Here is a 141240-nt window from a genome sequence, read left to right on the forward strand (position 1 = left end):
AGCCATCACGATTCCCAACAGTCCTCAAATCAGCCCACAGGTACTCAAGGCTTGTTCTAGGTCCAATTTCCAAGGGATGGTTGGGTGGGAGCTCAGGCTGACAGACACCCTGGGAATCATGTTAGGACACAAAGACACTCCTGCTCCTTCATCCTGTGTTTGCACAAAGCTCCAGACACTGGAAACACAGCCACCAAGCCGAGCTCTCCACCCCAGAAGGAGAAAATATCAGGACAATTCAACAAAACCTGAGCTTTCACCCGGACAGCCATGCCATGCTGCTCCCATCACAACTGGAGACAGTGCTGGAGCAGCCCTGAGGGTCCTGGAGGCCCCTGGGCAACCACGTGGCTCTGTAAATCCAACATGTATTATCCAGGGCACCACACACATATGGAGAACCAGCATGGGTCTAGAGACCAGGGGACACCTTCGCCTGCCAGCGCATGATTGACTTGGTGTTGAGCCTCAGGCACTGGTCCAAGCCATGGGATGATACTAAGCAGTGTCTGATAATAAAATCAGCACCAGACAGCAGAGCCCATTTGTTTCAGATCAAGGGGATTACCAAGATTTTTACAGGTTTGCTAACAAACAGGGTATTTCTGTGGAGATATCCAGGGCAAATCCATCTTTTAGCCAGAAGTCCCAGCTCTGACATGGAGAGCTGTGAGCAGAGCATCTGTGTTTTTCAAGCATGCATTTTGTTAATCTTAACAGGGTCCAGGACTGGAAAACAGATCGAAATCACTAAAATGCAGGGGTTTCTAGTGGTTTTGAATGTTTTGGGAGCTGAGTTTTTTAACTTGGAAGATTGAAATTACTCATTTCCCAAAAAAGAGTGGAATGCATGGGCAAAGTGATGTCAGGGGCACACAGGTGAAGAAGGGCACTTGCATGTCCTGTTCCTCCAGCCTGGCAGGTTCTGCATCAGTTGGTGCTGGCATCAATGTTCCTCACAAAGCTCCCAGCCTTGACCCATCCATTACAGTGGTCCCCAGCCTTGAGGGAGGACTGGAAACCCCAGGAACTGAAACGCCCAAGACAAAATTCCCTTCAGCAGCACCTGTTCGTGGAAAATTAGTAATCTATATAGGCAAAAATCTGCACAAGCAATGAGGAAGCTTTTCGAATATCTTAAAGTTTTTGAGCCTTCAGACCATGCCAGTATCACATTTTCATGTTTTCTTCATGGTGGTGGCGGCAGCTAAAGCCTTCCTTTTCCTTGTCAAACACCCTCAACAAAGCAAAGTGGAAGCCCTCCAAGCACTCTGACTCCAAGGTTCCAGCCCTTAGGAGAAACATCTGGAACTTGGGAGGACAACCTGGCAGAGCTGCAGTGCAAAGTTGTGGCATCCAGGTCTCTGATGCATTAGCTGCAGGAGACATGGGATGCAGTAAACATTGCCTGAGTCATGCCACCATCCTTTAAACCACTCCCTCTCCCAGTATGCCCAATATGACTGAAAATCCAGGAGGAGATGAGCAGTGGTTTGGTACATTGCCTGGGAGCAGCCTGGAATGGCCTCAGATTGGTGAAGATTCACAACTGCAATTTCTCCACCAAAATTGTCCTGGTTTTGAGTCATTGCTGAGACTTTCACTGGGCTGCTTTCCCAGCCCAGCAAGCAGTGGGAGGTGACTCCGTTCCACAGGTGGAGAGTGAAAGCACCAGCAGTCCCAAGCCCAGCAGGAACCTTTGTCTGCCCAGCAGTAGGACATACTGGGACAATCGGGTGCTTCAGTGGAGCAGGGTCTGGCTGAGACCAAACATAGGAGCAGCTGCTCCTCACGAGGGCTCTGAGATGGGGTACATGGACCTGAAACAGGGGGCACAATGAAGGGCTGCTTATACACCAACTTGCTGCCTTGCCAGGGCCTGACTCCCTTCCAAGGACACTTCCAGTAGAAAGAGTAGTCTCTCCCACTTGCCCCACAGACCACTGGTGTGGTGTGTGTGGTGTCCCTGCCTCCCCATGCCCAAATGGCCAGAAGCCCCTCCAGCATAGTCCTTGGGGAGACCACCAGCCAGCACAAGCCCATTCCCCTCTAACAGTCTGGCAGAGCTAAGACCCTCTGACTGCATGGCATTGGAGGGGTTAAGAAAACTGAACCTGCCACAAGAGATTTGAGCAGAAACTCCACTGGAGACCTTGAAATCCTGTTAATTGATGCCACACATGTGCTGCATTTAACCTTTGCCCTTTGCTGTAATAGTTTACACAAGTGGCACGAAGGCTGATGCACAAGGGCGGTCTGCACGAGCCCCAGCCCGCAGTGATCACACCAGGCACCCTCTGAGCCAGGGTCCCCTTCTCAGTCCCAGGCTCTTCCATCCCAAAGCTACTAGTGAGCCCCCTGATGGGAATTTGGGCTCATGAGCCCTCGCTCAGGAATCAGCACTATTTGCAGGCATGTCCTAGGCAAAGAAGGAGTAATTATTCAATTATTTGCAATAAAACCCCTGCTGCGGTCTCTGGGGAAGTGCACCCCTGCCAGCTGCTGCCCAGGCAGGCGGCATCCCCATCCTGCTGGGTCTCACCCAGGGATGCAGAGGAGAGCTACTGCTGCTTGTGGTTAACACCAAGCGTGTGGGACACCATCTTCCCAGCCCTGCCAATGGGAGATTTGTTCTTTATCAGCCAGGAAAATACTGCTGAATCAAGACTGAAAAAAATGGTCAAAGTTATGGTCATTGCTGGCTCCTATTACAGCCAGGCAAAGGACAGAGCAAATGAGTCCTCATGACTTTATCCATCCTAAAGTCACCTGAATAGGTGAAACATTAAAATACAATTTTGTAACTTTTACTTAATAGGGGTCATGCTTCGTTCCAGCTTGTTTCTTCTACTATGCAGGCTTTGGGGTTGGACACAAGAAGGACACACTCTGACAGCAGGGCACCAGGAGGAACGAGGAGATGGTCTCCAGGGCAAGGTAGGAGAAACCAGGATGTGTCACCATGGGGACTTGCAGAGTACCCTGTGATGATACCCTTCATGCTGCTCCTCAGCCTCAGGAGCTGATACCTCACCCAGCATGGCAGTGCCCAGGTCACAAGTGGGCAGTGGGACACAATTCCCACCTGGCACATTGGCAAATATGCAGTGGATCCACAACATTCCCTAGGCTAGGTCTGTCAAGACACAGAACTCTTGAGTCTCCAGGGCCAAGACCACCAGGAGCAGCACAACAGGCCCTCAGCCATGAATAGTGCTTACTGTGCCCCTATTGCAGTGCAGGCAGCTGTGAGCTGCTCTTGGACAACCCAGAGGTGGATTTACACACTCTGTTTTGTCATGGCTGCTGTCATTACCATCCTGTCTTCACCAAAGAGCCATGAGCAAGGTGTCAGCTGAAGAAAGAATTGACACTCTGTATATTCAAGTGCAATAGCAGCCCTCAGCACTGGGTGCTGTGGAGGTAAAAGTTTCTGGATGCAGGAACACTAGTATTATTATCCACACACATTCCTACTTCTACAGCTCACAGGAAAATCCCTTCTGATAGAGACACAGGGCAAGGAGAAGCACCTCATGATGGAGATCTGACTGCCACAGTCACTCCAACCCATGTCTGCCTCTCATTCACAAACCACTCCATCAAAGACAACTCCCAAAGGTTTTCCTTCAAGTTCATACCAAAAGGTGCAAACAAAAGGTTGGTTCACATCTGTCCATTTTTCTTCCTCTTTGGAAGATTTAAATGAGATGTTAGAATTTGTTTCACTGGTTTTGCCTTTTCTCCACAGGGGTGGACTGTCATGGAGAACCTTGATGCTGGTGCAAAGATGTACTTTAGGAGACACTCAACCCCTCTGGGTTCTTCCAATGAGCTGCAATCTTAAACCCAGTGACACAGAAGGTCCTGTTGTACTTCAGAATATCTGTGGCCAACCAAGTGTGTGTCAGTCAAAACACCTGGAGGAATAGGACTGTCGTGGGGGAAACAGTGGGCATGGCACACAGTGGGGTAGCCTGAGGGCTTCTCAGAAACACTTTGGGCCACAACTCTGACAAATCCAGGTCCCCAAGAGATCAGCACCAATAGGCTTTAATTAGGTTTCACCAGGTCCTGCTTGGGAGTATGCAACCCAAATTTTGGACAGCAGTGGTGCAGGAGACTGGGGGAGTCCCAGCAAACAGGAACCGCCTGCCAGCGTCGTCCCCAGGCAGGAAACCTGCAAGAGCAGCTGGCAGTGCTGCTTGCTTTTGGCATCAGAAGAGTGAGCCCAGGCGGAGAACTTCAGCCTGGGCTAATCGGCTGGGCCCTTGTTTTATCTCCAAACGTTCCTGACACAGCCATTAGAGCTGCCCGGCCAACATCCCAGGGACGATTCCCTTTGAACGGCCGCTTTGTCTGGTAACTTTATTTACACTTTTGATGCCAATGTTTATCCACTCTTTAAAAAGCTATTCAGAGCGTCTCCCAAATTAACTTCAGATGTGAGAGCAAAGGGAACATTCCCTACATCATATTTCATACACTTTTGTGTTATTTAATTCTTGGAAACTCTTTTTTTTAAATATAAAAATATTTTTTAAAAAATCTCCAAGGTTTTGGAGAGTATAACCTCTCCCTGTGTGGTCTGTAAAATCTGGCTGTAAAGCTCTTTCCTAAAGTTCACAAATGCCATTATAAATCGTCTCCTTATCTTGCTTATTGGGTTTCTGCTTTCACTGACACACATCCTGGATAAGGAACCGCTTCAAGTGCCTCCACCACCAATGGGCCCTGGCAAGAGCAGCTCTGTCTGGGGATGGCTGGCATGGATGTCCACAGGAGGTGGGGATGAGGTGGAGGGCAATGGAATAGGTGTGATGGCATGGGAGGGAAGAGGCATGTGGGGGGATGGGGTGAGTGGAATAGGATGGGGGTGGTTCGATGAGAGAGGGTGGCATGGGACAGGGTAGGATGGGACAGGAAGAACAGAAAATGGGGTGGGATGGGGTAAGTAAAATGGAATGGGTGCGATGGCATAGGATGGAGGGGAAGATAGAATGGGAAGGTTGTAGGGTAGTAGGAAATAGGGTAAGTAGACTGGGATGGGTGGAATGGAGTATGATGGGATGGGATAAAGTTATGAGATGAGTCAAGATGAGATGGAGACTAAACCAGACCAGACAAGAGCATTTGCTTTTCCCTACTTCATGACAAATCTTCCCTCAGATTCCAATATTTTTCCTCTAGGTGTCTTAGAAGAATGAAGCTGACTTTCTGTAGAGAAAAAGAAGCCCAGAGCAGCCTGGTACTCACAGGGCTCACTGGAGACCCACAGCCAAGTCCCCGGAGGGTTGGAACAGGGAACCAGCTCTGCTCCTCACAGAAGCAGCTGCAGTAGCCCAGCAGACTTGAGGACCATCCTCCAGACCCCTGGGAAGGGGCTGCACCATCAGCACCTGAAGCCAACCAAAGTGTCTGTGGACACTTCTGCATTGATTGTCCCAGCAATGACCAGCTGAACTGGAAGGTATCACCTACACCCAGGGTTAACCTCTCCATTCCCAGCTGGCATCACCACTGGCTCCCTTGAAAAAGGCATCACTGTCAGCAGTCAGCTCTTGGGCTGTGGCTTTCCAGCTCCGAGGGAAGTTAAAAGGACTCTTCCCAGGAGGTCAATTTTCACAAAAAGCCAGCAGGTAGCTTGAGACAGCATCCAAAACCATCTATCAGAGCTCAAAATGCTGCTTGGATGCAGCAGCTGTCCCTTCCTCAGCAGCCCTGACCACAGCCCAGGATGTCCAGCAGAGGAAGCCAAGCAGCCAAAGGAGCTGCAGCAGATCTGGGGAGGCAGAATGTTTCTGCTGCTGGGTCAAGCCAGAGCGGTGCCCAGTGAACACCACTGCATCTCCTGGGACCCTGCTGCTGTGAAGAAACCTCTGGACAGGACTAGGGAGGACCTGATGACAGCCAAGGGCTTGGACAGGGAAGAGGGAATCTGAAATTCTGTATTATTTGGATTCAGCAAGCAAGACTTGCAAGCAGTTAACACCCGCCTTGCCCCAGGGCACAGTGCGTCAGAGAAACCCATTCCTGACCAAAAAGGGGATCTGGGGACACAGAGGGTGGCTTTTTGTTGGCTCTGCAGCTCTGATGATGGGGGAGAGCCATGCTGATTCCCTGGCAGGAACTTTCCAGGTGGGAAGTGAGGCTGCAGGCCATGTGCCAGGCTGCAGGGCAGCATCCCATCAACTCAGACTGGAGCTGTTCATCCCTGAGCACCTCACCCTGAGCACTCCAGAAGGGACAGAGATCTCCATGGAGGTGGCTGGGGTTGGAGGGCAGTCAAGAGGAATGCAGGGGAGGCTTCAGCACCAAGGCAGGCATGGTCAGACATCCAGGTGAGGTGTGGGAAAGGTTTATCACTTTCCCTTGGTGGCAGGAGAGTGGAGGGGTGCTACTGCAGCCTCCTGGCAGGCTCTGAGACATCCGTTTACAGAGCACTTGGGGATACTCAGAAGCGAGGCGCCACACAAGCACGAAATGTCATTACAAAGGATATGATTTAAGGCCGGGCAGGGCCAGGAGGGGAGGGGGATCCAGTTTGCATGGAAGACTATACAAAATAAATCCTGTCCAAAAGGCCTCCCGCCTCCACAGCAGAAAGTGGAGTTGTATCAGACGGCCTGTCTCTGCCATGCTTTCCTTCTTCCTTTTACAGGCATAGGGAGACTTTTTTTTTTTTTTTTTTTTTGCTCATCTTCGCTGCAAGACTTGCTGGGTCCCGCCAGCTGATCCATGGCCAAGGTGAATGTCAAGGGAAGAAGGAAAACGAAGGGATCCAGATCCCGTCCATGATGGGATCTCCACAGCCATGTTCTCCCTCAGCTGGGCAACCTGCTGGGTCAGCAGAGGGATGTGGGCACCAGAGGGACATAGCACTGACATCACTGGCCACATGCAAAGTCAGGACCAGCTACAGACAAGGTGAGCTGGTGAGCCAGAAGTCATGTCCCCAGTGTACCACCACTCAGCTCCTGCCAGCACAGCCATGCTCAGGGCTTCTCTGCCCTCCCTCCAGGTGCCATGGCCACACACCTCCTGCCGCCGTTCCCAGCCCGGGCCTCTGCTCAGGTGATCACTCTGCTTGGGTGACCTGACCTGCCCTCCCCTTGTCACACGGCCACGCTGCTGGCATTGTTGGCAGCGCTCCCAGGGGTGGCACACAGAGCCAGCCGCACCCGCCCCTGGGAGATGAGCTCCAAAGAAGCTGCAGGGAGACCACTGCTCAAGACCTAAGCCATCATGGGTGTGTAGACATGGTCAGGAAGAGCTGGGCAGGATCCAGCCATTTGAGCAGTAGGTGATGGGGAGAGTTGGGCCAGTGCCTCTCTCCTCTCACTGCTCTGCCTGCAGCCATGCTCATGTACATGCTGGTGCAGCTGAGGATGCGTCCAGATGCCCACCCTGCCTGACAGCCAGGGTCATGCAGCCCAACCTGCCACAGACTGTGTCTGCCCATCACTAGAGCTCTGTGGTGGGCAGGTGATGGTCCTGGGGCAGCAGTAGGGTGCTCAGTGCTCACTGGCCCATGCCCCAGCCCCACTGCTGCCACTGGAACAGGAATAAACCAAAAAAGGGCTCCAGTCCTTGTGATGCCCATTCACAACAAGGGAGGGAAGGAGGATCCTGGTAATTATAGGGCAGTCACTCTGAGCTCAGTACCCAGTAAGGAAATGGAACAGTTTATACTGAGTGTCAACACACAGCACCTATAGCATGGCCAGGGTATCAGAGCCAGCCAGCAGGGGCTTAGGCGGGGCAGGTCGTGTTTGACCAACCTGGCCTCCTTTTATGCAGGAAAGGCTGTGTGTGTTGCATACCTGGACTCCAGCAAGGCCTTTGGCCCTGTCTCCCACAGCACACTCCTGGAAAAGCTGCAGCCCAGGGCTGGGGCAGGAGCACTCTGTGCTGGGTTCAGAACTGGCTGCATGGCCAGCCCAGAGAGTGCTGGTGAGTGCTGCTGCATCCAGCTGGGGCCAGGCACCAGTGCTGTCCCTCAGGGCTCTGTGCTGGGCCAGCTCTGTTCAATATCTTTACTGATGACATGGATGAGGGGATTGAGATTTTAGTTGGTAAACCTGCAGACAACACTAAGCTGGGAGCATGCATCCATCTGTCAGAAGGTGGAGGGCTCTGCAGGGAGACCTGGAACAGAGTCCAGAGGAATGGGCAGAGTCCAATAGGATGAAGTTTAATCAGTCCAAGACCCAAGTCCTGCCTTTTGGCCACAACAACCCCTTGCAATGTTATAGTCTGGGGACGGGGTTGCTAGACAGTGCCCAGGTGGAAAGGGGCCTGGGGGTACTGGTTGACAGCCAGTTGAACATGAGGCGGCAGTGTGCCCTGGTGGCCAAAAAAGGCCAACAGCATCCTGTATCAGGAGTGTATCGTCCTGTATCAACAGCCTGTGTCAGGACCAGTGTGGCCAGCAGGAGCAGGGAGGTCACTCTTCCCCTGTACTCAGCACTGGTGAGGCCACACCTTGAGTGCTGTGTCCAGTTCTGGCCCCTCAGTTTGGGAAGGATGTTGAGATGCTTGAGCACATCCAGCAAGGCTGGAGAGGGGCTTGGAACACTGAAGCCCTCTGAGGAATGACTGAGGGAGCTGGGGCTGTCTAGCCTGGAGAAAAGGAGACTCAGAGGTGACCTTATCACTCGCTATAACTTCCTGAAGGGTAGTTGTAGTCAGGTGGGGTTGGTCTCTTTCTCCAGGCAGCAACTCACAGAACCAGAGGACAGAGTCTCAAGCTGTGTCAAAGGAAATATAAGCTGGATATTGGGAAAACTTTTTTTATGGAAAGAATGATAAAGTTCTGGAATGTTCTGCCCAGGGAGGTGGTGGCGTCACCATCCCTGGATGTGTTTAAAACAAGAGTGGATGTGGCACTGGGTGCCAGGGTTTAGTTGAGGTGTTGGGGTTGGGTTGGACTCAATGATCTTAAAGGTCTCTTCCAACCCAGTGATTCTGTGATTCAGTCAGCAGGAATCCCCCCTGAGACTCATCTCCATGGATGCAAATGGAACAAAAGGAAATTGTGGCCAAGAGGATTTGCCAAAAGTGCTGCTTCTTTTATTTTTAGGGACATTTCAAAGTGAAAATTTTTCATTTTTAGCTTTGCTATGAATTTTTCCCTCTTTCCTCACACAGGGCAGGTAAAAGTCAAATGCTATTTCCACATTAGGAAACATTCTCCTTTCCCCTTTCCTATGCATTTTCTAGGATGGAGAAGAAAATCTTGATAAAGCTAGAGGAAGGGGAAGCCCATTGAAATAAAATAGCCAGCAGCAAAGTAATTGGGAAATGTTAAATGAACAAACAAATTGTTCATTGCTCTTAAATTTCAGACCAAATTGTCTCTGCAGAGCACATGGATCTCCATCCCCATCGAAGCTGAGGCAGGAGAAGAGAAGGAGATTCTCTTTGGCTTCTCTTGGTGATGCCTCTAAAAGCCTTTCATACTACTTCTTTCAGCTGTGTATTCTCCCCTTCTTGCCACAGAGAAGGGGAACCCTTTTCCCAGGAGAGCTGCCTCCAAGGTCTGGATCATTTTCTTTGTCCTTTGGCTCTGAAGGAGGGTAAGGAGATGCAGCTCCAAGCCTGGATACTTCTCTGATTTGGCCTTAAGTCAAGCAAGACAAACCCTGGCCTGCAGGCAGTTTTAATGAGAAATTTGCAACCCTAATTAGAAAAATAAGGGCATATTCACGCAACATATAAATATAACACAAAGGTTAAGTTGAAAGATCCAAGGTCTGGAGAGGAGAAAAAACGAAGAGGCCCCAAAGTTTCCGAGTTCCTGTTGGCTTTGGAGAGAGGTCCATGTCTGGGGAAGTTCAAGCTTCTCCAGATCTCCAGGGTCTGCAAAACCTGTGCCGAGACTCTCCAGCGAGCAGGCTTGCTCCCACGGTTTCCGGCATTTCCTACTGAGGGAAGGTCTGGGAAGCACTGCAAGAACAGCCTTTTGCAAAGTATTTTGGCACCCTTGCTTCCAACAGGGATGCAGAAAGTACAAAGGCTGGAAAACCTAAAAAAATATAGGGGGAGGGGGGCTTACTGAAGGTTTCAAGCATTAGCAAGTTTGACTTGGGGGTGGTTCAAGTTGGAGGTGAAAGTTCGGGCGAGGTGCTCATTCTCCGTGAGTCAGAGCATCCGGAGTGGCAGGAAGTGGAGGATCGAGAGGCGGCTGTCAGGGGCAGAGACTTTTACCAGAGCCAGCCCTGGGGCCAAGGGCTCTGCCCGGCCAGGGCTGAGCTCAGCCCCTCGAGGCGTCGGAGCAGGGACAGGGGTGACAGCGCCAGCAGCACGTGGGACACCGCGATGTGGCCACGAGGCTCGGGAAGCCCTGGCAGCGCTGCCTCTGTGGCTCAGCAGCTGAGATAAGCCCAGGAAGAGCCGCTTTCCCTCTGAACCTCTGCGAACCTGCCTCCGCCCACCGCGGAGCCAGACGCACCCCGAGACGGGGCCGATGTCCCCCGGTGACCGCGCGGTGCCGCGGGAGGCACCGCAGCCCCGAGAACGCGCTCGGACTCACTGGAGAGCGGGGCAACAGGGCACGGCAAAGGACAGGGACCAGATGCTGTGCTAATCCTCCCCCTCTGAGAGACTCAGGGGACTTCTGAAACTCTTCAACAATGGAAAATTCCTTCCTCTCCCTAACTAACAATAATAATAGTAATAATAGTAATAGCAAATGGAACCATTTTTGCCCTGGAAATGAAAGGACATGTTCTGAAACTGCCAGAAAAAAAAGAAATTACAGAAAATAGGTTTTAAACCAAAATCTGTGCAATTTCCCAGAGCTCAGCCATGCCATACTGCTCAACACTGCATCCTCCCATTAGCATTTTGCTGACTGACCACACATCCAGCACTTCTTTTCTGCTGAAACACCACACCAGCATCCCTTGTTCTGCTCTTCAGCCAGAGTCTGTACTCCAGCCTCCTACACATCCCCTAATTTTGCGTGTCTTACAATTTGTGCTCACAGAGTTTTGGGAAAGGTGCTTGCAGACATGCTACAGATGCCTGGCGGAGCTCAGAGACTGTGTGAAGGCAGAACCAGCACCCTCATTCTGCAAGCACCAAAACAAACCAAGACTGAAGCTGCTGGTGGCTGCTGTGACTGCCCCACCTAGTACTGGAAGGAAATGGATACAGACATTCCTGGCAGGAAATGGATATAGACAAGGGTGGAGCATTTGTCAGGTCCCAAGTGGAAGCTGCAGCCGAGCCTGGTAAATGCCTTTTGCTCAAGCCCCGAGGTGGCCCCACGGTGGCCCAAGCTGGAGCCCATCCTGAAACCCTCAGCCCATCCTGAAGACTTGCTTTCCACCAGGGTTGAGCCCAAGGCAAGCAGAAGACACATGAGCACCCCTAAAAAAATCTGTAGACTGGAAAGAGTCTCTCCCAATCTGCTCTGCTCTTCAAACCCAGAGGCAGTCCCTGCCCGTCCAGCAGTACCTGTTTCTTGGAAAGGCTTTGAATAGGGAAGAAAACAACATATGCAACCCAGTTTGCAAAAACAAAGCCCAAACAAAGGCCATAAAATCTAATAATTAACAGAGCAAATAAGCTGAAGGCCCATTAGGCTGCACATATTAGGTAATGACAAGTAGTTCACAATAACTTCTGAATGGACTTCACCCAATATGCACTTAATTAGGGTTTAATAAAGCAACAGCATGTTCTTAAAAGCCAATTAGAAACATATTCACTGAGGTTTAGAAGCTATGTAATAGATGCCTGTAGGAACCAGATACGTGCTGATTACATAGCTATTAATCCTCAATAAAGGGTCAAATAATCATTTTGTTCTTCAGGAGCAGGCAACTGCTTTATTAAATCTTAATGAAATGCATACTCAGGAACTTTCCTTCAAAGCCAGTCTGTGTTAGGAAGATGGGTTTAGAAGTGGCAGTCTGCTGAGAGAAAGGACCCCCTCCTCATCACCACCTCTGCCACTGTGGCAGCGAGTTTGAGGCCAACTCGGCTTCCGGAGCAGGAGACTGATTCCTGCAGCCACAGAAGTGAGAGATCACTGGGTCTGAGAGCACTGTGAGACATTTCACCCTGTGCTGAATATTTCCTTGCATGGGGAAATGTCTCCATGAACCAGGATATCCATTTAATTCATGGCTCTAGGTCCAAAGCATCCCTGTGCAACTCACATCAGGAGGGAAGCAAGGCCCTGGGGTCAGTGAGGTGGTGCCACATTGCATGAGGATCAGCTCAGCCACTTCTGCAGAAATTCACCTCCTGCCTGTATTCATGGCTGCCTAAAAAGGAGTGACTGAAGTGAGGTCCCTTCCACCATCCCCCAAAGAGGAGCTGGTTTGATTGAGGGTCTGGGCCACTCAGTGGTGGCTTCCTGCCTTACCTCTAGGATTGGAAGTTGATCTAAAATCTGACAAGCCATTATTATGCTCACACATATTATAGACACACATGAGAACAAGCCATGCCCACACCTTTCCACCATAACTCCATCAGAAAGCCAGCAAAATGCCATTGGAGGCTTAAAAACTGACACATTGCAAAAACTTTTCATAAACACCCATCTGTGTTTTCATCTGCTGTTTTCCCACCCCTCTAAAACATGGGTTTGGGTTTTCCATGTTGGCTGGAAATTTCAGCAACTGTGGTTGGGATGAAGCCACACTTCATCCCTAGACCAACCTGAAGATAATGTGCCTGGTCCTCACCCCAGGAGCAGAGATCACCCCAACACAGCAGCTGAGTGTCAGCCTAGAGTCAGCAGCCCATCCTTCTCTGCTGCCCAGAAGGATGAAGGCACAGCCAGCCAGAGCTGGTGCAACAGGGCCAGAACCAGCTGGCAGCACCAGGATGGATCCAGGCCCCACAGCTGGAAGCAGCACCATCCAGCAGCACAAGACTCTGCCTACCAGTTCAGACTGGGACTGAGAGGTGCAGGTGTGCTCTTAACTGAGGCCAAGCCTAGCTCCCAGCCAGCCTAGCAGCCCTTTTTGCCCATCAGGACACAGCAGTGTTGGGACTGGCAGTCTGGCCACAGAGAGGCCATGTAGGGCCATATAGAGCCCCACTGTAGGGGCCCCATTCCCTCCCTCAGCTCCAGGCCCTAGGCTGGTGCTGAACTTTGCAGAGGATCAGTCAGGGCAGATCATGGGAAGACCAGCCCAGGGCAAGAAGCAATGGGAATGAGAGAGGGTGGGTGGTGGGGTGACCCCTGCAGCCCTGAATTTCATCTCTCTGCTGGGCTCTCCTGGGAGAGAAAATGGATAAAGCATGGAAAATACCTGGGATACTCATGTGACATCCCAAATATGCTGCCCTCTTGAACGCTCTCAGTGGTCCTACACCCTGATTAGCCCAGGGAATTTGAGCCCTGCCTGTTGCTCCCATGCCAGGCAGGGGGTCTGGCTCACTCTGGCAGGGCAAAGTGCCTCCAAGTCCCCTGGCTGTAGGGCTTTGCAATTAGGGGAGAAGCTTGGAGGGGCAATGTCCTACCTGGCCATGGCTGTGGGGCCAGGGAGGGCACCCCCAGAGACCTCCTGTCTTCACAACAGCACTGCCTCCAGCTGCTCTCCTGTCTCTGAGGATCACTCGCCCCTCCATGCTCAGCACCCTCCACTCCAGGGCACCCGAGTCCCCCCTTCACCCAGATGCTACACCACCACCCCAGCCCCACGTGAGCATCTCTTGCAATGCCCTGATGCAACCAGAGTAGGTGTCCTACAAGGACAGCACTCAAATATCCTGGGTGAGGCATGCTCATCCTCAAGGGTGCCACAGGATCCACGTCCCTCAAAATGGGGAGATCATCCCCTACCACACCAGCAACTTCCCTGGCCAAATATCTCCAAGAAAAGGAGTCATGATTAGCCCTGAGCAGGGTGCTGGAGGTGTCTGTGGACAGCCTGGTAGATGCTGGTTCACGTTAGGTGCTGTCAGGCCTTGCTGCAGGTAATGTCATCTTCTGTGATATTAATATTTTTTCACAGAAAATTGTTACTTCTTTCCAACTCAAGGAGATCATCTGCTGCACAGATCTGCCCTACCACCAGCCCAAGCCAGTCTCAAGGGAAATAAAGGAATGAGGCATTTCATTATTCTTGTTCCTCTCAGTAAAGAAAAGATAGACCTGGCCAGGGTGCAGATTGCTCCCACCTGCCCATCTGTCCCTCTGTGTGCCCTTCCAGCTTGGCATCCCACTGCCTTGTGGGGAGGGAGAGCCCCAGCCACGGCTCCTGGTGAGATCCCACATATGAGGTGAAGGACTGGGAGCTCCCCTCTTCCAACCAGTGAAATACTGACTTACCCACAGACACCCACTTCTAAGTGTTTGCTCTGGGGGATGTGGCAGGAGAAAGATACTCCATGTGTCCACCATGGACTCTGGTTCCCTCCATCAGCAACCTTCAGGTGGTCCCTCCCACCCAGCCACAGGTGCCTGACCTCCACGCTGCTCTGCCCCCAAGCTCCGAGCAGAGAGCCCTTGGCTGGGCACAGGTGCCCAGACCTGTGCAGGGTTGTTTCCATTGGAGATCAAAAGTTTTCTGCTGGAATCCACAGCTTCTGCAAAAGTAATGTCTTCCCTCCAGGACAGTTCTGGTTTTCTCCCAAAGACCAAGCCTCAGGCTTGTTTAGCCAAACCTGAGCAGTTTGACATCAGTTTAACATGAAACCTCCTGCAAAGCTTGGTCTGGAGAAAAGAGTGATGCCCCACCAGCTCCATGGCATGTGGGAACTGAAAATGAGGTTTTCAGAACTCAGCATTGCTACCCTCTTTTTTTTTTTTTTTTTTTTCTTCAGATTTCCAGCTCAGGGAAGATTTTAAGAAGTTAATTTTTCCACCTTCTTGAGGACTGGTGCAAATTCTGAAATACCACAATTTCCACAAGGATGAAACTCCTGATTTTCATCCACTTTCTCCCAGGGCCTCTCCTGGAGGTCTGAGTCACCCATGCAGAAGATGTCTCACATATATATGTCCCCTCTCCCAGCCTGGCCCCTGCACTGGAGCTGAACACTGGGGCCATCCCCCCCAGCCCTTGCTGAGCCACCAGGGAGGTGGAGATATGGGAATCATGAGGTGCACAAGGTAGGGAAGGAGGGACAGTCATGCACATTTGGGGCATCCTGAAGATTGTGACCTCAGAAAAAAATATGGAGGCAACAGGGCTATATTTAATGAGGATACTTAAGGGAAGGATAATTTTTTTACAGAGAAGAGCCCCAAAATACCTGTTTGGAAGTCAAGTCTGAACTTGAACCCCAGTAGACAGCACAAGGCAGGAGTCTCCAGCAAAGGTGCTGTCATGCAGGGTCTGCCTTGCCCAATATCCCTCCCTTGTGCCCCATCTCCTAGTTTGTTGGGTCCTACATTGAGAAAGAATGCTAAGAAAAGGCAAAAAAGGAATAATTTTGTTGGGAGCTCACAGGGGTGTATTTAGAGACACCCAGCAAGACTGTACCAAAAGGACTTGGAGCTATGTGTCCAGCTCTGCCAGATCACAGAAGAACTCACATGAGACCTTCCTAGGAGTAGTCAGCTTAGGGACATCCAAATCACTGCCTTCAACAGCCACAAACACTCCAACATTTCTCTCATGGCTTTTTTGAATCAAACATGGTCAAATGGTAGTGTAAAACAAGCCTGTCTATTGGTTAACTCTGAATAAAAGCTGTAGCTGAGGCACCACAGATCACCATAAGCTGGTCTCTGTCCTGCAGGGGCTGCTAGCAGAGACAAGAAGGGTTTGTCACATGGCAATTAGCTGCAAGAAATCCCCAAAACCCTCCAAAGCTGCTGCTTACAGCCTTTGGCCTCTGCAATAAACTTACCACTGCTCCCTGTTTCAGCTGGCAGCTGGTCCTCATTTCTAGACCTGTTTCCTTTCTACTAATTAATCATCTCCAAATGTGTCTCTGCCTGAACATGTGGCCAGAAACACGATGTCAGGACACACTTTTGGAGACCCAGCCGTGCTGCATGTGAGGGGCCAGGAGTGCCAGTGGCAGAGCTGGGATGACCCTGTGTGGCCACCCCTGTGGCCCCCATGCTGCTGCACACAGCCAGGCCCCAGCTGCATGGCCAGGGCACAGGCAGCTCTGGGCAGGGACAGTGGACAGAGCAGATTGATGAGGATCGGCCCATTATGCTGACTCCTGACCCCACCTCCCCACAGAGGGTGGCAAGAGTTGGCCCCATCTTCACATGCAACTGCAGATCCTCCCCCTGCAGAGCAGGGGCTGAAGTCTCAGGGGTAAAAAATTGGTTCAGAAGACAAAAGAAAACAAAGGGTGTATGAAGAACTCTGCAGAGCGGGCCCAACAAGGTCAGCTTGGCTTATTACCCACAGCTGACACACCCGAGCAGAGCTGTCTGCACAGGGAGCCAGCCACAGGGAAATAAGATCAGGGCTCATGCCCAGGATACCAGAGTCAGAGGCCACCCCAGTCCTGAGCAGAGGAGCTGGGACTAGAGACCACTCCAACATCCTGAGCTCTGCTGCTTCAGCTGCCTTCCTCTTAGAACAGCTGGAAGGAACCAAAGTTTTTCTTTTATTATCTTGGATCAGACTTGCACAGTGGAGGTGTTCCAAGGCCACCTGCGCCAGGACATTTACACTTTCACAGCAGAATAATGAAGCAAAATAAGGGGAAGCTTTTTGATGTTTATGCACCTGACACTCTGAGGGAGCAGAGAGCATGAAGTTGCCCTTCCCATCCAGGTTTGTGATTATTCCTCATGGCCATGGCCTCAGGCAGCAGCACCAAGCCGCTTCTCTGCTGGAGCTGGGCAGACCACAGAGGAGTGCTGAGGACTATAAAGCTCTGTAGATGAAGGATGCCAAATGAACAACCTTTTTGACATTTAGTCTCTTTTCAAATGGCAATCTATATTTTTAAGATTTTATACAAACAAGGAGGATTTTGTGCTATGTTTTTCCAGCTCTGCTTCCAAACCCCATCTACCCCAATAAGCAGTTGTGGTTAACCTCCAGAGAGGGAAAGGCTGAAATTCCCAAGCTGATGGTCAGTCCCAGAGATGATGAGTCCTTGGTAGAACATGTAATGTGCCTTGGGTTTCTGCAAGTGAAAGAACTGTAGGGAGGCAGGACTGTCCTCATGGTAGGATCGTTGTCCTTCTTTAGGGTCTCATTCACTGTTGCAGTTCAAGTCTGAAATTCTAGCCTGGAAATTGGGTGGTAAATAGACTTGAGTGAGACTTCAGCATCCCCTGCCTCCAGGCCTGCTGGAGATTTTGCAGGGGTCTTCCTGTAAGAGCAGAGGAAGAGCAAGCCAGAGCCACAGTAACCTCCACAACAGCACAGGCCGGTTGTGCTGGCCAAGTCACAACAGCCAGGTCCTGGCTCTCTTGGGACAGTGATGATTCCCATCCCACCCCAGGAGGGAAGCCACGGAGTTGTTGTCCCCTGAGTAAAATATATTCTTTTTTCAGCTCCAGAGGTTACGCAGTGCAAGGACTGTTTCCTTCATGCTGAAGGAGGACCCCAGAAAGTTCACGCCTGTCAGTCTGACATCAGTGCCCTGTAAAATCCTGGAAAATATTGTTCTGGGAAGTATTGAAAAATACCTGGAGGACAATGCTGGCATCAATCACAGCCAGCACAACTTCATGAGAACAAAGTCCTGCTTGTCAAGCCTGATTTCCTTCTGAAGCAGGGTAAGCCAACTGCTTGATCCAGGAAAGCCACTAGATGTGATCATTTTGGACTTCAGAAGAACTTTTGATGTAGTCTCTGCCAGGATCCTTCTGGACAAATTATCCAGCCCACGCCTGCCTCACAGGTCAGGCACAAAGGGGGACAGTGGGTGGGGTGACATCAGACTGGTGTTTAGTCACTAATGGGGTTCTTCAGGGCTCCACCCTCAACTAAGTTCTCTTCAACATCTTCATTAATGGCTTGGATGCAGGACTTAAAGGAATACTAAGTTTACCAACAACACTAAATTGAGAGGAGCTGTTTACTCCCTCAAAGGCCCTGCAGAAGACCTTGACAAATGAAAGATGGGCAATCACCAACCACATGGACTTTAACAAAGGCAAGTGCCAGATCCTGCACCTGAGACAGAGCAGTCCTGGTTGTGTATGCAGACTGGGAAAGAGATGCTGGAGAGAAGCTGCAGGAAGTGACCTGGGGGTCCTGGTCAAGGGCCAGTTGGAGCTGACTCACCAGTGCCCTGGAGCCAAGGAGGGAAATCCTTGTTCTGGGGGCACCAGGTCCAGCATGGCCAGCCGGGCCAGGGAGGGGATTGTCCTGCTCTGCACTGGGGTGGCCTCACCTCAAATCCTATATGCAATAAAAAAACACATTAAGCCATTGAAGAGCATCCAAAGCAGGCCATGAGGATGGGGAAGGGTCTGGAGGGGCCATATGAGGAGCAGCTGTGGGTACTTGGTGTGTTGAGTGTGGAGGAGAACTGAGGGGAGACCTCCTTGAGCTCTTCAACATCCTCCTGAGAGGCAGCACAGAAGCAGCTCTGATCCCTTCACTCTGATGACCAGTGACAGGACTCAAGGAAATGTCTGGATTTGAGGGAAAGTTTAGTTTGCATATCAAGCAAAAGCTTTTTTACCCAGAGGGTGGTCAGGCACTGGAACAGACTCACAGGAAAGTGGTCACAGCTCCAAACCTGTCTGAGTTGAAGGAGTCTTTGGACAATGCTCTCAGGCAGAGAGTGGGATTCTTGGGGTGTCCTGCACAGGACCTGGCGTTGGATTCAATGATCCTAATGGGTCCCTTCCAATTCAGCATGTTCTGTGATTCTATGCCTCTGTGATTCTGTGATAATGACTTTTCAAACACCGCCGTGTACATCCCATCCATCTCTAGTGCCACTGCATGGGTTAGATCACCCATGACATGCTAGGGCTCTGGTTGAGCAAGCCAGCATTTCTTCATGCTGTAAACAAGACTGAACCTTGCCAGATCAAATCACACAGGGGTTGCAAGCCCTGGACCCTCTCTAGAAACCACCTTCACCAGGGCCCTGCCAAATGGAGACTCAGCAGCTACAGGGCAAACAAATCTCTGGAGCCATCCTCAGAGTCTCTGGCTTCTTCTGCCCATGGCACACCCCTGCTGCAACCTGCCCCACTGGCACTGGGCTGTACCCACCAGCATCACACCCTCCAGCCCAGAGGAAACAGCTGGAGCTGAGTTGTGCAAGGTTTACCCTGGCCACATTCCCCATGCTACCCTGCACTCTGGCCCCACTGCCAGCTTTGTTCCAGCACAGGCTGCATGCAGGATTTCAGGACCTCCTCCTGCTGAGGGATTTATTTGTGCCAGCGGAGATGTCCAGCAGGATTTGAGCTGCTTGGGTTGCAGATGACCAACACACAGACCTCTGCCAAAGGACTGATGTCCCGAGAGCAGAGGGCTGGCAGCTCAGAGCTGCCCATCCGACTCCCAGGAGCTATGCAAACCTCTGTGAGCCCCCCAGCCCTTCTTGGAGTAAAAAGCCCTCATCTCATCCAGGACATGAAAGGACTGCTTCCAAGTTTTACTGAACACGCTGCCACATTGCTGCCCAGAGAAAGGGCCTGTGGAGCTGAGGCCTCAGACACGCTGCACCAGTGGCAGCTGCAGAGCAGCCTGTGGGGTGGAGCAGGGGGCAGGCAGAGTGTGACCAGCAGCCGGGGCTCCACAGTCATGACTCTTCCCAGGCCTTCCCAGCACATTAGAGGGAATGTGGGAGCCCCAGCCAGAGGTGAGGGGCGGCTGATGAACGAGGTGATGACTCCTCAGCAGATGGTTCCAAAGGCTGCACCATGCTTGGGGGACACAGACAAAACACAGAGGTGAAGCCCAGATGTTTAATTTCAGCATCTGGATATGATTCTTAAACAGAGACACTCACATATGACTGCTCTGCCTAAAAATAAATGGTTTGTTTGACCTTCCCCTTAGCCTGCCCCAATATTTTCTGGGTCTCTCCTAAACACACAGCAGCTGGTCCCTCCTCACTGGGACCAGCCATGTGCCAGACAAGTGCTGCAGGCACCACTGTTGGCACAGCAGCTGTGGTACATGTGAGGGACACAGCATCAGGGGACGTGGGGCAGGGCACAGCACAGACCAGAGCTGCCAGCCTGGAGGGAAGGAGAACATCCTTCTGCACTACAGCCACCCTGTTTTGGGTTCCCACTCAGCACATTTCAGAGTAGGACACCAACCCTGGGTGTCCACTCCGCCCAAGAGCCTGCTCACAGCCTCCACCCTGCCAGGTGTCTGCTCCTGCCCCAAAAGTCGTGCGAGAGTAGAGAGGGATGGGGCTACAGAGAGGGACTGGTCTGCAGCCATGTCCTCCTACCTTCAGTCCCCGAGATCCCCACCTGAGATGCACCAGAGCAGCCTGGCTGTGTGAGCATCCCCTTGGCTCACCCAAGTACCCAGCACTCAGCACAGACTGGGTCTCATTTCACCACAGAGCCTGCAGCATCCAATCACCCAGCAGAGACTGGCAGCAGGTGCTTCCAAAGCCAAGAAGGGGCAAACCTGCTGAATGCCTCAGGAGCACTGGAAGAACCTGCTCAGTGATCTGGGTCTCCAGGACATGTCGAAACCAAGCAGTGCCCCTCAAAGAAGATATCTCATCTTAGATCAGAGACGCCACGCGCCAGAGAATCCACCACACTCCTAATAAATGGGATAGTAGGCGTTGGGTGGTGCTGAAACTGACAATGAAGATAGTGATTAGTGATGACGGGCAGTACTAATTATGGCTAATCTTCCTAATGGCCAAGTCTGAGGGTAGTGTGTGTGACTGATGGTGACAAGTGATGACAGCTGGAGGACACCACAGTGACCACAGAGATGTCAGACAATACTGGTGGCAGACAGAGCAAACGAGTGGTGACACAGTAATCTGTTACTTGGGTTGTTTGTAATCCTGCAGACACATCTGGCTCTGAGCATGCCAGAGTCCTGCAAGGCTCCTGAAGGATCAAACAGGCAGCACAGGAAGTCAAACCTGTCTTTGCAACTTCCTGTGGACGGTGTGGGGTAAGGAGTGGTGGTGTGGCACACCAGCTGACACCTTGGCCCAATCCAGCCCAGCTCCACCTGTGTTCTTAGACCAGCAAGAAGAGGGCAGAGCCAGCATGGTGGTGCAGGAGGTGTTGGACCCCCCAGAACAGTGGGACAAGGACCCCAAGGTCCCACTGAGATCCAGTGACCAGCTGCCCACCATGGGGCACCAACATGGCACAGCCAGTCCCACACAGCAGGAGCAGCCCCAGGGCAGCAGCACGTGGCTCCACAAGCCCTGGACAGGGCAGCCAGCCAGGAGCAATGAGTGGGTGCAGCCAGGGTGCCAGCACGGCCATCCTGGGGGGTGTAGGTGCATTGGGTGCTGCACAGCCCCTTGCAGCCCAGCCTGGCCCTGGGCACACTAATGGCATCCCCCACTGCCTGTAGCATCAGCTACAGCAGGCAGAAGGGACAGAGGTGCCCCAGGCAGCAGTACCACAGCATGGCGGTGCATGGGTGAACGCCAGGCTGGCCCTTGGGGACTGGGGCGATAACTTCACACAGGCAGAAAGAAAAGGGCAAAACATGTCAGCTGGCTGTGATAAGAGCAGTCACACAAAGCAGGCGCCACTTGCAGAGCAATATGTTCACTGTCATCAGCCTGGCAGCACAGCAGGGGCCAGCACCTCATGCCCATCAGATTTATTCTCTGCCTGAGGTTAAAGCAGGGCTCAGGTCCAAACAAAGCTGGGGCAGATCAGCCAAAAGATGCCCAAGTATGAGCACAGAGTTACTAGCACTCAAAGAGTGCAAGCAAGCTCCAAGACTGCTGGAAAAAGCAGAAGCTCTGCAACCCAAGAATGGCTCAACAAGCCTGCTAGTTTGGGGCAAGAAAGGCGGGTTTTGTGGCATTTCCCTGGGATGGGTCTTGTGATGATTCCTGCCCCCACCCTTCCTCAGGCCAGCTCTACAGTGCCAGAAGGTCCTGATAAACCTTGATGGTAGTTGGGCAGTGAAGCGTCCCCTGACTGTATGAGGATCTCTTGCATGGTACTGGAGGGAATGATCCTGCCTGTAACAGGAACATCAGCTGCCCAATCAAGATGGGGAACAAAGGAAAAGCAGTAATTCTTGTTAGCCTTGGTAAATCATTTACCTGAATCACAGCCCAAGTGAATTGGTACCATTGTTACAAGATCTTTGGAAAAAATGAGTCGTAGCCCAAGTGGAACAGTACCATTATTACCAGAAGAAATGTCCTGTAGCTTCCAACTCGGATACTGGCCAGGATGGAAACTTACTGGTGGCTAAATCCAATCATCTGGTGACTCTGTAAACATCAGTCCTAAGTGAGGCCCTCCTGTACCTAAACATAGCCTATCAGTACCTAAAGGCCTACAAGAGAGCTGGAGAGGGACTTTTAGCAAGGGCATGCAGTGGTAGGACAAAAGAGAATGGCTTCCCACGGGCAGAAGGCAGGGATGGATGGGATATTGGGAAGGAATCACTCTCTGTGAGGGTGGGCAGGCCCTGGCACAGGGTGTCCAGAGAAGCTGTGGCTGCCCCTGGATCCCTGGCAGTGCCCAAGGCCAAGTTGGACGTTGGGGCTTGGAGCACCCTGGGACAGTGGAAGGTGCCCCTGCCATGGCAGGGGTAGAATGGGATGGACTTTAAGGTCCTTTCCAACACAAACCACCCAGTAATTCTATGGTGATGAACAAGCTCTGCCCAAATCCCTCCCTAGCAGGGCTGCCTGCCCATGCTGCAGCAGACCCCAGTGCAGCTGCATCCAGCAGACACTGCTGTCGGCACTTTCTTCTCCAAGTCATTCCAGCGAGGCAGCTGATAGAGCCAGGAATACCCTGGTGTTCCCATGAGGATGTGGCTGCATCCCACCTTGTCAGAGTTCACAGGGACTTGGAAAAGAGGTTGGCAGTGGTAGTACAAACGCAGAGCTGACCTGACAGCCCACACCAGTCCTGGCAGGAAGCACCAGTGAAGGACACAGGCACCAGTGGCACCTGCAGCCCCCAGAGCAGTCCCCCAGCAGGTCCCCAGTTTCACATCCCCACGTACTCAGGATGATCTCCACTGGCAGTGTGGGGATGGCAGCATGGCATTGCAGCACAGAGCTGCTCCCAGCTGGAGCAGGCATTTTCAGAGGGATGTGCTCCACTCTCACTTCCCACCGAGAAGAGACTCCAACACACTTTTGTCTCCATTTTGAAATTGCGCTGTTTTTAATTTGGGGGATGATGCTGTATCTAGTGCAGCAGCCCTTGATTAGCACACACACCAGCACACATGCACACACCACACTGCCAGACTCAATCACACATGTTTGCTCAAGACCTTTTGTAAATCTTTGGATTCAGACCAACTTTTCTTTTCTTACATGAATTTTCGTCGTCTGATATTTATAGTTTATTTAAAATAAATGGCTCCTTATGTTTCCTGCTTCCTGCTCCTGAGGCAAGGGTCTCACAGAGTTGCTGCCTGTCTTCTCTTGTTCCTCAAGGTTTTGCTATTTTTTTCCTCTTCACAAACATTTTTTTGAGCAGATTCTACATTTGCCAGATGCTGCTGAACCTTATCCCAGGCCTTTTCAGTGGTTCTGGTGAGCAAGACACTGGTTCAGATTCAATCAGACATCACAGTGCATAGTGGGCAGCTATGCCAAAGAGCCTTTGTGGAACAACATGCTAGAGGAGGAGGAGGAGGACAAAGATGATGAGGATGAGGCAGAGGGGTCTCTGGGTCATGAGAGCCAAGCACAGAATGCAGGCTATCGTGCAGACTCACTCCCTTGCAGTACTGGGACATGAGGCAATCACCTGGAGTCATTGCTCTTGCAGGGGGCAGAAGGGATGGCAAGAGTCCCCATGCCCATCATTGCTACCCTGCTTGGGTTGTAAGCATGGGACACTTGCAAATCCCCACTCCAGGAGGGACCTTCCCAGAGCAGGGTGGATGGTGGAGCTCCATCAAACTATCAGCTCCTTCTTGAGCCAGCACTGAGCAAGCTGCTCCTGGGCTGCTCCCATCTCCAAGGATAGATTCCCACCCCGCTTCATCTCAGCATCTCCAAAGTCAGATTCCCAGTCCTCTCCAGGCCGCTACTGCAGCATTTGAGAACACTCACAGTGGCCTCAGGATTTGTCCATGTCTTCATGGGGAATTTCCCTTATTGCAGCTCCTGCTGCTGCTTCTCACTGCCTCTCTGTGCATCTTTGAGAGGCCCCAGGTGTATCCTGCTGTTTGCTCTTGGATGCACAAATGCCCAGCTCCAGCAGCAAAGGGAGTGTGAGTCCTGACAGAGGATGAAAACCTCCCAGGAACCTCAGCCACTGGGCAGGCAGGCTGAGGGAGCTGAGGACGGGGAGCCAGGGACAACCTGAGAGAGAAGCAGTGCCCAGACTGCTCCCTGGCAGCATCTTGGGGTGCAAGAGGCAGGGATGCTGGTAGAGCATCCCTGCAGGCAGCGGGAGGGCAGAGGGATTAAACCAAGGTTTACATGGCCTTTCCCACCCAGCAGCCTCTTGGCAGCTCTCTCCGGTGCTGAGGCCGACGAACCCCATTTGTTTTGGAAGAGCCATTTGTTTTCCAACCCTCTGCTGTGAAGGGAATGCTTTCACTGCAAAAATTATCCTCTCTTTTTATTTCAGGCCCTGGGGCTCCATTTGGTCCTGTCTCCCCAGGAGCAGCACGCCTGCACAGACACGTGCAAGCTCACACCCAGACCTTCCTGTCATCTCTGAGCAGGATCCCACACATTTACACACCAGCCCAGGTGCTGCACACCCAGAAACATTTGTGCAGGCCCACAGCCTTCCCCCCTGCACACCTGTGTGAGCTCACACACTGCTCCTCTGCAGGCAGCTTCCATCACCCCGGAGGGCAGCTCGGGGACCCTTCTCCCCATGTGCAGAGTACCACCTCGGTGTACGGGGAGCCCAAGGAGGCTGGAGCAGAGCAGGTGCCCTGCTCAGCCTGGCGGGCAGGCCGGGAGCGGTGCCAGCAGGGCTGGCTCTGCAGTGCTCTGCAGTGCTCCAGCACTGCCCTGCTCACTGCCACTGCTGTATGGGAAGCCAGGCTGCCAATCCACCAGAGAGGCTTAAGCCCCTCTGTACCCCAGGCACAGACAGGATGGCACCACTGCCCTCCCCCAGGCAGCAGCGCCCCACCACCTCTCTGCAGGAAAATATAATCATAGAATAACAGACTGGTTTGGGTGGGAAGGGACTTTGAAATGTTAACCAGTCCAAAATTCTTCAATGAGCCAGGACACTTTCCACTATTCTGACTCCAAACCCTGTCCAACCTGGCCTTGGACACATCCAGGGATCCAGGGGCAGCTACAGCTTCTCTAGGAAAACCTGTCAGGGTTTCACCACTGTTACTGTAAAAAAAAAAACAAAACTTCCTAACCTCTAATGTAAATCTCCCCAATTTTAATGTAAAGCCTTCCCACCTTGTCCCATCACTACAAACCCTGCTAAAATGTTTGTCCCACCTCTTTTGCAAGTTGCCTTTAGGCACTGGAAGGGACTCTAAGGTCTCTCCAGAGCCTTTTGTCCTCTTGGCTGAACAGCACCAAACCTCTCAGCTTTTCCCTACAGGAGAAATGCTCCACCCTCTGATTATTCCTGATCCCAAAATCTTCATCCATGCAGAAGCCTGGATGTCAAGGCACGAGTGTAGCCTGGCTTTCTCCTCCAGACAGCCCTACAGGCACGTCATCTCATTGGGAACTGCTCCAAGCCAAAAGCACCACATAGGCCAGGGCTGTTTCCTCATGGTACTTTGATCACTGCTTCTTTTTTCCTTTTTTCCCCCTCCCCATTTTTTTCCCTTTTTCATTTTCTTTTCTCTCTCCCTTTTCTTTTCTTTCTCTTCCTCTTCTCTGTTCCAGCTGCATGCAATCCACACAAAGATCATTTGACCTTCCCACACCCATGAATCATTTGCCATCTTGCTCTTCTGAGCCGGGGGGCACATGAGCACAGCAGCACCACAGGGCTGGTGGATGGGTAACACAGGACTGAGCCCTTGGTGGGGTGAGAGGATCTGCTAGCACATGAGAAAAAGCCCTCCCAAAAATGCTCCTGCAGATTGTATGACAATGGGCTGAATGGAACTGCCTCCTCCAAATGTTCCTGCTGGGAATGGGGCCAGCAGCAGCCAATGCCTTAGCAAAGCAGTCAAAACAGCACCCAGTGGGCAGCTCTGCCCACCCTGCCCTGCCTGGGGCCAGGACCAGCACCCAGTGGGCAGCTGTGCCCATTTTGCTCCAGCATGGCCTCAGCTTGCTGCTAAAAAGCATCCAACCCCTGAGGATGAAATATCACAGAAAAAGAGGCACCTGGGCAAGGTGTGGCCTCAGCTCCAAGGAGAGGGAAAAGGGGTAAAAAGTAAATTGAACTCCTGAGTGCCGCATGACATGAGGCTGAGGGTCCTCCCTGCCCAGCTCATCCTAGAGCAGGGATGGGCAGCCACCAGAGGAATTCTTCTGACAACAAATGCTGAACAAGAAAGGAGCATAGCAATAGCCAACTAGTATTTTCTAGAGTATTTCTGGATACAGGCTCTGGGTTCCTGGTGGAGAGGGCACATGGTACCCAGGTGGCTGTGTAGGGCACATCCCAAGCCCCAAGGCAAAGCAGCTCCTGTGACTGCAGGGTTTGCACCCTGCAGGAGCTCAACCAACCCTTCAGGTGCCTTTCTCCCCATCTTCATCAAGTCCCTGGTCCTTGCCCAGCACCCACTAGCACACCCCTCCTGGTCAGGGGGCCCTGGGCTGGGATGGTGCCACCATTCCAACTACAAGAAACAAGACCCAGAGAGACAAAATGCCCTGAGTTCCCCAGGCTGCTCACAGCAGGCTGAGAACTGTATCTCCCAGGCATGAGCATGGATTTCTTGGCCATCCCCCATGTCCCTGGAGGCCTCACACAGACTAGTGGCATTAAAGGGGCTTCACTGCCCTGGGAAAATCAAGAGTCAGCATGGGACAGGATCTGGGAGCAGGGAGCACAGCCATGGGAGCCAGCTCACACATGAACTTCCCAGACACCTGAACCACTGTGCAGCAGGATGGCCCTATGGGAGCTTGACAGCTCTCCAGCCACTGGCATTGCAGCTGATTTCAAATAGGGCAAAGCAACACCTCATGGAGCCATGGGGTCAGTGTAACCTCTGGCTGTCCTGAGCATCCTCATAGGGGCACAGCCAAGAGACAACTTCACACCCTGGAAATGTCCCCCATCCATGAACCATGGCATCCTGGTGTGACCCCAGGGATGGGCACAACACTGCCCTTCCCCTGGGCCCCTGACCCTCCCTGACTTCAACAGCTCCCAGCTCTTTCTCTTCTGGCACAAGGAGTCTTCAGAAAGGATCCTGGGCATCCAGTTTGGAGGGGAGCTAGAGCCAAGTGCCTGGGGCAGGCCATGAGGATGCTGAAGTATTTCAGAGCATGGGGCCAGGCCAGCAGGACCTGGCAGGCGATGAGACGGGAGGACAATACAACAGCCCATTTGTGCTCCTCGCTCCTGGGCCTCCTGCCCTGCCCCATGCCATAGTAAGGCTGGTATTCAGGAATTAATTGATGCAATTAAAGTGTGGCACGACTTTGCCATGGCCTCCGAAGGCAGTGGCAGCAGGCCAGGGTCTGGGTGTGGAGGAGGAGCCCCTCGTGTGCTATTCTCCCCACAGAAAAAGGGCAGATCTTGGGTAGATCTGAAGCATGAAATTGGTATAAAGGGATTGTCAGGGAAGTGTAACCATGCTGATCTTGCTGTCATCAGCAGCTGCAGGGTGATAATTCGTCCCAGGAGGCTGCTGCATCCCATCCCACCACAGCAGCACCTCTGGCAGGAGGTTGCCAGACTCAACACCAAGAGGTGTCCAGGCATGTCCCAACCCAGCTGTGCTCCGTGCTTGCTCTTCTCTGGTTCTTCTCTGCAGCTCTTGAGCATGACAGAACTTGGTCATGGGGCTGAGGGCTGCACTGGCAGGTTGGGGACACCTTGCCTCACCATGGACCATGCACCAAAGGACAGGAATGTCTCCAGCTTCCCCCTTTCCCTGACCCTGCTCTCAAAGAAGGCAGAATTCAAGCAGCGATGGTAAAAATATCCCAACACTGGGCAGAGAGGGCAAGGGAACAGAGCCTGGCCCTGATTTGTGACTGCTTTTGACTTGCCTGTGACTTGCCTGTGTGGGAATAATTTTCCCACTGGGGTTCCTGTGTCAAGGGGCAGCCAAGCCTGGGGCTAGTCATGGACTGCCAGCTGGAGCCCTCCCAGTTCACTGCCAGCCTGGCTGTAAGCAACCCCCTGTGCTTCCAACAGCCCGAAGAGAATGAAGTGGTTCAGCCCAGAGAAAACAGGATGCAGCATGGGGGATGCCTTGTTAAAGATATGCAAAAGAGGACACAGACATCCAGCCCCTCACCTCCCCAAGGGTGCTGGCTCCGCAGCCATCCCAGCAACTTTCCCTAGGTACAGGAGCAGCAGCAGGCACTACATCTCCCCATCTAAGCACTGAGCACATCTGTGTCTGCTGGAGGGAGCCAGGGGGCCAGTTGGGGTGCTCCACCACAGGCAACCAGTCAGACCCTGCTAGCAACATGGTCTGGTTCCTGCAGAGTGAAGGAGTCCATCCCTGTCCCTATAGCACAGGGACAGAGATCTCTTCCCTTTTAAGAGCTCCACAGCTCCTCGCACTGCCACATCTCCTCCATCCACCCTCCTCAGGATGGTCCAGGCAATAGCATGACCAGGCCAGGAGCAGGTACAGACTAGTCTGCTGGGAGAAAACAACTCAGTGCCAGCATCTCCCCAGAGTCTCCACCCCAGCAACCCCTGCAGTCTCAGGCAATGGGCTGTGCTTTGCTTTTTCTGGGAAAATGGAAAAATGAGCATGTGCCAGCTTATTTTACACAGCCACAGAGAGGTGATGGGTTAGGGTTAGGGCCTGAGTGACATCACCAGCCAGCTGCTCCATCCCGTGTGGGCTCTGGAATGGTAGAGCAGGCAGGACATCCACACAGTTCCAGTCACTGGGCTTACTGGGCTGGGGACAAGCCAGAAGAGTGGCAGCCGTGGGGAATCTCCTGGCTCCAGAGCAAGAGGAGCCGCTTGATTTCCCACCACAGCTCTACCAGTTTGAAGCAGGACAGAGAGTAAATATGAGCTCAACCTCCAGGGCAGCCACTGGAAACCCAAACAAGCCATCCAGCTGCACCACAGAGAGCTAGGATTCTCCCAATCCCTCCTTTCCAAACCCAGGGGCTGCTTCTTTGCAAGACACTGCCAAAGCTGTGCACCAGCTCCTCTGCCTGCAGAAACCACAGCTCCCATGCCTTGCACACTCTGTCCTCTCTCAGTCACTCACCAGACACTGCGGCTTGGCCCATGCCCCACAGCCTTGTGTAAGCACACCCACAGCCCCGGGTAAACAAACAGCCCTTCCTCCAGGGCTGATGCCTCCAGCCACCACAGCCACCTTCAGCTGGGCCGGCTGAGCCACCTCACGTCTCAGAGCTTCAGCAAGGTCCAGCCCCTGTGGTGGCTGTGGGCTCGGCTGCCAGCCACTGCCTCCCACCACGGCTGGCAGAGAGCAGGGCTGAAACAACTCACAAACAAGGAACATGCACAGCTTGGCTTGGCCTGCACATTGGAAACAGAGATAATCTGCTCCAAAAGCTGAATCCCAGGGAGGCAGTGGAGCAGGAGGAAAAGGACGGTGGAGCTGCCATGTGCTTCTGGGGAGGAGACAGCCCTGGCAGATGCCTGATCCCATCTCTGGGTGCTAAGGAGAGGAAACATCCCAAGGTGCGAGCAGAAGTGCCTAACTCCAGCCACAGGATGCAGGGAGGTCTGCTGGGCTGGAGAGCACTGTGCCATCCCCTCGTGTCACAGCCAGCCCTGCCAGAGGCCACATAGCCAAGCACATACAGTGATGGTGGCATACAGTGGGCAGTAAATCATTAAACTGCCCTGACTGCTCAGTTAGACCCTGCACTGGAACATCTGGGTATCTCACTCTGCCTGGGACTGCATAAGGGCTGGAGTCAGGGTCTGAGTCTCACCACCCTCTTCCCTGCACAGATCCTTGTGCTTTGCCCCAGGGAGCAGCTGCCTCGCCCCTTCGCCTCATTATCATTTTCTAAGCAACCAGTCTTGCAAGTGCAGCTTGGAGAAGAGCATCTGCTGGTTATGTCTAGAGCCTCGATTCTTTGGAAACTGCTGAAGCAGCCAAGTCCCCCTTGAATGCACTCAGCCTCCCCAGAGAAGCTGAGTGAGTGGTTTGAGCAGAAGACTTTTGCCTTATTCCCAGCTAAGCCACTGACTCACTGGGTGGCTTTGAATCACTTCCCTCCTCCTTTGGGAAATGCCAGCCAGGGCAGCTGCTGCTCCCCAGGTACCGGGTGGATGTAGCTGGGTGGCTGCAGGACAGGCAGCAAAGGCACAACATGTTGGAAAGGGGCAGCTCTCAGCTCCCTCAGGACCCTGAGGACCAGGACATCCCTGCTAAGAGGCCCAAGGTAAAGCAGCCTGACCCCCCCCAGCAGTACCCAGCCTGCTACTGCAGGCACAGAATGGCCAACATCTGCCACCAAAGAGGTTTTCTCCCTCTCTCCCTTGTGTCCTGTTCTGCCATCCCTACATCCTTGGAGCCCATCTTGGCCTTGGACAACCTCATGCTCCATCAGGCCAGGCCAGATGGGGCTCCTTCACCCTCCTTCCTAGTACCAATGGAAAAGACCCAGATCAGACACAGCAGCAGCATCCCCAGGATGTCAGATCTTTTGGGAAAAAAGAATCTTGATGCTAGAAACAAAACTACAAATGTTCTGGACTATCATGCTGCACTGCATTAGCAAGCTCTGCATCCTGTGGGCTTGCACTAGCACAGATGCCCAGCACCCAAGGAGCTGCACTTACAGAGCTGCAGGGTATTGTTCCCATGGCATTGGGCTGGGCAATTGCATCCATCAAGGGTTTCTGGTAGGGATCACCAGGTTTCTGGAAGAACTTCCAGAAGAGTGGCCTCTGGGTTGTTATGAGGGAATGAAGTGAAGATAAGAAATGCAGGAACTGGTCGGGAATGTGGACAGGTGTCCCAGGCCAGGGCAGATTGGGAGGTGCAGTGGGCACCATTGCAGTTGTTTGGAGAACAAGAGTCAGTCCATGAACACAAATTCTGCATTTTCTTGACGAGAAAATTGTGACAGGAAGAGGCAAGTCAGGTGTGGAGATCAGCAGGAGTGTGAACATGGAGAGAAAGCTTGGAGCACCCTGGCCAGCACCTCCACCACGTACAGCCTTCCCACGAGGGCACTGTTCCCCTCTGCAGGGCACAGAGGTGCCCCAGACGTGCAGCCAGGTGCCAGAGCCCCTGCAGTGCACAATGAACAGCCACAGAGACAGAGAGGGGAAGAATACATGCACCAGAACACAAGTATCTTCCACAGATAATGCAGTTACTGGGGTCTCAGTGGGGAAATAGGATGGAAGGGACCCCCCAAAAGTAACACTCAGTGGTCTCAGCTCTGTCCAGCTCTGTAGAGGTTTGGAATCACCTCTCCTCTGCCCCAGACTCTGCTGTGGCCCTGGACATACCTGCCCCAGTGCCAGTGAGGGCATTCTGCAGGCCGTGGCAGCCAAGCTCTCTGCCAGCAAGTCTGCAGGCAGCTCCTGGTGCAGCCGTGCCACACAGAGCCCAGTGAAGGCACAGGGCTCCTCCTGGGGCTCCAGAGGAGCCACCTCCAGCCCACCCACTCGCAAACTGAACAGTCTGTTCCCTTCCATTCCCAGCTGGCTCCAGGCAAGGTGGGACTGAGTGTGCACTGGGCAGGCAGCCCTGCCCACCAGCTTGAGTGGGCAGTGGGCAGGCTCAGAACACTCGCCGTTGCTGCTCCTGATCCAGCGCCCAGCTCCCACACCAGAAAAGGAGAGAAACTCCAAGGCCCTGGCTTGTCACCTGTTTAATAGGCACAGCAAAAGGAAGTCTATAAATCCAGTTCATTTATCTAAATGGATTTGCATTTGGCATCCCTTCCAACAAGGGCAAGGAAAACAGATTTTTAATATCATATGCTAAAATTTTACTAATAAAAACAGACCACAGTTGCCAAATACATCTGAGCATCTTAAAAGTGCTGTGTGAATTAAAGTGACATTACCAAATTTGAAGGGCAAATTCTTCGTTTAGAAGCTCACCTGCATCAGTTAGACACAGGACAGCAGCAGAGATGAGGGACACAGCCAAGTACCCCAGCCTGCTCCTGCACACAGTTCTATGTGCACACAGCTGCTTGCACACATGTCTGGCCTCTGCACTGCTTCTCCAGCAGCAGAATCATCCCTGGCTGCCGAGTGGACGTGCTGGGCCCGCTCCCCCAGCTCAGCTGCCTGGGAGAGCCGGGCTCCCGGCGGAGCGGGACGCGGAGCTGCAGGGAGCTGCAGCAGCAGCACGGCCGGCTGCAGCCCGTCCTGGGGGAGCAGCCAGCGCCGCGCCGGGCTCTCCCAAATCTGTGCAGCCTCCCGGGGCCATCCCACCTGGGGAAAAACCTGGTGGGTGAGATCACCTCGGCAATCAGCCGGATGCTGAGGTGCATTCACGGCACAGAGCTGGGAGCCCCTGGTGGAATCACAGTGACCTGCGCTCAGGTGGGAGCCAGCAGCTCTCTAGCTCTGAGCATCTCCTCCAACGTGACTGCCTGCAGTGAGACACCCGCAAAGGAAAGCAGCCCTCAGGCTGCTCCTGTCACCGCCAGCTGCTCCAGAGCTGGGCCCGCAGGGGTGTGGATCAGGGTATCAGGGCCCTGCTTTTGGGAAAGAATGAGGACCCAGCAGCTGGGACAGTTACAAAGTCTGCACATTTCCGTCTGAGTCACTGGCTGATGCAGGCTAACAATACAGGCAAGTTATCAAAAAAACAGTTGTCAAAAGGGATAAGTCTGATTGTTCATGTCACTGTCTGCCTCAACCTGTCTGCATACCTTCACGCCATGTCAACAACAGTCCCCAAGGCTTGGAAAGGCTCCCACTTCCCAAAAGTCAGCAGTCTGGAGGGCTGCTTTGAGGAGTCCCAGCCTCCACTCAGCATGCAGGAATATGCAGGAGACCAGCCATCACTCCTGCTGGCCTTGTCCCCTGGGAAGTGGGGATCTCTGTGCTGGCTAGAGATATTAAACTCTCTGAATTCCAGGGCTCCATGTCTCAGCTCCTCACAAAGATGTCTAAAACTGGGAGAGGTGAATCACCCCCTTCTTCACCCTTAGGGCAAAGCTGGTCTGGAATTTTCTGTCATTGTAATTTTCCTAAAGGAAAATCCACTTGTGCCCAGCCACACTTCTCAGCTCTGTGACCTTTAAGACTGACTGTCTGCTGAGAAAGCAGGAAACAAACAGATTTGTTTGGATCAGTTTGATCCGACTTGAAATATTTTTGGTTGTGGTCCTGATCCAAAGTGTTTCATCTCAGATCAGTTCTACAATCATCTGTAATTCCCTGGCAGGCTCCTCTGCCAGCACTGTGGCTGAGATGCTGCTCCCTCCTGAGGCTCTGCTCCTATGCCAGGGTGGATCTCTGTGGCTGTCCTGACCAGCCCTGGCCAGGTGTGTTATGAGGGTCTCAGAGAGCTCAGCAGGAGCGTTTTTCAGGAGGTGCAGGTCCCCAGCTGTGGGTGCAGGTCTATGACAGCCACCTCACAATGTCCCTGTGCAGTTCAGTGCCTGCATCTGTGCACAGGCTGAGGACTTGTCCTATGGAGCATCAGGCCTCAGAGCTCAGCAGAAGGCTCCTCTGAAGCAGCTCCTCACTATCTTCTCTGTAACTTTTTTTGCTTCTCTCTGCTCTGGGATGATCCCATTTCTTCCTAGTATTTGCCCTATCCCTAGATCTTTACCTTTTGACACTGTCCCCCTGCCCTGCTCCAAATGCTGTGTGTAAGCACAGGGGAACCTGAGCCCTGTGTGACCAGACAAAAAACCTTTGCTGTCTCTTGCTGCCTGGCTGTCTCATTGGTGTAAGGCAGTCAGTGTTTCACAGAGCCACAGTGGGGGATGAAAAGTGAGGGCACCGTGTCAGGATTGACAGCAAACAGGGGCTGCAGACAACCCCTGGCTGTGTGAGCTTGTCCCACACCAGCTCCCCTGGGCAGGTCCAGCTCCAGGCAGAAGCACCCGCAGTGCCAGAGGTGTTGATGGAACCCAGCCTGGGTGAAGCCTGCTCACAGTCAGCTGCATCTGAGACAGAGCAGAGCTGCTGTGACCAAGGGAATCCTCTGCCTGCAAGTAGAGACTCCAGGCAGGGTCAGGTCGTGGTGTAGCATGAACATCAGGTGCCACATGGCACAATTGTGCTGTCTTTCTATTTCCATCCTGGGTGTCCTCAGCCACAAGCAGAAAGGGTTTGCAAAGCATAAGCATCCTGTCCTTACCCTTGTTGGGATGTACCTTCAGGTGTGCATACTCAGAGAGCTAGCCTGTAGCAGGCTCAGCCCCAAGGGTGCCTCTGTTGGACAGACACACGCTGCTCTGCCCTGAAATCACAAAGGAGGCCTCCAGCATCACTCACCTCACTGCCACTTGCTGCAGAGGTTTGTTCATGCACCAAGACGTCCCAGGGAGTCTCGGTGGCACTATCTAGAGTGTGGGAAGGAGCAGTCCAGTGAACCTCTATGGCACTAGTGTTCCCCTACCTATTTCAGAGCAGCTGCAGGGGATGTAAATGTTAGCTCACGCACATCCTCAGGGAAGAGAAGCAGAAGGCATGCTGAAGCTGAGGTCAGGTTACAACAGTGGCCTTGGGTGGAAGCAAGGTGGCCTTGGAGTGCAAGGATCCTGATGAATACCATGAAACTCTGTCGTCCAGCAGAGCATAGAATCCACAGCCAGGACAGTGCTTTCAGAGGGGGAACCTGCAACTTACCTCAGCACCTCTGTTTCCCACTGTCCTGGAAAATTTTTTCATACATGGATAGTTTTTGCCATGGCAGACTGGTGTACATACAGCCTCCAAGAAAGATGTTCAGGTTGGTTCTGCAGAACAACCTTATAATGTCTGGGTATTTCAGCATGCCCGACTGAAATAACAGACACACACTATCATCTCAGGTAGCCAAGGCTCACAAGAGCAGCATTAGGAAAGCAAACATTTGGTTGCTAGAGATTGTGCTCCATGGACCATAAGCACATTTTTGCTGTCTTGTTTCTAAAGTGCTCTTGGTCTCCAGGCCAGGTCCCACACAGGGCTACAGGACACATATCTACGCACTCCAGCAATTTATCACTTGAGTACCCAGCTCCCTGAGCTCATTTCCTGGTAAAAGACTCACTGCACTTCTCCTCTTTGAGTATGAACACAAGACTAGCTGCCCCAGCAGGGGAGCATCACCACACACCTACAGACCCCAGGTGCCATGCCACTCCCATACTGGAACGTCCTCCCCTGCAGGGGGGAATTCTTACTGCACAGAATATTTGAAGGTGGAAGGGACTTCCAGAGGTCACCTTGTACAACACACCCAGGGAGGAGGGGGAGCCACATGGAAAACATATGGCTCCAGGGCCAGGCTATTCTGAAGCATCCAGGGGCAACCACCACAAGACAGAGCTGACATGCTCATGTTTCTGCTTAGCACATTGCTGCTAGCTGCTATCCAGGACTGCATGGGTGCTGCAATCAGTGGGAAACGCATGGAATACTGCAGCCATGAGATGGCTTCACAAACAGCTGCATGACCACAATGCACAGAGTTAACATGCAGAGACTCACGCCAGGAACTGCACAAGGAGCCAGACAGATCACAGATAGTATTGGCATGGCAGGAACCATCTCCATCTACCACTGGCAACATATCTGCTCTCACAGCACTAGGGAGGCTGCAGGGGGAAGATGAAGGATGGGGCAGAAGGGCAATGGATGGTTACAGAAGGGTGGAAAAATCAGAACCATAGAATATCATGAGTTGGAAAGGGAGCCACAAGGGTCATCAAGTCCAACTCTTGGCCCTGCACAGGACAGACTCAAGAATCTCCCTAGGTGCCATGAGAAGAACTGGGAAACAGAGACTGACAATGTCATTGGCCATGACAGAAAACAAGAAGCCAGAAAGAATATTTTTTGCAATGTAAACATAAGGTCTTTCAGCTCTTCATCATTGCTACCTCCGAGGGTATTACATTAGGGGATCAGCTACAATGTGACACGAGGGCTTCTATAATGAAGATTGAGCAGTATGAGACAGTCCAAAGAAGCAGCACCACCCAAACTGCAGGACCTAGAAACATATTTCAGTGCCAGTATTTTGTGGGAATCAAATCACATCACAGCTCCACAGCAGGATAACATTCATCCATCCCACTCAATGCCAAAGTCAGTCAGCCCAGGCAGCAGGAGCTGAGCTGTCAGGCACTGTCCTGGACTTACAGTGCTACACCACTGCTTTAGCAAGACCTCAAGGTGCTAGGCAGATGTTTGCAGAGCATCAGACATGTGGAGATGATGCGCCTGGGAGCTCTGCCAGGCTCCTCCTTCAGATTCAGAGGAGGTCACAGCCTGCCCAGTTGTTCATGGTCTCTTTATTCTGGCTCCCTTTTAAAATGTTTGCAGTTCCTTGTCTAGAAACACCTCTGTTGCTCTCAGCAATTGTTCTTCCTAACTCAACAATAACAGTAACTTTGTATTGTTCTGTTTATCTTTCCAAGGAGAGTTTGCCTGGTTCTCCTTATCTCTTCTGTTCTTCTTAAAGAGCCTTGAATCACATCAGAGCAGCAACTCCACTCCCCATTTTTGTGGTTCAGAATATGTTGTCTGTGCTAAATCATCACTCACACCAGCTGCAGACTCTTTGACCTGCCCTCTCCCTTGCTGAGTTTTGTGGGAAGGAAAGCTGGACATAAAGCCTGGAAAGAAATTGTGACACGCTCTAATCCTGCTGATCAGGCATAATTTGTTGACACGTGGTGAAGAGCCAAAGCATAAAACTTTGTCAGAGGAGGTTTAGATCAAATACTAAGAAAAGGTTCTTCACCCACAGGATGACCAGGCACTGGAACAGGTTCCCCAGGCAGGGTCACGTCCTCAGGCTTCTCAGGGTTCAAGAAATATTTGGACAAGGCTCTCAGGCACATGGTGAGATTCTTAAGGTTATCATGTGCAGGGCCCCAAGCTGGACTCAGAGATCCTCATAGGACCCTTCCAACTCAGGAGCTTCCAAGATTCTATGATTCTGCTGTGCTGCAGAGGGAGACTGGCCCCCAACTTTTACATTTGCATCAGAAACAAAACTCCCAAGCTGTGAGTAAAATCAGACCAAAAATTACCCGGGTCACCTCTCCCAGCATCTTCATCCTCCTGCTTGTTGGAGTCCAGTGGGAAGGACCTCTCTGGAGCAAGCCCACTCTACCAGGACCAGTATACTCACTTGGAAAGGGCCCAGCACCTGAGAACACGACTGGTCTTACTTCTGTGTCCCCACTGTGTCAGTAGGTCTTGTTCTCTGTTGGCAGAAGCCCAAGATCAGGCATTTCTTCACCCAGTTTTCTCCTCTGGTTGCCTGTTCCTTGAAATCCCAGTGTGGCAGGATCGGCTATTTCAGGCCAGCTGTTGCATATCAAGATCTGCCAGGTGATTCCAAAGGCACGGAATGAGTTTACGCCAACAAAAGACCCCATGCAGGTACCAGGAAGTATGACCTCTGCAATGTTTTTGGTCACAAGCAACCCCATAGGGAATAATGGAGCTGCCTCCTTCAGCCCAGTTTCCAATGGAAATAAAACTTAAGCAATCATGCTGTTTGTGTTTGTTCATCCATCCCCAACAGCTCGGAACCCATCAGCAAATTTCACTCAGTCAGACTGAGCCATCAAGAAGCCAATGGTCTGACTCTGCCTGTGACATGGGATTCCTCTCTTTACCAGCTGCATAGGAGAAGCCCATATATAAAGCCACTGTGAGAGCTCAACTTCTATCAGATACCAGGAAAGCGTACACAGAGTTTCCCCAAACACCTGCTCATGCAGTCTTTAGGCAGGACTCACACTTTCCAGAACACTAGAGGATCCACCAGAGAAAAGAGAGTCCTGGGAGGTGAGGTTTCCTTGAGTAGGCTGCCCAGGTTTGCTGCCTCTGGTTTTGCACAGAGGATGTCACCACCATAAAAAAGGAAATTTAACATTGATAAACAGAATGACTGAAAACACCTGTACCTGATGGGCAGAAAGAGCCCCCCACCTTGTGAGACCAACCCCCCAAAATGTCAGGCAGCATCAACCATGGCTAGGCCGCAGAACAGCATAAGGATCATGATTTTCCCACCCTTCCAGATGAGTTTCAAAGATAATGGTGTTTTTTCTCCAGGCTTCACCAAACACTCAGAACAAAATCCAGGGGCAACAATTGATGTCAGTGACTGATGTGCCCACTACAGTGCTTAAGCTGGTCATAGGAAGAAGCACAAAAATAATACAATTTCACTGTTTATCTAACACCAGCTAAAGGCAAAATCAACAAACAGTCTTGGTTTCTCTCAGGAGACATAAAACTGACAGCCCCAGCCTATCCTCAACAGACATGGGACACATTGACTTTGGCAGCACTGACTGCTGCATGCTGTCTTATCAATAAACATACCCATACAGATATCATGGGGAGGTGAAGAGTTGTGGAACGTGAAGAAGAGCAGTGTTTGCTAAAAAAAAAAGACAAGGGAGAGAAAAAAAACAGTCTTATTAATAATAACACCTCACTTTATGATATGCCCATGAATAAGGAAAAGTAGGAACACTGATGGGGGAGGCTGCCCCAGTTACACTCCAGAAGACACAGTATTGCCTATACTGCTGTACAGCTGGGACCAGCTAAGGAAATGGTGATGCTGCTGCTTTCCTGTGTGCTTCCAGAAACACCTTTACCTCACCACACAGGGTGAACCACTCAGGTTGCTCCTCTCTGAGAACACAGTCCCTATGTGCCAGTTTGCATGAAGAGGGAAGAAGCTCTGTGCCAGGCTGTGGCTGGAGAACTAAGAAGACTAAGAAGAAGACGAAGAACTAAGAGCAGGGCTCCTTGAAGCCCACACCTCCTCTCACATCCAGGTCCTTTCCCACCTCACTGCAGAGAGACAAGCCCTTGGCTGAAGTGCATTAGGCTGATGCAGTAGCTTATATGTGACAATGCTGTGATTACATTCTGGTGCTACTGTTACTGTGGGAAACCCACAAACATACAACTATGGCTCATGATGCAAATTTAACTCACTGAGGCGTGACTAGTCTAACACAGTCCCTTCAGCTGCTTACATAGAGAAGAAATGTTTTTCCACCATCTTCAAACAAAGAGGGCTGCCTGAAATGGAAGCAAGAAGCAAACAAGCAGTGCAGGCAGCAGAAAATGCCAGGCCAGCAATGCTGAAATGCATTATCACAGCACTGGATAGAGGACAGCTTGTGAAGTGCCCTTTGACTACCAGCCGTGCCCTCGGAGGTATCAGCTGGTTGTCCCTAATCTCGCCGAGAGTGCACTGTAAGCCATTAAAAAGGGCATCAAACATTATGGGTACCAGTATCAAAAAAGTGTTGAATATCTGCCTTTTTCATGCCCTTTGTTTCTAGGTCCTCTGCCCCAGGATACAGCAAACCCACACTTTTCCATAGCCTTTATTTTGCATCTGGCATAGTTGAAAGACGCCCCTCTTTGAGTCTTTCATGTCTGCTGGCCCCAGCACTTTGGCTTGGCTCATTTCATCCCTGAAAGTTCAGGCAATGCCTCAATGCCCACTGCAGGTAACCTGTCCCTGTGTACACTCCTGGATTCCCCACCAAACATTACTCTTACATCAAGGAAGCTGGTCCTTGTACAAGATGCTGCTATTTCAGTGGATCCAGGGTGAAAAGGAAGGTGAAGTTTCAGTCCGGTCTATCCATGGGGAATCAAAAGTGAAATTCCACTCTTCCCAAATTGTGCATACAGTATAAGACCATTTTAAGAGCAACAATGCCCCCTGGCTGTCTCCACTCCTGCACTCTCCTGTCTCCACTCCTGCTACCATTCCTTTGAATTTTCTACTTACAAATCAGTTGATTTAGATCTGTCCCTTTTGTCATAACACAGCTACAACTGTGGTACAACTCCAGGTTTAGGGGAAATGCATCTTTCTGGACTGAATTCTGTTTCAACATGGTGTAGAGTAAGTGTGTTCACTGAAGTCTCTGCTCTTCAGCCTGAACCAGTGCTTGGTCAAGGATGAGACATCCTCAGGAGCACCCAGAAACTCAGCTCCTTCTATTTTCAGCTTCATATTCCACACTAGTAACTTCACTCTGCCCTCTCCTTTCAACTCCATCACCTTTTCCAAATTCTCATTGTACCAGAGAGAAGATACTGCCAAGATCTTGCCACTGACCTCACTAGAATGCTCCACATCTTCTTGCTCTCTAAGAGCAGAGCCATGTCTGGACTCACTGCTTTTTCCAAGTGGGGAACAAAAGTAAAGATGGAGGAGAGGCAGGTCCTGGCACCCAAGGAGGCACCAGGACTGGAAAGGGTTGTGAAGTGAGGGGAGCCATGACCTGGGGTCCTACAGGGAGTCTGAATACCCTCAGAAGAGGACTAGGAGAGCCTGAACCTGGAGCAGATCATTGAGACTCCATGGAGCAGAGCAGGAGAGTTGCCAAAACTACTCTCTGGACAGACATGGGGCTGCAGCAAGATCACAGACATGCCTGACGCAGAGGAAACCAGGCACTGGGAACCTGGAACAAGGGACTGAGAAGCACAGCAAGGGAAGAGTTTGGGGTGATGAGTCAGAGGCTGAGCGCAAACACAGGAACCGGCTATCACGCGGTAACCGGTTACTGCATGTCAGCGTTACAGTCCATGTGCATTTGCTTAGTCCGTGCAAATAAGGTCACTTCAGCCAGCTTAGTGCGGTTCTGTCGCGTTGGCTAAATTGAACTGACTTGCAAGTGCCATGGATTAGGCGTGTGCACACTCAGCTGCCCCTCACTGCCAGCTGAGATACAGCAGTGTATTCTCTGACAACTTGTCCAGTCTGTCCACACCTCCAGCTTCAGAATAGCTTCATTGGTGGGACAGGGGAAGATCAAGAAAAAGCACCTGGAATACAGTAAGATAGCTAAGAAGGTCACACAAACAAGGTGCCAAGTGGGGTTATGCTGAAGCATAGGAAGGACACATCCCATGCCATTTCAGCCTTCCATCTTGAGTATGCCTTCTCCAGGACCATAGGCTCCCGTGTTCCTCTCCTAGGCCAGAGTGGAGCCTATTGGGCTTGCATGGCTGCTTGACAGAACTGCCTTGTTAGGAGGTTTCGCAATCAGCTCCCTGTGACTGTATTAAGCAGCCTGCATCATCTGTTTTGACTTTGCTGGATTTGTCTGTGTTCAATATATTTCTCGCAAGGGTCCCAGTTCAGCCCTCATTGACGTCAATGGGAGTCAGTCCATTCCCTTCAGTGAGAGCAAGAGCTGTCCCTTGGTGCTTGTATCTCAGCTGCTCCATTTCAGTGCCCAGCTCCACATACCCTCCTACCTTTCCCTTCCCTTCCACATGGCTGGCGCTCTACCCTCTCCCTTCTGGCTGAACAGCAGATCCTGTCCCTAACTCTCTCCTGTTCCCTAAAACAGTTTTCCACCACAAATCTTGATTTTCTGAGCACCTTCAGAATCATATTTTGTCAGCTGGACCCTCAGCAATGTTTCCATTTCCTAATCCTTGACAAAGCAGGTTTGTTGGTTGGCCGCTCTACCTGGCAATGTCCTCCTTCTACAGTACAGTCATCCAGCTGGACAGTGAGGAAGGCTTTCCCTTCAGTTAAGTTTATTTCTGCATTAGCTTGAGGGTAAGTTCCATTCCTAACTTAGATTTCTGTGTTGGCGATTATCAAAGAGGAAAGCTGAACAGTTACAGGAATCTGAGAATCTGGTTTCAACACCACACTCTGTTAAGGATTCCCACTGAAATTTTGGATAAGTCATTTAAATTCTTCACTCTCTCCTGTAAAACTGGGAATCATGCTTCCCCCTCTACAGTGTTTTTTGATGCTGAGATGTCCTCACAGTACTTTTGAGACCACTACTAAAGTTCATGCAGAGAACTTTACATCCCCAAGCCTTTCTGAGTTAGCACCATCTAAGACACTTCAAAAATGGACAAACAAAGATACTAAATATTTGCTGATCACCCACTAGATAAACCTTTCACCACATCCATAGACCATCAGAGAAGAGGCAAGATAGCACATGCCATGCATGCATTGTTTCCAGCCTTTTCCTACAGCACTTACTCCAGTGATGCTGCGGAGAAAACCCTGTACTCAACGGCTCCATGGCGTGACCCACGCCAGCCTTGCTTACGTTTGCACGTTCATCCTGGAGCCAAACTGTCTGTCTGATTTATGTTATCCTAAGGAAGATCTTGAGTTAATGGCAATAAATTTCTTCTTTAGAGAAGACCCATCTCATGGCAGAAGGAAAAAGACAAGGAAAGAGGGAACCACGGGAATTCTTCTTTGACATCCCAGCTGGGCTTGGCTGGAGCTGGCTCCAATTATGCTGGTTGCGCCCAGCACAGCGTGCACTTCTGAGGCTGCCACAATGACTCCTAGTGCCAGAGATGTGCTCTCAGGCAAAGTGGGAAGCAGATGGGCCAAACGCAGCACCCCCAGCTTGTGCAGCGGGCACGGTTTGTGAGAAGGGGATTGTTTTTATCAATCAAGAGATTCTGCTGGAGGGGGAAGGCTTCCTGTGGGCTTCAGCAGCAACGAGGGAATGGCAAAGCACTCAAAGAGCAGTCAGCCACAGTTTCAGGGAAACGCTTTCAAGATGTGGTCTGTCACACTGATATATAATCCCAGAGAATGGAGCCTCGGGAGCAACCCTATATCCCACCAGATATAGAGATGAGAAGGAGGAGAGACAACTCTTCAAGGTCCAGGGTGTCCTGAACATCTTCTCCCTGAGGATCTGCTGAGGCCTGTCAACTCTGTCATAGGGAAAGCCACTCAGACTGAGCTGGTCACTCCCAGCTTCCATCTCACAGGCAAATCCTGGGGAATGAACAAGGTCATCTAGCTCTGCATTCCCTCAGAACTTCACCGACACAGCAGCTGTACCAGAAAACAGGCAGGGAATGGGGATATCCAGATACATTGCTGTCAGACTAAGAAGGAACCAAGGATGTGAGGAAGGTAAAGGAGGAGGGATGGAAAAGGTGAACATGAGCTGCCAGAACCTCACTCAGGTGGGAGCTGGGCAGAAATGGCAGCGAATCCATTATTTACGAGGAGTAAAGTGCTACAGAGTACAGCTGGGCCTGGACTACCTTCACCAACACCACAGCCTGCCAAGCTCCTAATAAAACCCAGCACAGGTTGACTTGGGTTCTCATGCTGCTCCAGAGCAGCAGCTTCCCCCTCCCCACCTGGGGTCCATGTGCACTGTGAAGCAAGTGCTTCCCAAGCATCTCACCACATCAGGGTCTCCAGGGCTTCCCCACACACCTCTGTAGCCAAGCAGAGTAGCCCAGGAGCAGTGGGTCCGTGCCCTCACTGCGTAACTTGCCCTCTGCAGCCCCACCTTGCCACACAAGCCTCCCCACTCCAAGCAGGGATGAAGTACGCCCACAGTCTGTTGTTGTTGGTCTTGGCTCAGCAGTAGCAGGCTGCTTCCAGCAAGAATGGTATGAATAATTGCCCAATTAACTGGAGGAACTTCCAGATGTGTGTTTGCTTTCATACCCATCCAGCTCCCCTCAATCCCACGTGCCTAACGCTGTGAAAAGTGGTGGGGGTGGGAGAGCCATGGCTCTGCTAACTCGTGCAGAAGTGTGGGCAGGGCTTGCCCACTGCCTGGCTCAGCTCCCCTTTCCATCCTCACCTCCCTCTCACTCTTTAAATGGGGAAATGGTCTTTTTTAATTACCCCAGGGAGAAGAAAATTTGCCCTGCCTGCCAGAGCTTGGCTATTCATGCCAAAAGCCAAGAAAGCAGAGAAGAAACTCGATCCCATGTTATGATTTTTATCAGGTGCACATACAGTGAACTCTGTTAAGACAGGTTGCCATTTTTTGCCATTTCCCCCCACCTTTTCCCACTGAACAATCTGGCACCCAGCAAAGGTTTATTGTCAGCTAAACTGCTTTCACCCTGCAGGACACTGAGAAACCTTTCTAGATTGTGGTTCTTCCCTGTTTTCAGCAGGATCCAGCACCACCCATCTGCTTCTCACCATCTGAGAAAGGGGAGCTCTTTATGGGATCCAGGTAGAGATTTGACCTGGGTGTCTGGAACTCAGTCAACAGAACAAGGCTTAAAGGTGGCTTAGACCCCACAGACTATGTAAGCTTCCCACCAGCCCTCCCTCACACAAAAAGTGAAAGGGGGGGTTTTCATCTCTGATTTTAGCAGTTTGGCACCAAAATATCTAAGCTCTCCAGTGAGAAAAAGCAGAATCAGCTCCAGAGCAACCTGCTTCACCCAACAGTGCTTAAGATAAAATTAGCTGATTCACTCATGGGAGGCTTCAGTCTCTCCCCACTACACAAGACAGATGGAGCTCAGAGGACAAAATTACACCAGATGGCAAACTTCTACATAGCTGCTGTTTGGGGAAATAAATGCCATCCAAAACACACATTCTATCCAAAAACAGCAGGAATGAAGCAACTCCAGCTCAAGGCATTCTCCCAGACCAAACCCTCAGCCTTGAGACCCTTTGGACAAGATATGCAGAAATAACAGCAGCTAGGATGATGACTCTGGAAGCAGCATTAGCTTGGCATTGTGGGCTTCACAGATCTCCTTATGTCACCCAGCTCCCAAGGCTTTACCTTGCAAACCTTCAGACAGCAAGTAGCAGAGAGCACTCAGGACTCAAGCCCAGCCAGAACGTCTCCTTTAGCACCAGCACACGGATGCACACATGGCACTGTTGAAGCAGAGGGCTGCAGAGACCTACTTCTCACCCAGCAGCTGGCAAAGCCGGAACCAAAGAAAGAGGACAAACTGCCACGTGATCCTTCCCTACAGTGTACAGAGAGCCTGCCTCACTGCAGGCCAAGCAAATGCTCCTTCTAACTGAGCAGCTTCAGGGAAAGTGTGCTCCTGAAACTGGGAAATGGTTTGGATGATATCTGCTCCCATCCTTTGAACAAGTGGACAGAGCAGACAGTCCAAATACCTCTAAAAGATGAATGATGGTGTTTTCCTGAGAGGAGCTCAACAGTCAGCATTAACTTTTCAGTTATCAGCAAATAGCCTAGTGTAAAAAACTCTTTCCTATGCCAAATTTCCATACCACTCATCTCAAGACTTGGATATAAAGTCTCATTTCTCATAAATCTCTCTTCAGTCACTGAAAAAGTCGCTGCTGCCAGGACTTTCCCCAGTCCCTTATATTGCTATTCAAATCTAGCCCACATACAGCAATGACAATTCATTTGTCCCCTTCTCTCCACAGCACAATTTCAGCTCAAATCCAGACATGGAGAACTAAATGATCAGGTTGTTTCCTTCAGACAGAGCGTGAAGCTGGTTGCTGGAGGGTAGCTGTCCTACTGTAATGCCTGCCTTTCACAGCTGCTGTGCTTGACCTGCTGCACATAGAGCAGCTGCTGCAGACCCTCCCATGAGAGAACAGGGACTTGAAGCCAGGGGAGGAAAAAGGAGGTGACACTCATATGAGGAACATGAGGAAGGTGGGTTCTGAGATCCTGCCTGAGGGGTAAGATTGTACAGGACTAAAAGCAGTAAAGATAGGGAGTTCAACAAATTTCCCAAGGGAGAAACTGTGTGTTTCCTAAGGACAGGGAAACCTTGCATCTGTTCTGAGCACTGGTGTCTCAACCCACTGACATTGGCAGAGCAGGGAGCCTACTGCCCACAGTGCTGCTGTCAGAAGGCAGAGGAAGCCTTTAGACTTTGCTGTATTTTGCAAGGGTGGAACAACTGGCTTTCCCTCCACAGCCATTGCTCTCCTCACCACCCCGCAGGACTCAAAGAGGGCCATAAATGTTTTCAGCGTGGCACTCTACCAAGCATATGTCATAAATCACAGTTCCATGCTGATAATAAGTCAGGTAATAGCGACACTTTTTTGTCCTGCCAACTGCAGAAAAGGTGCTAAAGGGGAGGGAGGAAGGTGGGGGGAGACGCCTATTAGCACCAAGCTGGATTTTACACGCGATGGAAAGTGTTTGTTCAGCTGGAAGTGAGAAGGGTCCTTAACCAAAGAGCACACACTAATGAAAACAGAGTTTGCAGAGGGGTGAGGGGCACCAGCACAGAGTAGCAATTCACGCTCCAGCACAGGTATGAAGGCTGCAAGGACCAGGCCTGGGCCAGATCACCACCAAGCCTGCTTTTCCTCCAGCTCTATTTCACACCTTCTGGAAACACTAATTGCAGGTTCTGCTTTGCCTTAGAGGAAAACACAGGCAGGCCTGAGAGCACCCAGTGCCATGGATTTTGGTGTAAAGCCCTCTTGAGAGCTATGCCTGCCCTGGCTGCTTGGCTGGGACAGACAGGATCCCTCTCCAGGCAGAGGCTGTCTGGGCACCATACTCTCTTACCCTTCACCGGGAGGTTCAGCCTATTCTCAGGTCTCTAAGAAGCAGATCCATGGGATCACAGCCTGGTTTTGAACTTACTTGTCCAGCTACCTTTGCTGTGAACTCTGCAGGTCCCTCACTGCTTCTGCTCAATCACACTATGAGGTAAATGCACCAGAGACCCTGAAGACCCAGAGCCAGGAGCCCAGAGACATAATACCATGAGGGATGCCAATTCCAAAAAAAAGTTCCTGCTTTGCCTGATGAAAGCCAATGAGCCTCCTGCGAAAATGCAGTGCTGTGTTTGAGCTGGTGCAGTAGAGCGTGGGGGAAAGAAAGGGATCAAGACAACATCAAATACAGCACAGGGCATAAATTAAGCAACGTTTCATTATCTATCCATGTCTGTAGCACGTGACTGACCAACAGTCCCTGGTGCTTATAAGATACAACTGCACTTAGAATAAACCAAACTCCTTCAGAATCACCCTCCCAGGAAAAGCCCTTGGATTATTAGTCATTCCCTAAGATCCCACAGATCATGAGGCAGGCACCATATGGGGGGAGGAAAACTGTCATGTGCAAGATCCTTCTGCAATGAACTCTCCTCCTCCAGAGTCAAGAGTTGGTAAGAGTGCTCCAAAGATGCCCAATAGCCAGAGGACTCTCTGTGGACTGGACCCTACCAGGTATGGAACACCACAGCAGCACCTGCAGCCAAAGTTGGACCCTAACAAGCAACATTCCACTCTGGAATACCTGGTGCAATATGCTGGGAATGTACTACACATCACTTCAGTCTCCTCATGGAGGAGGGGGATTAAAGTCATCCTAAAGGGAAACTGCTAATTCCTTTCTCACAAATCCTCTCTCTACACCAAGAGGATTACCCAGTACCAGAAGACAACGTTTCACATTCATGGTACAATGTGACTCCTCAACCCTAAAAGGCAAGAGCTGCCAGAGTTGGGGAAGGGACAAAGAAACAGGGATGCAACCCATCCAACCAAACGAAAAACACAGTGTCCACCGAGTACTTCCTGCAGTCACAGAGGCTTGGCTGCCTTCATGACCACATTCCTTTTGTATCATTAAAAAATCCACCAGCACTCTCCCAGTTTTGGGACCATTGGCCTCACCTACATTGCCAGGAGTAACATCAGCATCTCATCTAGAGGGGCAGAACCAGGTCTGGCTGCTGCAAGTGGATGAGAAGTAATCCACACCACTGAGCAAACCTCTCATTAAGATGCTAGCACGTGATAGGAAAAAGATTTGCTTAATTATCTCCTAGTAATTCCCAGTTTTACCCACAGGAGGTCAGACTTTGCCGAGTCTTATCAGCTTCCCATGCAAGCAGCCCAAGGCAAATCCCATTGCTGCAGGGCCAGCAAAACCAGTGTTTTACTAGCTCAGCTTAGGTTTTGGCCTAAGACCCTTCTGTGCTTCCTGGCATTCTCTGATGATTCTCCAGCTGCTCCTCTGCCCATCTTACCAGTGCAAATCTCCTCTCCAAGGCTGTTGGACACACATGAGGATAGGTCTCATGTGATGGATCATTCTATCCACTTAGCCATTCCTCACTTGCTTTTCTTTTCTTGCTTTCATGTTTCCCAATCCAGTTTTCCAATCCCTCCACTACGCCTGTCAAAAAGCCTCCATTACATCCAGTGCCTAGTCCATAACTCCAGCCTGGTTTCATAAGAAAATGTGAGATATACAGCTGTATATAGAAGAGAAATTTCTGTTCCTGTAGTTCTGGAAAACGTGTGTTCAAGGGGAATAGCATTCCCACATAAAGGAATGGTTCAATATGAGCTCACTTGTTCTCATTCTTCAGAGAACAGAGAGAGAAGCCACCATCAAGGCACAAACCCAAAGGTCACAGGCTTCACCCAGCACTGCGCTTGCAGAATTACTTTATTTCATGCTACATGAAAGTGTTTCAAAACTCTGAGAACTAGTTAGATATTAAAAAATATCTTTCCTTCATCCCTCAAAAGCCTCTGTAGACACTGCCTTCCATGCCCAGGGGCTCACTGGGCCTTTCTCTTTATTTGAACCACTGCAAGGTTTAGGACTCAGAGAGCCTTGGCATTCCTTGGCTTCTGTAAAGCTGCCAGCAATGAACATCTTCCTCCAGGAAGAAGAGTAGATGCATTCAAATATGTTTTCCACCAGCCATCAGCCAGCTACTCAAGCAAGGTCTTCGCCCTCTCTCTCACAGCCACAGACAGTCCAACAGCCTGAACACAGGTTGGCGGAGATTACTCATATGCAGGCTCCAAAGTTTTACATCCACTCTACCCGTATAATCTGCCATTTTCACCAAAATCCACAGCCTGCTGTCTCCTTTTATCATGCATTCACACAGGCCCCTCTCCTGAAAGATTTCCCCACACTGACCTTATCTCTGTGCCCTTTATCTTATCTCTGCCTCCTTGAACTCTATCCCCTTACTGCACCCAGAGTACCAGAATTAGGTAAAACCACCAGGCAATGCAGAGGCTTTAGTCACCATTATACTCCTAAATTACCTCTCAATAAGGCACCGCTGAGCATCAGGACAGAAGTTCGGAGAGAGCCTTCAATTATTCCTTTCAGAACACTGAGAACAACTGTCTGGCTAAACAGTACGTTCAGCTCCAATAATGGTTCACATTTAAGGAGAGAAACTCTGAGAGTCTGGTCCCTCTCTCTGTGCCTGCTCTTGCTTCTCCAAAGCCTGTCAATCCCCAGCTTCTTTTTCTCCATGTGAACACAGTGTCTCTGCCGCAGTTTCCTGGGAGGGACGTGAAAATACCAGTACTGCTTTACCTCAGAGGGGCACCACGAGTCCAAGTATGCAAAATACATGTCTCACATATTGCAGTGAAAGGATCTATAAATGCTGAAGACAGATGAAAGCTTTTCATCCTCCTACAAAACCTTAGCAAATGCTGCCCACACTTATCTCTGTCCTCACACCTCTCCAACCACTTTCACCCTCTTTTAAACCTGCTTTCCTTGTTAGCTCAGCTTCTAGCACAAGGAACATAATGCTTTACATGTGTGGAAGTGCCCTCTAGGACGCTGCAGAATCAAACACAAGTGAATATAAAATAATGTATTATATTTCCAATTAAGATTTGGATAAACAAATTATTTCTCATCAGCTTCTGGAAATGGCTCTCATGCTCCATGACATGAGTCCATTGCTTTCCGCAACAGCATTAGCCAGTCACAAGGAAGCCTTAAAGGAAGCACATTACAAGGACTGCTTACTGCTTCCCAGTTTGGAGCTTAGGCCTGCTTTGGAGCAGTGGGGCTGCCCTGCCTGGCCACCAGCAGAGGCAGCATAGCCCAAGATCCCGCTGACCATCTGACACAGCACAGTGGTCGCTGAGTCTGTCTGCGGGAAGTAAGAGGGGTCTGCAAGAAAGGTGAGGACAGGCTTTTCAGCAGGGCCTGTAGTAACAGGAAAAGGGGGGATGGTTTAAACTGAAAGAGGGGAGATTTAGACCAGATATTAGGAAAAGGTTTATTCAGTGAGGGTGATGAGGCCCTGGCACAGGCTGCCCAGAGATGGTGTGGCTGCTCCATCCCTGTTCAAGTGCTCGAGGAAGGGTTGGACAGGGCTTGGAGCAATCTGGTCTAATGGAAGATGCCCCTGCCCATGGCACAGGGTGGGACTGGATGGGCTTTGAGGTCCTTCCAACCCAAACATAGGATTTTATATTGCCTCTCTGCCCAGGAGCTTTAAGGTAAATATAAAACACCCAAGACCCTGTTTAAAATGCAGCTGCAAATGGCTCCAAGTCCTCTGTGTATTTTATGTTTCATTATCATGTTTAGTACTTTTCTTGTGGTCCTTTGTGGTTTCCTTTAGATTGTAAACCTTCCAGGTAAGGGATTTGTTATCTCTTTGGCAAGATCCAGCCGTACCAAGCTGTGTACATATATAACACCATATAAAAGATTAGTACTTTATTGGCCACTGAAGCATTGCTAGTTAATAATCTTTAATGTGGCAGTTATTTATCCAGTCATAAACAGAGCACTGCTGCCAAGCCAAGTCAAATAAACACTAGGGAAATCCTTCATCTTTAAAATGAACCATTTTCTGTCCTGGCCATTGTAGGCTTGGCAAAAAAAACCCAAACCCAGACATATTGTTACTGAGCACAAAAGTAGCCAGATTTTAAAGCTTTCCTAAAGCAGCAATTGTTTCTAACATCTGCACTGAGCTTTTCCCAGGGCCCAGGGCAGAAGCACAGCCCAAGTTCTCCTCACACAGCACTGCTTTCTGTGGGATGATGACTGAGGAGCCAAGCAAGGGCTGAGGCTTAATACCCACAGTATATGCTGTGTACCCTCTGTGTTATCTCTGTGGATGGAGAGTGCACAGCTGACGTCACGAAAGCCCTTGAAGGAGCACGTCCTGTGGAAATGCAATGGTACTGCTTTAGCTCTGAATAAAGCAAATGAAAACAAAGTTGTATGACCAGAACTTCAAAGACCACCATAACAAAAAAACCAAATAAAACAAAACAAAACAAACCCACAAAAACAAACAACAAAACAAACAAAACAATAAAAATAAAATAAATTTAAAAAAAAAACCCAAACAAAAACCACAAAAAACCTCCAACAAACCCTGCATATGCTAATTGCCTTCACTAAGTACCTTAGTCCCACATATATTACTGTATTACATTGCTCTGTGCTTAGATCATGCTATATGTGAAGAAGGAGCAGGGGGATAAGATTGGGCTGTACATAAGGAGGGTAAAATTTTCACCTAGTTAGGAGGAAGACCCAAAAGGACCTTAGAAACAGGTGATGGGTAATTAGTCTGCTCTCCCTCCTCCCAAGCATTAATTGTAAGCTTCTACATAAAATGATTATGATTATTATTACCTGGGTTAACACTATACTACTGCTACTGTTAGAAATCAATCACAGCTAGTGCATCCATCCAGCAATTCCAAATCTATATTTCACAGAATATTACAATGGTTTGGGCTGGAAGAGATTTCAGAGCACATCCAGTTCTACCCCCTGCCATGGGCAGGGACACTTTCCACTATCCCAGGTTGCTCCAAGCCCCATCAAACCTGGCCTTGGACACTTCCAGGGATGCAGGGGCAGCCACTGCTTCTCTGGGAAATCTGTACCAGGGTTTCACCACCCCCTGAGTAAAGAATTACTTCTGAAAATCTATTTAAAACATACTACCTTACAGTTATTTCCCCCTTCCATTCCCCCTTGTATTTCTGCCGCTTCAATAAAGCACACTATTCATCAATCTGCGATGGTGAAAGTTCTTATTGAACATTACCAGACTCAGTGTTGAACAGGCCTTGTTTGAGAATCTGTGCTCATGGAAGTTCCTATTGAACACAACCACTTACAGTGCCAAACTGGTTATAAGAGATCAAGTCCAGCTACCCTCACCCTCTCTGATCTCTAACAACCAGCTGGCTCACAAGTGGTTTCTTTTTCACCAAATTTCTATAGTCTTATAACAACACTGCTGCAACCACCATGTCTGCTCCACACTGTCCCTCACTGACACCCATCACTCCTCACAGTCCCCATCATCCCTCACACTCCCTAAATTTTGGCCTGCACCACCCTCACAGTCCTTCACTGTGACCCCCTCACAGCCTCCTGTTCCCCCAAAGCTTCCATCAGCCCTCGCAGACACCCTCACCACCCCTCCATCAGCTCTCACAGCTCCTCACCGCCCCTCACAGCCCCTCACCGCCCCTCACAGCTCCTCACAGCCCCCCACAGCTCCTTACAGCCCCTCACCGCCCCTTACAGCTCCTCACGGCCCCTCACCGCCCCTCACAGCTCCCCACAACCCCTCACCGCTCCTCACCGCCCCTCTCACAGCCCCGCTCGGCCCCAGGGCCGGGGACACTCCGCGCGCGCCCGCCCGGCTCGGCGGGACCGCGTGCGCGCGCCCGTCCCACTGCTGCCGCGCCCTCTGCGCAGGCGCGGGGCTGCTCGCGCCCCCGGTCCCGCCGGACGCGGCCCGGAGCGGCGGAGAGCGGTGAGGCGGGGGCGGAGGCGAGGGCGGCGCCGGGAGGCGATCGAGGGGGGTGAAACTCGTGTTCGGCGGTGGCATCACGACAGCATCCTCTGGCGAGGGGCCGGGAGGGACCCGCAGGGGGCCGGCTCCGAGACCGGCCTTCGTCAGGCTCCCGTGTCCGGGCCGCGGGTCGCTGGCCGTGCGTGACCAGGCAGCAGCTGCGGGGGAGGCTCGGGTGCGGCCCCAGCCGCTGTGTGGGTCTGTGGGCTCCAGAACCCAGGGCGGAACCTCCAGGGGTGTCGGTGCCCGGAGACCGTGGGGCTCTGGGCTGCGCTGGGGGCTGGAGGGTGTTGGGATGGCTTGTGGCAGCCTCAGGTGCCGCTCAGTGCCTCAGAGGATCTTCTGACCGCTGGTGACGCTCGCCCCGGCCCGCACAGTTTACAGCTATTCTGCCAGCCCACCCCGCAGCGGGGCAGCGGATCTTCGCAGGGAGAGCTCTCTAAGCCCAGCACTTGTGCTCTGCACCCTCTGCCTGCAATGGTTTTAAAATTTCTATAATGAAAGTATAATTTTTTTTGTGAGTTTATTTTCACTTTAGTCTTTCCGGCCCACCCTTCAGTGCAAATTGCTGCTGGGATGTTGGGGCTGGCACACTGTTAGCCACCAAACACCAAATTCACAGTGCTGGCTGGAGCCTGCCGAAGTGCTGCCCAGCCTCTCTGGGCCTGTGAGCACAGCGAGCAATAGCCGGGTGCATGCAGCACGCTCAGCTGATTCGGGCAGCAGGAGTGAGGACACCTCTTGGGTGCTGTGTACTGGTGATGAGAGGAAAGTGGGCCCTTCTCCTTTGAACTGTATTATCTCAATCCTTGTGGTTTTATGTTCAATTCCTACAAGAAGCCAGACCATCTGAGAGCTCTTCTGGCTTAGAGGAAATCCCAGTAGGATTTTCAGAGCATCCAGGAGTATCCAGAGCATAGAAATAACACTGATCATATCTAGGGCACTGTATTAGCAGAACAGGGAATTAATTCCCTGTTGTTGGAATTTTCTTCTTTCTGTAATCACTAGCTGTTAGACTATTGCAAAAAACTTCTCCAAGGTAGTTACTCAGGAACAGCAATTATAACTCAAACTTATAAGTTCAAGGATTCCAGCAACATTTTATGGTAACTTTTTGCTCCTTCCAAGCAGTACATGATACTTATATCCTTTGTAATTTTCAAAACAGCTGTGGACAGTATTGCGCAATAATTAGCTGTTGGGAATCCTTATCATGAAAGTCTTTTCTGTCATTAATATTTGATAGTTTGCAGGTGTTCCCACGGCCAGAAATTTTAACTCAAAAACAGCTTTCTCCCTGTTTTTTTTGGGTTGGTTTGTTGTTGGTTGTTTGTTTGTTTTGGCGGGGTTGTTGTTTTGTTTGGAGTTTTTTGTTGTTGGTGGTGGTGTTTTTGTGGTTTTTGTTTTGTTCTTTGTTTCTGGTGGGTTGGTTTGTTTGTTTGGGGTTGTTTGGGATTTTGCTGTTAATGACTAAGTGCTGCCAAGTAAATGTTTCTAGCAGGCTGTTTGTGGATCCATCCCATATTTAAGTACCTCTGCTCTTCCCAGCATACTCCTTTTGTTGTGACCTTTGTTTTCTCCCCTTGGTTGTTTTTGCTTATTTGTTCTGTTAATCTGAGATCTTTATGGATCTCCATCCTCTGATCACCCTGTTATTTGGACTGTAAAAAAAATGGGAAAAGAAGCTATTCCTGTACTGAAATAACTGTTTGTATATTTAAGGCAAGCAAAGCAAACCTGCACACTGCACGGGTGTCTCACATCTCCAGTACCAAGGTTATTGCAATCTGATAATGTGTTGTTTAGGCATTATTGTTGTATTGTATGCCTTGTCTGGCATTTATTTAGGTCATAAGTGCCTTTGCTTTAGTGCTGAAGCCACATAGAGCCAGTGACAAGCACATTATTGGTAACATACCATAACGTAGGTCCTTGCTGTTCTTCCCTGTAGAATTCCCCTTGCCTTCCCTGTTAGGTTGGTGCAGCAGCTGGAACTGCTGCTGTTGGGCTGTGTGGCTGCATGCTGAGGCACAGATACATGTGTGTTACCATTCAAAATTGATAAACTGTGTTAATGGTCTGAAAGAAAAGTAGCTCCTTTTATTCTGTCTGTACAGCCTTGAATCAGAACTAAAGAGCTACAATTTCAAACTAAAGAACTAAGGAACTGCAACTCAAATTCATTTGGGGTTGCCTTTATTTTCAGGTTTATTTGCAATAGTCTGACACAATTGAATGGGGTGTGTTAGCAGATGTAGTAGGTTTTGTTGTAGAAATGGTGTTCTTGAGCTATTTCCTGCTTTGCTACTTGACCAGTCACCTGATACAAAAATAAATCTTATTGCACTATAATTAATGATTGACTGGCTTGGAGTCCACATGTGTTGGTGGGAATATGTGCTGGTGAGGTCCTGTTCTGGACTCAAATGTTTTAAAACCTCTGACTTTAATATGCAGAAGTGCTTGTATCTGTGGTGTTCACACTCTTAGGCTTTAGCATAACTCATTTGTTCTCCTACTGCTTAAACTTCTGCAGTTAGAGAACAATTGCCTGGACTTTCAGAAATGTTGCAAAAGACCATGAGCTGTTGATTCCCACTGTCTTGGGAAGGAGACTCAGGAGAAATCTTGGACACTGCCAATGTGCTGAATGATGCTTGGAGTGTAGGCAGCTACATCAGCAAAAACCACAAAGTGGTTTGGCTTGGAACAGCCCTTAAGGCTCATCTCATTCCACCCCCTGCCATGGGCAGGGACACCTTCCACTGTCCCAGGGTGCTCCAAGCTCTGTCCAGCCTGGCCTTGGACACTGCCAGGGATCCAGGGGCAGCCACAGCTGCTCTGTGGCTGCCAGGGCTTCGCCACCCTCACAGGAAAGAATTTCTTCCCAAAGTCTAATCTAAACTTACTCTCTGTAAGTGTAAATCCCTTTCTTTCTCTCCTCATTATGTTGTCAAATAAGTGTAACTTAGGTGTAGCTGCCAAAATTCAGCACTGCATTATTTTGGTATTTTTTATGAGGATAACAACTTAAAGGAGAAATAAATCATACACAAGTACACGTGTAGTGACTGTGTGTGGTATTCAAATACTCTTTGAGCAGAGAGAGACATAATTCTCTCTCCCAGGATCTTTCCTGGGGAAGACAGTGAGAAAGCTAGAGAAAGAAGAAGGAAAACAAGTCTTATCTCTACTTGCTGCTCCTGTTGTTTGGCACATGTGGAATGTGTTATGGAGATTGTTTACCAAGAGTGATTTGGTTATTGGACTCTGATGATGGTTATTTGGATTGATTGGCCAATTAGGTCAAAGCTGTGTTGTGACTGTCTGTAAGGGTCACAGGTTTTTCTTTAGTAGTATAGTATTAGTATGATAGTAGTAATGTAGTGTAATATAGAATGGCTTATTAAAGCATTTGTTCAGCCTTCTGAATTATGGAGTCAGAGCACGTTATTCCCTGGCTGGGGGTTGTCCTGAATCCATAACTGTGTTTCAGAAAACTTGTACTGTGTTATTGCCAAATCTGCTACGCTGACTATCAACATTTTGAAAAGAAAAATAATGTTCAGATTAGTATGAATTTTTCTGCCTAATAGGACAAAGGCCAGATATCAACTCTCAGCAAATCAGCTGTTCTAGCCCCATAGTCCACTGTGTATCATCAGAGTATAGTTGGATTTGTTTCAGAACTGGTGATCCAAACACTGCAGAGCTGGAATTCCAAAATCATGTACCTGTGCAGCAAGTACCTGTTAGTCCCTGGAAGAGAGACATTTTCCAGAGATTGCCTATTTAATGCAGACTTTGTACATCCTGTAGAGAATAGGGGGAGCTAAAAGTGTTTGTGACACAGCTGCCACAAGTAGTAATCCTGCTTGTGATTTTAGAGACTGAAATGAGTTTTTGATGCTCCAAGCACTTTAATAATGTGGTCATTTAGCTGTTCTCTTTGGTGAGGGTATTTGTCACCTTGTTTTCTATAGCACAGTTTCAGGAGTGAAGGTTGGAAGCTGTGCATGCAGATACTTTTATTTTTTTAAGGCGTGGAGGTCAGTGGTGCCCCTGATGCATATCAGTGTTGCCCAGTGCACTGTTTAAAATAGTCTAATTTTTATAGATTATTTTTCACCTCACAAACAGGCCAAACAGAAGGGAGTAAGATGTAAGAAGATCTGTACATTCACAAGTCCTAAGGTAAGGATTAATAAAAAGCACTTCAGTCTGAGTGGTGGAGGAGTTTTGGGATTCTTTTTGTTTAATAGTTTTGTTTTGTAATATCTTCATTCTGTAAAGAAAATGTTTCTTTTCTAATCTGGATGTGGAGACAGGATTCCTGGTTTACATTTCAATATCCTCCAGGTGAGAGACTTGGAAAGTATTGGCCAGTGCAGTGCCACTGGAGAGAGGAGTAGGTGTGTCAGGTATGTTCAATCCCTTCAAGTTTGCTCAGGAGGAAGCACATGGGTGCAGAGCACCCTCAACACCAAAGCTTCCTGTAAAACCTGTGCCCTGGATTCTGAGCTCTGTGACAGGGCCAGTTCTCTCAGTAGCTGTTCACAGAGAACACACAAAGTTCTCTCCCCAGAAAGACTAGGAAGATTAACAGTATACACTAATTGTAACATTTTAAACTTGGCAACTAATCTGTTGTGATTTTGAAATCACAATCATACTAATGCAGGACTAGTGTGGGGTTTCACTCTCATCAGTTTTTCATTACAAGGTGCTGTTTCTGTACCTCTGCTGCTGCACAGGAGTGTTTGTTGCTACTCTTTTAATGGAGCATAATTTTAGAAAGATGACAGAAATAAGTACCAAAATAAAGCAATGTGTTGTTCCAGTTTCCCAAAATGGAGCTACTGGCTGAGCTTAGGTTCTCCTTTGCTTGTAAAATGTAGTTGCTGTCTGAATATCTCCCCTGTGTAGGGTAATCTACACTTGATTTCAGGAAAGGGTAATCCATTACAGGGCATACCAGATTATTGAAGCTTTTCTTCTGAGCAATGTTAGAAGAAAGGAAAAAAATCTGTAGGGTTTTGCAGAGCTGGAAGAAAATAAAATTCTGAGTAAAATGACAGTTTTAAGTAATTTTAGTTAGTTATATGCTAATCTTACTGTATGCTCATCTTACTGTAAATTGGCTTTTGCTTTCCAACAAAATAATGCTGTGCCCTTATACTTAGTGTAGACAATCATGAAATAGTCTGAGATAGTAAGGTTTCCCTACCCTGTTTTTAGCTGCTGGCTGAAATTATGGGAGCACAAATCTCCCCTGGAATAAAAAAGTTGTAGGGATAACTGCTGGCAGGAGTGAAGTGTACATGTCCATTTGCTTACTACACATCCAAGAGCTGTGTGTAGTGATTTCCATAGGCTCAGCATAGATTAAGGATTTGTGTGCTCCATTACACCAGGGTTACTGCTGCTTCCACAAGTTTCCCAATTTAGGTACCCCTTAAGCTCTCCAGCACTGCTCATTAAGGCTTTATATGTTCGTGTGTTGCACGAGAAGGTCTTAAACCACTATAAACATGTATTATTAGTTAATTTTACAGAAGAATTAAACTGGCATAAGTATCCACATTGATACTTGAATTGTTTTGACTAAATTGTCTTTTTGCTTTGTTTTAAAGATTATATGGGGAATTGGGACATTGGCTGGTTTCCTGAACAGACTTTGAATGGCACCATTCATATTTTGAGCCTTTCTCAAGAGAGAATGTCCAGCAGTCTTCTGTGTGGGTGTATTTTTTATAAATATGAATATTGTGAGGAAAATGATGCTAAGTATTAGTTTTTTAAAATGGCATATATACAATTTGCCATATTAAAATTGTATATATGCCATATTATATATTATTTTGTATATATACAATATATTGCCATGTACTTGGGAAAGGCTTCTTGTCAAACATCTCTCCTAGGGATGCCCTTTCCTGGTATCTCAGATTGTATCTTCTGCTTGTAAAAATCTACTTGTGTTTCCATTCATGCTGTGAGCTGCTGTTCTGGACCTGAATAAACTCTAACTGTAAAAGAAATAACACATGGCTGCATGTACCTGTAAAGTACATGTTCCTGCACCTTCTGGCTTAGATAAGAGGAAAATTAATAAATCAGTGTTTGACAGAAACCAATGCAGACACTGTGTCTAAGAGGAGAACATATCATCAACAGATATTTAAATATGTTTTTCTGCCAGCAAATGCAGTGGAAAAGAGTCTCAAGGTGATAGATGTCAAACTGACAGCATCCAGTGCAACAGAGAGGAAAAAGGGATTGGATTATTGTGTATGGATTTGATACCATGTCAACCTTTTCACTGACAGTCAACACTGTCTTTGGTTCTGTGTAGTTGACTGTACTTCCAGAGAAAGATATAAAGTAAGGTGTTATAGGAAAGTTAAAATAATAAGACCAAAGACTGTTGGTCACAGTCAGAGGCTGCTGTTGAAGTGAGACAGCAGTAGTTTGTAGTTATTTCCGATTTTGCAACCAAGGGAAGACAAATAATTAGCACAGTGTGAAGGGTTTTTTCACCCCTATGGTTTGGAAGGACCAGAAGGAAAACACAGACAGTGTACACAGAAAATTGTATTGATTTTTTGCACTACTTTGATAGATATCTTTTTTATAATGGATCATTTTTAATGCATCATGTGAGATAGTTTTACAGGTTTAGTGCCATTTTCCTTTATCTGGAGGGGAAAAGGTAGGAATTACCTTCTCTTTAATTCTACTGTTTGTTCCTTGAGTTTTTATGGTGTAAGCAGGAGGGAAAGCTACTGACCTATGGCTTTGATAACGTTTGCTTCCAGTATCCTCTTACAATGCTCTGCTCTTTAGCCTTTTTGAACCTTTGTGGAGCCATTAACCATTTCTTTCCTCTTACATTTTTTCAATAAAAGTGTGTTGTTTTTCCCCAGGCTTTTATCTTGTTTGGTTCTGTGTGTGTGTTTTTGGTATCTTACTGCTCACAGCACCCACAGGGACTGGACATCAGAAGTGCTTGTGTCATCCCAACCCAGAGATGGGAAGGAGGGGATGCTTTGTATTGAAGTGCTCACAGCTATGAGATGTATCTAATTTAGATATTAGGAAGAAATTCTTTATTCAGAGGATGATGAGGTCCCGGAGCAGGGTGCCAGGAGAGGCTGTGGCTGCCCCATTGCCGGATGTGTCCAAGGCCAGGTTGGATGGGGCTTGGAGCAACCTGGGATAGTGAAAGGTGTCCTTGTCCACAGCAGGGGTTGGAATGAGATGATCTTTAAGGTCTCTTCTGACCCAAACTGTTCCATGATTCCATGGCATACACATTCTCCTAAATATAAGCTACTATCACTTACCTGCCCAGCAATGAGGAACTTTTGTGTCTGAATGTGCATCTGAACTTTAATAAAGTGCACAAGAAATTAATTACAGAAAATTTAGACTGTTTAAGAAGGTGATAGTATGTTCCTAAGGAAGAAAACCTGGGATTCCAGGACAAATTCTGTTACTGTGCTTCATGTGCAGTAGTGATATCCCAAGAGAAATCATCTAAATGCCTAAAAGTATTTGCCGTGTGTAGAGTGCTCTGATATCAGGTCTTTATCAGTCACTTGGGTAATTGAGACGTTTTTAGACTTTGTCCTAAAAGCATATCAAAAACCCAGCAGGAAGCATCTAATAATCTGCTATCACACTATTGCTAAACTTGTAATAGAACATTGTCAGGAATTTATCGTGCTGCCTAGCTTGTGAGTACAGAGTGCCCAGGGCACATCGTGGAGATCGAACTGCATTTAACCACATTAAAGCAATCCATCGAACTCTGTGTGTTCTGCTGGAAGGGATCATCACTGCACAATGCAGCCACAGGCTCCCAGACACTCTGCATGAGATGAGCTGGTCGCTTTCTAATGCTAAATGGAGTGTTTAATTCAAGCTCTGAAACACATCTGCAGCAGGGAGGGGTGACAAAGTCACCTAGGCTGTACAACTGTGCTTCGGATCAGGAGGTGTTTGGGTGCAGGGGGAACAGTGGTGTCCAGTCTTGTTGCCAGATCCATGTGGCAGAGATGTCAAGGTGTGCTGCTGTAAGTCCAGGATGGGGAAAGCTGCAGAATGCACTGAAATACTGGGGGAGGAGAGGGAAGCTGCCTGCCAGTTGTCTTTTGTTCTGCAGTTACTGCTACTTTTCTGAGTTGCTTTGTGCTTCTGTCAGACTTCCCTTTACAAAGCAAACATCTCAGAGGTGATTGAGTACTACTCTCAGAGTACCCCTCAAGGATGGAATTAATCTCAGACTTTTGGACTTAATTTCCTCTTACTGGGAAAAGGACTAGTAGCAAGCAGTCTTGAGGAAGCAGTTCTCATTATCTCTTCATTTGCCTTCTGCATGGATTAGTTTCACAAGGTTATGAAAAAGAATAAATTTGAGTATTTTCCATGCCTACAACAGTGGTCAGAAATATAAACACCAAATGATACGCTGCAGGTCCGGAGGATTACAGTACTCTTGAGCTGAAGGGCAGCATAAAGGAAAATTTGCTATCTATTAGAACCTTAAAAAATGCCTGCCAAAATGTTAGTTGTCAGTATCTGACTGTATCTGTACCTAGCAAAGAGCTGAATCCAAGGTGATATAACTGCTCATGCACGAGATGAAAAATGTAATTTTCAAATTTGGTAGTTCCTGTTAGAGAGCAACTACACTAGATTTAAATGAAGTGTCTTAATAATCTTTTATTGAAAGATTATATGATTATATGAAAGTCTGTAGGCAGACTTTCAGAGCACAAAGTTGCAAGAATACCTAAATGGAATGGGGAACCAGGATCTCCTGATTAATTGTTGCTTGGGTTTTTAGGACACTCTTATGTTTATTAAAAGCAATATCAAATAATATAATCTCAGGCTTTAGCCAAAGTTGGAGTTGTTTTTTAAGAAGTTTAGACTGAATATTTCACTACTGTAGAGTATTTAATGTACTCTTCATTTGAAAGAAATAGTTGCCCTCTGAGTTGCTTGTAGTTCAGAAATTTCAGTTTGCTAGTTCCTGCATTTTGTAAAGAAAAAAACAAGCAAACCCCTTTAATAATAAAATAATTATTCTAAAGAATAAAATCATTGAAGTTGCCCTCAGCCATGTTATCTTTAGTAAAATTGTAACCTTATATTCCCTATACTGAAAGTAATAGTTCAAATCTTTTTTTTTTTCTGATGTGTTTTTAGACACTTTCATAGAATTTTTCTTCATAGACAGTATGGGAATTTGCCTGTCACACTTGGCTTCGCTGCTGTGTGTTTTATACAGATACAGACAGTTTTCAGCAGTCTTCTGAAAGCAGTCCAAAAGACAATGGGAAGAGCTAAGGGAATGAAATGGAAAATGTGGCTAGAATAGCTAGCTAAATATTTCCTGAAAATTCGGTAACTGACTTAAAATCATGCAGGTCCTTGCTTCGGTTTGAATTGTAATGATTGCTTACCTGCTTCAGAATTTAAACTTAATCTTGAAAAAGCTTTTGCCTGTGCTGCAGCCATTGTTGGCAGATCTTCAGTATGAATTTTTCTAGTTGTACTTTTCACTTGTGTACTTGCTTTATTTTTATATTGCGCCTACCTGAAGAGCTCTGTTAAAAACAAATAAATCTAATAATCTACAGTTGTGGGGCAGGTACTAAGAAGAAAGGTCTTTCTCCTGATTCTGTTCTTCTATGTTAATTCCTGCTTTTTTTAAAAGTCAGTCTGATTAGAAAGCATAATGGCTGCTTACTCTTAGTACAGAACTGTAAAGTTTTGTGGCTGCTCAGAGAAGCTGTAGCTGCCCCTGGATCCCTGGAAGTGTCCAAGGGTTGGACAGGGCTTGGAGCCACCTGGATAGTAGAAGGTGTCCCTACATGTGGCAAGGGGTGGAACAAGATGAGGTTTAAAGTCTCTTCCAACCCAGAATGTTCTGTGATTCTATGGTCGTTACGAATAATGCTTTTTTTTTTTTTTTTTTTTTTTTGCTAGTGCATGCAATGCCCTTATCATTCTATGCTAACACATACTAGACTGCATTTCAATTCTGTGCTGTTTAGATGCTCATCCATCCTGTTGTCCCCATCTCCAGTTAGACGACATTTACCATAACATGATGCTGAGTTCTCTAAAGCAGGAGGGAAAGCAGTTTGCTGCGATTAGGGTCTGTAAAAGATTCTCTGCCTGCCTATAGTCATATCTATATATATACATTTTATTCTGAAATGTTTTTTCTCTTCTGCCTGTCTTACCCTCCTTTATATGGAGGGGTAAGCAAGGTAGTTCAGGTGAATACGGGACTTTGTGACACAACTACAGTCTCACACAGCCATCCTCTTGTTTTTCCCCCTAACTGAAACTTCAGCCTCCCTCTAAATACAAGTCTGTACTGCCTACTCGCTTCATTGTGGTGGGAGGGATGGGCAGGAGACAGCCCTGACTCACTGGCTCTTTACGACTGCTGAGGGTGAGACATCTGTCTCCTCTTCCCAGCAGCCCAAAGTTAAACATTGCTCTTTACACGATTACCACAAGAGATAACTTGCCTCACAAGAGAGGGGGAGGACGATTCAGAAAGAGTTGAGGAGGAGTTGAAGGCTGGCTGGAATTTTCCTGAGATTTCTTGGGCTCTTCTGTGGCAAGTAAATCCTCCCTCTTTGAGGCCTGATGGCTTACAGTAGCTGCTGGCAAGGTATCAGGAGCTACGCACCATTACGCTGAAGCACACAAGTTCTGTTGGTTTTGCAGGCACAGTTAAGAGCTCTGGCAGCCCTGATGATGCCCAATGGCTTTGCTGTCATTTTTTATTCCAATATCTAGACCTGTGGAAAGTATAAGCAGCCAGACCTACTTGCAGACCCTACAGATTTATCCCAGCCAGAAAATGTATAAAACTGAGTTCAAATTAAAACTTCTGGCAGTCTGACTGCCATGGATTTCAGTGAGCTTCAAGGGCACATATTAATCAAATTCCTGGAGCAGGCAGTAATTGCTAGAATGAAAAATGTCTGTTTGATGCAGCCTCTAAGTATACCTGTGTATCTTAGGAAATAAGACAGGAGAAGAAAGTTTACAAGGGGAAAAAAAAAAGCCAAAATGAATCTGGGTGTCTTAGAAATTGTCTTATATGATGAACATTTTACTTAACCCTCCATAATATAAATCTAAGCAGCTCCCAAGGGATGATGGCAGAAGGTGGAAGTGTGCTGGAGACTCTAGCAAGACAAGGAAGTGGTAGTTTCTATCCTGAAGTGTCCAGGAACAGAATGGTTCATTCCCCCATGCATTTGCCACTGCAAAGTAGGATTAAATTTCTCTTCGACAATAGGACGTTATTTTAGGATTTGAATTTAAAAGGAGTGTTTCTGTGATTCCCAGGTGGAGAATTACAGAAAAATGTTCACTTACCTGGAGCTGACACATTGCCTCTGCGATGGACTGGTGTCCTGCTGTTATCGGATCTCTCGGAAACACATGCTGAGCTCACCCTGAGACCCCACAGCTGAACTGTGTAAGATACCTCACTTTCAGAATTGGAGTCAGGACAATGTGTTGCCTCCTTTAATTACAGTCTGAGAATTGGTTTCAGATGTGGAAGAATGCAACAAAAAGAAATGGTGAGCATTTCTGTATCGCTCTTATACTGTTAGAATGATGATCCAAAACCAGTCTTCTTTTTATAAAAAAGCCCCAAATTAAATATGGTAGAGAAGGGCTGTCCAAAAGCATTCTCTGAAAGGCTCCTGCATGCTGCTGCCAATCTTTTAAAAGAGAAGTTAAATTTGGGACTTTCAGCATGTGATTCCAAAATACCCAGGTTAACATTTACTCATAATTTAAAACTGTTTGGATTGGCTGCTACTGCTGCTTTGGACAAAATGTTTGATTTGTTTTCCAAATGTGCAGCTACAAGGATGAGATCTCATCTTGATGGTATATCTTCCTTAAGAGTTTCAAATCATTTTAAAGCACCTGATTTATGGAATGTAGCAGCATGGGAAATGGATGGTGTTTGCTGCTGCCTTCCTGCAAGTGTCTTCTGAGAAAGCTGCTCGGGCAGGCACAGACAGTCACTCAATCCTCACTCACACCACAGACAGGTCAGTGAAGAAAGATGGAAAGGGTCTCTGTATAGAGTTCCAGCAAGGTTTGTTGTAGAGTCATGCTGAAAGAGTCCAGGGACAGAAGACAACAAAGCAGTGCAGTGTCCTGGGTTAAGTATGGCATCAGGGGCCAATCCAATGGTCTGTGTGCACAGGGGCGGTACAAGGGCAGGGCAAAGGGCAATGACCTATAGGGAAAGGAGGTAGATTAACATAGTGCTGCAGAGCACTATGGGAAAAACCTTTTCATCTCACCCTAAGCAGAGGCATTCTCAAAGCCTGTGTCAGATTCTTCCAGGGATTACCCTAGAAGTTCCCCTAATAGGCTGAAATGCCTCCAGAATGGAAGACCATGCCAATAAATGTCAAGTTCCATGCGTTTTTCAGTCTGTCAATACTGGAATGACTAAGCTTCTTTGGAGGCCTTTCAAAAAATATTTTCATTGATTTAATCTTGCTATATAACATCTTGATTGGACAGAACAGTTTTATGGGCCTGTTGGATTTTATAGGGATTGTCTGCCTTTGCAGAGTGAGCAGCATCCACAGCCATGTTTGCACCTTCAGTTGGACACTGAGGGCACATGGGCAGAGGTTCCAGCACTTGGTAGAGCTGCTGCAGTAGTGGAGATTATTGTGCATCCCCTTCTGGCTTTGCACTGACTGATTAAATCCAGTTTGGATATGGCCTTTAGTGGTCACAGCCACACTCTCTGCTGGGACACAAGTGTGCTCTGAACCTGGAGCCAGCAGATAGATCAAGTAAACCTGGGACAAGACACTAGAGGCCAGAACCTGATTTTCAACTCCTAGTGCTGTCACAAAGGTGTATGTGGCATCTCCAATGGGAGAGCTGTTGTGTGCCTCTGTTACAGGGCATGGCCAGCATGCAGAGCAGCACTTAGAAAATGTAAGTGCTTTAATGACGGTGTTTGAAACTGACTTGACCCTGTGCTGCAGTCAGGAAGCAGGGTTCTTGTCCTGCACAACTCTCTCTTCTGGCACTAGCAATGATCTGACTGACTGAACAGCTGCACACAGTCACTGAAGTTGGAAAAGACCTCCAAGATTGACCAATCCTTTGACCAATCACCACCTTGTCAACTAGAGCATTGTTACATCCCATCATTTCTTGATTGCTTCCAGGGATATTTCTTGAACACTGTACAGTGATTCCACCTCCTCCCTGAGAAGCCTGTTCCAATGTCTGACCACTCTTTCCATGAAGAAATATTATCCAATGGAAAAGAAAAATTGTACCAGATTAACAAGCTAGTCTCTGACTATGTGGTCATACAAGTGTTATTAGCAGCATAAAGAAATTACTTTGAGGACATGGCTGTAGTTAGTAGGAGCACACTGTATCTCCTTAGTGGCCACGCAGTTTGAGAACAGCATATATTACTAATGAGATTGCATCCTTCTAGTATAAGTTTCATTTATGCTTCTCCAGAGAATTGGAAAGAGAGGTTGAAAAATGAACGTACTTTGCACTATATTATTTTGCAATGGAAGTCTTCTGTTCTCTTAAGTGGGATGTTAAGTTAAAGGTCCATGCCTCAGCTTGGACTTTCAGTTAGGGAAATTAACTTCCAGGAGAGATGTCCTCAGTATCAGCCTCTTGGCTGGCCTTTGATTAATTACTGCAATAGGAGTCACTGACAAAATGGAAGAAAAGTTTGGCTTAAAAAAAAGGCATCTTTAAACTTCTTTGCTTTAGAAAACAGTTTTGCCATTGCAGGAACAAGTATGTACATATGTGTGTTCATAAAGAAAAGATTATCTGTTACTCAGACGTCTGTTTTTTTACTTCCCTTTTGCAGAAAAATCCAAGAGTCCATTGATGACTAACTAAAGTCTCTGTTCTCATGATTTATGTGATTTGCTTCTCCTGGAGCCATGGATGAATACAGCCGCTTTGTGGACTGGGACAAAATGGATGTGAGTGCCCAGAGCCAGGATACAAAAGAGCTCACCTGCACAGACTTACACGAGCTCAAGCAGCTCGCCCGGCAGGGCTATTGGGCCAAAAACCACTCTCTGAGAGCCAAAGTGTACCACAAGCTCATCAGCAATATCCCATGCCGTACAGTGACCCCGGATGCAAACGTGTACCGGGACATCGTGGTGAAGATCGTTGGAAAACGCAACAGCAGCTCCCTTCCACTGCCAGAGTTCGTGGACAACAGCCTGATCCCTACGTACTGCCTGAACGCGGAAGGCGTCGGGGCCGTCAGGAAGATCATTCTGTGCATTGCCAATCAGTTCCCAGACATCTCGTTCTGCCCGGCGCTGCCCTCGGTGATCGCGCTGCTCCTGCACTACAGCAAGGACGAGGCCGAGTGCTTCGAGCAGGTCTGTCGCATCCTGGCTTGCAATGACCCATCCAAGCGGCTCATCGACCAGACCTTCCTGGCCTTCGAGTCCTCCTGCATGACCTTTGGGGACCTGGTGAACAAGTACTGCCAGGCAGCCCACAAGCTGATGGTGGCAGTGTCCGAGGATGTGCTGGAGGTGTACTCGGACTGGCAGCGGTGGCTTTTTGGAGAGCTCCCCATGGCATACATTGCACGGATCTTTGACGTCTTCCTAGTGGAGGGGTACAAAGTTCTCTATCGTGTCGCACTGGCCCTTCTGAAATTCTTTCACAAAGTCAGAGCTGGGCAGCCCATGGAGTCTGACAGCATCCAGCAGGACATTCGAGCCTTTGTGAGGGATATCGCCAAGTCGGTGTCCCCAGAGAGGCTCCTGGAAAAAGCCTTTGCTATCCGCCTTTTCTCTCGGAAGGAGATCCAGCTCCTGCAGATGGCCAATGAGAAGGCTTTGCAGCAGAAGGGCATCACAGTTAAACAGAAAAGGTAGGGCTCAGCACAGGTAACCTGAGCAATCTCCTGGCTTTCCCCAGTGTGGGGAGCAGTCAGGCAGCCCTGGGTAACTGGTGGCGAAGCCCACTGGTGCATGCTGGTGTCTGCTGATGCACTTTGTCTGCAGGAAAACTCAGCAGCTCCAAAATCAAGTGTTGCTGGGATTGTAATGGGAAGTGTAACTGAAGTGCTATGATACAAGAAGAACGGAAGTTTCTTGTAGTTTGCTCAATTATGAATTTACACGGGTATATATTAATTACAAGTATCATATCTCAAAAGTGTGTTTCATAAGCAGTTTTCAAACTAAAAGGCATTTTAGCAAAGTTGGTGTACTGGTTTTGATTCCCCAATTTGAGATTTCCCAACCATCGCACCAATTAATGTAATGGGTCTGGCGCTGGCTAAATGCTACTGCACCCACTATAATATACTTACTTATTTCCTGCTGTGAGATAGGATTAGGAGGAAGGCAAAGAAGGCTCAAAGCTTCAGAAGGGTGTAAAGAAAGCTTTATTAATAGTAACTAAAACAAAGATTCATAAGAATCAGAATAAAACCTTTAGAACACTTCTCCCCCCCCTACAACCTTTTATTTCCCACTCTAAACGTATAGAAATAATTCAGTCAGTTTATCACTTGTAGAATAGTCTTTCTTCAGTTCACTTAGGGAGAGGAGTCCCTCTTGTCAATTTATGGAGACTTTTCCACAAGAAAACAGTTCTCTCATGGCTTTTAATTTCCACGAACAGCAGCCATGCAGAAAATCTGTGATGGTGAAATCCTTCCCATTTGTCACAGCTTTCCCCACAGCTGTGTTTATGGGCCATGTCAACTTTTGGGGTACTATTTTTAGGATGAGCTGTTAAAGAGCAAAGGTTTTCTTAATCTATCCCTGTGATCATCTTCATCTCTGGAAACAGAGGTCTTCTTTCCCTGGAGCAGAGGGTCTTCATCACTCTTCTCTCTCTCTCTGTTCAAACTTCTCAGAGGATCACAGCTACTTTGACATCTGCTAACTGTAGCTTGGAGGCCTTTGCTCATATCTAAAATTTGAACACTTCATCTCCACATACATTTTCAATGAGTCACAGGGAAAAAGAGTCTGTTGTATCAATTATATCCTTCTGCATAGCTTTACAAGAAGATTTCAGCCCTAAGATTAAGGCATCCCCTCATCCCTTCCATCTGGGACTTGTCCCTTTTCTCAATGACCTTGGTGTCTTCATGTTGTTCTTCTGTGTGTTCTCACTCTGTCCTTTTCTCTCATCCGAGGGAGAACTGAAGGTCTGCAAGTCTTATCTGTGCACGGACAGAGTTAATATCTCACCCCGGGCCTGCGGATGGTCACCCGAGCCCAGCCGGGCTCAGAGCTTGTGGCTGGAGCTGCGGCTGGGCTGAGGGGGGCGGCTCGGATCTCAGCAGCAGCACGGCCGGGGCCCGTGGCTGCCCGGGGGCTGCAGGCGAGTCCCATCGGCAGCAGGATCTTGGCTGAGCCGGCCCTGTGGACCCCAGCTCAGCCTGGGCCAGCGGCGGGGCAGGGCTTAGTGGTGGCCACATGTCAGCAGCTGCAGGCCTGGCCTGGCCTGGCCTGGCCTCCCCCTGCCTGGCAGCCGATGGGGGCCTGGCCCCGCTACAGAGCCCACCCAGCCCAGCCAGGACAGGGAGGGGCCGCTCTGGCCTTGGTACCTGCTCTCAGGCCAGAAGAGAAAAAGAGAGAATTCCCAAGATTTTTGATTTTTAACATGGGTGTTCACGGAGGCGTGTTCAGCTTTCTGGTGGTTCAACAAAGTGTCAATATTCAACATGACTCACTGGTTTTATCAGGCACAGAGGATGATCTCAGCAGCTCCAATGATAAAACCAGCACTGATAAATTACTTGGAAGAAACATACCCCAAGAAATGTGAAAATTGATTCTTAAATATTATATTATTTGTATAAAATGTCAATTTGATGCTGCCCACTACTGTGAATTCAGCAGTTTCTTTAGTGTAAGGCACTGTCACAGCTGGCTACATTGTGCCTGACTGAGGAGGTGTTTTAACATAGCAAGGAAGAAATATGTCTTTTTTTCAGGTTACTTATTTAAATAACTTTGACTGCAAGCCTCCTGGAAGTCAAGAGTGTAGTACTCACAGGTAGGAGTTGACCTGTTTTGTGACAGGTTCATGTACTACTAGAAAAAATAATTTTGAAAGAACCATGGAAGAGAAGAGTGACTATAGAGATCCAAGAAACTGTTGCATAATCACAAGCTCTTCTCAGAAATAAGGAGAGGAAGAGCTAACTCTGAAACCAGTAAATGAAATCCTGCTCTCATGTGACAGTAAAAGTCATACTAATAAAAAGCTTAGCTGAAAGGCCTCTCAATAGATATAGAAATGGTACCAATATATTAATCTGAACAAAATTAGCATCTTGCCAAGTGCAAATGTATGTGCAGGTAAGTAGTGCATGTTCTGTTTTTCCAGAGGCTTCTGACAGCAGAAAACTTCTTGAATTCTCAAGTTAAAGTGTTGGACAGTTTTATGAACTGCCCTCTGAAGAGAGGTGACTTCTAAAGTCCCCTGGATCAGTGAGTGTGGTGTCTGGTATTTGGTACTCTAGACGCACAGTCTCATTTTCTCTAAATCTCCACTGACATAGTAGGATCTTCCAGCCTGCTGCATTGCTGAGTTAGTTACAGTAGTTGCAAATAGTTACCATTCCATGGCATGGTGATACATACTCAGTACATTTCAGCCTAAAAGATCACATAAATGTTAGCCAAATCTCCTTCATGTTTCTGCATACATGTAAAGCTCCCTCGGTCTCTTCCAAGGGTTAATTTTTAAACTCACAGCTTGGTTTACAATCAGCTTCAGCATTTTCTTGTCAGTCTCAAATATTTCAGGGACTTTAGCCATTGGATTGTCACACTAGAGGCTGTTCAGACCTTTGTATTTGAAACTTGTAACAAAATATTGACTCCTCCATTGTGTCTTCCTGTTGGGAAATTCAGGAGGGTTGTAATATCCTTGAGTATATTGTTTAAATTGGAATTAGAGCTTTAAATTTAAAAAATTAATAAATAATTTAAACCAGAGAAAAAGAAAACATGCATCAACCAGCCACAGATGCTCCAAAAGCTCCTGCTGTGTTAAATGTTACAGAGAAATTCTCACAACAGTGATGCTTTCAAGGCAAAATTAAGTAATATATCCAGATAAAGCCAGTAGTTGCTGCTATGCCAGGCAGAGTTGCCACTGAAAAATACTCATCCTCTCTTGGCTACCTTTGTAAACCCCGTTAAATTTCTCAGTGTCCCCAGGCACAGTGCTGCTGGGAGTTTGACTTGGCTCAGTTTGGGTCCTGGTGTGGGCAGATGGAAGTGCAGGAGAAGTGAGCTGTGGGGGGTGCCAGTACTCTTCTCCAGCTATGTTTGGCCTGTGCAAGAAGATTATTTATTTTCCCATCACATAACAAAACAGGGAGAAAATAGAAATAGAAATGTTTTAACCTGATTATTTTTTAGTGCTTGGTGACTCAAATCAAACCTTGCTTTGTTTCTCTTCAGGCTCCTTTCACTCACTTTGTCATGGATGTAGAAAGTCACTGATCTTTTCTATCTTTTTTGTCTTTCTCTTTGTATGTTCTCCTTCTGTTCATTCCATCTCCACTGCACCACTCCTGCTTGCAGTCTTGCACCTCCCAAAAGGTAGGTTAAAACACTGGAGTCTCTGCACTTTGCTCATTCCTGCTGTCTTTGGCTTGTTGTTTTTCCAGGGCGGTCAGTATTGCTGGCAATGGGCAGGAGAAGCAGGCCAGCAATCAGAGCACCCAATTGCTGTGCCACATCTCCAGAATACCCTCCTGAAAAGTTAGTTCATAGCACCTGCAACGAGAGAAGGGGTAGTGGGCAAGGGCACAGAACTTCAGACAGCAATACACCTGTGTTTTCCACAGTGGGAAAGAGTACTGTACATGGAGAAAGTATATGCTGGGGTTATGGTTATGGCTATAAAAGGCCTTTATAATAATGGTCCTTTCTACTCTGAAAGAAAAAGTGTACTTTTTTTAAACATCTCAAATAACAGCTCAGAAGAGGTCCAAACCTGGTATATGCTGTTGTATTAGATGCAAAACAGAGTCAGCTTTTTAACTTCTTTGGAAGCTTTCTGCAGTTAATTAGAAAAATTTTGGACTGACCCCAACTTGGCACACTCCTAGAAGTGACCTGTCTCTATTCATAGTAGTTTATATTTGCTTTTAAGTAGGTAGAGTTTTTTTAGAGTCGAGAAGACAAGACTCTTTTTCTGTGTCAAGGAGGTCAGAGTTACTCAGCCGTAGAGCATTAATGGTTAATGAAGTCATTTATCAAGTCTTGGTCTGAAAAGTAAATCTTAAAGAACAAAACCCAGTGAGTGGATTATGATATCTGATAAGCAGAGAACTTGGAAAGAGAAAGGCTGCCCTGTGAGTATTAAATACCAGAGATGTTTGGGTTTAAATTCATGCCTTTGAGAGTCCTCTGGCCTTGCTGCAGGTGCCCTGAGTTAACTTTAGTGAGTGATGCACACTAACATTTGTACTAATTTATAAAATCAAAGCTGGAGTGAACTTCCTCATGTTTTCATGTTTGAAAGAACACCTTAAGAGACTTAGCAAAGCATATTTTTTACCATAACTTCTGTGTTGAGGATTTTACCTCTGATAAATCAAAAAGCTGTTAATCCCAGTCAAGCGAATCTTCAGCATCTGAGTATTGTTCTTGCAGTTAGGTTGTTCTGAAAGCAGCAGAAAGCTTTGATTTATGCTAGGAGGCAGTTTGGGTTTGAGGGGACTTAGGGAGAGCAGGGTGTCTGTTGATGCTGCTCTGGACGCAGGATTAGGTTTCAGTTTTATATATCACAAGTTACTTATATTGCTATTTATGACTGAAAAAAAAATCTCCTTTTACCACACAATTATGCCCTCACTGAAATTATAATGGATTTTAAAGATAATGCATCTCCTCTAAGACTTGACCCAAGCCAGAGTAGAGAAGGAAGATGCAATTTGGTGAGTAATCTTTGGAGTTGGGTATTTGTTGTTTTTTGAATAATACAGGGCACATCCACATCCCCTTTGACATGTGCTGCTGCATGTCCTCAACCTTGGCTTTAGCTTTGGGAGCTTTGAGGTCTCTGAAGCACATAATATTAATTATACAGCTGGAAAAGTAACATTCCTATGAAATTAGCAAATGCTGCTTATTAAACAGTAATTGTGCTGGTTTTCAAATCTAATTCCTTGGAATAATAGCAGTTGAACAAGTTTTTCCAACATCAGCAATCAAGAGAAGGTTATCATGCAAGTCCCAGTAACTGAGGAAAACACTAATGCAGGGTAAAACATTCTGAATTTGTTCAGTTCTCATGGTAGACTTTAATGCTATCCAAATTTACTGTTGGCTCAAGCTTCTCTCAGTGTTTTCAGAGATAACCCCAAAAAGGGTGGAGTGGTGAAGGCTGAACTGAATTTTCCTCAATGAATAAAACCAAAACATTTGGGGTTTTTTTTAGCCCACTTGTTCTGTTCGTTTTCACTCATTTACTACTTGGAAAAGCACCTGCCAAACTGAAGGAGATGATTTTCAGTATCATTAGATAAATACTGTTAACAGTAAGAGAATTAATACAGGTTAGATACTTGTAACTAGTTGCAATCTGGAAGCCCCCAGAAAAGGTATATTTTTGCTCAGCACTATGCAGTTTGGTTGGATAGGTGCAAGCTGTATGTGGACACTTCTCAACACAGGGTCAGGTTTCAGTCTCAACCATCCACAGCTGTGATTTGTTACTGGGAAGTAACACGTCATTTTGTTTCACATTCTTTGGCCATGTTCTTTGGTTTAACTAGATGGTGCCATTGAATATAATATTAATTGCCATGATATTCAAAAGGCAGGAACTGTGTGCCTGGTAAATCAGAAAGATATGTTTGAAAAGGTGATACTCTATCTACATGAAAGAGTTGTGGGAGGGCACAGGGTGGTGAAAGAGATGTGTTCAGAATGCTGCTGAACAGGCTTTGAGAGGGGTTTGGGTAGGAAAGTCTTTAAATTAGCCGTTTATAGTAGCTAGGAGAAGGAAAAAGGACAAAAGCAAAGACACCCTGCGTGTGAGAGCCTTTTAGAGAAAAGAATTGAAGTTTAGTTGCCCAAACAGCTCACAGAAATGTGAAAAATGTACAGACCAGGTATACAAATAATTATAAGGCTTGCTTGAGGTGTAAATTTAAACCTGTTTTGATATTTGTTATTAAGTCTTAGCCTATTTATCACCATTGCTTTTCTGCTGGAAATTCATTCTAATAAACAGTTGACTGCTCTGAATATTTTTTAATTCCTTAAATGTGGAGGGAGGAAAAATCTTAATTTCTGCTGAGCTGAAACCAAGCCTGTCTCTCAGCTCTGTTCCATAGTGACATCAGGTTTAGCTGCAGACCTGCCAGAACACAGAGGATGAGACCTAAAGTAAGATTCTGAACATGAGGGTTCAAGGCTTGGCCCCTACTTTGTTTCAGTGGATCTCTCCTTTGGCTCGGATTGATGTGTTTAAAAGTACAAATAATGTCCCCAGTCAGTGATACTGTGAGTTTTAAAACCCATAAATAGTTACAGCTTGCTTAATAGCTGCCCACAGAAGTTCCTTGCATTAAATAATGCAGGGTAGCAATGCAAAGACTGATTTCATTCATTGGGCTAAAATAAGTAGTAATTTTAGTAATTTTTTAAGTGACCTGAATAGTCACTTCATTCAAAATGCTGACACCAAGGTGCCTACAGTGAATTCCAGAAAGCAGTTCCCAGTGTCTCCAAGCAAGCCCTGCTCTACATTACAAATGCTGCTGATTTTTTGGTACTACGAGCATGAAAAGTTAAAAGTATATATTTTGTGTGTTTTAGGGAGTGAGGTAAGGTATCCAGATCCATGCAGATGTACAGTACTGAGAGGCCCTTCATGGTCATGAAACTGAAAGAAATGTGTAATTGTCAAAAAAACCCCATCAGAAATAGGCAAATACTTGCACCCAGATCCTTGCATGCAGAGCAAAGTCATAAAGCTTTATTTAACACCTGGCTGCCCAGTAATTCAGTGACTTGTGTAAATTCTGTGTCCTTGGCTGTCTCCATTGCATTTTAAGCATTTAACATAGACCATGGAAGCAAATAACATTTAATTCCCAGGCTCTGGGTTTGTGTGCTTGTTTAATCTGAGAAATGAAGGCTGGTTAAGATGGTGATGATGGTTACCTTCAAATGTTTAAAAGCCACTAATCAATCCTTCTAACTGTATCAGACCCTTCTGGGGGGTACAGGGATTTCCTTCCCAGTGTCAGTGTCTAGTATTCCTTAGTGTTCTCAGGCTCCATCTGTAACCATGATCCCAGGAACATTTTTGTTCCATAATGAAGTGGAAGTCATTGATAATTACACGTTTCCAAGAGGTGGAACTTCTCAAAAGCTTCAAATATTTGCCTTGGATTAAAATTGCTTGCCCTGTAATACTGATTCCTCTAAAGTTTCTGAAGGGTTTAGGAATTCTCCAATTGCACGATATGGGCAGGACTTTAGAGGTAGAAAAAATACTACCCCTTCCTCTCAGATCCTGTCTGTTTGTTTAGGTATTCTGTTCTCTGTGCTTAAACACAAGTGCCAGCGAGACTGTTACAAACAACAAATACAAGGCCACGGTAATTTTTAGTAGCTCAGTGTTGTGTCCTCTGTGTGTAAAGGTGCAGAACACAGCTGCCATACAGAGGAATAGAAAATACAGTCAAGACAGAACTCTTCCTCTGAGGATTTTGTTAAATTGCAGTAGTTTATTACCTTCACCAGGTCATGGCCACCTAATCCCGTGGACTCAAGCTTTGACCAATAATTTATATGCTGGAGTCTGCTAGTGTTCAGCTGGCTTCTTATGTTTCAGTTCAGTAACCTGAAACTTGTTAAATTATTGCTTCTCAGTGTTTTGTGTTGTATTTCTCAGGCAGAATGTGCACTTGGCAGTTCATGCTGAGAACTTCAAATCAGAAATTGTGAGTGTGAAGGAGATGCGGGATATCTGGTCATGGATCCCAGAGCGATTTGCACTGTGCCAGCCTCTTCTGCTTTTCACCACCTTGGAACATGGCTGTAGTTTGAGCAGGTAAGGAGAACCTTCCTCTCTCTTCTCTACTGTAGGGCAGAAAGGAGCAGCTGATGAAGTATTTGCTGGATTGATAAAAAGGCCGTGCTTAGTCAGGACTTGATTGGAAGAATATCGTTAACAATGGAATATAAATGTGACAAATTCCTGTTGCCTACAGCATTTGAGTGGGATATTTCCTATGCCAGAGTATTTAACTGTTCAAGATCAATTGAAAAGATCAAACTTAGATCAGTTCACAGATTCTGCAGGTCTGAGTCTGGTTCCTTAAGTGTTTGGATGGTTTAACTCAGTGGCTGCTCTGCAGGCACTTTTGATAGATAATCACATTCATACTGATCCAAGGAAGAAGAGAACTGGAAACTGGAAATTACCTATGAATCTGATTGGGGTTTTTTTTAAGTGAGATAAACTACATACAAGTTGTCCTTACACTGGTACGGAGCAACTATAACCCTATAGCCCCTAATAATGACTTTGCCATCAGCAGATGCTGAGGCAGGGAGTGACCTACTCTCCCAGCCTTATGTCTCTATGAGAAAGAGCAAAAGCAAGCAAAGAGAATGCATCTCAGTTAATTTCCTTGAGGACCTAAAGCCCTTCAAACATGGGCATCAAACAGTCCTAGGCTGTTTTACAATCCTTTAGGTTGTTTCAATTCAAAATGCTGTAAAGGGCTGCAGTTGATCTAGGTAAGCTTCTAGTTAATCTTAGGAGGCATAAACTGTACAGGGGACTGAGTAGAGAGCAACTGCTTGATAGTATTCGCTTACACTGTATTATTTACATGCTGTATAAAGTATTTGTAGGAAAATTCTTAGTCTTGAGGTGGTTTTTTGCCGTGGCACCAGTTGGAGAAGGAGGCAGTGCCTGACATCGAGGAGGAAAGGAACTGCAGTTGGTGGCAGTCGAGTGCTCACTTTGTTGTGCTCTGCATTTCAGGTTCTATTCCCACAGCGAGGGACACGAACCAACTCTGCTCCTCATCAAGACAACAGCAAAAGAGGTGAGCGAGGCGAAAGACAAGTGATTAAATTGGAGTTTGGGCAGTATGTAATGCTGCGTTGCAACACACAGCTGTTTATAATAAAACAAATAAGCAAGGTTCGGCTTTGTTTTTTTTAGAATCCGTGCTTTATATTATTCTATTTGTTGGTTATAGGATTATGCATTCTTGGGCAGACCTTGCAAACCAGGTCCTGGTTAACTGCTTTTTCTCTTGCAAGTTGTGTGGGATGATGGACTAGAGTAGCTCATTTTGCTCTTGGACAGACTCTGAAATGCAGAATCAGAGGGACAGAGTGGGAATTGTGGTAAAGTTATGTATTCATAGAAGACATTTTCATTTTCTCAAGGATATGAAGAAAGAAAGCAGCAGAATTTAAATTGTATGAATAATGTTGGACTATATGATGTGAAAACACAAGCCTTATTAATCTTGTTCTTGATTGGAAAAAAATAAGCCAAGAAATCTCTGAGAACCTGAGGAGGAGTGCACACGTCCCTTTTTTCTGCTCCTGTGTGTGACAATATTGGACAGCATAATGTGAAAACAGCAACATGCTTGTTTAAAAAAATAATACATAAAACAAGAAGATTTCCCAAAACTTTTTCAGGAGGGCACACAGGAACTTCCTGTAATGCTGTTGTCTGTGCCAGTGTACATGACTTTTAAATATTTTATATATAGCATTGAGCTGTTACTGCAGCCTGTGAGCTTTATTCCTGCCTATACAGAATCACACACAGAATCACACAGAATTACTGGGTTGGAAGAGACTTCTAAGATCATTGAGTCCAACCCAACCCCAACACCTCAACTAAACCATGGCACTCAGTGCCACATCCAGTCTTTTTTAAACACATCAAGAGATGGTGATGCCACCACCTCCCTGGGCAGAACATCCCAGAACTTCATCACTCTTTCCATATAAAAAGTTTTTCCTAATATCCAGCGTGCCAAAGGCCTTGCTGGAGTCCAGGTATGTAACATACACAGCCTTTCCTGCATAAAAGGAGGCCAGGTTGGTCAAACACGACCTGCCCCGCCTAAGCCCCTGCTGGCTGGCTCTGATACCCTGGCCATGCTGTAAGTGCTGTGTGTTGACACTCAGTATAAACTGTTCCATTTCCTTACTGGGTACTGAGCTCAGAGTGACTGCCCTATAATTACCAGGATCCTCCTTCCCCCGCTTTTTGTGAATGGGTGTCACACTGGGCAGCTTCCAGTCATTGGAACCTCCCCAGTGAGCCAGGACTGCTGGTAAATGATGGAGAGCGTCTTGGCAAGCTCATCTGCCAGCTCCCTCATCACCCTGGGGTGGATCCCATCTGGTCTTATAGATTTATGAACATCCAAGCAGCTCAGCAGTTCTCTGACAGCCTCCTTCTGGACCACAGGGGACCCATGCTGCTCCCTGAGCCCATCTACCAACCCAGAAGGACAGCTGTCCTTGGGACAGGCCGTCTTCCCACTAAAGACTGAGGCAAAGAAGGCATTAAACACTTCTGTCTTCTCTTCATCTGCAGTTACTGTATCTCTGCAGGATGGCTGTCCATGAGCAAGCCCATTTCTGCTCTTGTTTACCTCTACCTAAATACCCTCCAGGCCATTTCATGGTTCTGCATGTGGTTTATGGCCATTCAGGCCTGTGTTGAGATGCCAGTGGCTTATGGAATGCCCCTGGTGTCTGAAGGGTAGAGGGGGGAACAATTATTTTGCTTCTTGTTTTGGAGCTTGTCAAAAGTCTGGCTTTGTAAGGGATTCAGGTTTTTATAGGATAGTTTGTTTCTTACCCCTCAAAAAAATGTATTTGCCAAAAAAAAAAAAAGCTTTAGGAGAAAAATATGGGGTTTTTTTCATGCTTATGGATTTGTAGGGTTTTTGCAAAGGGTTGTTCATCCTTTATTCATATGTCTATGGTTAACTTCTAGAATGAGGAGAATTCTGCCTCTCATACCCATCAGGCATATCACATCAAATAGACTTCTGGGTCATTTAGATGTAATTCTAAATCTGAATTTACATTTAAATCTAAGTACAGATTTATCTAGATAAAGCAAATCTGATCTTCAGTAATTTTGTCCTAGGAGCTCTGCTTGTATTGCTTGTGGAGGCCAAACAGCAAATGCACCTTAGAACAGTTCTGTATAATCATAATTGTTTTTCTGATTTCTGGGGGGGAAAGTACATATGTTTTCGTCCCACTTTTGGAGCTTAATTGTTTCCTCTGTGTGCACATGGCAATGATGTGTACTGCTGGTAGCAAAAAATTCTAGTGCAAACATAAGACTCCAGAAACCAACTCAGCCCTCAAAGGGTGCTTCTCTTTATTGGATACTAGTGGCCCCCATGAGGTTTGAGTGAATGCTCTAAATATCTGAGCTAGTTCAGCATTTGCTTAGCTAAACTGGCTTTAACCTATACTTTGAAATCTAAGAAAGCCACCAAGGCCACTGTTTGACCAAAAAGTGTTCAGGCAGAGCTGCTCATACTGTAACTTCGGACAGCACTGCTACTTTGGTTGCCAAAGTGAGGGAGTAGGAGTCAGGCTGTACAGGCCTGGAGTGATCTGTACTTTGGTACATGAGATTGTGTTAGAAAATTTCTCTTTTAAGATATCAGAGGTATGAAATAATTTATGACACTCTCAGGATTTAGAGGTAACCAACCACTGGTGGATTAAAGCAGCTTAAATCTGTCTTTAGATAGAAGTACTTATGCTGCTTTAATCCACTGGTGTAGAAACTCTGGAACTCAAACTGAAGTAAAACCTGCAGTTTTGGTCTCTGTGTCAGAAATGTCAGTATCGATGGGTTTAACACTTTCTTCTTCCATGAGAAGCCTGACTGTGCTGTCTGTGCCAGGTCTGTGGGGCTTACCTGTCCACTGACTGGAGCGAGCGCCGGCGAGGAGGGAACAAGCTGAGCTTCTTCGGAACCGGGGAGTGCTTTGTGTTTAGGGTGAGAGAAATTTTGTTGTTGCTGCCCAGTACCACGACCGAACAACTGTAATGGTTAGCTATCACCTCTCTTCCACCTAAAGAGGCTGGATTATATGCCTTTCTAATTTATAAGCTTTATTGAACTCTTAATGTGGAGGAAAAATTTTACTTTTAAGTTTTGTGATGACTCTTTTTCTCCCCTTGCACAGAACATTTTCTTAAAAGATCATAGAATCATCAAGGTTGAAATATACCTTTAGGATCATGAAGTCCAATCACCAAACCAGAAATACCATCATGTCCACTGGTAAACTATGTCCCCAAGTGCCACATCCACACATTTTTTGAACACCTGTAAAGATGGAGTTGTGGTTTGACACTGGCCAAATGCCAGGCACCCATGAAAGTCGCTCACTCACCCTCGCCTGCTACAGCTGGGCAGAGGAGAGAAAATTTAACAAAGGATTAATGAGTTAAGGACTGGGAAAAAACACTCCAAAGGCAAAACAGGCTCAACTTAGAGATATAGAGTGAATTTATTACTTACAGGATCAGAGCAGGAAAGTTAGAAATAAAATAAGTCCTTAAAAACACCTTTTTCCCCCAGCCCCTCCCTACTTCCCACCGACAGTGCAGGGAAACAGGGCTGGGAGGTTTGGTCAGTTCATCACCCGAGGTTTTCTTCCCCTGCAATGCCATGGGGTCCCTCCCCCCCCTCCTTCGTTATCACAGAGGCATTACCACCATTCCAAACTGGCCCAGCCTTGGCCAGCAGCATATCCATCTTCAGAGCCATCAGGGGTTGGCTCTGCCAGGCATGGTGGAAACTTCCAGCAGCTTCTGACAGAAGCCACCTCTGGGGCCTCCTCACTACCAAGAACCAGGCCTTGCAAAATTGACACAGATATTCACTCTACCCCTTCCCTGGGCAGCCTGTGCCAGCACCTGACAACCGTTTCAGTGCAGAAATTTTCACAATATCCAATCTAAACCTTCCCAGGCACAACTTGAGGCCATTTTTTCTTGTCTGTCTCTTGTTAACTGGGAGCAGAGCCTTACCCCAACTGACTCCACCCTCCTTTTATTCAGTTGTAAAGATGATCTAGAAACGAGAGATGTAATAAGGTAACTCAGAAGTTATTGCATCAATTCTTCAACCACCTAAAAAGCAAAGAAATAAACTATAACATCTGGCCTAAAAGAAAGGTTGAGCCAAGCATTACTGCTGACTGCGTAGGTAGAGATCTTCTGGAATGTTCTTTTCTGAGCAGAGCTCTGTGTAGTGTGCATACACTAACATCAGCTCTGCCCTTTTCTGCCTCTCTGCAGCTGCAGCCAGAAGTGGAACGCTACGAGTGGGTGATCATAAAACACCCAGAACTGGCCTCGACTGGATCAGAGACAGAAAACCATGCCCAACCAGCTTCTAGTGCCCTTTCCTCCAGCAGCATCCCCTCAGATCCTTCAGATCGCCTTTCTCCCTTCTTAGCAGCTAGGCACTTCAACTTGCCTTCCAAAACAGCCTCCATGTTCATGGCTGGCAGCAGTGAGTGCATCATTGTAGGTGAGTCCGTGTGAAAATCTGAGCACAGATCCTACCCATCTCTTCCTGTCCACCTTAGATACATGGTAAATACACCTGACTCCTTTATCTATGTCAGTGTCACCACAGGTAGAGATAAAATTGCCCAAAACCTAACGTCATTTCTCAACCAAAATTTTCTGTGGGAAAACCTGCATAGAGAGCATTTTAGAGAAGATAATAACTCATAGCTTTAAGTATAGTCATTCCTTCATACTGCCTAATTCACAATGAGAAGTAGTTCTCAAAAAGGAGCTTACTTGCATCAAGGCTTTTGAAACACAGAGTAAGCTATAAAACATGTTAATTCTCCAATAACTTTATTGGATCTGTGGTGCTGCTGACTTTGGCAAAAATCTGCTTAGTAATGTTGTCACTTAAATGGGTGACAACATTACTAAGTGTCACTTATAAGGAACAGATCTAAAATCATAGTTGTCATTTTCCCAAAAGTCTTTACTTGACACTTGTTAGGAGAGCAACTGGCCTATAATTTCCTCTGTAATGTCAAGTGTTGGCTGATTTCCCACTTGGCAGCATGTGCTCTAATCATAAAATCATGGAATTGTTTAGGTTGGAAAAGCCATCTAAGACCATCAAGTCCAGCTATTACCCCATCATTACTGCCAAGGCCACCAGTAACCAGTGTTCCCAGGTGCCACATCTACATGGTTTTTGAACACTGCAGGGATGATGACTCCACCACTGCCCTGGGTAGCCTGTTCCAATGCCTGACCACCCTTTCAGTGCAGAAATTTTCCCAATATCCAACCTAAATCTTCCCTGGTGGTTGACGCATTTTCCTCTTGTCCTGTCACTTGGTCCTTGGGAGCAGAGCCCGACCCCCATCAGGTTCCACCCTCCTTTCAGGGAGGTGTAGAGTGTGATGTGTCCCATCAGCTCTGTCTACCAGCTTTAGGTAAGGGAGTCACTTATATTTACTGTATACTGCACTACGGGTGGTGATAAGAGAGATGTAGTAGATACATAGAAGTGTTGTACACAGTTGTGGACTAGAATTCCCACCCTTTTGATTCTTCAGATGGCTTTAGTAACTGTTCTTTGATGGTTGCCCAATAAGCAATAGGGAATATTCATTTTTGTTCTCCTAACACATTTCTGTCTAACTTTTATTTCAGTTCTCTTAATTTTCTGACTGAAAGCTCTGTGAACCTTGATATAGACCCAGAGATAACCAAAATGCTTTTAACTCTTACATGGTCTTCAAGCCAGTGCTGTTATTTACTGATCTTGTTCTTCTCCCAGCTTTGATTTTTGACTGCTAACAGAATTATTTGGTTTTCCTTTACTGGAGAAAAATTGGCAGTTGTAGCTTCCAATATTCTCCAGCACTGAAATACAAAACTTAAATGCTGGTAGTTTTTGTTCTTGCTGAGTTACATTACTTTAATATTATTGAAAGAAATCATCCAGTTCTGATATTTTCATTCAAAACCTATAGATCTGATCCTGTACTGTTACATCTGAAGACAGCAAGCAGACATTGCTGAGGGCTTCCAGTTGTTCCCCATGGGAAAAGCACTAAAGTCTTTGTACAGCTGTTTCCCATGCCAAGAAATGCAGAAATATCCTCACCCTGTCTTTGTCTCTTCCCAGGAGGTGGTGATGGCCAGGCTCTGTACCTTGATGCAGATCTGAACCACGGAAGAACCAGCCACTGCAACACTTTCAATAACCAGCCACTGTGTTCTGAAAGCTTCCAGATCTCCATCCTGGAGGTGTGGGGCTTCAGGGACACCATGAATGGTTGATGTGACTATCATTAATCGGCTAGTTTTTCAGTTGCCCAAGGTAAATTCCGATACAGGAGCTAAGTTAGAACATCCTTTCTGCTGGACTCAGTGCTGTTAGTCATTCCTAAGTGGTGCACTTGGATGCAGGCCTAGTTGTTTACTCTTATTTTATTTAAGACAGGTCAAGGTGAAATAATGTATCTGATTGACTGTTTGCCCTTTTACCTCTGGAGATCTGTATTCAGGGACTTCTGGTAAAAATGAAAATGTGATGAGTTCAGAGCCATGCTAGATGGACACAGGTCCGAATCATGGGGTAGGTTTAAGTCCACAGTTCCTCAGAGGCACAGCCCTGGCTGAGCTGTGCTGCAGAGCTCTGAGCCACTGGCACCAGTACCTGGTCTGAGCCAGGAATATCAAATGTCTCCTCACAGGGAACACTGGTGACCTCAGATCTGACATAGAATAGTGGTTCATAAAATCACTGCCCTCCTATGAGCAGATGTACAGACAAATCAGTACCATTACGTTATGAAGCTGTTCATTCACACCAAAACTATGATTGCTGATCTTGTACCAAAACCTTTTACATGTTCCAGTTTCATATGTTAGAGCAGTCTGCCTCTGAGAAAGGCATCCAGGCTGGACAGTGATATCTCCAAGTCTTGATTTTGTTTACATTCCTATTCCATATCAATATGATGACTTCAGAGTGACTCCCTATGTCAGGCAGCTGAAAGCCAGAGTATCTGCCGTGCTCAGAAATGTTCCTTTCCTGGGAGCTGAAATGAAGCTTTAAATCTGAAAATAACTGTGCTGATATCCCTGTGTGTTTGGGGAATTAGACCTAGTGATAACAGGAGCTTAGTCCTCTCCCCTCGAGTAAAGAGAGGAAGGCAGGAGGCAAATCTGGGAGTGAATGGATTTCCCAGGAGAACTAGAGGCAACACTGTTTTTCCAAATGTCTTCCCAGTGATGAGATCCCTCCTGAGAAGCTAACAGTTTTCTTCCTGTATATTCTGGTAGGACTTGGGTGATGAAAAGAGGCTTTGCTCCTTCTTGAACATTTCTACATTCTCTGCAGGCGTGCCCTGTGGCATGCGTTGTCTGGAGGCAATTCTCCAGAGTCTTTATCCAAAAATTGCACTATCTGTTGTGGAAATTCTCCCACATGGAGCACAAATACATAAATGTCAGTGAGTAGTCCAGAGCATACAATAGGATGCTCAGAGCTTCAGTGAGTAACTTACTAGTAAGATTTATCACAACAGGGAAAATGAAGGGAAAGAGAAATTGCTGATTTTCTAAACAGTTCAATCTAAAAAATTGCTGTAGATTGGGATTGCTATTTAATGTTATTGCTACTTAAGCTTGAAGTTCATTAAAAGAAAAAAATTTAAATGAATAATGTTAAAATCTAGGCTTGACAGGGTCGCATTCATATTCAGAGGTCTGAGGTGAGTTTTTGGTCATGCTGGCTTGTCCAGCTTGCCAGCCATGAGAGTACCTCATGGCTTGGGAAGGAGTTGCCTCTTGCAGAGTATATGAATAAACTTGGCAAAAATAAGATTTGCTTTTTAAGGTGCCATTTTGAATTTTTGTCAAAATAATTCTTTGAAAAATTAGACTATGTGCAGAACAATTTCAGATGTCTTTTGCACCATTTGTATTTGCACTTGGATTCTCTCACCCTGTCTGAGAGTCAGGGTGAGACTCCTTCCCACACAGTGAGTTCTGACCAATTGTCTTTTCACAGGTTTATCATAAGCTTGATTGAACTGCAAGAGGTAATTCAGTTATACTGATATATTTTGATGTGGAAGAACTCAGTCATATCTGGCTTTTTGCAAATACTGGCTGATGCTGCCTTCTATTTTTCCAAGGCACCCATGTCTCTTTGCCCTTGCAGGTATCCCACAAGCTTCTTCAGACAAAAGAAATCACTCAGAAAGTATAGGTTCTGCTTAGTGTAGGTGGGATTTCTGTTTGGTTTGCGTCTCGTCTTTTGAGCTTGTCTGAGGAGGTGCCCTTGGGAACAAAAAACAACTCAAAAACACAATAATATTAATTTCCATCTTGTTGTCAGAAATTTCCCGGAGCTGTGTGTTGGTAGGATTTGTGGGAGCGTAATGTTCTACTCCAAATGAATAAATTTTATCTGCAAAAACTTGTCTGCATCTGGCAGTGTGATGGGATTTCCTGGCTCCCATCCCTGCTGGGTGCAACTATGTTAATACCTTGTCTTAAGCCATATCTAAGAAACCTTCCTCAGAAACATGTTCCTTTCCCTGCTCTGTTCTTGGTGCACAGCAGTTTGGGTGTTTAGAATCTGAAATAACTTCTGGTTCCTCAGAAACTCATCATAGGATATCAGTGTGAGAATCCAAGGAGCAGTACTGGATGGCAGGCATGGGACCGGTTTGGCTTGACGAAGTACTGCCCTGCCACAGCCACCATGTGGGACTGATCTGTGTGGGTTGAACTGGAGTCGCCTGGATGTGCAAGAAACTGCAATAATCCAGGGAGAGCAGTTCTACAGTGCTGCAGCAACTTCATACAATCCTTGTGTTCAGCAAAAATGGATATTCCTTGTCATGTGCAAGTCCTCATCCATCATTCCTGTTGTGGTTGTGAGACACCTTAGATATATGCAGCATTTTGACTTGGTTATCCTTCCAGTAGCAGAGAGGCATTTTTCCTGTCTGTGTAGTTAATGGTTATTGCTGACCAACTGTATATCTAAGTTCATGCAAAACTCTTTGAGATAGAGGCCACAGGCTGGTTTTGAAGACAATGACTACCATGGATACCTTATCAGAAAGTGGAGTTATCTCAAGTACTCTAACCATGAAGTGCTTTAGTCAGTTGTTACTTGCAGCTCTGCACACCTGTTGAAGTAGGCTGTAATCCCTGTTTGTGATCTTGCTGGCAGCACCAAGAGTGCCAGAGTTATGGGATGGGCTTGGGCTGGAAGCTGCAGACTAGGCATTGGTCACCACAGTTCTGTGAGAGCATCTGTGCTTTCCTGAAAAGCTGCTTTTTGCTCTGTCATGCTCCTTAAAGGCAGAAAATATTAGAAACTCCTAACATCAGAAACCTGACTTCACTGTAAATGGCAACCAAACTGTTTGCAGGCCATGGGAACTGTATCCAGCTGCAGCCATGCTGGACAGACTTCACTGCACCTGAGCTGTCTTTCCTGCAGCTCCTGCACTTTGGCACACTCCTTTTTCTGATGCAGCACATTAATCAAACTCCTGTTAATAGAGACAAATCAGCCAATGCAAGGGAAAAATTCTCATTTCCTCTCTGATGACATAGTTGAAGTGAAAATGGAATGGTGGCCAGTACTGTTCTTTGAAGAGTTAAACCATGCCAATAGAGATCTGTGGTGAGCCACAGAGGGGTGACGTGCAGATCCATGAACTGCTCTTCATGTGTGTGTATTGAAATTGTGTATCTTTGTCCTTGGAAATTCATCCTCGTTTTTGGTGGAGCATAATCTGCTCTGCCCATGGGGACACTGATGCCACAGTCAGGAGCTGACCCACAACCGTGGCAGTGCGAGAGTTCGGCTCCTGCGAGTGGCACTGAGTCAGGCTGTCGGGTACAGCCAAGGCTTGGGCACCTGGCTGTTCTGCAGCTCTCTGTCATGGATTTCAGACTATTCATAGTCAGAATGAACGTATGTGTACTATTTGGGGTGATGTTTTCTTCGGATGAGTGGTGATGTGCTGCCAAGTTGGTTTTCTACCCTATCTTGGAATCACTGCCCTATGTCAATGGTATTTTTGTCACTGTGCAGAATCTTGGGTATTAAAGGTATTTGACTGTGGAGGCTGCTGGCTTTGTCCTTTATTCTTGTCTTTTCCTTCCTGTAGGGCTCATAGCAAAAGGCACCCTGAAACCGAGAGAAACCCTGGAGCATGTGTCCTCTGACAGCTCTCACTGCGGTGAGGTGGTTACATGGTTCCTGATCATTTCAGATCTCACAAGACTTCCCCTGAGATCAGGTGTCAAACTGACTCAGAAGTCTCTAGATAGCCAATTCTGACATGAGTCTCCTTCCCTTTGCAGGGCCAGAGAGTGTGGTTTGCCCCAGCCCAGCCTAGGTTTAAAATGGAGATTAGGGGTGTCCTCTGGCTACCAGCACCTGTAAATTGCAATCAGACCCACCCTACAGTGACCAAGGACGTAAATGAAAAAAGTGGAATTCCACGAAATTTGGGGGTTTAAACAAACTGCTGTCAGGCTAAAGGGGTTTGGGTATTTTCCCTCAAAATAGTCCCCCTCCCCCCCCCCCCCCATATCCACCTCATACACAAATCTGGCCACCTCGTGCTGCTGTACATTTCCAAGAGCAGAGCCGTGGTTTAAGGCAATGCAGTGTGGAAAAGGGATTGCTGACTGGCAGAAGCAATTCCCAGATGATTAATTCTCTGGCCAGCTCTGCACTGTCAGGAGGTTTGCTGCACAGGAAGCCCGTGGCCACTAGAGGTTCCTCTCAGCCTGGTCCTGTGCCTCCATCACCAGTAAATCTATCCTTGCAATCTAAAAGAGCTTTCTTCGCATGGTTTCCAAAGGTGACCTGAGCCTTAAATACCGTAAATCAGAATTTTACAACTCCCTTGAAGTCTGTAAACTTAATCATGCAGGAACTTAGTAGCAGGAATGTGTAAGTCAGGGTTAGTAAGGGGCTGAGCAGTGCAGGCAGCTGTTTTGGGACCTTGCAGCTGCTGTGAACCCAGTGACTGAGACCTGACAGGGGAATGTGCTTGATTGAATCAGACTGCAGAAGCTTGGTGTCCTGCCTAGAAAGCATGGTGGTGGGAAGGTCCTGGATGATGTCTCAGAGCTGGTAGCAGCTACGAGCCTGAACTGGAAAAGGAAGCCTGTGCTGTGTCTTGCTGTGCTGCTGCAGTGTGAGAAGAGCCTGATGTTTGCCAGTTGTGCTTTTTTCCTGGATTTTCTGTACAGATTTATGTAAATGTCTTGGAGACACCTGCTTCTTGAGATGTTTTATAAGCAGCTGTGGCACAACATTGCCTCTTGTCAGCAAATTATAGGGTTTTCTGCCTTTTCAAGCCCCTCACTGGGTATTTCCAGATCTGTCCTGCTATTGCCCTTCCCAAGTACTGCTTTGGGCTGCCGAGCCTGTGCCTGAACCTCTGGGATGGTCGTGGCTCCCCTCCTTGTCTGTACTCTGGTGATACAGGCTGCTGCTGACTGATTTCAGGCCACACAAACAGGTCTTGGGTGGAGCTGGGTACAGACTTCAGCTGGGGAAAAGTGGAGCGTGTTTGTTCCTGCTTTGCAAACCTGCAGCTGGCTGCTGCTGGGCTAGGGTAGATAAGGCTCCAGGACTGTTGGCACTATCCTGAACCCTGGGATGCACCTCCCATTGCTGACACAGCTTCAGTCCATGGCCTCATGTTGAGTCACCTCCCTTTCCGTGGTTAAATGTCCTCCAGAGTTATGGCAGTGCCCTCCACATGTCATTGACTGAAGGGTTTCTGACTGGGCTCATCCTCCTGATCCCTCAGCCATGAGATAAGGAGGCAGGTCTGGAATCCCATGGGGAAAAGTGCAAGCCCAGCAAGCCAGTGATCAGTACCTCATCCTCCCAGCCTGGGTGATGCTGTGTCCCCTAAATGACTGGGAGTACACATTTTTGATCCGTGGGCATTCCAGAGCAGCACCAGCATTGGCTGCACCAGCTCAGCAGCCCAGCTGGCTGCAGCCAGAACTCTCCCACTGGCAGTGGCTGGGCTACAGTCTGTTCCTCTTCCTTAAACATCCTCCTTGTGCTGAAATCCTCCTCCTTAAACTTCTCCATGTTTATGTGAAGATCCACTTTTGCTTCCTCACTCTCTGAAGCTCTTGGCTGTGCCACAGGGAGCCAGTCCCTCTCCTAGAACATTTTGTTTTCCTTTTGCATCCTTACCTGCTGCAAGGGTCTGAGTACCCCACTCTTGGCACTCTCCACTTGATGGTGCTCTGAATTCAAGCCCAATAAAGACCACAACTCAAACAAGGTTGGCTGCTCACTGTGAATCCTGCAGAGCAACAACTTGTCCAGTTTTGTTCAAGGGAGGTTTAGGGCTGAAACTCCACAAATTATCACTGAGCTGGGTCTAGGTGTACATCCAGGCCAGTATCTCATCCATGGGCTTCCTGCATGGCAAATCACACCTGCCTGAGGATAGCCCTGCCAGCTCCAGCAGCGCAATGCCAGTGGCTGTGTGGCTCCTGCTAACTGTGATGCCCTGCAGTCCAGGCTCTGGCAGCCAGCTGGCACAAGGTGATGCCATCTGCATCAGCCCTTGGCACCTCCAGAGCTTTGCCACAAGCAGCTGTGTCTGTACTGCAGAACACCACAGCCACCCCTGACCCACAGCTGGACAATGGGATAACTCTTGGGCACATGCAGCAGTGGAACTCAGCTTCCTCACTCCTTCACAGCCAAATGCTGCAGGACTTCCCCATGGCCCCACTCAGACCAAGTTATTGGGGAAAGAGGCAGCAATGTCTCAGAGATCTGAATTTCCCCAGGTTTGGCTGCCTGTTTCACAGAATCCAGCAGTAAACTCCAGCACTGCTTCCCACAGGGAAGGGTTGTGCTGAGGCTGGAGCCCTGCTGGGGAGCCGAATCCCACCCAGTTACCCACGTTCAGCAAAGCCAGAGGAGAACGGATTTCAGCAGCTCCACAGCTCACAGAAATACTTGTGGATGCTTCTGTAAGGATCTGCCTAATGAACAGGCATAACCTCTCTCTCAGGTTCATTAGGCTTTTCTTGCACTCCAGAACACCAGCCACAGCTCCTGCAGGATACTGTGTTCTTGTGGACTGAAGTATTTCCCAGAGTCATGGTTTTCCTTGCAGCCCACCATGGGTTGTGCCTCAGGGTTGACTCCAGCTTGGAAACTGAACTCAGCAGTTCAGCTGAGTTCAACTTAAGGACTGCAGAGCTGTAGCCCCCAGAATTCCCCAGGGTGTGGGTCTCCTCAGGATGGCTTTCTTCCCTAATGAGCAATAACAGACTCATGAACAGATTTTTGACATTGCAGAAGTGGAAACCACAGGAGGAGTAACTGACTCACTGAGGAAATCTTATTAATGTCTTCGACAGAACCTTGGAGTGGAGGCAGGGGCAAGTTAGGGCTTTCAAAGGAAGTGTGGGAGCACCTCTCCAGACCAGCTGCCTGCCTTGTGCTCAACCCTCTGACAATGTTGGAGACGCCTCCAGCTCAGACCAGTCTCTTGGGGAGCATTTCTAGCCCATATTTAGGAGGGAAATGTGCTACTCCTCTGGCTGGTGGAAGCAGATGTTTGCTCCAGCCTATTCCCTGGGTCAGAGCAACCTCCAGCTTGGTCAGATCCAGTCCCAGCTCCTGGGCTGTCCCGAGAGCTATTTGCAAAGAAAGGGTCCAGAGCTGCCCAAAGGAGGAAGGGCAGGCTCTTGTCCTGTAAACCTGCACAAGCACGTGCCAGGCAGAAGCTTTTGGCCTGATTTGCTCACGACCTTTGCCGTGGTCTGTCCTCAGGCAGCCGGAGCCTGCTTGCCAGCGCTGGATCTGTGTTTCCTTGTACACAACAAGGGTACACTCCAGTCAGCTCCAGCCCTGCCTTTACGCTGGTTTTCTTGGGCAGGGGATGTTTTTAGGGGTTTAATATTTAATCTGCACCCTACTGAAGAGGAGAAATTGTAGAGGTTACAAGAGCCTGGGATGTGGCTCAAGGTTCTCATCCTTCCCAGGCTCTGTGTCCCTCCAGCCTGGGAGGTTTTCAGAAGGGCAGTGATATGAAATCCAGGGATGTGAATCCATATGAAAAGCCACTTGCCAGGGATGATGAAAGGCACATGATGAACATACCCCTCCAGGCAGGAGAGCTGCACTGCAAGCACATGGAAGAGGGAAAACAGGGAAGTTTTGAATTTCTGGGCAGTTTTCTGCAGAAACACACTGCTCTGAGCAGGAGCAGCCATGTCCAACAGTGAGCTCTTGTGGCCTCAGGCACTACCAAAGCAATGCTGGTTCCCCTGGTCACACCAGGGCTGTGGGACCAGCTCTGTTCCTCCTTATGCATGGGATCAGGGTCTCCCTTTTCCTAAGGCTGCAGAAATGGGGATTATCCAACAGGTCCCACTTGATGCCTTGGAGCCAGCCACTGTCCCCTGTGGAACAGCCCTGCCCTGTCCCCAAACAAACCTGGTGTTCCTCAGAGGCCCTTGTCCTGAGCCCATCCTCCCTACTGCTGGTCCCTCACCATCACCAAAGCAACCACAGATGGATCTGTCATGAAAGCCCTTGGGGGCCAAGAATCCCTATATCCCAATCCCAAGTGTTCCCTACTGCCCTTCCTACAGGCTGTGCCATCCCCAGGGCTGCCTGGTGAGATCCAGCACATTGAGCTGCTGCCTCCCACCCAGCAGCCCCAGCCAGGAGCCTGCACTCCCAGTGAGATGCAGAGATCTCCATCCAAGGGCTGCTGCAGCACTTGGAAGTTTTCCTGCAATCACGAAATGAGGAGGGAGGGTTAGACCATGAGAATGAGAAGTACCCAGGGAACAAGTAGTAGCTGTTCCAGTGAGCCACTGCCTCAGCAAATATTACTAATACACATGTACAGGCGTTCTGAAATAACCAGCTACTCCTGAGCTCAGCCACCCCGTGTGATCCTGACTTGTGTCAGCTGATAGGAAAAAATCTGTGTGTGGAAGAAACGGCTGTTCCTTGAAAAGGCCTGGGACTGTGCAGGCCATCCCTCGCCTCTGGGCTCAGCCAGCCTGGAGCCAGCTGGGTGTCAGGGATGGGTGAGGACAGAGCCCTGTGTACTCTGGAGGGAAGATGGAGGAGGGACCAAACTGAGATTTGGTTGAGATGTTTGGCTGGGTGGAGGCTCCTGTCCTGATCTTAGGTATGGGGCTGCAATCTAAACACAGTCCCCCTGTGTTGAAGAGAGGTGTCCTCCCTTTCCCAGCATACACCAAGAGTGTCCAGCTGCACTCTCACTCCAGGGAGAGGAGAGTGTTTGGAAGGGGAGAGTCCAGTGCAGGACCAGGCTGTGAGGACATCGTATGGCTGCACTCATCCCAGCTGTCTCCCATTTCCATCAGGGACTAAAGGTGCTGGTGTTTCCCCCTTTCCCAAAAGGAGTCATAAAGCTGGTTTTATGCTCACTGTAAAACCTCTTGTTCTTTAAACCCATGAAGCAGTGCTGGAAAACACAGTGCTTGATTGTCACTTTTATTGTTCCCTGGGCTTCATGCCATGTTTGTTCTTACCTCTGGCTTTCTGAACAATGCCTGAACTTTCTGAACTAACAAATAAAATATATAAAATCAGCTTCTTTTAATCTGTTCAACATATGCTGCCCTTTAATTTCTGTGCTGTACTTAGGGGATATAGTAGAAAGAGGAACCAATTGTTTTCATATCTCCCCCACATCTTTCCACTGAATCTCCTCTCCCTCTTCCCCTTTTCTGAGCCAACATCCCTGTATGATCTTTTGTTATCTGCAAACACTCTTGCCCTTTTCATCTGCAGCCACTGAACTTTGCCATCTTGGCTGTGTCTTCTCCAAAGCTCAGTGATTAGTGCAGCCATGGCTCTGCCCCAGCAAGGAGCCCAGACTGGAGCTGTCTCTGCATTAGGCAATGCCTGCAGAGCCTGTGACAGCTGCCTGTGGTCAACAGTGGCCAGTGATACCTGATCTGTACTAGCCATGGTGTGGCAGCAGGACCAGGGCAGTGACCATCCCCTGTGCTGGGCACTGCTGAGGCACCTCCTGTCCTGGGGTCAGCTCTGAGATCCTCACAACAAGACAGACATGGAGAGGCTGGGGCATGTCCAGGGAAGGGAACAGAGCTGGGAAGGGGCTGGAGCACCAGGAGTGGCTCAGGGAGCTGGAAAGGGGCTCAGCCTGGAGCAAAGGAGGCTCAGGGGGGCCCTTGTGGCTCTGCAGAACTCCTGATAGGAGGGGACAGCCAGGGGGGATCGGGCTCTGCTCCCAGGGAACAGGGACAGGAGGAGAGGGAATGGCCTCAAGTTGTGCTAGGGGACGTTCAGATTGTGAATTAGGGAAAATTTCTCCATGGAAAGGGTGGTTTGACAGTGGCACAGGCTGTCCAGGTAGTGATGGAATTGCTATTCCTGAAAGTGTTCAGGAAACAAGTAGGATTAGAGTATTTGGGGACATGGTTTAGTGGTGGCCTTGGCCAAGCTAGAGTAATGCTTGAATTCAAGGATCTTGGCTGTCTTTTCCAACCTAAACAATTTCATTATAGATGGGAAGCCTAAAAAGCACTAGAAAACAGAGGACTGGGCTTTGGAAACCCTGGGGTCATCCAGATCTTCTGCTTTGGTGTCATCAAGGTGAGCAGGTCCATGGCACACGGTTATTTCTCCTATCAAATATCATCTTTCTTGGGTATTTCAGCCCCAAGGGCAGCACATCTCCTGCCAGCAGTGGTGGTTATGGGCTGAGGCCTGGAGTACACCTGGAGGCCTCTGAATTTCCCTGTGGTGTGTTCTCCTTGCTAGGACAGGTCTGTATAAGGCCACCTTTGACTAGGCATGATGGAGCTTCCTTCGAAGGAGGTGTTGGATGCCACACCTATGGTCAATGATGAGCATGAGCAGAAGTGCCAGTCAGGCTCTGGACACGGGAGAGAGGTGAAACAGCCCCAGGCTGCGATCCCACAGTGTGTCCGGCCTCCACTTTTCCTGGCTGCAGCAGCCAGAGACATTGAGGGCTCAGTCCCCTTTGCAGTGTGACAAATCCCAGCCCTGGGGCTGGTGGTGAAATCTACGTTTTTTTCTTCTCCATCTTGCCAAGGCAGCTCTAAAATACAATCTGAGTCTCCTGGGGATGGGCATGCCCCTGGCTGCAGGCACCAGCACTTTGGTCTCCAGAGGCTTAGGGGAGAAGGCAGCATGTGAAGCCAGAGGCAGGGCAGACCCTGAGGGCTCAGACCAGCCTAGGCGATCTCAGGATATGAATTTTGGGTTTGGGTAAGAATTTCTTCCAGCACAAGAACTCTCTCTCACTGCTGCAGCCTTTTCTGCTTTCTGGTAGTGTTGATCCTTCCCAGCTTGCTCGTTCCAGAGGAGGTGCCCATGCTCTGGGGAAACAGGCGCTGGTCCCTGCAGCCACCCTGGGTCCCCGCGGGCTGCCCGCCCCGGGCGGGGCTCCTACAAGCAGATGTCACCTCGTCCCCATGATTAGCCAACTGTCCTCTCGCCACCAGCAGGACATTTCACAGAGGGGGTTGGAGGAGAGGAACTGCCCGCAAGGAAGATTCTAAACCCAGGAAGCACAAAAATTATGCTTAAAATAAAAAGGTCTCGTGCCTTTTTGCTCGGCAGCAGCTCTAGGGGCAGCCAGGGCTGGATTTCCCCCAGCAAACCGAGCAAGGAAACAACACCCTGAGAGGGGAATAACCATAACACAGGAAACACATTCCTTCTGCCTTTCAGCTTGTCTTTCCTCAAACAAAGTAATAACTAAGAGCTGGTTAAGTTGGCTCACCCACAACATTTTAGGTTGAGTGGGCCTGGGCAGCAGGGACACGGTCAGGAAAGGCACCGGCTGCCACATCCTTTGTCCAATAGTGGGGCAGGGAGGTAAGGCCGTGGGATGTCCTGTCCCACTGTGAGCTAACAGGGGCTGCCAGGGGTCAGAGCACAGCTCCTGTGGTCCCCCTGACTAGGCAGAGTGAGACTGGGGCACTGCCAGCACCCACACCCAGAAATACATCTGCAGAAAAACTGGTCACCCCAACCCATGAACAGAACAATTGGTGGGGACGATCTGACCTTGTTTTGGCAAATTTCTTTACCCACTCAAAAATATCCTTCTCTAAGTGTATTAGTCAAGCCCAACAGAGAATGTGTGCAGGAGAGTGGGAGGTGGGGGTAACACTGCACCTGTGAAATGCAGAGGACAGGAGCTTCAGGGGCTCCCAGTCAGCTGCCACTGGCACCAACACCATCCCAGTCTCATCTCTAGTTCTTGAGGGGTCCATAGGCATGGGAACCCTGTGGGAGAGGCCAGCAGGCACAGCCTGGCAGCATGCCAGAGGTGATGCTCCATCGGAGTGCAGGAGCCAAGGCAGGAGGAGCACAAGCACAGCAGCTGTGTAGGAATACTTAGGAAGTGTCAGAGGGATTGGATTTAATTTGCTGATTGGTAGTGAGGACTCTGACACGCATTGAGCCAGGCAGGGAGGGAGGCAGGGAGGGGACAGGAGACTCCTGCCCTGGTGCCTCTCACAGCAGCGGTTCTTCAGCACCTCGTGCTCAGCAGCTCTGCAGGAAGGTGCTGTTCTGCCAGCCAGCCAAGGTTTATCTCCCTCCCTACCTGCCAGGGCCATAGGCCAAGGGAGAGCTGGCAGCACAGAGCACAAGCAGGTTGTGGGGGCAGAGCCATGGCACTGTCCCAGCTCAGTGACAAAGGACACATTGGGAGCAGTGCAGCACATGGTTCTGAAGCAGCTCCCACCCGGGCAGCAGAAACTTTCTGTCCTCACCAACACAGATTTTCTCCCCAAAACTGAGTGTACTGACCCAAAATCATCCTTCCCTTCCTTGGTGCCCTGTGGCTGCCTATTCTGAGCATTTGCCAGCAGCTCCATCCTCAAAAGGATGGATCCATCCTGGGCCTGGATTTGTCCTGCCACATCCTGTCCCCAACATGCTCCTCTCCCATGTTCCCAGGGCAGCTCTCAGTGTTGGAAAACATACCAGTTTAAAAAATATTATATATAACTTGAGGCAGGTTTGTTCACCTTTGTCCTGGGAAAGGGAAGTGAAGCTTTTTTTTCCAGGACATTGTTTCTCTAGGTGAGGCCTAATGGACTTGGAGTAGCCCATAGACACCCAGAAAGATAAAAGGCCATCAACAGAACATCAACGGAATATCAGCAGCCATCTACCAACATCTACCCCACACTCTGCCTCTGGCAGAGTTAGAGACATCTCCTCTGGAAAGGACTCATAAAAAAATCGAAAAATGAAGTTCTAATTAACATCAGAGGTGAGGAGATTCAGATCCAGTGGGAAACTGAATACTGGGGCTTACTTAACTCTGGACCAATGAACTTTGAAACAGTGCATCTGTATGGGTTTTGACTGTATAAAGTTCGGGGGAAATCTTGTAAAAGCATGTGTCGTGGAATGATTCTCTCTGCACACCCAGGCTATGTGTGGATGAGATGATTTCTGTGGTACATCCTGGCCAGATAATAAAATAATGCCTTGACCCTCTAACATAAAAATGTTGGAGGGTTTTTGTTTTTCCCACAGTCTCAGTGACACCACGGCAGCAGGAGAATAACCACAGGCAGGAGAGTCCCAGTGGCATCGCAGGCTCTCTCTGTGGGGTGATGTCTGCCATGGCTGTGAGAAGATAACAAATACTGCCTGCACTCACAAGCCCATCTGGCAGGGAAAAACCACTGCTGGAAGGCTCCAGTGCAGGCTAGCCCAAGCACTGGCTTTGTACTCCCCTGGGTGTCTCTGCAGGGAGCCCTGGAGCACAGCCCACGTGTGGCTCCCAGCCACCAAGCATCCCTCCCACGCTGCATGCCCACCTCACCAAGCATCATGCCTCCAAAATTGCCTTTCCAGGATGTCAGCTGTTCCAGGCCCCCATTTGCAAACCAGCTTCCCAAAAACCAGGGGTGGGATATGGTGGGAGATTGGTGTGCTGTGTCCCAGTGTCTGCTTCCAAGAGCTCTCAGATGCAGTGTAGGGACAGGCTCTGTGCTGGGAAAACCACATGGGCTCCTCCTGCAAATACAAACGCTGTGGCTGGGGACTGACAATCCCCAACAGCACTGCAGGTGCAGCCTGTGGGTCCCTGAAGGGTGCCAGGGGGGGAAGGGGGTCTCCCATGCAGAGCCCACCCGATGCCCAAGAAATTCCTGCCTTTTCCATGTGTGAAGGTGGAACCAGACAGTGATGCCACAATGGAGAGGATCTCCCACCCAACAGCAGGAGCCACATTGTAACTATGGTAACCCAGAGCAAATAAATGCTATTTTCAAACCACAGGCAGAACCTCCTTGTGAGAAGCCCTGGCTGATCCCCACTGCCAGCTGAGTGCTGGGAGCCAGAATGGATGCCCTGTGGAAGGAAGGATGAAGACCAGCTCCACACAGTGTGCAGTCCTGGATAGGGCATTTCAGGAAAAGGATGGCAGAAAAAATCCCAGCTTCTCTCCACACCATTCCCAGGAGCTGAAGAAACTGTAGGAACACAGAAATTTTCCCAGCTGCATTCACACAGAAGCATGGTGTTGAAAACAGGCAGATCAGAGGGTTTACATAAGGTAAGGAAGTCCTGGACAGAGAGATGAGAAGGGAAAGAGATTAGATCAGGGTAGATGGGGATAGGATAGGATAGGATAGGATAGGATAGGATAGGATAGGATAGGATAGGATAGGATAGGATAGGATAGGAGAGGATAGGATTAGAGGCCCCTGATTGCCTCATGGGGAAGTCCAGCACCGGGGAATCCCACGAAAGGGTTAACAACTCAGGGTTGAGTTAACAACTCAAGAGTTAATTAAGACCCAAATAGAGCAAGAGAAACCCCTTTTGCAAATGGCCCAAAGTCCTGACTCAGGGAGGGAGGAGGAGCTGGGGGATGGGTCCCCAAGGCCCGTGACTCCTGCCCTGTGATTGCAGTGAGGCACTGCAGGAGACACTGAATGAGGAAATGCTCCACAGGGTTTGCTCTGTGGCTGGCCAGCGCTTGCTGCAGAGACCATGAGCAATGCATCCACTGCCAGACCTGCATTTCTCATTCCCAATCCCAGCACCAGCTCAGCTCCACTGAGTCTATCAGACCTCCAGACTGAAAGCCCACCCAGGCTTGTTGTGAGCTGAGCTGCATTTTTAACACCTTAACACAAATTCCCTCATGGTACCCAGGGGGCCAGAGCATTCCCTGCCTGTCCTGCAGCAATGCAATTCCATGCTGGCATCTCTGTACCCAGACCTGCCCTGCAGGGACAGGGTGCTCCCACCTTGCTTCATAACATGGGCAAAACCACAAGCATTGCCATGGATTTTAGAAACAGATCCCCTGGCAAACAGCTCTCCAACTTGCCAAAAACCAGCTGGGTCAGGGCAGGTCAGCAGCCCTGGAGTCCCACATGTAGCATGGAGCAGACAGTGTCCAGCTCCTGCTCGCTGGAAGCAGCTGGCAGAAGCTGGAGCCCTCTGAAATTGCTCTCCAGAGTGGTTGTCCATGCAGTGGGAGAGTCATCTACCATAAGGCCACTCAGAAAAGACCCCCCAAAAGGTGGTGGCACCTCTCCTCCGCACCTGCTGGAAAGCCCACTTCCTCCCTCTGCTCCTTCCTTGGCATGGCAACAGGCAACCCAAAATCCCTTAGCCTGGGTTTGGTTTGGTTTGGCTTGGTTTGGTTTGGCTTGGTTTGGTTTGGCTTGGTTTGGCTTGGTTTGGTTTGGTGTGGTTTGGTTTGGCTTGGTTTGGTTTGGTTTGGTTTGGTTTGGTTTGGTTTGGTTTGGTTTGGTTTGGTGTGGTGCCGTGCCATGCCGTGCCATGTCGTGCCATGCCGTGCCATGTGGTGAATCCATCTCCAAAGGAAAAGGCAGCACTGGAGGTGCCGCGCTCACGTTCCCCAGCGGATGTGGGCGCGTTGTGCCAGCCTGGCGAGTGCCTGGCGCTGGGGCGAGGGGGGCACTGCTGGTTGCTGTGGGAACAGGAATCCATTTGGGTTGTTCTGCAGGCTCTGGCCCTTTGCCTCTGATGTTGTGTTCGCCTCCCAGTTTGCATTGAATTTTGTTCCTCTTTCCGTTGCCCTTTCCCTGAGGAAGAAATACTCCTGCATCCCCACGAGGCAGAAGCAGAACAGGCATGAGAGCCTTGGTGTCCCCTCTGAGGGGTGGCAGGGGGGCAGTGACATCCTGGGGAGGGCTGGCTCTGTGCAGCAGCCATGGGGCCAGAACAGAGCCAGGTTTGACAGAGCCCCCAGCCCAGGATGCCACTGCTCCCGGGCCTGCAGGCGCAGCTGCAGCAGCAGTGCTGCTGGTGGTGGCAATGCCACACTGCTTTCAAACAGCACTATCGTGGGAAGGACCTCAGCTTCTCTTGGGTACCTGCTGCAACACACCAGGCGTGACAGGGAGCCCAGAAAGGTCACATGTGCTGTGTCACTAGTATCCAATGAGTCCTTCCCCTCCTCTGGCCCACGTGGGCTTTGTGCATCCTTGTGTCCACTCACTCCACCAGTCACAGTCACACCTGGGCCACCAGTGTGGCTTCACGGGCACCTCAGGAGGATGCTTGGCACACGGTCCCTCCATTGGCCTGGTCAGTCCAGGGCAATGTGGAGAGAGTGAGGAGGACTGGGCAGTCCTGCATGGGTGAAAGGAGGTGGATGCTCTCATTTCCAGCACCCAGACCTTCCTTCTGTGCAAACCCTTAGGAGTGTTGGCACCAGGATGTGCAGGGGGAACCACACTGACCTCCATGGCTCCATCCACCTGGGTAGGAGGAGGCTGAATAAATACATACTGCAGGGAAAATGTAAAATGCAATGTTTTGAAAGGAAATTTTGTTGCTAAGAGCTTAAAAAAAAATCCTTGCTGTGAATCATCAATTTCAGGTGACACCCAAACAATTTATTGGACCTGTAGTGTTGGAGAACTGAGACCCAGAGACATTGAGCGAGTCCTAAATGAAGAGCATGGGAGGAGGAGAAGGAAGGAGAAAGGGCTTGGCTCGAGGTGCTGGACCACAATGCAGGGGCAAGGGGACTAGGGCAGGTCCGGAGGGAGGGGAGCTCGGCCTCTCCGGAGACACGGCATCCCCAAAGTGTCCCCACGGCCGCAACCCGTGAGCTCGCAGCTCCAGAGAGGCTCTTTGTCCCCTGGGATGGCCACTCACCAGCTGCCCCCCGCCACCCGGGAGAGCCCAGGGGCAAGAACACCCTTTAAGGGCCTTAAAATCCACCCTGGGCCCTGGGTCCCTCCTCCAAATATTGCTGCTGGTGTCGCTCCAGTCTGTTGGTGTCCTTGGGGCTTTGAAGCTTGCACCCAACAACACGACAGCACCCATCAGCCACAGGTGAATTCCATGGGGCAGATCTCTGGGCTCGTCCCTGCCAGCCAGGATGCTCATGCCACTCTCGGACTGGGCTCTGCACCTTGCAGGGTCCCCTCACTGCAGCCAGGCTGGGCACGGCGTTGGGACAGATGAGGTGAGGACTGGTGGCAGCACGGCCAGACCCAGCCCAGGTGAGCACCAGGAGGGCACAGAGCTGAGCACCAGGGTGGGATGAGGCACCACAGGCCAGGCCCCATCTCCCCTCACCAGCCCAAATCTGGTGAATAAACTGCTGATGCTGCCAGCGGCCTGGCGGTGAGAAATTCACACAGTGACCAACTGCTCTGGACCCTAGAGGCAGGGATTGTCCTGTGACAGTGAAAGGTTAATTGGAGCTGCTGGAAACACTGCTAGCAGTGACAGCCACCAGCGCAGAGCAATGACAACGATGACCACACTGAAAAAAGACATGTCCCAGTGTGGAAAAGCAGCAGTGGGGGGGGTGGTGGCAGTGGGGATGCTGGTGGCAGTGGTGGTGGTGACAGTGGCAGTGTGCTCCCCACATGGGACATGCAGCCCTTGCACCCACCTCTGCCAAGGCTCAGGACAGGGTCAGCCTCTGTGGCTCTGACCCCCAGCCCACTGCTCCTCTCTGTGCCTCCAGCCAACCTCTGCCATGGGCCATGTGCTGGATGTCCCCATGAAGACCTGGTGACAGTCTGCCACGACAGCATCCCTCTCAGAGCCAGCATGCCCTGCTGCCAGTCCCCAGCACATGCCAGCAACCTCTGCCCACTGAAGTGCCAGTGCTCAAGCAGCAGCAAGGAATTTGCCGAAGTAAATCCTGTCCTCAGCTCCCCTGTGGGCTCTAACAAGGCTGAGGTGGCCATAAAAGTGGCAACACAGGAGAAAGGACAGGTGGCCCTTGAGTAATTAAGAGACCTGGTGTTTTGGGACATGGAAAGCTCAGCCAGGTTTGTGGCAGCAGGAACTGTTAATGACCCCCCAAATCCTGGGTAACAGAACGGCATGAGTCACCCTTCCAGGACGGACTGTAGGAGCATCCCCCGGGATATTTTGGGATGGGTTTGGCTCAGGGGAGTGCCTGCAGGAGAGAGCAGGTGGCAGAGCCTACAGAGGGATGATACCATCCAGCCCAGGGAAAAGGATGGGCCAGGGGCTGGTTGTCACATCCAAGAGAGCAGGATCGGTGGATGGGAGGGGAGCAGGACTCCAACAGACGGCACTGGACCCGGGAGGACGTGGAGTGCAGGGGCCGGAAGGCCCCAGAGGGGACCCCGAGCCAGCAGGGCCCAACAGGGCACCGCAGCTCAGGCCACAGGGCCGACAGGAAAGGGGGCACAGCATGCAGGCAAGGCACGGGGCAGGCGGCACCCGGCACACGGGACGTGCTGCGGAGGGGGCACGGCACACGGGACACGGGGCACGGCACACGGGACACGGGGCACGGCACATGGCGACGGGGATACGCGGCAGAAGCCGCGTCCTGGGGTCAGGTAAGGGGACACGGCCCGGGCGGTGCTGCAGGGACACGACACGACACACAGCCAGGACGGGGACAGGACACACGGACACGACACGACCATCGCCCGCCCGAGGCCAGGCCGCCGCCGCGTGGGCGGGGCCGCGGCAGGACACGCCCCTTATGCTAATGAGAGCTGAATCACGCTCGGCGGACCGCGGCCGCCGGGCAGGACGGGCTCAACCAGGCGGCGCGGAGGGGGGAGCGCGGGGAGGGCATCAGAGCCGGGCTGCCGGCGCAGCCAAGCGCCGCCGCTGCGACCCGGGGGCGCACGGAGGAGCCGGGATGCCGCTGGCCCCGCCGGCGGCCGCGCCGCGGGAGCGGGATCGGGGCGCGGGGAGAAGGCGTGAGAAGAGAGCGAGCGGGCGTCCCCCCTTACCGCGCGCGTGGTGTGCGCCAGGGGCGGGGCGGGCGGGGGCGGTGGGGGCGGGCCGCCGCCATTTTGTCCTGCGGAGGCCGTATTTAGGGCGCAGCGCGCGCGCCGCTGCCACTGTGCCGGGACGGAGCTGCCGCGCCCGCGCCCCGCCGCCGCCCGCCCCGCGCCTGCTCCCGCCGCGCCTCCGCCATTTTGTGCCCGAGCACTGCCCCCCGAGGACCGGCGCCGCGGCGGAGCTTTCCGCCTTTCCCCCGCCCTCTCGCGCTCCGACTCTAGCGGCGCCTCGGCCCGGCCCGGCTCGCGCAGCCATGTCCTCCGGCGGCAGCCCCGAGTACGCCTCCTTCTTCGCCGTGATGGGCGCTTCGGCCGCCATGGTCTTCAGCGGTGAGCACCGACCGGCAACGGGAGGGGCCGGGGAGAGGGTGGGCAGGAGGGGGAGCGCGGTGTGGGGGCAGCGCCTTCTTTTCCCCGTCCCTCCCCTGCCCCGGCGGGGTGCCCTCGGCGGCGGGGGCTGGGGTTCCTCGGGCCTGGGGCCGCCCCCCCCGCCCCCTCCCCCGCTCCATCCGGGCTCTCGGGGCAGCGGAGGGTCCCTGCCGGTGACGTCACCGCCGGCGGAGCCCCCGCGGCCACGTGACTGCGGCGGCGGGGGTCCCCCGGTGGTGCTGGGGTGCCGCGCCCCGGCTGCCCGCCGAGTCCCCGGGGCTCTGCCTGCCCTGGCCTCCGCGGCGGCGGCGCTTCTCCCACTGTAAATCGGACGTGGTTGGTGTCTAAACCATTCCCCGGATAACGCAAGACCGATTTTTAACGGGATTAAACATAAACGTGCGCTCATTTGGCGGGCAGGCCGCCTTAGAGACGTTGATGCCATTGCAGGCAGTGGACAGGTCCCGAGGTGCCCGTGGAGCGGGGATGCCGGGGCACGGGGGAAGCCCCGCTCCGTGGCCCTCCCTCTGCGTCTCCAGGCAGCGAGCTCAGTGCGGTGTAAATTGGGTCATCCTGCGGCACTGCCCTCCCCACTCCAGGAGCACAGATACAGGGGCCGTAAATGCTGGGTTACAGCAGAAAGACCGTCCTTTAATGCATTGTCTCTCAGAGCCTTGTTAAACATACGGAAGGTGAGGGCTGTTCCTGCACAGCGTTTGCTGGTCTCTGATGGGTGCAGACCTGCTGTTCCCTTTGGGATCCAACATGGGGAAGGCTTCAGCTGTTTTTTTTCCCAAATGCAGGTGTCACAGTAATTGGGAATAAAATAATTAGGAGCCAATCTGGCCTTCCCTTCTGAAGGCTTAGCCGTGTCACCACAGATGTGAATGTACTTACTGGTCTTTGGCTCCCTTCTAGTACTGAATTTGTTGTAGCTCAAGCTATGTAAGTGCTGTTGAGGTGCTTGGGATCTCATTGTGTTAATATGGCCTCTGGGATGGTGGCTGGGTCTGCAGGATGGATTTTGGGAAGCAGCTCTTGATTCATGCGTGTGGGAGATGAAATCATGCAAAGAGCCAAGTAGACAGTGAATTAAAATTAGTGTTTGAGAGGAAGCTGTCTAGCCATGCTGGTGTGGGCACCATGGACTGGCTTCACACCAGCCATGTTTGTGGTTTTAATTTTTGATAAAACAAAATCTTGGTTACGTGTATTTAGTCTTGTTTAGTTTGTATCTGGTGGTGAGATGCAGATACCCATGCTGAGGGCAGTCAGTGGCCTGCCATCTTGGATTTCAGACATTTTACGCACACTTGACAGGTAAAAATTTTCTTGAAAACTCAATGGTTAAAATGATGTAGGAGCCAGAGCTGGGGCTGCTGACCTACCTGCCCCTTGGCTACTGAAGATAATGGAGAAAGAAACTAAGACCTAGTTACTTGCTGGGAAAAAATAGTCAGTAGTTCACTGCATTTTGCAAAATGGTCTTAAATAGTGACCTTTCCTTCCAAGGAAGGAGTTGCTGGTTTCCTTTTGCAGAATGGATTTTGGAAGCAAAAGAACATGGCTGTATGGCTTTAGACACCATGTTTGTGATGTGTCAGTGTGCTTCAGCTTAAACATCAGTGAGGGCTTGAGTCAGCGCTTAAACAGGAATTTGAGTGGTGCTGGCATGTCTGAACCAGCAGAGAAGCCTTTCCTAGAAGCTGCAGCATGACAGCATGGTGCTGTGGGATTGCAAGGGGAAGGTTTGAGTAGGGGAATGCAAAGTCAGTGCATAAGCTGTATTGATGAAGGTTTGGCATCTGTTCTGTGGCAGCCAGTTTGTGAGAGGTCCCTGATGCAGAATCTGTGTCAAGTAGTCCTGGATTCAGTGAGCTCAGAGGTCTACCCCAACCTCAATGATGTTGCAATAGCAGCAGGTCTGAGCCATGCAGGTACTCTTGCCAGGGCCAGTGATGTGTTCAGGTGCTGGACAACAGGTTATAGATACTGCTGATGGGAAATTGTTTCTTAGATGTGGCTGTTCAGTGAAGCAGTTTGTATTTTTAAGGCAATATGGCAGAGGTGTCAACACAGGATAAACTAAAACTTGCAGTGTTGTGTAGCTTTTGTAACAGGCCTGTTGCATCACAGCACGTTCTGATGGTAGTTGTTAAAACCCCCTTGATTTTGAAGTAAGGAGCTAAATCTGGAGAAGCAGTTAAAACTCTAAAATTGTCCTGGATCAGTGTTAATTGGTGCAGTGAATCATGCTTGACTCATGCTATATCTAAAGATCACATTCTTGTGGAGCTTGTAGTTCCAAGACATGTTTCTAGTAAATATGTTCAGGTTCTGTACTGTCCAGGCTAGTTTGATGTGAAAACAAGTGACTTGGAGCAGTCCTGTGTGCTATGTGAGCATTACTTGCTGATGGTAAATAGATAGCAGAACTTGTTCTGGTCAGCAAGAGACAAGAGCAGGCTGCTGTGACCTTGGCCATCTTTGAGCCTGTCTGGTTATTTGCAGATTACAACTTGTTCTCGTTGCTGCAGTTCCTTTTTTCCCATGTATGAAATGTGGTGGGTCAGGTGCTGTTGAGTGATTAAATTATTGCTGCTTTTTCATGTGATCTGAGCACACCAGAATGAGCAAGTGTGCTGTTGGGCAGAGCTGTCTGGTTCTGTGTGTGCTGGTGCTCTGTGCAAAGCTGTCACAAGAGTGCCCACTTTGCCCTCCATGATGAGAGGAGTTGTCCTTAGGCCTGAACTCCAGCTGGGCATTTGGTGCCTTCAAGACCTGCTGCACTGCCAAGCAGCTGGAATATTCCTCTACAAAGAGAACTTTAGCTGCCAGTGTTAAATTAGTCCTGTGTCCTCTAATTTTTGCTGCAGTGAAATAGTACTTCTGTTTTAAACTAGAGCTTTAGATCTCATAGCAGTTGGTTGGCTTTCAAGGGACCTCCATGGTGAAATAGCTGGCTCAGAACATGTAGTTTGATGCAGCTGACAGCCCTGCACAGTCTGATTCTGGAAGGCATCGTGACTATAAACAGCTTGCATCCTCAAAGGCAAATGGCACCTCTGCTTCCCAAAATGCTGAGAGGTGGGGAGGTGGAACAGGAGAGCTGCTTGCAGGTAAAAATGAAATGGTGGATTTCAGCTCAAGGTAGTTTTCTGCTCCAAATGAGGGTGCTTATGATGTGGGCAGGTGTGTGAGCTACCAGACTGTCTGCAACAGAGATTAGCTTAAGCTTTTATCCTTTACAGCAGGTGAAGCAGTGGATGGCTGAGACCTAAGTGCTGTAACAGAAGTGAGGTAGGCAATGTTTTTACAGCTTGAGAATGAGGGAAGGCATCTCAACAAGAGCATCATTTCCTCTCAGTAAATGCCAGTCTTGGGAACATCTGAGAATGAGATGGGTCATCAGTATAAACCATTGGCTCTGCAGAACATGGCTTAAGCAGTTATGCTGCAATTTGTACTGTGGCTTCCTGATGGATCCCTGTGTCACTCTGGAGTCACTACACAGCCTGCAGGTGCTTCCCCTGTGGTGGGAACACTGGGAGCAGCAGTGGACATGAATGACAGCTGCCTCAGGACCTCTTGGTCAGCTTTTTTCCTTCCTAGAACTGGCCTCTTCCATCTCCAGAGCCTGACTGCTGCACACAGATGTTGCAAAATGAACAGCATCCCAGCCTGACCAGGCTGTTGGGTACTCCTTGAAGCAATGGTTTACAGCAGTGTGTGCTTCTCCATTGAGGCATAACTGGGTGCACTCACTTCCTTCAGACTCTGAATCTTGTGAGCACGAGGCTTTGGGTCAGGCTGCTCCTGCTGGCCACAGGAGTGTCTGCTGGGTGCAGGCAGGGGACATGGGCTGTCCCATGCCACAGCAATGGGGCAGCAGAGCTGTGGGTGCTGCTGAGTGTTCTAAGCTCCCCTGGACCTGCTGGTTGGGAAGGGGTCTTGCTAAGTGGTGTAACACACTGCTCTGCCAGTCGGTACCTGGAATACACTGGTCACCTGGTTTGTGGAATGGGTCATCTTTGAGGGGAGCCTCTTTGACAATAAAGATACGTAACAAGTGTCTGGATGGACTTGGCTGCTTGCAGAAGGACAGGTCTCCATGGTACAAGTGCTTTACCATACTTAAAAAAAATCAAAGAGCTCTGTGTGCTGTGTCAGACAATCCAGAGTGCCAGTTGAAGCAGCTTTTGCTCAGTTGACTGGCAGATCCTTTATTTTCCTTGAACTGCTACTATTGCAGCAATGTCTCCAGGAGCTGGTGGTTTAAGTTCTCAGATGTACTGACCCAAGTCTAAAAGGCCTGCCAGTCTTGGAAAATTTTTGGTAATGCTGTAGGCTGACAGTGCCAGGCCTGGTGGAAATACCCACACCCTTTCATTACATTATGGAAGAACAAAAAGTTATCCCCAGTTCTGAACCCTCACTAAAGGGTTCAGAGCTTAGAGCTTCCTGTAGGGCAGCTTTGTTCTTAACTCTTTGGGTTTTCATTGGGGAAGAGGCTTCAGCCAGTGTGATGGGGATTTGCATAGGCTCCAGTACAGTTCCCCTAACAAAGCTTGTCTCTTCTGTGCAGATGCATCTGGGCAGAGCAGCAGGATTTTTCCAAAAGTATCCATTACTGTAACCTGATGTGGAGCTGTTGAATGTGGTGGGGTGGGAGGGGGCAGGGCCAGCCTGTGGGAAGCAGCCTGTTTCTTTGGAAGTGTCCATGTTTCTGGTATGGTGAAGCAAGGACTGTACTTGACCTGGATGTCACCTCTGACATTTCTCCAGCCTTTTAAGAACAGCCTGCTCAGGGATGAATAGATGTTGTTGAATTGGTGCCTGTCTGCTCCCAGGGAAGCCTGCCTACTGCAGAGGGCAGCCCATTTGATAATGATTTGCTTTAAAAGGCTCCAGATGTAAGTGCTCATGCCAAATGGTCCTTCATGCTTGCTGTGATGGTAACCAGTGGTATCCTAATTGGAAATCTGACGTGGTTCGAGAGCTTTGCCAGCACAGAACAAATTGGTAGTTAATGAGATTTTTCCCTTCAAGTTTTTGTGACTAAAACTGAACTTCCTTCTGAGCATGAACCTTGTCTTAGTGCAGCAGTGCTGCTTGTATAAATGGTGTGGAGTTCTAGTGCCAAGCCAGGTGCTCTGGAAATCTCTGACATGCAGTGTGAAAATCTGCCTCACCATGGTGGGACATGGGAGGAATCCTTGGCTTTGAATGGCCCAAATGCTGCTGGAGTGTATGTGGCTGGTTCTGAGCCTGTTCCTGGGCTGAGCCTGTCTGAAAGTATCAACTGGTGAAACTGGATCTGTGCTACTAGGTCTCCTGGCTTGGAAGGCTCCTCACAGCCTCTTTCTGTATCAAGGGAGTGACTTGCATTTGATTTAACTGCAAGGGTACTCTTCCTGCTGTGTGACCTGATTGAGCACAGTCACCTGCTGGAACTGGAAAAGGTTGTTTCTGGTGCTGTGACTGCCCTTGATCTGAAGAGGAGGATGCTGGCAGAGCCCTATGGTAAGCTGTGGCAGTGGCAAGACTACGACCAGTCTTTAGTCTTTGACACTACAGCCTATCTGGTAAGTGTCTGTCTAGTTTATACTTGGTCCTGGGAGCTGCGCAGCCTTGCTGCCTCTGCTATCCCTTTTAAAGGGACAGATATGGTGAGGTGCCAGGCAGCACATCCTCAGCCCTGAAGGGAGGGCATTTTACCCCTGGGAGCAGTACATAAATCAGCTCTGAGCTGTGAGTTCAAGGCGTAAGTCAAGTATACCACAAGGGGGTTAACCTTTGAAACAGGATTACTGGGAGTACGTGGTCTTGAGTGATGTGCATTGCAACTTCTCTGTATTGTAACACCTTTGAACTTCTAAATGGCACAATTCCTGGTTAGAGACCAGCATGGATTCCATCTCTGGTGAACTAGATAGATTAATGCTTTTCGACCTGCCAGGTAAATATTTTGACATGCAGGCCAAGCAAGCTCCAAACACTACTCTTTAAAGGTAGTGTTTGGAGCTTGTTTGGTCTGTATGTTAGAGGTGAGGGAACTGGATGAGCTGACACAGAAACCCAGAGTCCTGGTGTGTAGCAGAGGTACAGCTCTTGCCCCATTTCCAGTGTCTGCCACAGAGAGCTCCTCAAACCCTGTTTACTGAGATTCTAGAAAATGCATCCTTCCAATCAATCAGGGATATTGAAATGTAGCATATGAAGTGTATGTGCTTCAGTTGTTTAGAGCTGCTGCAAGGTAGAGGTGTAGGTGTGGAGGAGCATTGTCCAGGTTGTCCATAGCCCAGAACTGAATGGCTGTGCCACTAGAGGCTGGGACATGGTGGGAAGCAGGTATTGTATTTGCCACCTTGCCTGTAATACTGAGATAATGTTGAAGATGCAAGGACAACTTGCCAGGCTAATGAAGCTGCTAGTAAACTTGCTAGACTAGTAAAGCTGCCTTGTAAGGTGCTGGAGATGTCTCTTGGTTAGGGTGGTGGTAAAGACTTCCTTGGGAGCAGATGTGCCAGGCTCTGAAGCTTTGTGTGCCCACCAGTGGAAGTTCAGTACAGTTTCAGTGACATCTAAGACTGTCATGTGAAGACTGGTAAACATAGGCTTTCTTTAAAACTGTGTCTAAAACAAGTTCAAGGCATAAGATCTGGCCTCTTCTGGAATTTTAACTGGGGACTGATAAACTCATGCTGCACTGCCCCTCCACAAAAACTTGAGGAAGCTGACTTTCTTGTAAGTGGGGTTATGAAATCACCTTCTCTAAACCATCACTGCATTGATTGCAACACCCTCGAGTAGCTTCATGCTTGGAGGAAGTGATGACTGATATAATTTTAAATAGTTGACTTCCTTCATAAGCTTCTGCATTTTTTGAGAGGTTTGTAAAATGTTGCCGACAGGAGAAGTGGTTTCTGCTAAATTCTATACCCAGGATAGACAGTGAAACCAGAATTCGGGCTTAGTTCCGGCCCTCAGGAGGTGCTTCATCCAACAAAAAGGTTTCCTAGTTCAAGTTAGTGGTTTCTTTCTAGACTTCCTAAGGGCTAGACACTAAACAGAGCCATCATTGAAATGGCTTATTAAGTCCGTGTGCTAATTTCCAGGTTCATCTTATATTTGCAGATAGAACCTGCTCCTGGCTCAAGCTTCCTAAGTGGGTTCTAGTTCTGAATAGCTCAAAATAGCCTTTTACACCACTTGGTGCCAGTCAAGGTTCGAGAGCTTTGCTAGCACAGAACAAATTGGTAGTTAATGAGACTTTCCCTTCAGGTTTTTGTAACTAAAACTGAACTTCGTTCTGAGAATGAACCTTGTCTTAGTGCAGCAGTGCTGCTTGTATAAATGGTGTGGAGTTCTAGTTCCAAGCCAGGATGATGACTACTCCAAACATGGGCTTTATGGGAATGCTGAGTGAGAAGCAGGGAAGCACATATCTAAACTCCTCCAAATACCTCCCAGCAACTCTTCAGGACAAGGTGCACAATCTCATGCTTTAATACCAGTGTAAGGCAGTGACAATTCTCTGTGGAACAAGCAGGTCTCCCTTGGAGAAACCTTAGTTTTCTGTGGGTGGAACAGGCTTAACTATTAGGTCTCAGATCAGTACAAAGACTTTAAATGCCCATGGTTTAAGTGCACTCCAGCAGCATTTTAGAACAGATGCAAGAACATTTTCTTGCCAAATAGGATTGACTTCTGAGGAGAGTCTTGATGGTGTCAGAAAAGGAGACTGCCTGCCCTTCCATATCTCTGCTGCTTCACTTATTCTTGGCTGGCAGTTGACATGCATGTCATCTCTGGATGATGGTGAGTACAGTAAGAAGCTGTGGAGTTCCCAGAGTACTCCCCAGTAAGGCTGAAAGGAAAGGTGTCTTTTCAAGTACTGCAGAATCGGAGAATGAGGTATTTGAGGAAGCTTCTTTGAGACTAATACAAAATTTTCAAGGCAGAAGTTACTTAGGGGTAGTGCTTTAGACTCTTCCAGCAGGTCTCAGGTACAGGTGATAAGTCCATCATCCTGTGCAGGTCTCTGCATGCTCAAGTGTTGACAGAGATGATGAGTAAACCTTAGGTGTAAGGTGGTTGTGGTCCTCTATAACCTGCAAGCCAAACTCTTCTTTGTGGTTTCAGTGGTTGGATTGACAAGTGTTTGGACTAGAATCCTTCATAGGTGAGGTCGCACTCTCCATGTGCCAGAACCTTTCTCCAATGAATGATGTGGAGCAGTAATATTTGAGTTGGTTTCTATCTCTGTGTGTCTGATGAAGATGCAATGGTGCATTTAACTCTAGGGCCAAAGCATAGGCCAATTGGTTTTGTGGGAGAACAGGCTCCATGAAGGAGATCTGTTCATGTGGCCCAGCTCTCAGCTGTGTTCTGCTGGGGTAGACAGATGTGCTTTGCTGAGCCTTGCAGTGTGGCCTCTGGGAGGGCACAAACACTGGAGTTCCCCTTGGGACTTTGGGTTTTGGCCCCTAAGCAGAGGCATGGATGGCTGCTGGGGGTGTGCCCTGCTGTGAAGCTGGCCTGGGAAGATGTTCTGCTATCAGTAGTGTTTGAACAGCACCTCTTATTCATCTTTGGAATAGGACTCCGGGTAGGTCACTTCCTCATCCCTTAGGGGAGTATTCCTGGCTGTCATGTGACCATGTTAGTTTTGCACAATCCTTCCTTGTGCTGACTTAGCTGTTCTAACTTCAGTCTTGTGAAAGAAGTGCAATTTGGGATGTGTGTAATGCATTCTTTTTTCTCTTCCAGCCTTGGGAGCTGCATATGGAACAGCAAAGAGTGGCACAGGTATTGCAGCCATGTCTGTCATGAGGCCTGAGCTGATCATGAAGTCCATCATCCCTGTGGTCATGGCGGGTATTATAGCGATCTACGGCCTTGTAGTGGCAGTGCTCATTGCCAATGCCCTCTCACCTGAAATCACGCTATTCAAGTAAGTTGCTGCATCTGGCGGTTCTGTTTCACACTGTCCTGTTGCTGTTTGGTGCTCTGTGTGTGGGTGGTTTTGGCTCAAGGCCCCTGGAAGGGCTGGCAGTGCTAAATGCTGCTTGGCCAGGCTTAGGAGCATGGGCTGGATTCCAGCTGTCCTGCCGGATGCCTCAGCCCCAGTGGAGTTGGTTGTACTGGCTGTCACGGATCAATCGAGCATCCCACTGCTCATGTGGTGGGGCTGTGGCTTGAAAGAAGCCATGTACAGGCAGCACTGGGATAGGAGGCAAAGCTTGTGTCATGATGCCACACTCTAGACCTGGATGCGCAGGTGTTTCCAAAACTGTCTAAATAGATCTGCTGTTGCCTGGGCAATTCAAATAAATAATTAATATTGCTTTTGCTTTGGTAAGTCAATCCTTGAGCTATACATTGGGCCTCTAGCAGCTACGGTCTGAAACTTAGTCTGCTCTTTGCTTCTGAGAACAGTTGGAACTAGTGTGGTTGGAATTAAACAATGCTGCTGAAGTGTGACAGGTATCTGTGTTGCTGTACAGGCTGTACCTATGAGCAGTGTGCTTAGCCTAACAAGACATGGTCTAAAACAGCAGATACAAACGGTCCTTTGCAATTACCAGGTGAGCAGACACTGATAGGGACTGCTCCACAGGACTGCTCTCCTTCTTGGAAAACCAGACCATTCCTACCCAGCTCCTGCAGTGCAAGACACCTGAATGTGCTGTGGCTGTATATAAGGTTGCTCAAGGTTGGAGATGAGCAGCTGCTAACAGGCTGCAAAGCACTGTGGGACAGGCATTGCTGCAAGTGCTAGTAAATGCTGTTCAGACAGCACACTGAGCCTGCTGGTGGCCAAATAAACCCACTAACTCAGTTTCATGTATGAGCCATACATGAACACCAGGTGAATATCCTTCACAGCTGCATATCTTTAAGTATCAGAGTTGGGGGTGTCAGTAACATTGCTTTGAGACGCATGGAGCTTGTTGAAAGAGGTAGGGGCTTAAGGCTGGGTGTCCTGTTCCTTGCCACTGAAATTCTTCCATCTCTGTCCCACAGGAGCTTCCTTCAGCTGGGCGCTGGCTTGAGCGTGGGTCTCAGCGGTCTGGCTGCTGGCTTTGCCATTGGCATCGTGGGCGATGCGGGTGTCCGGGGCACAGCACAGCAGCCCAGGTTATTTGTGGGGATGATCCTCATTTTGATCTTCGCTGAAGTCTTGGGTCTCTATGGCCTCATTGTTGCCCTTATCCTCTCCACGAAGTAAATGTTGCAGTATGATGTAAAGAGATGTAACAAATCTACGTTTAACAAAAAAAAAAAGCTCCAGAATGAAAATGGTTTCTCCAATGTGTACAGTTGTCCCAATTTGGTAGTTGATCTCTTGTAAATGCGCAATATATGTTAGTGACTTGTCTGTCCTGTGTGTACTTCAATATTAACTTGGAAGGGTTGCTCCAGGCCTGCTGCATGGCTTGGGGTGGCCCATGTGCAATTTTCCACCCATTGCTGTTAGTATTTTATGTATAAATATGAACTAGAAATGTAATTTTTTCTCTTCACTGGATGTTTATTTATAAAAGACTTGACATGTTCATACATCTATGGAGCAAGGATTTTCAATTTCCCATGCTATATATTAATCTTATATATAGGTAGATTACACTGTGGGGTAAATTGTAAGTGCAGAGAATTCCTTGGATGTAATTTTGATTCTAAAGATTGCTGTAGTGTCCTGGTATTGGAGTATGAGAATTTTGTGTTTTATTACAGCAATTGTCTGAAACACTCCCGTGTTTCAATAGTAACTGCGTATGCTCCGGCATCAGTCGTGCACCCAGTGTTGGGTTACAAACTTCTACCATGTTTCCAAATAAAACTTCCTCACTACATTGCTGTAATGCGTCCCTGGCTCTGATTTCCAGCTGTTGCTGCCCCTTTGGGAAGAGGGTGAGGTCTCTTGAGGCAGGCAGGTTCCTGAAGTGGCTGGGTAGCATGCCAGAATGATGCTGCCAGCTCTGCCATGACTTTTGCTTTCTCCTGGGTCGTGGCAGTGTGGTTCCCAGCTGCTGCCATGGGCCATATTTGTGGTGAGCAGGGATGCAGGGCTGTGCTCACCCTGATCACATCTGGCTCAGTGCAGTGCTCTGTAACCAGGGATCAGGTAGCTGCAGCCTGCACCAAGGACCAGGGAGAGAGGATGCAGGCTGCAGCCTATGCCCAAGAGAGGAGCTGCCTTGTCAGGAAACAAGCAGCCTGTCCTTGTGCTGGCCCTGCAGAAGCTGAGCTGCTTGGAAGCTGTACTGTGAATAGTAATTGCCTCTGAAGTAGCTCAACAATAGTCTCATCAAGAAAATGGCTTCAGTCAAGAACTTGTATTTTTATCTTAAATCACAGGACCATTTGAGCTGGGAGATTTTGGTGCTGCAGCTACTGAGTGCTGGAGCAGCCTCCTCTGGCCTGAGGACTTTGAGTACTGCCGAGCTTATGTGGGAAATACATGTTGGACCCTTTCAGTGCTAAAGCCAGAATGTTACTACTCAGACACCTGGTGCTAGCAGTGCCCTTGGCATCAAACCAAGCTGATGTATTTGGAGGGATGTTTCACCTGGTTGGGAATGAAAATGCATATTTGTGTTTCACCAAGGTACCCGTCCAGTAAGTGGTGAGTACCATGAAGAGTTGTGGCCAGAACATAAGGAATTCACTGAAGTTGTTTGGAGCTTCTAACCTGGCAAGGGCATTGCCCAGGCCTGGTGCCACTGTGTGCACCTTCTGGGCGTTCAGGAGACTGTAGCTATGAGCCAGTTGTCCTGTCAGGCTCAGCAGTAATTGTTAACAAAGGAATGGGCTTTTTTTTGCTGTTTGCTAGAGCACTGATCTCTATGCAGTCACCTCTCAGTGGGCTGGCTCTGGGCTGGGCTGGGCTGGTTTTGCTTGGGCAGTGCTTTTGCCTTATGGCAATGTGAGATGGGGCTGTACAAAGGTGTAAGCTGACTGAAGGAAAATCCTGCATGCCCACTGAAGCAGTGGCTGGAGAAGGAGAAATTTCTGATCTCAATGATTTCGGTTATTCTTTTCATCAGCAAAAGCAGACTAAACATCTGAATTAGGCTTTCTCCAGGGGTCATAAATGTTTGTGGAATCTGTAGGTTAATTGTCTCACACTGCAGAGGGGATCTTCCTGGTGCAGTGTGACAGCTTGTAGCTGGGGGGTGAATCCCAAACCCAGGCTCTGCAGAGGATGCTGCATCCAGCTTGCAGTTCTGGTGAGAGGAATTTAATTTAGCAAGTCAAATTGTGTGGAAGGATAGGAGAGGGTCCTACCCAGGGCTGCAAACTTGCTTAACATTCAGTTCTACCTTCTGTAATGGGGCCCTACTGCCAGTCTTGACTTGGGAGAGCAGCTAAGTGCTCTCATCTCCAAGGGCAATAAGCAATTGAAAGGCCCCCTGTTCCAAGGGACCCTAAGGTCCCTTGTAGGTTGGTGACATCATGCAGAGACAGTTGATAGGTACTTGCAGAACCGGTGCAGGAAAAATATCTCCAATGGCATTTTGCTTCGTGCCTTAGAACATGAAGCCTTTGTCATTAATATATAGACCCATGCAAGAAGAATAGAGCTGGGGTGAGCATGGATTGGTGGAGGATCACTTTGTGCCAAGTACCTGCAAATACATCCAGAGTCAAATTAACAGTCTGTAGTGCCTCAGCCATGTCATGTGATGCTCTGAATCCTCTGTGATGACCCGCGGCTGAAAATTCCCATTTCAAATCCTTTGCTGGTACTATTGCATCAGCACATTTCTCAAGTGACTCGCAGCATTAACAATATAAGGGACCCTTGGGATTTTTGAAATTTTTTTACTGCCAGGAGCATGGCTGCTCAGAGGGCAGTTCTATCTGGCAGGGATTGACTCGGTGGTGAGTTTGGAAGAGGGGAAGGGAGTGGCTGTGCTGGCACAGCCATGGTGCTTTTGTGTTCTGTGCATGGCTGGGAGCGCTGCAGTGAGTCAGCCCTGCAGAGAGGAGAGGAGAGGAGTGGGGCCTCTGCAGCAGCAGCACCACAGGGACGGGGCCATCTGCAGTCAGGTGCAGGCTCAGGGAGGTTCAGGACCAAATGCCAGAGCTACCAGCACAGACAGTGCCTCCACAGAGCCTGCTGACCTTGTTCTTTGTTAACCCTTTCACACTGTGTTTTAGTTTTTTTCCAAAGGCTGCAATTTTTTTTAAATTGCTGTTGAAGAAGCATTTTTCAGTACCAGCATTTTATCTGTGATTGCTCAGAGATTTGCTTTCCTGGGGAGATCTGGCTTGCAGAGAAGCACAGTAACCTGGAAAAGTAAATAAGCTTTGGGGAAATAAGGAAGACCTTGTTAAGAGAAACTTATCCCAGAAACGAAGTTGCTGTTTTCAATTACAGAGTAACTGTAGAGCTAATAACTGCAGCTCTCAGTAGTTTCCTTCCCAGGCTGGCCACAGGATACTGATTGTAGGGCATTCTGCTGTTTCCAGACATCTGTAGTGTCCAAACCATCACTGTGCTCAGGTGAGAGTTACTTGTCTTTGATGTACAGGACTTGCAACCTCTGGCCTTAGTTTTATAGCTATTAACCATCTTTTTCTCTTTACATTATTAAATTAAACCCAGAGCACATCTTTGCAATGCCACTTGCCCTGGAGTGGGAATTTTCTGTTTCACGGTCAACTGATTTTGTACCAAAATGCTTCTCCATTTTTCTTCCTGTTAAGGCTAATAATTGCTGTTATTTTTTCCTTCAGTGAGCTCCTGAGAGCCACAGCTTTGCAATTTGTATCAGTGGTTTTCAGCCCAGCTTGTTCTTGTGTCACAACACAAAAGCACACATGGAAAAATCCTGCCCTGACCTTATAGTATTTAGGGACCTACAGACCCTTGACAGCTCTCTCAGACCTGAGAGCACAAGCTGGCCAGGATGCAGTTCCTGGAGAACTGGTGGCTTGTCTTTGCCATTTTCCTTTTGCTGAGGGACAAGCTGCCCTCCCCACAGGAGATCAGGTTTGAATCTTCAGGATTCATCAAGGGGATACCAGGGTCTGTGTAAGTTCCAGAGCCTTTTCTGGCACTTTGAACTGCCCTGTCTGTGCTGTTACATCTGTGCTTTCTTCCTTTGCCTTTGGCAGAGGGGAAAAGGGTGACTTGAGTGGCAGAGAGTGAATTCAGCCACCCTCTCCTAATGGCTGTCTGCATGAGGTAGGCTAAGGACAAACCTTGGGAAATCATGTATATTCCCAAGATTGGCAGTTTGTTCTAAGCAGCCTCCGTGGCTCCTGTGTGCCTTGGGACAATTTCTTACACATCTTTGTGAATGTTTGTGAAAATCAGAAGACAAGGCTATATTTCAACAGCCCCTCATGCAGCAGCAGTGCTGGCCCAGCCCCACTCCTGCAGCTGCTCCATGTGCTCCCCAGCTCCTCCCAAGTGTGCAGGTACAGCTGCTCTTGCTGCCAGGCAGCGAACTAATTTGGGAATTGAGCCAGATTAAAAATAACTCAACCTGAAGGAAAAAAAACACACGTTTGCTAAAGAAAATGTGAGCAAAACTACAGCCTGTGATTCCTTCCGCCTGTTACTGGGGCAGTGGAGAGAAATATGGAATTACCATTAGAGGGGTGTGCAGTATTGGTGATGCAAGACAGGGCTAATTTAATGCTGAGAAATAAAAGGAGAACATCCAAAGGATTAAGACTGTAGCAGAACATGCCATAAGCTGGGCTGGATGATATACCTGTAGCCTCCAGGGGCTGTCATTTGGCACAGGCTGTTCAGTTCTCCCAGCAGTGCAGACAGTCTCAGCACTCTGATCCAGGCTTGGGACTGGCAGCCTGAGGATCTGTGTGGCTGAAGGGTTCTCAGGGAAGAAGCTATATCACTGCTCCAGGTGGGCTCAAGGCAGGATGTTTATGGTGGGTGTTCCTATCTCTGCAGTCAGTATTTGGCACCTTTACCTTGGCATCTTTTCCACTGCCAGCTTGTTACTGTCACAGCTCTGTCAGTTGTGTGTTCCTGGGGAAGGGACCTGTTTTGGCCACAGGCAGTTTGGGTGCTATGCATGTCTTCTGACATCCAAATTTGATTTAGCAGCTTGGATGGGTCCTTTCTTCTTCACAGATTAGAAGGGCTGAGAGCTGTTTTTAGAATTCATCTTCTCAACTTCTAATTTTGGGGTCTCCTCAGCTCCACCTGTATGAAGCTAAAAATCATTCCCAGCAATACAGTGCTGGGTGTCCCAGATGTACATAATTTCATGAGGAAAACCTTACAGCTCATCCAGTTTCACCCCCTGCCATGGGCAGGGACACTTTCCACTATTCTAGGTTGCTCCAAACCCCATCCTACCTGGCCTTGGACACTTCCAGGGGCAATCTGTGCCAGGGCCTCAGCACCCTCACAGGGAAGAATTACTTTCCAATATCCCATCTAGCTCTGCCTTCTGGCAGTGGGAAGCCATTCCCCTTGTCCTGCCCCTCCATGCCTCTGTCTACAGTTCCTCCCCAGCTCTCCTGGAGCCCCTTTAGGCCCTGGAAGGGGCTCCATGGAGCCTTGCCTTCTCCAGGTGAACTCCCCCAGCTCTCTCAGCCTGGCCCCAGAACAGATGCTTTTGGAGCATCTCTGTGGCCTGAAACCATTCTTAGCCTCAAATTCCCAAAACAGTGCTGCACTTTGTCTTCCCAGCCTCAAGCAGCATCACTCTCATCTCTCCCTTTCAGTTCCCTTTCCCAGCATCCTGCTGACAACAGGAGCAGCTTGTAGCTCCACGCTACAAGCTTGTAGCTACAAGCTACGAGCACTGACATAATGGAATGATGTGCATGGCTCAAAACTTAATAAAAATCCAATTCCAGGCCAGACAGGGATATTACATTCGTACACAATTGCATTCTCCATCACTTTTCTTTCCTAGGAGAGATTCATGAGCAGTGCCAGAGCACACCAACAGCTGGGTGAAACTATGCCTTGTCAGCTTCCCTTGGGTACACAGGGGTAGTGGGCCCAGGGTGTCACAGTGGGGGTCTTGGGATGGAGGTGTCAGGCTGGGGATCTCAGGAGGGGGTTTCTGGATGGATTCTCAGCATGAGGTCTTAGAATGCAGTCTGGGATGGGGATTCCAGGATGGAGTCTCACAATGGGTGGGGTGTCAGCATGGCTTCACAGGGGGGTCTCATGATGGGATCTCATCATGGGTGTTCAGGATGGCATCTCACGAGGGGGGTTTAGGATGGGGGGTTTCACAATGGGGTCTCATCATGGGGTCTCAGGGGAGGGTTCAGGATGGACTCTCACAATGGGATTTCGTTGTGGGGGTTCAGGATGGACTCTCACAATGGGATTTCGTTATGGGGGTTCAGGATGGACTCTCACAATGGGATTTCATTATGGGGGTTCAGGATGGAATCTCACAATGGGATTTCGTTGTGGGGGTTCAGGATGGGGTCTCACAATGGGATTTCATTATGGGGGTTCAGGATGGAATCTCACAATGGGATTTCGTTGTGGGGGTTCAGGATGGGGTCTCACGAGGAGGGTTTCCGCCGTCGACCTTCTCAAGATGGCAGCGCCCTTCCCGTGATGGCGGCTCTCCGGGGCGGGTCACGTGCCGCGGGGCGGGTCACGTGCCGCGGGGCGGGCGGGGAGTCCCGGCACGTGCCGAGCGCGCTCACGTGACCAGGCGCGGGCGGTGCTGAGGGGCGCGGCGCCCCGCGGCGGGGACAGCGCCCCGGGCCCGGCGCTCAGCGGGCACCGCGGCGGGGCCCGGCCTCGAGGGGCTCGTTCCTCACAGCGTCGGCTCAGAGCACCCGGCAGGGGAAGGAACTCACCCTCCGCCTGCCCCGGAGGCGGTGCTCCGGTGCCTCCGCCCCTCGCCGGCTGTCCAGTCCCGCAGCGGCCGCTCGCACCGGAGCCACGGCCTGGCCTTGCTTCGCCACGCCCGGTCCCTTCCCCTTGCGCCGGCCACCGGGGCATTCGGGCTTTCCGCCGCCTCCCGCTGCCCCGCCATGCCGTCCAACAAATCCGTCTCGGACGCGCCCATCGTCCAGTTCACCAACTGCCGCATCCTGAGGGACCACCAGCTCCAGAGGTGAGGCGGCGGAACCGGCGCTACCACGGTGCCTGCGGGCACCAGGGCTGTCTGGGGGTATCGTGTGTCTGGGTGCCAGGGCTGCGGGGCTCCCGGACAGGCTGCCGACCTGGCCTGACACCTGCAGTGCCGAAAGACGGCCGCCAGTTCCCCCTGTGCACCGGCTATTGCCCTCACCCTGCCGTGCTCTACCATCCCATGTCCCCTCTGCCAGATTCTGGAGGGAGATGGGGCGGGTGTGGTGTACGGTCCCTGTTGTTTTGCCTCTTCTGCCAACCCCCTGGTGCTTTGGCCATCATCACTACAATCACCTTTGAGGAGCAGCCCATGAAAATCCCATTCCTGTGAGTTTTGTAGAGCCGGAGCCAGGTAGAGAGGGCTGCTCGCTGTGCCTCAGCTTAAAGAGCAGCTGTGCTCTGGCAGACATTGCAGAGCCTGTGGCTGGAGGTGCCGGTGGGATCCACTTTGCTCAGGATCACTGTCACTGGGGCATGGCCACCTGCTCCGTGTGCTGCAGATGGCACCAGAGCTTGCTGTTGTGACTGTCCCTCCAGGGAGGACCTGTGGGTGCGAGAGGGGAAGATCCTCAACCCAGAGAAACTCTTCTTTGACGAAAAGGGCTCCGCTGATGTCCAGCTGGACTGCAAGGACAGCATCATTGCCCCAGGATTCATTGATGTCCAGATCAATGGTACAGTGAAGCTACATGCACTCATGGACTGGGGACATCCCGGGTTTGTCAGTCCTTGACCCCCAGCCCCACAGTTGGGTGTCCTGTCCATGGCCACATTTCAGCTGCTCAAGGGAGGTGTGAGTCACCCATCCAATGACAAAGAGCAATTTTGCCTGTGGTTGTTGATATTGTGTAAGTGATCTCCTTTGGCCAGGTGAGGGTTTCCTCTGAACTCATTTTTATCTATATTTTATCCTGCCCCTGCACTGGCAAGATGCCTGCCCTACCCTTTCCAGGATGTGGGTGGAGAGGGCAAGACTTCCCATAGGAACAATAACAAATAACTGCAACAGCTCTCTTCAGAAGGAAAGAGGGGCTTATTCTATGGTAGGTAAAGTTGGAAGTCAGTTCCCTTTTCAGCTGGGAATTGTCACATTTTACCCTGCATCAAAATAAAAAGGTTGTGCTTGCAAAACACCGGGGTGCTGCAGGGAAGAGCACTTCATGAGGGCGGTGATGGTGAGATTTGTACTTGTGGAACCTTGGAATGTAGGACAGAAGTGCTGATGGAGCCCTCTGTGTCAGTGCCCTACAAATGGAACATCTCCCTCCAGTCACATTAAGTCTTTCTTCAGTGTTTCTGGGTGGAGCACACCCACTGGGGAAGCAGCAGGTTCACCCCATTTTGTTTGTGGTGTAGGAGGCTTCGGGGTGGACTTCTCTCTGGCTACGGATGACTTCAAATCAGGTATTGACCTGGTCAGTCAGAAGATCCTCTCCCATGGAGTGACCTCTTTCTGTCCTACCCTGGTGACCTCTCCTCCATCTGTGTACCACCAGGTAAGGGGCCTTCTCCTCTCCCATGCGCAGGATGATCAGGGACTGAGGTTGGTATCAGGAGGTGGGTGGGCCAAGACTGGGATAGCTGCCAGGGCAGAAAAGCCATGGGTATGAGGAGCTGGACTCTACCCTGGGTTTCTTGCCCTCAGCCTTTAGAATGCTGAGACAGCCATGTCTCCCAAGTGAGGTCTGCACACCAAGGCTTGGAGACAGCTTTTCCTTTGTGGGCTGTGATGGTCCCAAGTGGTCCAGCTACAAATCTCCCTGCAGACCTGACATTTGGGTCTGACTTGGCAGGCTTGGGGGGCTGTGTCTGTGTTGCCATGTCTGACAAACCCCTTTCTCTAGATTCTCCCTCAGATCAGTGTAAGAAATGGTGGAGCCCATGGAGCAGGAATTCTGGGTAAGTGGATTTGTCCCTCTGTGGTGCTAACCTAGGTTGGCAATTATCTTGTTCACAGTTGAGGTGAAAGAAGTTACAGAGCACAAATAGGGGCTGGAACTCTCAGTGGGAGGGATGCACATGTGGGCACCTTTTCCCTTAGTCTGTGCCTGGCTTTTACCTTGTTTTCTGTCTCTGTACACACACTGCTTGAGCCCCTTTGGAGCCCCTGGAGCAATGGCAGTGGGGTGGGCTTGGACTGGCCAGTGGCCAGAACTGCATCTTCACTGTGCTGAGCTGACAGTTGCCTGGGACATGTTTTGCTGCAGAAAAATGGCAAGAGTATGACAGGAGCAGCAGGTTTCTTGGTCCTTGGCAGGGGGAGGAAGAGTCATGGTTCTTTGTTCCTGTTTGGACAGGAGCCCACCTGGAAGGGCCGTTCATCAGCAAAGAGAAGAAGGGTGCCCACCCGGAGCACTGCCTCCGCACCTTTGAGGCAGGTGCTTTCCAGGACCTGCTTGCTACCTATGGCTCCCTGGACTGTGTCCAGATAGTGACCCTGGCCCCTGAAATGAGGAGGAGCAGTGAGGTGATCCGGGAGCTCACCAAGCGGGGCATCTGCGTCTCCCTGGGTGAGGGCTGGGGCACTCAGGGCTGGGGCATGTCTAATAGTGTCTCATGAATGCAACTGGACCGGGTGGGATTCTGGATGAAGATGACAGACCTGTCACAAATGGGGGCGTTGCTTGATGCTGTCACTCTGTCATGGCAGGGGCCAAAGTTTGTATCGACTTAGGAGCCCCTGCAGTAAACACAAGGTGCTGTTCTAACACAGGGAAGAACAGCAGTCTTAGTTGGAGGTTTGATGATGTGGAAGGGTTCAAACTCTGAAGTTCCACTGCTTTAGGCCTTATGTGACAGGTGAAATCATTTTCCAAAGGTTACTTTTAGTTTGATAACTCTGTTTTTCAACCAGAGGTACTGTAGGAACCTCTCCCTCCAACATCTGACTTCTGACTTAAAACTGGCTGCGTTTTTCTTTTCCTTTGCTTCACAAACTCTTTTTTGTCTCAGATCATTGAAGAAGTTTGGTGGGTTTTTTTTAAGGAGGGAGTTATTCAGGGTGAAATTAAACCTCAAGTGAGAAGGGCATTCATACAGCAGACTATCTCTTATCCTAAAGCCACATAAACAACTCCAGAAAGGCAAGGTTAGCCTACAGAGCTGCTGTCCTGTTGGGGAAACAGAAATTTCTTTCTGGATAGTTTGATTCCCATATGTTTTCCTGGAAGAGTTCCCACTGTTGTGAGGGTGTCCTCTGATAATTCTCTACAAAACATTTAAGTATGTGAGGCCAGCAGAAAGGCATATCATTGGACCTCAAACTCAGCCTGAAGACAACATGCTGTGAGCAAGGCAGCATGATGGAGCCCTCTGTGACAGCTGGAGCTGTGAGCCCTCTGTGACAGATGGAGCCTTGTGACAGCTGTGATGTGAATACTGAAGGAGTTCAGGTGAAGCACCCACCCCCAGAGTCCCCCCAGGTCATGGCCAGACACATCTGTGTCGAGGCTGCACCTGAGATCTCAGGCCGGAGTGGCCATTAGAGCATAGTGCAGTGATGCAGTGTCTTTGGTCCTGTAGGGAAATCAGTGGAAAGATGGGCAGAGGAATCAGGTGTTGGTCTGTGTTCCCAGGTCACTCAGTGGCTAATCTGTCCCAGGCCGAGGAGGCTGTGCAGCATGGAGCAACCTTCATCACTCACCTCTTCAATGCCATGCTGCCGGTGAGTCCCCAGAGGCACCTGCCCTGCTCCAGGGCTGCTTTTGGGCTTTTTCTCCTGCTCCCCATGGGTCTGTGTTCTCCCCAGCTGGTTTTGTACATGCTTTGCAATGAGGTTTTGGCATTGAACCTCTGGCTTCACATTCCTACTGCTGGATCTGAAAGAGAGTCAAGGCTGTAGCAGACTCTTGAGGTTCATCACTGAGAAGGACTAGGAAGTGTTGGTGGGTGAGAGGTGGACATGCCCTTGCTCTGTGCACCCAGACGCCCTCCTGTGTGTGAGCAGCAGGGAAGGGGGGGATTCTGCCCCACTCAGGTGAGACTCCACCTGCAGAGCTGCCTTCAGCCCTGGGACCAACATCAGAAGCATGTGGAGCTGCTGGAGAGAGCGTAGAGGAGGCCACAGAGATGCTCCAAGAGCTGGAGCCCTTCTGCTCTGGAGCCAGCTGGGAGAGCTGGGGGTGTTCACCTGGAAAATAGATGGCTCCAGAGACCTCAGAGCCCCTGCCAGGGCCTAAAGGGGGGCTGCAGGAGAGCTGGAAAGAGACTTTGGACAAAGGTCTGAAGTGCAGGACAAGGAAGAATGTTTCCTCTCTGCCACAGGGCAGACTTGGATGGAATACTGGGAAGAAATTCTTCCCTGTGAGGGTACTGAGACCCTACCACGGGTTGCCCAGAGGAGCTGCAGCTGTCCCATCCCTGGAAGCATTTAAGGTCAGGTTGGATGGGGCTTGGAGCACCCCAGAATAGTGGAAAGTGACGCTGCCCATAGCAGGGGTTGGAACAAGATAAGCTTTATGGTCCCTTCCAACTCAAACCATCCTGTGATTCTGTGATTCAAGGCAATGCCCAGGTTTGCCTGGTAAAGCTGCCAGGCATTGTGTGATAGAGTTGGCAGCTGCATCCCCTGAAGTGAAGTCTCAGCCAGTGTGTCCTGGTCCTCCACAGCTTGTCCCCTCTCTCCCCTCGAGCAGTTCCACCACCGTGACCCTGGCATTGTGGGGCTGCTGACAAGTGACAAGATTCCGGCTGGGCGGAGGGTCTTCTATGGCATGATTTCTGATGGCATCCACACCAACCCCGCTGCCCTGCGCATTGCCCACCGAGCCCACCCCAAAGGTGAGCCATGGCAGTCCCCACAGTGTTACCAGCCACTCCGAGCTGTACCATCTCCCAGAAGAATTTGTGCTGCCCTTGCTGTCTGGAAGGTCACAGCCACATGTGATCCCTCAGTCCTCTTGCTTTGGTGCAATGTGGCTGGAGACGCGTGGTTCCTCTGGGAGGGTCAACAGGGCACAGTGCTTGGAGCTGCAGCAAAATCAGCAGCAGTGTTGACAAGCCCCTTTCCTTGTGTTCCGCAGGGCTGGTGCTGGTGACAGATGCAATCGCTGGCATGGGGCTGGCACCGGGTCGGCACACACTGGGTCAGCAGGTGGTGGAGATCGATGGGCTGAACACCTACATCGCAGGTAAGTGCTGTCCCTCTTGCTGAAGAGCTCGGGACAGTGCTGCCGCTGGCAACGTTCCTGAGGAGCTGAGCACACCTTGCTGTCCCTGTTGGTGTGTCGCAGCGTTTGTGCCATCCTCTTGGGTTTTGATGCCTGGTGGATCTGCAGTGACTTGGCCTTGGGGATAATGAAACTCCTGGTAAAGAAGAGAAATGTGCCACCCTCGTGGAAGAATCTGTCCAGTTATAGCTGTCTGCAACATCGTTGAAAGCTTCATGGCCCAGTGTTAAGGGTGCTAGAGGTTCAGGGCGTCAGTAAGGACAGAGAAATCTTAAATATATTTATTGTCCCTTTTCTTCATTTTAACACTAGCACCTCCTGCTAGCTAAATTCCCTACGTTTCAAATTCCCAAGCAGATGAAGACTGGGAAGATATTTCCGTAAAGAAGCATTCCTTTCTTCATTCCCTTCCTCTGGCAGCAGATGCCTGTGTTGTGAGCTGGTTTCACCCAGTCCAGTTGGTCTGATAGTAGAGCTGGGAATAACACCCACGTACCTCTTCCTGTGCTCCAGCAGGAATTGGCTGCAGGCCCTTCAGCTTGCTCCTCCTGCCACACAGGACTTCTGCACTTCTGGTCCCATTATGCTTCCCTAGTGCTCTCCTTCTTGCTGTGAGCTATGGGTGCTGCTCAGTGCCATCCTATTTCTCTCCCAGGCACAAAGACCCTGAGTGGCAGCGTGGCAACCATGGACACTTGTGTTCGACACTTCCAAGAAGCCACAGGTAAGAGAGCCTTGTCCACAAGCTGCTGCTCCCTATGTTGACACAGGAGGAGGTCTTGCTTTTGCCAGATGTGTCCATTCCACCAGAAACGTTCCCTCTCACCTGAGACATGGTGAGGGCTGGGATCAGTGCCTTCAGATGAGCCCCTTTTAGGAGGAAGTTTAATTTTAACCCGTAGAACTAATAAGAGATGAACTCTCCTGCTTCTTCCTCACAAAACTGAATGTTTTTCTCTTCTCCATACCTCAGGTATTCAGTTTTCCTACGCCTGCTCTCTCCTGTAGGAATATTTCCCTCCCCAGCTCCAGCTGGCTGTGCTGAGGGTGTTCCAGCTTGGGTCCATCAACAGCCTGGTTGGGTGTTGCCTTGTCCAGGGGGATTTGGGCTGCTCTGGCAGTGGGGCTCTGGCTGCCCTAACATCTCCCCAATTCTCTGTCCAAGGGTGCTCGGTAGAGACCGCGTTGGAGGCGGCGTCTCTGCATCCCGCTCAGCTCCTGGGGATTGAACATAAAAAGGGGACACTGAATTATGACTCTGATGCAGGTACTGGTGTGGGCACAGCATGTACTGGTGTGGGCACAGCACGTACTGGAGATGATGGTGTCAGAGCTCACAAGTGCTGGAGCAAAGCAGGGGCTGCTTTGTAAGCATATGCTCATCCCCTGCTTTCGTGGAAGCTGCAGGAAGACTTGCTCCACCTGAGATATGCTCTGGGCTTTTGCTCCAGTGTTTTTTTCCTTGGATGCTGGTGGTGTTTGGGAAACCCTTTGTAGTGCCCCCTACATTTCAGCTGAGCAGAAAGCAGAGCTGCCATTTCCAGGATTGCACTGCAGTGCCGTCCTGGGGTGGGGAGAAGCCCTTCCCCAATGACCTCAGCTCCCCCCAGCTAACTCCAGCAGCTCCATTCTGACAGCTGCTTTCTTTCTCTCTTGTCCAACACAGATTTTCTACTGCTGAATGACAGCCTGTATGTGCAAGCCACGTACATTGCCGGTGAGGAAGTCTGGCGACAGGATGTGTCAGGCATGTGACACTGGGCTGTCCCAGTGCCCTCCAAGGCTCACTGACACTGTGGTTAGCAGCTCTGGCAACCACCCCACTTCTCTCTTTTGGTTTTTTTCTCCAATTCCTTCCTGGAACTCCCTCGATGGAGCATCATACCAAAGAGCTGCATTTTCCAGCTTCCAGTTACAGCCATGCCTGCCACGAATTTGTTGGTGCTCAGTTGGTGATATGGGGAAAGAAGGCAGCTCTGTGCTGGCAAGGAATGCCAGTCCTGGAGTGACCTACAGGACTGCACAGCTGACCTGCCCCCCAACAGGTGCTTCTGTCACCATCTGACAGCAGTGAGGAGTTCTCCCAGCCTTTGCACAGTTTATACAGCACACACTAACCTACTCTGTACCTGAGGCAGGCTCAAGCCATTCCAATTCTTCTGCCAGCTGTTTGCTTCACTCCCAGGCAGCCATGACTTGTTAGACATCAGCTTCCACCAGCTCAGCTTGCAGCTCTTCCCATAACAAGGTTTCTGTTGTGTAAGCAGAAGCTGAGGATCATATTTGGATCTCCTGACAGCCCTTCTATCATGTCCTCAGAGCAAGGCTGCCACAGCTTGCTTACTCGGTGCCCTTGTGGGCCTGAATCCTCAGGGCAGAGATCAAACCCAGGAAAACCAAGGCATTGCTGGTCCTTTGTGCCTTTTCCCTGCATGGGCATTGAGTCCACAGAGCTGGAGATATGGACAGCATCCTACCACATAAAACAATGTTCCTTTCACTCCTTGCACTGTGTGGATGGGTTCTGCAGGCTCTGTGCCAGCCATACCAAGAAGAGTCTTTGCATCGCCTGATGGGTTTGTGCATTCCTGAGGCTATGGATGGGAAGCTTTGCTGTAGGGGATGCATCCAGATTGGTGGTGACAGGCTCACAAGCCCTTAGTCCAGCTCAGGCACCAAGGGAGAGGAAAACTGCGGTGGGATTCTGGCCTTTCAAGATAGATATGATAGCTCATTATCTTCTCCAATACTTGACTGTCGCATTTTTTCCTGACGCTGGGACACTTGTATACGAGGGCTGAGGCTGATTTCGACCCTACTCAACCACTCAGAACAAGCCTCAAGATAAAGTCGCAAAACAATCTTGGATAAGCCTCAAACCACTGAGATGGTTTTTGTAATGAGGAGAGGGCTCAGACAATGGCTAAGTCTCAGCGAGGGTGGAGATTTTAAGGCAGACAGAAGTGTACTGATTTTTCCAGTACCATTTTATAATCTCTAGCAGCAACATTTGGAAGTGCTTCCCCAGCACTTTAGAGCCCATTCTGTCAGCCTTGGAAGATTTCTAACATCAACTGCCAATGTCAAGAGAAATTACAACCTCCATGGTGTGAAACGCCAGATCCTGTGCAGTGACACGCTGTGCTGCTGCAGTACTGACCTCACAGGGATCTTCCGGCTGTTGTTGGAAACAATCCAATAGGGAAAAATGCCTATGAAACAGGGTGTCTAACTTTTTATTTACAAAATTAAATAATCAAAAGGAAATCTAAAATAGAAATGGGATTAGACAGTACCAGTAGGTGTGTATTAACCTTTTTTGCCTGCGCTGGTGCTTTCTGGCATGGTCTCTGTCAGGCTGGCATGTGAGGGGCCAGGGCTGGTGTGGGCGCTCCTGCGGGGATTTGGCCCAGGGAAGGTGGCACGGCTCCGTGGGCACACGTGTGCCCAGCACAGTGCGGGGCTCAGGGGAGCGGAGGGAGGCGCGGGGGTCACAAACGCACGGCCCAGCCGGGCGCTGGGCACTGCGGCCCGGCGGGAGCGCTGCGGGCGGCTTACACCGGCCCGGCCCCCACCGCCCTGAGCCCGCGGCCGGCGGGGGAGGCCCCGCGGAGGGTCCGGGGGCTCCAAGAGGCCCAGAGCGGTGCCGGCCCGGGCGGGGCTGCTCCCGGGGCCCACACGCGGCCCGTGACCGGAGGTGGGCGGTGCGCGGGGGCCGCGTCTTCCGGCGGCGGCGCGGGGAGCGCGGCGCGGAGCAGGTAAGGCTCCCACCGCACTGGGCCCGGGGACAGCGCCCGCAGGTGCTCCTTAAAGGCTTTCCCTGCTCATCTCCTTATCCTGAACATTCTTCGTTCCCAGTGTTTTAGTGTGCCTTGTCCCCAGGCGGGCTGCAAACCTTAACGCCCACCGCTTATCAAGAGGCAGCACATGGGGCTTGTGTTTAGGCTAAAGATAACTTCTGTTGTTACCAGAGCTGTGCTAAAGGGAAATTTCCTGCTGTAGAGACATTTTGCTATTGCCTAAAATTCAGGAAAATGAGAAGTCTTCCCATTTGGGCCTTTTAAAAAGGGACAGGTGGAGAAGAAGATGAAAAAAGAAATTTGTGGGAAGTCCTGACTTGCCAGGAGTGGCGGGGTTTCCTGCTAGTAAGAGCTGTAATTTTCCTGCTAGTAAGAGTTGCAATGCAGAGGGCTCATGTTGGTGCCCTCCACACAGGACGACGTGTCCCTGTGCTGTGTTGATTTATGGTGTAAATGAACTGTTACACAGCACACCTCCAATGTAAAGACAGGTCTGATCTTCTGTGAGAGGGGAGGAGGCCTCAGAAAACTCAGTTTTGAAGGTGAGAGATTTGTGGTTCTAATCATTCTGCCTTCCCCACACGATGTCCAAGGCTCCCCAAGGTGTGTTCCAGGAGGAGCTGGAGTGGTGCATTTCACAACTGGAGGCAGATCTCCATCTCACTCCACACCCCAAACTAGGTATGTTCCTCTTTCCCAGCCCACACTCCCCAATATTCTGGCCTTGGGTGTGATTTAGCAGATGTGGGTATTTTTCTATTCTCTCCTTTATGTTCCCTGTTCTTGTGTTATTTGGGATTTGTTCTAAACACAGGACAGCATTGGGCTTAAAGGACTGTTTCTGGAAGCAGTTTTATCTTTCATTCATTTAGTGTTTGTTCTCCCTGGTTTCTGTATTCTTTGTCATGTTCTTTTTTTCCCATATAATGACTTGTTTGGTTCTGCTACAGCTCTGCCTTTGTTTTTCGTCTTAAGGAAATACTGTGCCAGCATGTCTGGCCCTCAAACACCAGTAGGTTTATTTTTGAGAAGCTTGATCCAGGGCAAAATTACATGAAAGATAAAATTCTGTAAGGTCATAGTTTGATCTCCTTAGTCCACTTTGTAGAGCTGCAGACACATGTCCTGCTGCTGGTCAGTACCTAACATTGGAAGAGGATTGTGAACCCCATGTAAGATGCTCAGGTGAGTGTTTGCTGGTCCACCTGAGGATGGAGCAGTGACTGATAGGTGCCTGCACCTTGTGCTTGAGCATCAGGCTCCAAGAAGAATTAAGGCTTGTGGGAGAGGGTTATGATTGTTCGTCCTGGAGAAGGCTCTGGGGAGACCTCAGAGCCCTTTTCAGTGCCTGAAGAGGCTCCAGGAGAGCTGGAGAGGGACTTGGGACAAGGGAGGGAGAGACAGGACAAGGAGGAATGGGTTCCCACTGCCAAAGATAATGCTTAGATCAGATACTAGGAAGAAATTCTTCCCTATGAGAGTGGTGAAGCCCTAGCACAGCTTACCCAGAGAAGCTGTGGCTGTCCCTGGAAGTGTCCAAGGCTAGGCTGTACGAGGTTTGGAGCAATCTGGGATAGTGGAAGGTGTCTCTGCCCATGGCAGGAGGGGATCAGCTTTAAAGTTTCTGTCCAAGCTATTCTATGATCAGACCATTTTGTTACAAATGTGTCCTGTGCTGCACCCCAGTGCCCAGCAGGAGAGAAGGCAGCTGCTGGAGGGGAAGCAGGAGCTGAGCACAGGAAAGAGGCAGCAGAAGCAGTGCTCTGGCCAGAAAAGGACCCTTTTGCACAGTATGTGACCCAGGAGAGCTGAGCAGTGCTGCTGATAGTACCCAGGCTCTGCCTGGAGTCCCACTTGCTGGAGAAGTCTGGTGAGGAGGCAGATCCAGCATCTAGCCAGGAATTCAGGGTCTGGATCAATGAGTTGTTTGGCTGTTGCACGGTATGCATAAGGCACTCAGTTTACAGTAACTCCCAGGTGAGGGAGGGGGGGCTTTCTCTACCTCTTGTTGTGTAACTGGCCTGGATTGCAGCTAGCCAAACCCCTTGAAATAAGAGTTCATGTGGCCAGGACCCTGACACCCAGATGCTGTGAAGGTACATCTCACTTCTGTCCCACCACGGCTGGGGGTGCATCAGGCCCAGCATTGCTGGCTGAGACAGGGGAGGGATTGTCCCACTGTGCCCTGCCCTGGGGCAGCCTCAGCTCCAGTGCTGCGGGCACTTTGGGGCACCACAATATCAGAAGGGTCTATAGCTGTTAGAGAGTGTCCAAGGGAAGGGATACAAGGATGGGGAAGGGTCTCAAGGGGAAGCTGTAGGAGGAGCAGCTCAGGGCACTTGGTTTGTTCAGCTGGAGGAGAAGAGATGGAGCACAGAGCTCACTGGGGCTGCAGCTCCTCCTGAGGGGCAGCAGAGGGACAGCTCCCATCTCTGCTTTCTGTGACCAGGGACAGAACACAGGGAACAGCTGGAGCTGTGTTGGGGGGTGATTATTAGGCTGGATGTTAGGGAAAGGCTCTTTTCCGAGAGGATGGTCGTGCCCTGCAGCTGGGAGAGGTGGGATGTTCCCATTCCACAGTACCACTCTCAAGTTGTTCTGTGGTTTAAAATAAGTGGAACAAACACTACAAGACTATATTTAGGGTTTCCAAATTGAGGTCTTGGGGACCATTGTCACAGAACAACTTTGTTTTTTAGAGAATTTGTTCTAACACAAAAGTTTTGGATTCTTGTTGTGTTCAGGCTGGTTTGTAGGCAAGAGCAAGAGTCCTGCTTTTGAGGGTATACCCTCTATTTAGATTTTTTCAAGTATTCCAGAGAAGAGACACTGAGTTACGTTCTGGGATTTGTCTTCACCTTGAGGGAAAGATTGCTAAGCTCTCTGTAGCTTCTGTGCCATTACCAGTGCACTTACTGCAGCATAAGAGTCCAACTGTAAATAATAAGCAGTTATGATTTTTTTTCTCCTCTGTAGGAACATCTCACAGTATTTGAGCTTCTGGAAGCACTTGGAGTTTCTTTTCAATTGAATGGTAGTTATGGTGGTATGAACACAGAGTACATTAAGAGAAGAGTCAGTCATCAGCGTCCCATAGTGTGGATTTTAAGGCCCACTGTAAACTGCTTCTTGTCTCTCCTGATGTTTTCTGAGTGGAGCAGAAGAGACCCAACACATTTTCAAGGTCCTGCACTCCCCTGAGACTCCTCTTGCAGAGAAACAGCAAGTGATGAGCAATGAGTTTGGGGATTGTCATCTCAAAATGGATGAGGGTCAGAAGAGCATGGAGAAAGGTGAGCTTGAGCTGTCCCTCAGGGGATGGTAAGATTTGTTCTTTTCTATAGATTTCTTAGGTTTCAGCATTAATTGAGTCACCTCTCTGGGCAGTGCCTTAGAGTGGGAGCTGCAGTGACACCCCCATGGTAGGAAACTGGTGCACTGAGAACACCAGTATTGGTGTTCTCAAACAAATATTCTTTGCCTTTTCTAGGCATGACCCCTGATGTTGTGGAAGTACAGCCAAGCAAGGGGCAGGCTGCAGATGGTGTGAAACAATCTGACCCACCCCCTGAGGTAAAGCCAGAGTTGTTCACATCGTCTGGCAGCAGTTTCCGATTTGATTTTACGCTTTCCAAGACTGACCCAGAAGCTGATCCTGGTGACAGTGGTGCTGAGCAGGTACAAAACAATGTCAGAGCCACTAAGCAGGAGAACTGGAATGGCGCCTTGAGTTTTGCTGCCTCTGGACAAGAACCCAAGTTTGCTTTCAACTTTGCCATCCCAGATGAAGACTGTCCTCATCTTCAGTTACTTCCAGCGAGCCAACATACAGAGCACACAGCAGATGCTTCACTGCCTGCTGAATCAGCAGCTCTGCCAGAGGCTGCAGCCTTGCAGAAGACTGAGGTGACAGGGAATGCACCCAAAGAGGATAGAAGCCATGTCACATCAAAGATCCCCCAAACAGAGACAGCCCCTTCAGATGAGGCAATGAGAGAAAAATCAACAGGAGGTGGAGCTGCCCAGAAGAAGAAAAAGAAGAAACAAAAAACACCTGTCAGTAAAAACAAAACAGAAGAAACTGAGACCAGCAGGATGACAAAGGCAGAAGCTAACAGCTCTCAAAATACAGATACTTCCCATCAGGATGAGAAGACCTCTCAGGTAATTAAATGCTGATGGGATCCCATTATTTATAAACCCTTGAGCTAAAGAGACACTTCACCTCTTTGCACAGACGAACAACTAGCATACTGCCCTGAGATGGAAACTGAAAGCCCACATGTGCTGCTTACATGTTCCAGCAGCTGTTTGCTTTCTCTGCTACACAGCTGAGGAACCTGACCAGAGCAAAGGAAGTTAATGGTCCTTCAGATTTGTGTTGAAAGATTTCATGTTTAGGCTTGTGACAGCTAATCCTGGGAAGCTGGATGCTGTTTTTTCAAGAAAATAAAAATAGGAAATGGAGGTAACTGTTTAGTTGGTGCCAAACTGGTGCCTGTGGGTGCTGAGCCAGGCCCTGTAGCTCTGATGTGTGTGTTGCAGGATGAATTACTTTTGTAGTACAAGGAGCAAAGCCAAGGCACAGAACTGCACCCTGGTGTAGCCAAGGACCTGTGGTAGAACTTAGGGGTGCTTCCGAGAAGGTTCCTCTGTAGGGCATGGCCAGAAATCAGCTGAAGTTGCAAGTTATGTGTAAACACAACATTAAGGCACACCCTGAGGTTTTCTGTTCTGCTGAGGTCTAGGTCTTCATTTTATTTTACTTTCCAGCGCTGGTGTAGGTTTTACTAACAAACAGTGCCAGCTGATTCATACTGTAACACAAGATTGCACAAAACCTTCCTTTTCTTAATATTTTACAAGGAAATTGCACTGAGTGTTCACCTGCCTCTGGAACATTTCATCCAGAGGTCTGCTTCACCTGCAGTCCTACCAATAAACAGTGCTGAGCACCAGAGAAAGAAAAAGTTGAAGGTCAGGTAAAGCCCTTCCAGTCCTTTAGAAGGACACTGTTGTAGGTAAAAGGAGACAATGTGAGGGCATTTGTATTTACATGTACATAACAGTTAAGAATTGCTGCAGTCCCAGGGTGGAGCCCTGTTTCCCTGTCCCACTGCTGAGTTAGCCAGCTGGCTTTGCTCAATGGCACTTGGCTTCCTTCATCTCCATGGGCTTCATCTTCCTCGTCCCTCATGCATTTCTGGTTGAGCAAGCACAGAGGAGCTGAGAAGAAAGACTCAGCTTCTGATTTGGTCCATTGTTTGCTTTTTTGGATTTTGTGCAGGTTTGAGGATAGGGGTTTTTTGTTGTTAATGTTTATTTCTCCCATCTGTAAGTTTCTTTGAAAGCTGTACAGGTTTCCAGAAAACAGCACCTTCTGAATGGCAGCCACATTAAATCCATCTAATAGAGACAGTGAGTTGCAACTAAACATTTGCACAGTGCTTTTAGTTTATCTGATGCAAAACATTAGAGAGAAGATGTCATGAAGTCTATTAAGTGGTCACCAGAACATAATATTTGGAATAGTTCTGACTTTGTGGAGTTCCCTTTCATACTGTGTAGCAACTGCTGCTGTAATTTTTGGGTGATTTACTTCCTCTTGCTCACTGTGCCTCATGTTGATAGCAGTCAGATGAGCAGCTGTGGAAAGAGGTGGACTGGTGTGTGAACCAGCTGGAACTCGGCTTGAAGACACAGAAACCCACTCCAAAGCAGGGTGAGCATTGAAGTAAAGAAGAGCTCTCTCCTGGGGCCAGCAGTGGCAGGAATGCAGGGACAGAGCTGCAGGGAGCCTTAACCTGTGTGCTGTTTCTCCTTTGCTGCAGCTGAGGAGGCTCTCAGGGCAATCAGGACACTGCGCAGTGAGAAGGCTCCACTGGTGAAGAAGCGTCAGCTCATGAGAGCCATGTTTGGAGACTACAGGAAAAAGATGCAGGAGGAGCTGTGCAGAGAGCTGAAGCTTATGGAAACAGGTAGGAGAACTTTGCATGGTGAGGAGGAGAAGAAAGGGGTTCAATCCTGCCCTATGCTTTGCAGACTGAGGCCTCACTATATGAGATGACTGAACATCTCTTATTTTTTTCTCCCTTCTTTAAGCTGCAAAATCTGCCAGGATCGTGGAGTTGAAGGGAAGCATCCACAAGAAGAATGGTCAGTTCATCCGCAAGTGCTTGGGAGCTTGCAGGAAAAGCCAAGGTTCAGCAGAATCCCCTTCAGAGTCACACAGGACACTTAACACAGGCTTATTCAATTCCACAACTCCCCAAGAATTTCGCTTTAATTTCTTCTAGAAAAGTGACTTTGACTAAAAGTGTGCCAGATCTCCTGTAAAGTGAAGAATGGTGGAAAAGTGCTGTGCAGTAGGAAATGTCGTGCATGAATCTCTGGATCTTCTTCCAGGGTGCCTTATCTAGAAGTTTAAACCAGATCTGCCTGTTATGCATATGACCCCAAAACTCAGCATACATAATTGTGTGCTCCTCTGTGCTCACGCTGGAAAGAGGCGCCTTTGAAAAGGTCAGCAGTGTGGAAGGATCTGCTTTCTTTCCTGTAGAATTGACATCAACTATAGAATCTGTCTTCTATACCATGAGATTTTCCCTTTCTCCCATTGCTTTTAAATAGAGCAGAGCCTTTCTAGCAGCTGAGGTGGCAATGCATATGGCAGGGAATGGTTTGGAATCAAGATCCAGAGCAGTGGATAGCTGGGTGCTCCCACTCCCCAAGTCTGTGTGAATGCAGCTTCTGGCATCCAACAGATACCAGCAGTGTGTCATCCCTGACATGGAGGAGCACGAGCTCAGGGTCTTTGGAGAAAAGTGAATGAGACCCATTTTTGCTCATTCATCTCTTTCACTGACAGGTGCAGACCTAGAATAAAACTGCACATCATGATTTAATCCAGCCTAGAGATGTAAAGAGAGTTGTTTCTAGGAAAACAGGGAAAAATTTTGTTGCTGAAGCCAGGTTCTGGACAGCTAGGAAATATGTACAATCAGCTCTTAAATAAAGTTAACTTCATAAGTAGCTCAGTTACAACCACTAGTGCCTCAGAAGGAAAATTAGCTGCATGCCAGCCTTGGGTGGTGGTAAAATAAACTGTCACAGCCCAAAGACTCTCTTCCATTTGATTTGTATTAAATTTTGGCTTTTTTAATGTGTGTCTCCAGTCAATACTGCTTGAGTACTGAAGCCATCTCTTAAGTTCATGCAGGAGGTTTTTCCCACCAAGGGTAAAAAAACACTGAAGGAAGAGAAGTGCTGTGAAAGGCTACATGCTATCAGGTATCCCTAGGGAGCAGTGCTTTCCTGCCTTTTATAGTCCAGTTGGCCTGTGTGAAAAGTGGGAAATAGTGGGAGTGCTGAGAGCAGCTGAGAGATGGTGAAAAACATTGGCTGTGAAAGACAAAAACCTGATTGTTGCTCTAAAAAATTGATTTTATTACTAAGCTCTGATGGCAGGCAGTTGCATTTGCAATACTTCTTAATTTCTTTTAAATTAAAAAATTTTAAAAGAATATTTTAAAGAATTCCTGTCTGGGCATAAGAAACTGAACCTGGATAACATATATGATGAGGAGAAACAGGTAACATATATGATGAAGAGAAACATGGAGAAATGAATTTGTCTTTTGGAAGTCAGTAGATGAAAACTGGAAATCGAGGTTGGCACACTTTATTTGCCAAGGAGCACAGCTGTTACTTTGAATGTGTAGAACAATCTTAGACAGTATTTTTTTTTAATTTCCAGGATTTTACATTCAGCATACAAAAGCTGTGTCCTTGACATGCTTTTCATGTTTTCACGCTGTTTACTGAGATTCAAGAGCATTGTCTACATGACCTTGGAGCTACAGCTGTTTGCTTCCCTGGCTGGTTATGCAGGAGATGTCTAGGAGGTAGTTATTTTTTTCGTTGTCATGTCTCAGGTAAAGCTAGAGCTGCCAAAACATTATAAAATCCTTGCTGTAGAAAGCTGCAGAAGTATTCTGGAGAGCATTCTTATATAATTGCATCATGTTCATGCTGCTCATTAGGCATTCACAATTAAATCAAAGATACCAGTGAGGTGGACGTTTGGTGTAACCTGATCCAGCACTTATCTTCAAAAGGGTCAGAGAAAACTCCATTCTAAAATGAGAACAATTCCTGTGGTTTTCCAGAGATCTAAATAATGCTGACCTGTAAAACCAGTTCCTTTTTCTTTTTCTGTTCCTTCATTACTGGAAGATTTAATATATGTGTTTGGGAAGGCAGATGTTCATCAGTGTGATACATCGTGCCATGTCGGCTCGGGTCCGCGACTCAGCCGTGGAATCTTAGACAAAGCATTTTGCCTTTTTCTGTCTACTCCCTGTGTTTGTAGTCAAGGTGATGCCTCCTGAGTTTTTGACAGATGTGCCCAAGTCACTTCACTAGTGATCGTATCTTGAAGAGGTGTCTGAAACTACAGCAGTCTGTACTTCACCTTTAAGCTTTGCTGTATTATATTTGTTTGAAAAGAAGCAAGCAATGATATTAGAAGTTAGGAAATGCCATGGCTCCTTCACCCATCCTTTTCCCCTTTTACAGGGGCCACAGTGCAGTCTTAGTAATGTTTTTTAAACGCTGTGTTTTCCCCTTTTAGCATTTCTTTAGGATTTCAGTGCTATTTAGGGTTTCAGTGATGTCTCTTCTTACAGCAGTGTCGGGTTGGGATCAGGGTTTTGCTCTACTAGTAACTGTAACACCTATGGCTGGAGGTTTGGTCTATGCCCCAAGGCATTAATGATGTATAGCAGCGAGGAGGAAGGGAGATACTCTGATCTACCTGGACATCTCTGACCCACTGTTCTTGCTTTAAGGAATGTATCTCAGTTTTGATAAAAAGTTGAGCTCAATTCTGACCTGCCTGTTTCTGCATCCTCTCCTCAGCTTTGTGCCTGGCTTTTGAGTTTGGTGCCACCAGGGTGACTGGACTGGGAATACTGTATCTCTTTGCTGATTTGCCCCCTAAATGTAGAGCAGCAGTGCCAGGCCCAGGCTTGTAGGCAGCAAATTGCTTACAGAAGTATCCAGCACAGCTGTGAGCTCAGGAATGAATAAAAGACAAGGCAAAAGGGGATGGGAAGTACCACAGTGCTTCTAGATCAAAACCTGCTTCACAGCATCAGTCTTGGAGACCTAGAAGCTGAGGATCATCTTCTAAAGAGAACAGGGGGTTACAGGAACACTGTAACTTATCTCAGACCATTCACTGTAGCAAAGCAGGGGATATGTCTCACTTTTGGGAACAAAGTGAAGAATTTTAGGGTTATTTCTGTGGCAGGGTGAGGCCAAAAATACACACAGAGGCAGCAGAAATCTGGGTGTGATCTCTGCTCCTTTTAGGCTTCTGTAAACAGATCCCCTGAGAAAAGGTTAGGAAATGCAATCCCATTCCAGACAGACTCTGCCTTCAAATGGAGACCCTGCCTTCAGGGGATGGCCTGCCAGCCCCCTCACAGGCTGGCCCTTGTCCCAGTTGTCATTTTGGCTGTTACCCTGGACACTGAACATTCATCAGACATTTGTCCAACCCCTTCTCCTGAGCTTAGTCAGTTGAAATGCATTTACTTCTCTTTGGGCTGCCCTTCTCTGAGTAACCAGGGGCCACAGTCACCAAGGAATCGCCCACAAAGAATCTTCAAGGGATCCGTACAGAGTTCAGCTGGAATTATTTTCAGAATCCCAGCAGGGACTTCCTCTCTCAAGACCAGAAAGAAGCCAACATTGGTCCTGCTGATCCTATGGTTGAGGTGACTGATGTTACCTTGTCTCACTTTGGTTTTCTAGATGCTGAGACTGTGGACTTAGCATCCAAACACTCCTAAAGGATAACACATTCTCTTCATTTGGGGAGGGAAATCCTAACTTTTCTTTGAATTAGGAAGAGGAAGAATTTACCATTTCAGGAAAGACATCAACTGGAACATTCTAACAGAAGGAAAGTTAAAGATCAATTAACCTGCAGCTCCATAACATAAAAAGAGGAGAGATGCTGCTATTTTAAGACCATACAGAACTGTGCCAGATGATCTTGTATTTTTCTGCTGCTTAAAATTTTTCTGCTGCTTACTGTTTCTGCTGTTTTCATCTTTAGAACTGTGGAATGTTTGTAAGACATGCTACTTTAGAAAATCCAGCAGTGACATCCCCAGTCATTTGATTCCTGGCACCAGTCCTCCTGTGCATGCTGGCAGCTGGGAGTTCTGACTACTAGCATTTGATCCATGGTTTGGTCCATTTGGCTTATTCCAAGTACATCATCAGGCATGACCAGCTCCTGGTATCTCACCACCATAAGGGAAGCAGTCTGGGTTGCTTATCTCCCATTATCATCATGCTTGTTCTAATGAAACAAAACCCAGATGTGGAAGAAGCCAGGAAGGAGAGGAAAAGCAAACTGTCCCTGCCACCCTCTTCTTCCCCCAGTAATGTTGGTAAACAACTGGAGTAACCTCAAGAAGAGCTGGATAAGTATCTGGAGAAGCTAAACCATGTCTTCTTTGGCACAGAAGCCAGAAAAAGGTATGGCCACCATGATCAGAAGTCCCTCCATTGCAGAAGCACAGATGTTGTGTCAGAAACTAAGAAATACTCAGGAAGGGAGGTGGGACGTTCTCAGCATCTGTCAGGCTACACAAAAGTTCAGGTAGGAGACTTAAAATGAATGTCAGACTCAACCCAAGGTAGAGTTCTTGGCTAAGGTGGTTAATCCTGGCTGATATAGTGAATCCTGATGAAATGCATAGTCCGTGAACTTGGAGGGGGAAGAGGTGGGAGGAAGTCTTGCTATTTTGAAGGTAATGCATTCCTATTTTTGCACTGCTTAATTCAACAATACACAGTCTTCCAGAGAGAGTTCTGTGACTTGTGTGGTATATGTTACACGTGAAATATGTAAATGTTGGCATTAGCATCTATGCATGTGTGTGTGGCTATTATGTAAATTACTCCCTCCCACAGAAACAGGCATAATTTCTTACTTCAAGAAATTATTGTGCAGCTCTTCAGCTGTTACAGATCTCCCACTTTCCCCTCACACAGCAGTGTTTTGCCAGTTTTCCCAGCTAAGGGTCTGGCCCAGTACAGTACAGGAGCTCTGCAGACATTTATCTAGAGGCCACTGAGCAATAGGAAATACTTCAGGAATTTTTCTTCTGTGCACAGTGATCATGCAGTGTACTCTGTAAACGTGAAAGGCACTATTGGGAACCTGCAAAATTCTCTTTGCCTTGACCAAAGCCCTTTTTTAGGGTCTGAAGCAATGTGGGTCTCTATATTTTAATTATTAGCTTCATTGCAATACATCAGATTTTGCCCTTGAGATGACAGTTTTCATGGCAGCTCCGTGAGGCTGTGTCACTTTATGCCAGTAGCTGTTTCTCCCACTTCCTCCCCATACAGCAGCTGTTTCTATTCTTCATTCCTGAGACATGGATCCCTTAGTGCCATTGCTCCAGTGTCATGGAGCACCTCCTGGGTGTGGGTGGGAGTGCCAGCATGAAGCCTTCAGCACAGAGGAGACCTTGCTGTCAATAATGATGCCCTGCCCGAGAATCAAGAGACAGATGTGAACAGCCTTTGCAGTGAGCTGGGATGTTGTAACTTCCTAAATCCTCCAGAGCTGCCTGAGTATCTGACGGAATTAGCACAGCCAGTTGAAAGCAGAGGGACAGATACACAAAATGTGTGTGTTTTTCGAAGCACATAGGCAGGAAGAGTAATTCAAGTTTACTTAGTAATTCAAATTTATTTAGCAGCCAATTTAATTTACTGAAGAAGATGCTAATTTATTAGATCTGCTACAGATAAAAAAATAGCAATGATTTTTCATTCTAGAAATGGATCATGTTGCAAAGTAACGGCGTTGGCTTATTTTTCTGCTATGGTTAAAGATGTTATCAGAATACAGACTGGGGAGAAAAGGTGCAGTGATCACTTTTAACACAGTTTAATCTAGTGCTAGCTAGCTTCAGGGAATGTTCACTTGCTTAGAAAAAGGAAGTTTTCACACACAAATCACAGCACAGTTCATGCTGGAAGGACCCACAGTGGCTCATCTGGTCTCACCTCCCTGCTCAAGCAGGGTCATCCCAGAGCACATGACACAGGATTGTATCCAGATGGTTCTGGAATATCTCCAATGAGGAGAGTCCATCCCCTCTCTGGGCAGCCTCTTTGGTGCTTGCTCAGTGCACAGGAAAGTTCATTCTCATGTTCAGGTGAAACTTCCTGTGCATCAGTTTCTGCTTTGCCTCTTGTGCCATGGCTGGGCCCTAGAGCAGAGCCTGGTCCCTGCTCGGAGCCCTTCCTGCAGACAGGGACAGACAGGGATTTTTTTGTTATCCATTAGACTCATCTAAGCTTTTGCCTAGTAGGGTAGAATTCATATTTTCTTAAGAATTCCTATTTGTTGCTATACCTTATTATCTAAAAATCCTTTCTAGATTCCCCCCCATTTCCCACTTCCTAGCTGTTCTTGTGGAAACTGGGCAGTCCACTCATTAGAGCCAAAACAGGAGCAAATGAATGGATTCAGAAGTGCAGGAGGGATAAGATGGGTGTCTGTCACACACAGCAAGAGTGATAGAGCAGTAAGCAGATTATTTGGGAAATAAATTTACTCAGAGGGTTTCCTGCT

General features: G+C 48.8%; 3 protein-coding genes across 19 annotated transcripts; all 3 read left to right on the plus strand.

Annotated features, from left to right (window-relative positions):
- Positions 1-52538: 52538 nt before the first annotated feature.
- On the plus strand, positions 52539-87121 carry TBC1D24 (TBC1 domain family member 24). 9 transcript variants are annotated; one of them, XM_039732294.1, is made up of 10 exons: positions 52539-52606; positions 64034-64272; positions 66582-67616; positions 71305-71322; positions 75638-75796; positions 76739-76802; positions 79664-79759; positions 81070-81304; positions 82940-83134; positions 86958-87121. In XM_039732294.1, the coding sequence occupies exons 3-9, from the start codon at positions 66658-66660 to the stop codon at positions 83092-83094; spliced, it is 1686 nt and encodes a 561-aa protein (XP_039588228.1). In that variant the 5' UTR covers positions 52539-52606; positions 64034-64272; positions 66582-66657; the 3' UTR covers positions 83095-83134; positions 86958-87121. The 9 variants fall into 9 exon arrangements, with proteins under 9 accessions (XP_039588228.1, XP_039588226.1, XP_039588220.1 ...); XM_039732292.1 differs by lacking the exon at positions 86958-87121 and adding an exon at positions 85430-86911; XM_039732288.1 differs by lacking the exon at positions 86958-87121 and adding an exon at positions 56789-56842 and having other exon boundaries at positions 52556-52606; positions 82940-86911.
- Positions 87122-101884: 14763 nt separating this feature from the next.
- ATP6V0C (ATPase H+ transporting V0 subunit c) lies at positions 101885-113364 on the plus strand. The gene is made up of 3 exons (XM_039732663.1): positions 101885-102462; positions 111274-111457; positions 112531-113364. The coding sequence occupies exons 1-3, from the start codon at positions 101988-101990 to the stop codon at positions 112733-112735; spliced, it is 864 nt and encodes a 287-aa protein (XP_039588597.1). The 5' UTR covers positions 101885-101987; the 3' UTR covers positions 112736-113364.
- Positions 113365-119115: 5751 nt separating this feature from the next.
- On the plus strand, positions 119116-139457 carry AMDHD2 (amidohydrolase domain containing 2). 9 transcript variants are annotated; one of them, XR_005630243.1, is made up of 17 exons: positions 119116-119585; positions 120140-120276; positions 120959-121098; positions 121447-121501; positions 121900-122112; positions 123178-123266; positions 124237-124381; positions 124624-124731; positions 125426-125494; positions 125936-126037; positions 129164-129251; positions 129667-129755; positions 131547-131863; positions 132061-132734; positions 134202-134292; positions 134402-134548; positions 134673-139457. XR_005630243.1 is itself a non-coding variant. In XM_039732665.1 (11 exons), the coding sequence occupies exons 1-11, from the start codon at positions 119503-119505 to the stop codon at positions 126523-126525; spliced, it is 1230 nt and encodes a 409-aa protein (XP_039588599.1). In that variant the 5' UTR covers positions 119123-119502; the 3' UTR covers positions 126526-128065. The 9 variants fall into 9 exon arrangements, 4 of the variants coding, with proteins under 4 accessions (XP_039588602.1, XP_039588599.1, XP_039588601.1 ...); XR_005630244.1 differs by having other exon boundaries at positions 134205-134292; XR_005630245.1 differs by lacking the exon at positions 134202-134292.
- Positions 139458-141240: the final 1783 nt, after the last annotated feature.

The sequence above is a fragment of the Passer montanus genome, unplaced genomic scaffold (genome assembly GCF_014805655.1).
Source record: "Passer montanus isolate IOZ18808 unplaced genomic scaffold, ASM1480565v1 scaffold8, whole genome shotgun sequence".
NCBI lineage: Eukaryota > Metazoa > Chordata > Aves > Passeriformes > Passeridae > Passer > Passer montanus.

What these genes read in the sequence shown, in the direction of transcription:
- AMDHD2 (XM_039732665.1), top strand. Translation starts at nt 119,503, where the DNA reads ATGCCGTCCAACAAATCCGTCTCGGACGCGCCCATCGTCCAGTTCACC. An exon ending in TCTTCAATGCCATGCTGCCG is followed by an intron (nt 123,267 to 124,236) that starts GTGAGTCCCCAG and finishes CCCCTCGAGCAG; the next exon opens with TTCCACCACCGTGACCCTGG. An exon ending in CCACCGAGCCCACCCCAAAG is followed by an intron (nt 124,382 to 124,623) that starts GTGAGCCATGGC and finishes TGTGTTCCGCAG; the next exon opens with GGCTGGTGCTGGTGACAGAT.
- ATP6V0C (XM_039732663.1), top strand. Translation starts at nt 101,988, where the DNA reads ATGCCGCTGGCCCCGCCGGCGGCCGCGCCGCGGGAGCGGGATCGGGGC. An exon ending in GGCCGCCATGGTCTTCAGCG is followed by an intron (nt 102,463 to 111,273) that starts GTGAGCACCGAC and finishes TTTCTCTTCCAG; the next exon opens with CCTTGGGAGCTGCATATGGA. An exon ending in CCTGAAATCACGCTATTCAA is followed by an intron (nt 111,458 to 112,530) that starts GTAAGTTGCTGC and finishes TCTGTCCCACAG; the next exon opens with GAGCTTCCTTCAGCTGGGCG.
- TBC1D24 (XM_039732294.1), top strand. Translation starts at nt 66,658, where the DNA reads ATGGATGAATACAGCCGCTTTGTGGACTGGGACAAAATGGATGTGAGT. An exon ending in CATGGCTGTAGTTTGAGCAG is followed by an intron (nt 75,797 to 76,738) that starts GTAAGGAGAACC and finishes TCTGCATTTCAG; the next exon opens with GTTCTATTCCCACAGCGAGG. An exon ending in TCAAGACAACAGCAAAAGAG is followed by an intron (nt 76,803 to 79,663) that starts GTGAGCGAGGCG and finishes TGTCTGTGCCAG; the next exon opens with GTCTGTGGGGCTTACCTGTC.